Consider the following 125,348-nt stretch of genomic DNA (forward strand, 5'->3'; position numbering starts at 1 on the left):
TCAAGAATCAGCTAACTCTATCACTCTCTATTCTAATTCTATTCTTTAACAAAACGTTCCCCTTTTAGAATTGCAATCTTTTCATTTACTAACTGCTTGTTTTCTTAAAAAAATGCTAGCTTCTTTAATATTTTTCTATTCTATCTATTCCTTTTCTTTTTATTTATTAAACAATTAACAAAAACAAAAAAGGACACACCTTTGACACTAGCTTGCTCTGTTCTTTTTCTATTCTCTGTTTTATTTTTATTCATTATATTAAAAAAAACTTGCTATGTGTAGAGTGTTAAGCTACTGTAACGGAGAATTGTCACAGCACTTGTGTAATGCATTGCTCTCTTGTTGTTTTTGATTGCTTATATTGTCCTCATTTGAAAGTCGCTTTGGATAAAAGCGTTTGCTAAATGACTAAATGTAAATGTAAAATTTGCATACTATGCACAGCATGCACACTGGATACAGCAGAAATAGTATGAGTAGTATGATAGCATTTTGAACCCAGCCTGTTTTCCATGTGTCCTTGATCAAACACACCTGATTCAGATCATCAGCTCATTAGCACAGACTCCAGGACCTGAACTGTGTCAGACAATGGAGAGACTAAATATGCAGTGTTCAGGAACGTGGCTGGGAACCACTGACATAGTGGTTTGTGTGTGTTGATGTTTTTTCATTTATTTTATGTTCATGTTTATTAATTTGTGTTTTTATTTTTACAAAATAATACATTTATAAATAAAGTGATTTGAAATGCGTGGGCGCAATTACAGGTTGGGGTGTGGTTTCGTTGGTGAGAACTTGTATGGCAGCATATTTACCATAATAAACCATTTATATGCATGTTCACATTCTTGAGATTTATTCAGACAAATGCAGATTGTAAAAGGCGACTTGAATTAAAAAAAAATTATAATAATAAAAAAAATAAACCCACTGACTTTTGGGAAAGCATGAAGCTCAGTTTTTTATATATATATATATTTTACTCACAGTTGACATTACACAGAATATAAAAAGAGAAAATTAAAAACAAACATATTTAAATGGTTTGGCTGAATTAGCATGGCATTCAGTATTACATTAGATCAGTCAATAATAATACATAGACTCGGTAAAAGTAAGCAGTAAAATTTAGAGACCATCAAAACATTCATTTTTTCTTATCTACCTCATTGTAAATGTAATGTGTCTGGCTTCCGGTCTCATCTGCTTGACATTGAAAACTGGTGTGTCTCAGCACATTACTTTAATGTATTATCTCAATTTTGAACACTCTGGTTTGTAATGCAAACAGTTTTACATTTTACTGCACTTTGTTATTCTTCTCATTATTTCCCTATCGGAAGCCTCACACATTCACCAAAAACTGCTGTTGAACATATATATATATATATAATGAATTATGTACGATGTATTAGCTCAGTTATAATTCTTTTGAAATATTCTTGACAGGCATAAAATAATCAAGTCTTAAAATAACAACTTTATCTTATACAATTCCTTAATAAGTCTCATAAAGCTATTCCACTATTCCTGATCTGTACTCATCAATACGCTGGTGCTGTTTCTGCTGTTAACCCTCTCTTTCCTGCATTTTTCTACTTCCTCTTAATCTTCTCTTGGGCTGCTTTATACATGTCATTAGTGTAGGGATTTCCTCCATTAAAATTGATCATTTTTTCGATCATTTTCAGCAGTTCTATGACCTGATCTCGATCATCTCTGTTCTCATTGTTGAATGCGTGATATCTGCCATAGCAGGTCTGAATTAACTGTTGTAGCTCAGTGCTTTTGCTGATGTAGAGCTCTACAGGTTTACCATCCAGTTCATCAGCGTGAGTGAACAGGACAATGGTGTATTTCACAGCATGTTCTCCAAAGTTCTCCTGAATCCATTTTACAGCGTTTTTCTCCTCTTCTGTGAATTTTACACCTAATCTCAAAACCAGCAGGAAGACATGAGGACCAGGAGCAGACAGATGTATGCACTTCTCTATTAAAGTCTGTAGTTCTTTATTACTGACTGAAGTGTCGAACAAGCCAGGGCAGTCAGTAACTGATACACTTTGTCCATCTACAATTGATTCTTTCTTCTCAAGACAAGTCATTGAAGCTGACATCAGAGAGTTTTTCACTGTGAATTCATCTCTGCCCAAGACTGTGTTTCCTGAAGCGCTCTTTCCAGATCCAGTTTTACCCAGAAGAACGATCCTCAGATCTGTTATAATGTGGGAAAAAATGTTAAGAGTTGTGATGAGTTTTGACTAGGGTTGTGCAATATCATGATTTTTGGTCGTGGATGATTAAAATGCCTCCACGATTGTGATTAAGGGGTCAGTGGAGTGAGGACCCATGTGCAGCTTTATTAACATTAGTTTGATGTCAAATTATTATTAAGACTTAATCAAGATGCTGTGTAACAGCAGTTTCTTCCAGAGGAAATTGGGTGAAAATATAAAGTTAATACTCATACTGAAATTGGTTTAATATATATGCAGGCACATTGACATCAGTGATTTGTGTTTGTTTGATTGATATTTATTGCATAATATGAATTCTTTGTCAGCCTGATTGAGTTTAAGTAGCATTTTCTCTTAACAGAGAGCATCGATTTGCCACATGTCCTTTTGAAATGTGTCCCAGTGGGCACATTATGTTCAGAAGACCTGATATTGACATAAAACATTGACATAAAATATACAAATCAGACTGACATTGCCATTTAACATCCACAAACTCATGTCCTTTCTAATGTCCATTCAAGGACAAAACTTTCTCTGCAGTTTAACTCCACACCTGTAGGTGGCGATATGCTAGTAGTGACGGGGAGCCTCTGCTTCAAAAGCATTGAATCTGTCACTTATTCTCAGGTGGGTAACTGTGTAAAACAACTTATCTTGGGTAACTCTCACTTACCAGAATGTGTTTTGTGCTGACTATTTCTGGTAGTTTTTTGTGTTTGCAGGGCATAAAAGCACAATTAACTGTATAATACAATGACTGAACAAAACAGAAAAAGAAGTAATGTAGGAAATATGCTTCAAAGAAATCTTTAAATGGCTTGCTAATGGCACGAAAACAATATCTATAGTATATTAATATTACACTTAATTTTATTACAGTGTTTTATATTATATTATATTAATTATAATATATTATATTACCCGGCCCTGGAGGAAGTTGGACAGAAGTGCCTAGCTTGTGTGAGTTGTTTAATAATAATATTATGTTCATTGATGATACACCTTGTTATTAGCTTGTTCAAAATGAGTAACTGTTCAATAATTGAATATTGTATCTTAAAATAAAAATGTGGTTTAAATTATTTTACGAACAAATCTGTATATTTCAAATCCTATGTTTCACTGAGATGGTCAGTTTGAGTAATATTTGAGTTTTGCATATGTGTATGTAATGATGTCACATGGCATTTAGCAACAAACTGTCCTTTCCTCTGAGCCACACTCAATCAATGTAGTAATTACCAATGATGATGATTATCGAACTGAGTATACTTTGAAAGGCTGTGCTTTTAGCTGTATGCATAGGCTGAGCGTACGTGTAAAAACCTAATTACATTCTCACATCCCATGCGAAACATCTAAATTAGACACACACATATCTGTTGCAAGCCACATAACTCTCTATAACTAAACTAGTTCAGAATCAGAAACAGCCTAGACATGCCAACAGGATTGATGAGAGAAGAAGGAGAAAAGAAACAGAGTGCCATGAATATTTTCCATGGATGTACTGTAGTAACACTAATGGTGTTTTAACAGAAATAAGGTATTTTCATATTGAATAATATTGTCATGTAGATTGTATTAAATTTATTTGGGAACTACAGGAATAAAGTTACATTATGTTATAAAACTATGGCAATTTTTTTTTCTACTTTCTTTCATTTAACTGTTGTATTGAGGAGCCATACATGGTCACTTTTACCTGTGGCTGATGTCAGAAGACTTGAATTTAACCCTATAAAAATTTGATGTTAGCTTTTTATGGATGCTACTGTTGTTAATCCTGTGTACTGCCGAATATGTATTTTCCAATGAATCAGGACAACCCCCTTATCCCTGGCCCACCTCAAATCTCCAAATTGATAATCCAGCCCTCAAATGAAGTGAAGAGACCTTATCTAGGGGCTGTTATATAAAGCTCAAGCTATGTTAAATTATTTAAAAAGCACAGATTAAGCCGATTTTTTATTTGCTGTTAATTGCTGTTTTCATCATGATATATTTTAAGTATGCAAGCAGTATAAACAGTATTGTATAAGGTATTACCTCACCTTGACGTTTATCTGCCATTTCTCAGTCTTTTATTTCAGTCTCCAGCAGCAAAATACCTGCATGAAATGAAAAGAACTGTTGCTGAATAAGGTTTGATATAATGGAAAATGATTGGCAGACATGTATTTATAATTGATAAAGGTGATAATTATAGTTTTAATATCCATGTGCCAGTTATGTCTTACCTTATGTCTTACCTCAGCAGTGTGTTGTGTTACTGAAGCAAAATGAAACTATAATCTCCCTTTGGCCATCTAGAGTACAGCTGTTCAGATGACTGGGCAAACAAGGTTTGTGATTGGACACATTAACATGGTTTTATTCAGCATATCTGATATACATACAGAGGTTTGAAAAGTCAAGGAAGTAGACTGTTAACACTCTGATAATAACGCTGCTCGACATTTACAGTAGCTAGCATGTTATTATAACTTAACATAAAATTATATTAATTTTTGAACCCCCAATAACAATTCTTCAAATTAATTTCCCCCTTTGAACTACATTTTTATTTATGATAGAAAAGTTCAAGCATTTCTTCATGTACCTTATGTGCTAAATTTGGGAATGTGGGAAAGTGTATATTGAAAAACTTAAGCCATTCATACGAGTAGTGACTATTAAAAACACAACAAATAATCCAATAATGATGTATTTCCTATGTACATTTGGAGTGTCACACAAAGAAGCTTAAGCAGATCTGTACGTTGAAAAGAAAGACCTTTCTGCTCAAACTGAATCTAAAACAGGTTTTAAAGAACAGCACAGCAGCATTTCTTTTTCTCATCTACAGTAATTCTCAAAGAACTAAAACTAACATTGACTCCATATTCATAAACCCTTCGACCACATCCTGAAATTGTTCCTCATACAGCGATGGTCAGTAAATATGAAATCAATGCACTGAAAGTTGTGTTTATGAATAGCTTTGCTGTAAAATGCAAATAAAATATACTTCCCACCCGTGAGAACAAACATTGCTTTTGTAAGAGGTTAAAAAATACATTGTGCTGTAAGGATTATTACTCCTGATTATTATTAACAAAAGAACAAATGTAGTGGAAAGAAAACCAAATGAACACAACGCAGACTTGAAAAAGCATTCGTGAGAGTCATTCAGAGAACACAAATCACAAAACGACTGCTATGAGGTATTCAAACATATACTAAACTGAATGCAAAATGACATCTGTGCAGATAACAACAGAATCATCTGAAGTTTGTATGCATTGTATGTTTTATTTTGAAGTAACATTATTGTCATGACTTCCATTTTGTCTTTTTTTTTTTCTTTTCAACTGAAATTACGACACATCCAATTGTTAATATCATCAGTACATAGGGATATGTGGCTTTGCAGCGAGCTATATAGATCTGGGAGTGTTGTTTTGTAAGAGATTTTTTTTATTACTATGGAGAATCATTCATTTTATTAAGTTGGCCAACTGACTGAAATCCTATTTAAACTTCTTCTTCTTCTTCTTCTTTTGACCCAAAATTTTCAACTCTAACTCCTCCTAGAGCTTTAACTCTACAAGCTCCAAACTCGGGTCAGACTTTCAGACTGTTCTGACTTGGTGTGCTATATCTTTTCAGACTGATTTGACTTTCAGTTTTCTTAAAAATGTATATTATAAATCATAAAAACCCCATAGACTTAAATTGCAGAGTGCTAAAATTGAGCCAAGACTACGGTGGCCCATAAGTGCACAAGCCAAAATTTCAAATCTAAACTCCCTGAAGTCCTAGACTCAATTAAACTACCATGCTAGAAACATGCTAGCAACATGCTAGCAGCATGCTAATCATGCTAGAAACATGCTAGCGACATGCTAGCAACATACTAATCATGCTAGCGACATGCTAGCAACATACTAATCATGCTAGCGACATGCTAGCAACATGCTAATCATGCTAGAATCATGCTAGCAAACAAGCTAATAATGCTAGCAACATGTTAATCATGCTTGAAACATGCTAGCGACATGCTAGCAACATGCTAATCATGCTAGCAACAATCCTAGCGACATGCTAAACATACTAGAAACATGGTAACATGGTAGCGACATGTTAGCATGCTAATCATGCTAGAAACATGCTAGCAATATGCTAATCATGCTAGAAACATGCTAGTAACTTGCTAATCATGCTAGAAACATGCTAGCAAAATGATAGCAGCATGCTAATAATGCTAGAAACATGGTAGCGACATGCTAGCAACACGCTAATCATACTAGCAACATGCTAATTATGCTAGAAACATACTAGCGACATGCTAGCAACATGCTAATCATTCTAGAAACATGCTAACAAAATGCTAGTCGCATGCTAATCATCCTAGAAACATGCTAGCGACATGCTAATCATGCTAGAAAGATGCTAGCAACATGCTAGTAACTTGTTTATCATGCTAGCGACATGCTAGTCACTTGCTAATCATGCTAGTGACATGTTCTTAATACATAAATCTATCTATTTATTTAACATTCTTTCAAACTAATCTATCTATCATCTTTCTTTCTTACAATTAATCTATCAAATCTAACTACTTTAAACTTCTTCAAACTTTTTGGTCAGGCTTTCTCAAGCCAAGTTAAAGTTTGTCTCAACAAACTTTTTTTCTAGTTGAATTTGTTGTTAGAAATCTGCAAGGTATAACCAACATAGAGTTCAGTGTTTTTCCATTATTTTTCTAAATAGACTTTCATCTTCCTATACTATGAATAAATTAAATTTCCTAATTATCATTGTAAAAGAAAATAATAATTATAATTATAATAATAATAAAATGTTGAGTAGTAGAGTACACTGCAAACACGGTACAACACTTAATGTGTAATAAATAACTAAAAACTAAATTTTCACTTTAACTCAAATATCATGGAATTTATTAGCTAGCAACATGGCTAGGTGAATGTAATTATCAAACAGTTACCGTCCGAATTAAATTATGTTTGAAATTGAAAACTCAGTGCTTGTTGATCCTGCAGATAATAAATTCACAAACTTTTACATAAAAATACTTCCATGTAGTTAAGATGCCTACACAGCTAGAAGCTGTGCCAAGCTTTTGCTCAACTTATGTACTGACATCCTAATCTTCTCTAATACTCATTGTTTTTAAATATATTTCTGATAATTGCAGACATGTTCCCTCTAATTTGTTTGAACTTAGTGTGATCTTTGTCAGTGTGTAAATACACTACAACACCCCTCACCTGATTGTTGACTCACAGAGAAAGGAATAAGGCAACTGAAAAAACTGTTTTTATTTTGTTTACACAAACAGAAATTAACAATGAAACCATCCTAACTGTAAGTATTCAGTGACATCTACCACCACAGTAACTGATCAGGGTGCATGTCCAAGCATCGTTCACTAACTATGGTCATTCATTTCACTGAACTCCAATTGAAATTATGCAACTTGTGACCATAGTTGCTTTTGGGATATGCCACTCCGTTTAGTAAGCCATTGTGAATCACTGTAACAAATGAAAAAAAAAAAAATAATAATAATAATAAAAAACTCTACAATTTTCATAGTCATGAAAATAATGAAAACTATTTGAATGAGAAGGTGTGTCCAAACTTTTGGTCTGTACTGTATGTGTTTTCTAAGTGCACTGTTATCAGCCAGAGAAAAAGTCAAGCATCAAGAGCCAAACTAAAGCAAATGCTAGTCATCAAAATCGTGACTTCAAACAAAACTATTATTTACATTTAGTAAAGGTGCAGTTGGAGCTCCAAAAGGTAGAAAAAAAAGACAGTACAGCCCTGAAGGTTCTTAATCTAAAACTGAAGCGTTGTATAGTTTTACCGTTTCAGTGCTGATATTAGTGTAACAGCTGCTCCTCCAAATGCTGCAGCTACAGCGGCTACTATCGCTACTCTTCCTGATGAGGCCACTTTCCCTGCGGCTGCTGCAGACCGGGCCGCTGCTGCTGCTGCTACTGCTGCTACTGCTGACAGACCTGTAACTACTCCTTTTGCTGTCCCTGCTGTGCTTTCTACAGCTGCTACTGCTGTGTTTGTAACTGCTTCTTCTGCTGTTTCTACTGCTTTTTCTACTGTTTCTTTTGCTTTCTTCGTAACTTCTTCTCCAGCAATTTGTACTGTTTTTTCTACCATTGCTATTGCTTTTTTTGTAACTGTTTCTCCTGCAGTTTTTACAGTTTTTTCTACAGTTGCTGCAACTTCTTTTGTACCTGCTTCTGCTGCAGTTTCTACTGCATATTCTACAGTTGTTGCTGCTTTTTTCATAACTGCTTCTCCTGCAGTTTCACTGCTTGTTCTACAGCTGCTACTGCTTTTTTTGTAACTGCTTCTCCTGTTGCTTCTACTGTTTTTTCTATAGCAGATAAAGCCCTTTCGACAGATTCTACTCCTACTTCTTTTGAAGTCATTATTGCATTTTCTGCAGCTTCTTCTGCTGCTTTTTCTACAGCTGCTACTGCTTTTTTTGTAACTGTTTCTCCAGTAGTTTCCACTGCTTTTTCTATAGCAGCTAAAACTTTATCTATAGCTTTTAATGCTGCTTGTTCTGAAGTTGCTTTTGCACTTCCTGCAGCTGCTCTGTTAGCAGATATCATGCCTGCTATTGTAACTGCTCCTAGAAATCCAATCCCAAGCACTGCAACTGCACATGCCTTTGCCCATTTTCCTTCCTTCTTCATCTGAGTGGTTTTAAACATCTCAAAACTGTAATGCATCATTTCATTTTTCTTCATCACTGAGTTGATCTTTTTCAGCAGTTCTGTGACCTGATCTTGATTGTTTCTGTCCTCATTGTTGAATGAGTGATATCTGCCTCCACAGCTCTCAACAATTTTCAGTAAATATTTGCTTTTCTCAATGTACTCGTCGAGAGGTTTTCCCTTCAGCAGATCAGCGTGAGTGAACAGAACGATGGTACGGCGCAAAGCTTCTTCTCCAAAGTTCTCCTGAATCCATTTCACCGTGTCTCTCTCCTCTTTGGTGAATCTCACTCCCAGCTTTAGCACCAGCAGAAACACATGAGGACCAGGAGAGGACATCTGCACACACTTCTCTATTTCAGCCTTCACTTGTTGTTTACCCATAGCTGTGTTAAACAGTCCTGGAGTGTCTATTATAGAGATTGTCTTTCCATCAACCACTCCTTCCTGTTTCTCACTCAGTTTATTGGTAGATTTGATAAAATCATCAACTTCAAAGGCTTTTCTGCCCAGTATAGTGTTTCCTGTTGCACTTTTTCCTGATCCAGTTTTACCCAGAAGAACGATCCTCAGATCAGACCCTACAAAGCAATACAAAAAAAGTCTTAATATGTAACACAAATATGCATTATTACAGCTCTGTGAATTAAATGAAAGTTACATTTGGATTAAAAACATTCCAGTGGTCTTCTTTTATATATTTTATTAAAGCAGAAATACTACTGTTAACAAAATTATTGGCATGGAAAGTTGTGGCATGCCATGTTTGGTGCAAGTCTCCAGATTATTTGACAAATTCATTCATTCATTCATTCATTCATTCATTCATTCGTCTTTTTAAACTCAATATAATGGTCACATGAATGGCTCTTTAATCCATTTCTTCTGTTACATGACTCTCACTCATTTTCTTTATTTTGCATGACTCTCTATCCGTTTGCATATATGTACTGTTTCCATATGTATGCAGTATTATCACTGACATAAACATTTACACTTCAAATATAAAAAGCATTATATATATACTAATTACTGTTGATGATACTTTAGTGCAAAAACAACTAAACATATTAATATTCAAAGACTATTGTTGAAGTGAGACGATAATGAAACAAATATTAGTTGATATTCCCAAAAATATATATTATGTCATATTATTGTTTTAAATTCAAAGGCACAAACTTGCACACTATTACATAAATATCAGTTTTATTATTATATTTACATGAATTAATACAATTTACTAAATTAAAATGTATCTTAAATGTAAAAATGAAAATAACATTTTGTGATATTTGAATCAGATTTTCTTCACAGACCTGTGTGTGTTGAAGTCATTGTTACTGTCGTCTCTTGTGTTTCTGCTCCGTCTTCTCTCTGAGTTTCACTAGTGATTTACTAATGATATGCCCACAATTATTTTCATTCTCAAACTTCTCAAACGCAGATAATAGACAATGACATATGGATACTGTTTACTTGATTCTTTGATGGTAACATTTTTTAACAGGATTGTAATTTCCTTTTGAATACAGCTCTCTGAAACTGTTTACATAGAACATTGTACAGATAATATTGCTGCTGCATATACACTGTATGACTACTAAAACATGAATAAACCATAACATGTTATAGCAGTATAGTTACCTTGATAAACCATTATTTTTATATACTTTGAAATTGATAAAGGAGCTTAGCAAAATGTCACATGAGGGCGCTATAAAAATACACTTGTGCAGATCTTGAAGGTTTCAGTTACCTGAGCAAGTAGTATCAACATGGGATAACAGGTATATGGCTATAAAGATAAACTATTGAGGTGAATTGCAAAGTAACCAAAAATGAAATCTCTCTGACTTTTGAGCTAAGTCTGAACTAATTTGACATAACTGTATTTTAACTCTATTAAAAATAAACAAAACCCACATAATAAATATTCAGAAAATTCAACTTCCTTGTTGATTGACCAAATCAAATGCACCATTATAAGCTAAATTATCATTAAAACCCTTACGAAAATTAATCATGGTTTTACTACACTAACCATTTATTACACTAACTGTGGTTATACAAATAATCAATATGCCAAAAAAAACTTTGGTTACTACACTTTTACTATAATGTCTTTCTATCTTTCTACTGAGAACTGGTGGCAATTGAACATAATCTGTAACCATAGTGACAGTGATGTCCAATCGAGCCGCGAAATCGTCTGAGTGGAGGCGGAGCCTTTGATTTGTGCGCAAAACACTATTTGGCGGGAGAAACTCTGGCAGAAGACTGGATGTAAAAAAAAAATGGCCAAGATTTGGAGATTACTCAGGGTATGTTTAAATACACACACATATACACTTTTTCAGAGTTTTACAACAACACTTTTGTGTAAATGCTCTCTACATTTGTGTTCAGATGCCTGTTATCTCACACAAACCCTTTTCTTTTTGAGAGTAACTGCAAGAGGATGCAAGAGTAAGAGAGGCAGCTGTATCCAGATCATCTGGAGGTTCATAGTAAAGACAGTCTTACCAGACGCTGTTACTGGGAGGTTAAATGGAGAAACTGCAGTTATATAAAGGAACAAGGTATAAAGGAGCTGATAATGAATATGCATTCGGCCCTAATTCATGCTTGTGTCTTCTGAAGTGTCTTATCTGGCACAATAATCATAGGTCTTATATGCTTGGCCTTTGACCATCTAATAGAGTAGGAGTGTATCTGGACTGGTCAGGTGGCATTCTGTCCTCTTACGTCTCGGGGACACACAGCACACACACACACACACACACACACACACATTCAACACCACATTCACTGAACCCCTTTGTGCTAGATTTCTGCTTCTGTTCTGTCGTTCTGTGTGAGATTTAACAGCCTTTGGATGGCCATTACAATATGATGACAGAACATGAGTGATTGTTATACTTTCAACATAATTTGGTCATTTGGGATAAAGCACACAAAATGATTTAAAACTTTTGTTCCAAACCTTCTTTCTTCTATGGAGCATAAAAGAAGATATTTTGAGAAATGTCTGAGTGTGTTGTTGTCCATAATAGAAATTTTGGACATTCTTTACAATATCTTCTTTTGTGTTCAAAAGAGAAAATAATGAGTAGTAACATAAGTACATTTCTTTCTATGATAAAAAAGAGATTTCCTTTCTAAGAGTGAGAGAAGAATCACTTTGCAGTATTTGTTCTCTGGTTGTTTCTGTACTCGAGCTGGAAAAACATGCTCATGTTATTCATGGTGTAAATCTTTTTATTAAAATGTGTTACATTTGTTTTGAAATTGCATTTAACTGAAGGTAAAATAGCCAAAACAACTAAAAAAGAATAAACCGTCTAATTTGCTAATGGTAAAATATTATGTACATGTCACATCAGAGCATTTTCATTCAATATACTGAATATTTTACTGAATCTAAGTTTCTCAGTTGTTGCTTTTAAAATTGAAAATGTAAAGTTTGATGTGTGTGATTTGAGATGTTTTTCATATCTTTAATACTATTACTGTTACCTGTCTGAACTGAATGTATGTATTAAAAGACTGAAATTATGGGGACATCTCAGTATCACAGTGTTGACCACATTAAAACTCATGTAAGTGACTATCAGTGCTGTAAGTCAATAATACCTGAAGAAATCTGTCTGTTCTCAATGACAGCTGAATGTGTAAACCTCTCCAAACCCAGCAAACCCTGGAGTCATCTGACTGAAGACTGTAGTCCAGTTATCTAGCTGATTTGGTACCCAAATAGATAGATACCAAACTATGAAATGTACCCAGTAAGACTCTGTTTCTTATAGCGATATTTTTCCCTGCATGAAGGCACTGTAAAGCTCCTCTGTCAGACTCTTGTATCGCTTAAATCGGCTGTTGAGAAAGTAGAGCTGGTCGCTGGTTTGTCATGGGTCAAATCCCTCCTTCTGTAAGCAAGTCTTTTGGATGTGAAAGATTTTACAGGAATACAGATTTTACTCTGGAAAAAAAATGAGAGTCAGTAAAATTTACAGTAAGAAACTGACTTCTGTAGTTTCCAGAACAATTTTTGGTAGCAACATTTTACATTTTATGGATTTATGGAAATTTGCAGCTAAAAACTTATAATATTCTATTAACTGAAATAATATTAATTTAGTAAAAGTTCTGTTTTGTAACTGACAACCAACAAAAAACACAGGGTGTAAAGAGATTTTGTGATATTTGTGAGATTACTTTACTGTAAAATTACAATGAAATGCCTTATTATATTAACAGTTAATTAATGGTTTATTATTCTTGACCAATAGGTTTTACTAAATTGATGTGGCATGATCAGTTTGCGGTGACAATGGCACATATATAGTTTGATGTAAATATGTCAAAGCGTTGAAGACGTACATCCCTCAGATGCAGTTTGGCATCTTTTCAGCAAATTCGTTGACATGCTAAACGAGAACCTTTTCTTATATCCACTCAAAATCCATTGTGCATTGTTCAAATTCACTACCCTTTCGTTATGTTCGGGATGAAAACATCCACTCAATTAAACTGCTGTAAAAATGTAAAAAAATATATATTTTTCAATTTTTTTTTGCATAAATCTGTTAATCAACTTCAGTCCTGATCAAAACTACCAAATGTTTTTTAAAAATCCAAGATTTTAACTCTTTAATTGCCAAGTTCATAAATAATGTCACTGATTTGGGGGGGAAAAAACACACACAACTACATTAAACTTATACATTACACTGGGTTTTGTTTAGACCATAAAAGCAGCCTCTGTAAAGATGCTGTATAATTAAATGTTAAATGCATCCATTATTAAAAGCAAGTAATTAATAGCAAGCTATAGTCCAATGAATTATTTTGATAGTATCAGATGAGACAATATCATACAAGTGTTAAACTGAATTATTAAGACTGTGATGTGCGACTGTGTTTAGGGATCAGTTTTAAGACTTTGACCCTGTCCAGATACCCACACTTGCAGTCTTGGCCACTTGAGAGTGTGTGTACGTGACAGTGTGTGAACAAGACCGTCCCCGGTCTTAATAATGCCAAAGCACAGCGTCCTTAACACACACTAAACCTCTCCAATACTGCTCCGGAGCACTATACAACGCTTAGTGTATCCCATCATGCATCATGTTTTGGAATAAATCGTCAGACTTTTTGCCGAGATCTCACAAGAGGGCACAGAAAGCTGTCCAATGTACAGTATGTGAAATATTGATAATTAGATATTAAAAATCTCTGTAAACACATAAGTGTCCCATAAGGCAGTGGCTCCCTATCCTGGTTCTGGAGAACCCCAACACTGCACATATGAGATGTCTCCCTGATCAAACACACCTGTTTCAACTCATCAGCTCATCAGTGTAGACTCCAAGACCTCAAAAGTGTGTTTGTCAGATAAGAGAGACACCAAAACCGTGCAGTGCTGGGGTTCTCCAGAACCAGGATTGGGAAACACAGTCATCAGGTCATGAAAAGTTCGACACACACTTATGGTCATCATGCTCACTTGAACACTAGGCCAAATACAGGAAAGACGTCAAATAAGTAATCAAGTGGTCAATTGCAAAGATGGCAAGTGTGGGTATTTAGACAGTGCAACAGTTTAAGAAACAACAAATGCTGTACAAATGATAACAGCAGGAATGTTTGATAAAAGGGACAAACTATCACAGACTTACTGCTGCAAATGTCTGCCTCCGCAGCTTTCTGTCTTCTCCATTTCTGAAGGAATACTTCTCCAGAAACACCACTGGGCTTACTGCCTTTATGTCTTTTCAGCTAAAAATAAAAATAATAAAAAAATGGAGAGAAAATAAAATTGAATTATATACAGAATGTTAATAATGATCTGTGAGCAAAATATTTAAGATATAAATGATATGAATGAGCTGCAAGATGGAAAAATACATTTTTTTATTATTTTTTTTTTTTTTTAATTAGATTTTTTTGGGGGGATTTACATTAAAAGGTATTAAAAGCATGGTACAGAACATATGATTACTGTGATATCTGTCATATAAAAGCACATAAAAACACTAACATTACAGTGATACAAACATAGCTTGTTTGGTGATTATTGTATTGTTGTATTGATTATTAATATACCATAGTAAAACTACAGTTACAGTTACTAATGTCCCGTTTACTGTGTTTTAACTTCACATTTCATTTATTACTATTGTAAGTGTCGTGATTACCATGATTTTACTACAAATACAACTTACATCATTGATCCTGAAATTAATATAAAACGGATCGAAGGTCTATGGTACGTCACGTGACAGATAGAGTTTAATCACACTAATTAGCAGCTGTGTTCATTTATTTAAACAAAATGAAACTCAAAGACAGCCGCGGATGACCGATATAATACAGCGATTAAACATATGGCGCTAATCTGATTAATAAAGAAGACAGAATACATTTTATAAAAGCCATTAAAAGAGCGTATATACGACTACTCACCCAAACTGTGGAACTGACGGCAAGTATCGCGATGTGTGCTGAATGAGACTTCTTGAACGTGATTTCATAGCGATAAACATCTCATGTCCTCGCGTCGAAATTCTGACGCCAAATGTTTCCCACTGAAAGCAATGAAGGTTGTAGTGCATCGATATTTCGACGCCGAGAGGCACATTTGGCGTCATAAAAGTGACGCTAGGGACGCTTGACCATGCTTCGGTTTTTGACGCCTTCGGAGTGAGAATGGGTTGTTTATTTTGTATTTATTTTGCAAAGTTTTAAAACTTACATGGTTTAAATCAAGGCAATCTGTTTACTCAAACGGTTTGAGTTAAGTTTACTTGTCGGGTTTTACAGTGCAGAACATGGGTTATTGTTATACTTTCAATCATTTGGTCATTATATCAACATATCAATATCAACATTTAATGAAAAAAATTGCACATTTGCTTAACAACATGAGTTTATAAATATAATGTATAGCAATAATTTATGTCCACTCATTGACAAGCATCATTGTAAAACCCGACAAGTAACTTAACTCAAACCGTTTGAGTAAACAGATATCCTTAAAAACCTGACAAATTAGGTTTACTCAAACCGTTTGAGGCAACGATTGCCTTAAACCATTTAAGTTTTAAAAATAATAGTTGTGAGTACTCTGAACTTAATTCAGTTGAGTTCACTGAAAGAAGATTTACATTGCAATTAAGTAATGAAGTGATTAACTGAGTGATAATTGTTAATTAGTGATGAACAGCTGCTGTTAACAAACAGGGACGAAAAGAGAAACACAAGAACTACTACAACTGACTTCAGACTAGGGCTGCACGATTCATTTACACATTTTTTTACACAAGTAAACAAGTCTCAGACCATTAATAAATTCATAAGAAGCTGCACGGCAAAAAATATTGAAGATTTCAAAAAGGAGCTTAGTTACCAAAACTGGTGCGATGTTTACGCAGAAAGTGATGCAAATGTGACATATGATACTTTCCTGTATAGATTTACTGAGCTGTATAATATCAATTGTCCCATGAAGAAGATTCAAAACCAAGGAAATAAATCAGCAAAAAAGACATGGATAACTAAATGCATTGAAAATGCATGCAAAAAGAAGAATACACTGTATTCGAAATTTGTAAAAAAAAAAAAAAAAAAAAAAAAAACAGGATTGAGTCAGAAGAAAAATACAAAAAATATAAAAATAAATTGGTAAGTATTATTAGAAATAGTAAAAAGCAATATTTTTACACCCTCTTAGAACAACAAAAGCAAAATATGAAAGGAACTTGGAAAGAACTAACCAAAATTATTAAAAAAACAAATAACAAACAAGTTTCCAAGTCATTTAAAAAATAACAAGTCCTTATTAGAAATCCAAAGGAGATAGCAAACTAATTCAATTACTATTTTGTTAATGTTGGTTTCAATCTGGCAAAAGGCATTACTGACTCAAAAAGTAAAAACATAGAGAGTGGTGAATGTGTTAGTAAGAACATTTCCTCCATGTATGTGTCTGACATCACCGAAAATGAAATACTGGAGATTGTGAATGGTTTTAAAAATAAAAGGTTAACGGATTGGACAGATACTGATATGAAATCAGAAAAAAATATAATACATTTAATATTAGAACCTCTTACTTATATCTTCAATTTGTCCTTTAAATCTGGCGTGTTTCCAGATCAGATGAAAATTGCAAAAATTATTTAAATTTATAAGAATGTTGACAGTCATTTATACTCACATTATAGTCTAATTTCATTATTATCCCAATTCTCAAAAGATATTGAAAAACAATTTCTAAAGAGGCTTGATAGTTTTATAGAAAAATGCATGATATTGAGTGATGATCAATATGGATTCAGGAGCAGTCGATTGACTTCAATGGCAGTTATTAAATTAGTTGATTATATAGCATGTGCATTAGACAAAAAGTATTTTACTTTGGGCGTTTTTGTCGACCTCAAAAAAGCCTTCGAAACCATATGAATAAACTAGAGCAGTATGGTGTCAGGGGCCATGCTTACTGGTTAGAAAGCTATTTCGACAAGATACCAGTATGTACATTTTAATGATCCTCAATCAGAAATGTGTAAATTAACTTGTGGGGTGCCCCAGGGTTCTTTGATTGGTGCTAAGTTGTTTTATTTTATATATTAATGACATCTGTAAGGTATCAGATTTTTTAAAATGTGTTTTATTTGCAGATGACACAACACTGTATGTATCTGGGGATAATCTTTACCATCGAATTACTGATGTGACCAGAGAACTATCCAGAATCAAGCAATGGTTTGACCGAAATCTTTTAATCCAAGTAAAACAGGTACAAAATATGCTGTAACAAGCACTGATAAACAAGTGTTCTGTTTCCAGTAAATTTATACCAAAATTAAAAATGTATAATTTATAGTCTCAACTAAAAAAGTTAAGTTATAAAGCTCAACACACTCAAAACAGTGGAGATGATTGTGGACTTCAGGAGAAACCCCCTGCTCTACCCCCACTCACCATCATGAACAGCACTGTGTCTGCAGTGGAGTCATTCAGATTCCCGGGAACCACCATCTCTCAGGACCTGAAGTGGGACAATCACATTGACTCCATTGTTAAAAAGGCCCAGCAGAGATTGTACTTTCGTCGCCATCTGCAAAAGTTCAACCAGATACAGGAGCTGCTGAAACAGTTCTACTCCATCATTGAATCCGTTCAGATACCAAATCTGACCTCAGAAGACTACAGGGGTCAAATCTCTCCTTCTGTAAGCAAGCCTTTGGATTTGAAAGATTTTACAGGAATACAGATTTTACTCTGGAAAAAAATGAGAATCAGTAAAATTTACAGTAAGAAACTGACATCTGTAGATTCCAGAACATTTTACAGATTTTATTTAAATTTGCAGCTAAAATGTATATTCTATTAACTGATATAATATTAATTTAGTAAAAGTTATATTTTGTACCTGTATAATAAACTGAAAGAGAAAGTCACAAGATAACACACACACCACGTTTGGTCTCAATATGTCTAACCATTGCAGAGATATAGCCTCACACGTATTATGTGCTTTTCGTAAATTCAAGAACGGTTGAACGAATCAACTTGAATTACATAACTTTTTGCCCGCATGGTCTGGAGATAATAATAATGGTGACTTTTCTCACGGTCCTCTATCAGTTTGCCAAATTTCACAACTTTCCTGCAAGTGGTTCTATGGGTTGCTGTAATGAAAGGAATGGGTGAGGAAGCAAATGCAAGTTAAAAATTAATTTAATGAACTGAAATACAGATGATAAGAGGATAACCAATGGGACAACAGAATGGAGAGAGATAAAGTCATGGGTGGCCAGGAAGTAGAGGTGGAATGGGACAGCAGGAGAGCGTGATTCAGGAACTGAGATGAGCGATCCAGTGGAGAGTTGAGTGGATGGGGTTCCAGAAATGCAGCGATCCAGCGTAGTGAAGAACAGGTGGAAACAAGGACAAGAAACCAGGCGTGTATACAGGGAGCTTCAAACAACGATCTGACAAACACAAGACGAAAGACAGGGCAATAAATAGGGAGATGGTAATGAGTGGAGGCTGTAGCTTATAAACAATTAACGGAGATGCCCACATGAAACGACACACAAAACTCCACCCACAGTCAAGTCAAGTCACCTTTATTTATATAGTGATTTAAACAAAATACATTGCGTCAAAGCAACTGAACAACATTCATTAGGAAAACAGTGTCAATAATGCAAAATGATAGTTAAAGGCAGTTCATCATTGAATTCAGTGATGTCATCTCTGTTCAGTTAAATAGTGTCTGTGCATTTATTTGCAATCAAGTCAATGATATCGCTGAAGATGAAGTGTCCCAACTAAGCAAGCCAGAGGCGACAGCGGCAAGGAACCGAAACTCCATTGGTGACAGAATGGAGAAAAAAACCTTGGGAGAAACCAGGCTCAGTTGGGGGGCCAGTTCTCCTCTGACCAGACGAAACCAGTAGTTAAATTCCAGGCTGCAGCAAAGTCAGATTGTGCAGAAGAATCATCTGTTTCCTGTGGTCTTGTCCTGGTGGTCCTCTGAGACAAGGTCTTTACAGGGGATCTGTATCTGGGGCTCTAGTTGTCCTGGTCTCCGCTGTCTTTCAGGGCAATAGAGGCCCTTTCTAGGTGCTGATCCACCATCCGGTCTGGATAGGTACTGGATCCGGGTGACTTCAGTGACCCTCTGATCTGGATACAGATTGGATCTGGTGGCTACGGTGACCTCGGAATAAGAGAGAGAAAAAAAAAAGTGATCAGAGACGATGGTTCTACCAACCATGACAGTTGCTATAGACTAGAAAAAAAAGAAAGAAAAAAAACACACTACAAAAAGGTACCTAAGCACATAGACGAGACATTTATTAAATCAAAGTCGCATTAAAACAATCATTGAAACATATCAGGCCTCAGCCAAAGCACAGCCCATCATAAGAGTTTGGCTTTACGAAGGTCACAGGAACACCAGCTAACTGGAGCTTACCAGCAGGGTCAGGCTGTCAGAGATTTTCATTCCTTTCACCAGTGTACGCAAACACACACACACGCACACACACACCACTTGCCACAGACAGACACTGCACACGGTGTACAACACCACCACCACTAGAAGGGAATAGAGCCAGATCCTGTGACACAAGAACCGAGCAAAGAGTAGTAAAGAGTCACTAAAATGCACACAATTATTAAACATGGCACTGAACTGCCCTCATGTTGATTTACACTAAACTAATTGACAAAACCCAAAAACTATAAGATTGAACAAAACTGAAAAAAAGGGCAAGGCCTATTTGCCCTCAAATTAAAAATGCATAAATTAATCAAGAGTTAAGAAAATGCACAAGATAAACAGTTGGTTTTAACAGTTTGCAAGAAAATGTCACAAACGTACACACAAATTCAATTTGCAGTGTTTTATTAGGAGAATCCAAATAATCGTAATCCAGACAGGCAAGAGGTCAATATCCACAAAAGCAGTCCAACACAAGAAACATAACAAACACTAGGGAACACGAAAAGCAGGGTGACATAAACCAAAAACTCCATGAAACTGATAGAAACCACAAGGTATATATGGACAGGAGAAAACAATGAAAGTGGGAACAATTAACAGGTGTGCAATTACCAGGAGACAAGGAGGGAGGTGGACTGGTGGCAGATCAGCGAGAGGGACGGAGGGCCAGGTCCATAGAGGGGAACAGAAACAGGAAGTGAAAAAAAAAAAAAAAAAAAAAAAAAAAACAAAGAGACCAGGGCAGATCGGAAAATTCAGGGGCCCAGGGCAGTGCCGACAGAGCAGGAATCCAGGGTGGAGCCGGTGGTACTGGAGCCCGCTGGGACGGCGCAGGTGGAACTGGAGCCCACCGGGTCAGCACCGGCGGAACCGGAGCCCACCATAGCCGAGCAGACGGGACCGAAGCCCACCAGGGCAGAGCAGAGGACCACCACAGCCGAGCAAACGAGGCAGAAGCCCACCAGGGCGGAGCAGAGGACCACCACAGCCGTGCAGATGAGACAGATGCCCACCAGGGTGGAGCAGAGGACCACAACAGTGGGGTCGATGGCACAGGAGAGCAAGTCTGGTCATGTAAGACTGAAACAGAGAAGATGAACATGTTAAGGGTGGCCTCCGTGGCCATGACAGGGCAGGCAGTGAGTTCATGGCTGGCCTCCATGGGAGATCAACGGTGACTTGACTTTGCTCATAAAGATCATTGGTGACTTGACTTTGCTCATGAAGATCATTGGTGACTTGACTTTGCTCATGAAGATCAAGAGTGACTTGACTCATGATGTCTAACTGTGGTTTTGCTTGACTCATGGGCGTTAATGGTGACTTGACCTGACTCAGGACAGTCAACGGGGACCTGACTCGACTCTGGAGAGTCCACTGTGGCTGCCATCTTGTGCAGTGGCGCTGGGCTGGCGGCTATCCTTTCTGGAGACACCAGCATAGAGTCTGCCATCGTGTCTGGAGAGACGGGTGTGGTCGGTGTATCCCATTGAGCACAATGGTGTTGGTAACTGGTGAACCCCCAAAAGTCCAGGATCTCCATCCCCTTCATCTCCCACCCAGGCACAGGGTCATCCAGGTAGGCATTGAACAGGTCCTTCAGTGCCTCATTATTATAACCCAGCCCTACTGCCATAGTCCAAAATTTCTGAGCCAAACCACCCACCTCACTCCCCCTTTGACTGAGGGTGGTTAGGTTCAGAAGTCTCCCCATCCGCTCCTCCATGGTGGCTGGGGAACGGATACAAAATCCCACACCGCTGGATCTGGGCATGATGGAGTCCTTCTGTCATGAACGTACACACAAACAGAGAGATCCAATTTGTAGTGATTTATTAGGAGAATCCAATAATCGTAATCCAGACAGACAAGAGGACAATATCCACAAAAGCAGTCCAACACAAGAAACATGACAAACACTAGGGAACACGAAAAGCAGGGTGACATAAACCAAGAACTCCATGAAACTGATAGAAACAACAAGGTATATATGGACAGGAAATGTAGTACCTGCAGTGGGGTCACTATAAGAGGAAGTGAGACCACTAGTGGACACCCAGGGATACATAGACCAGATACTGTGACAGAAAATAAATGAAGCAGCAAAACAAAACAAAAACTAGAAAAATAATAAAGAAAAATAGTTACAGTTAACAAAATATAAGAAATCAAACGGCCAACAAAAACTAACAAAACAAGAATCTTGCGAAGAAAAAAAAAAGTTACTACTCTTAATAGGAAATAACAAAGAAATCAAACTAGCCAAACAAAAAAAAAAACCTGCAAAGTGTGTGTGTGTATATATATATATATCAATCACACTAACGGATACAATAGGTGCCTAAGCACATTCGGTGCTTGGCCCCTAACAAAGCAGCAATGCTATCTGTGGGCAATACGTGAAATGCACCCAGACTAGCAGTCACCACTCACAATGTTTTAGGGAAAGCACCTGAAATAAAAACAGAATGTTACCATTTAATACTACTATTATACGTTAACCCCTCACCCAAACTTAGCAAATGCCTATTAGACATACCAATGATGAGTATGATACATGCGTAGTCACACACAAAAACGGCAGCCACAGCAGCAGTGCATGACCCACACGAGAAACAGAACAGATGATTCGAACCATACGAGAGGGAATGGAAATCAATCAATCGGAATTACTTTCACTGTGTGTTTCACTAAAAATAAATGCACACTTAGAACATTTATCAGCCAATCAGATTCAAGCATTCAACAGCCTTGTAGTATAAATATCTCTGTAATTACTCGCTGGTCATTAAACAGTCCATGTTTCCAAAGTACTGATGTCCATTGAAAACTACATACAGAGTTCTAACAGGTGTATCTAAATTCAAATGTCATCATTCAATTTGCAGCACTTCCAGGTTAAATCTAATCAGGAAGGGTCACATGACCTTCAATTTCATAAAACTTAGCAGTACCACAAAATAAGCACATCAGAATTCATACAATAGACACACATACATAGTATTATATTTAAATTGTAAAGTTTTAAAAATACAAAAAAGGAGCAAAATCCTGATATTACAAATACCTCATACACAAGCCATAACAGGGTCAGCTACACTCCCACCAAATTACCCTTGATCTATTCGATAAACATAGAATGCAACAATTCGAATAATCAATGGAAATTTCCAGGCATCAACACAATATATGAAACAACTAACATGATTCTGTCCCCACAATTCATTAGAACACACTCTTCAGTTAAAATGAAGATATCTCACATTGTTTTAATATTAAATGCATTACAAATCAACATGTGACCAAAATGCCAATACCTACATGATATCAATACACCTGAATTTCTAATAAAGTGATGAGGCAATTTAACTTTTAGCTACAAGCACTACTAACTTTTGAATAGGGCGTTCAACAATAGAGGGTTTAGTGAGGCGTTCACCCCTTTTTCCCAACCCCATCTGTATTGTGACCCTCCGCACCAATCCATCATCATCCTTGCAAACTTTAAGAACCCTAGCCAACCTCCATTCGTTACGAGGAACTTCCCCTTCCTTCACAATGACAATATCACCATCCTGCACATTCCGTCTTGGTATGTGCCATTTTTGCTTGAGGGAAATGTTGGCAAGATATTCGGTCCTCCACCTGCTCCAAAACTGTTCACATAAATACTGTACCTGCCTCCAATGTTTCTTTGCATAAAGATCTACTTTAACGAATGTAGCTGGTGGAGGGAGTGGAACAGATGACTTCATGGTAAGCAGGTGGTTGGGGGTTAGAGGCTCTAAGCCTGTCATTTAGTCTCCCAGCACCCTGTGCCAAAACAAAGCTCATTACACCTTTAATGGTTCGTATCTGCCATAAAATCTGCCGCTCCCAGATACCTCCAGCATGACTTGAACTGGGTGCATTCAGACAAAAATCACACTGCTTAGTTGCCAAATACGCTGCCACTCTCTCTTCACTCACTTCTTTTAAAGCATCCTTCAACTCACTCTTGGCCCCTACAATGGTAGTTCCTCGGTCTGATCTAATTTGTCTGACAGCTCCACGGATAGATATAAAACATCGTAAGGCATTAATGAATGCATCAGTTGTCATGGCGTCCAACATCTCAAGGTGTACAGCTCTGGAGCAGAGACAAGTAAAAAGAAGACCATAACGCTTTACATTCCTTACGATCTTGTTTAGTGTAAAAAGGACCAAAACAGTCCATACCACAATAAGCAAATGGCAGGGAGGGATCAGTATGGTCACAGGGCAAATCTGCCATCCGTTGTTGTTCTGGAGGCCTATGAGCTCTCCTACAAGAAACACACTGCCCTATATACTGGGCTACCATCTTGCTGCCACCAGTAATCCAGAAGCCATTGACTAGCAATTCATTCAGAGTCTGTCCCCTGCCTTGATGTTAAACTTTTTGATGATGGTGTGCCAGAATAAGGCGAGTGATGATGGCATCCTTTGGAAGGATTGCTGGATGCCGTAATTCAAGAGGGGCAGATGCCCTCCTCAGTCGTCCTCCCACCCTCATTATTCCATCTTTCATAAATGGATCAAGCTGATACAGAGGATGGTTACAAGGCAGCTTCCCAGATTCATGGCCAAGTACATACATCTCTTCTTTGAAGGCATCTTGTTGTGCTAAACGAAAGACTGTGAATGAAGCTCTTCTTCTCTCCTCCACACTTAAAGGCTCGGATATACCTTCTTTACTAGTCTTTAAATCCGGGCAATGACATTCACAGCTGTAGTCCATCTTGAGAACCGTGCTAGTCGCTCTTGAAAATCCACTTGAATTATGGCCTCGGTCTTCAATACTTGAACAGCCTTGACCTCAGGGTCACCCACCGACAGCTCTAACATACCTTGTTTAGCAACAACCTCTTTCTCCCAGAGGAATCTGGGCCCTGTGAGCCAGTTTGAATTAATAATGGAAAGAATACCTCGTTGTGTGGCAGGTTTCTCATCAAGCACAGAATTTAAGGTAAAGGCATCATTCTCCACGTCCCACCTTACTCCCTGAACATTATTTTTCAAATTTGTGGAGGTGTAGCTTTCCTTTAGCACACAGAGCTTGAGCTTCTTCCACCAGCCTAATTGCCAGCTCAACGTATTCCAGACTTAAGAGACCATCATCTACATAGAAATTATTTCTGATGAAACTAGCAGCTAAAGGATACTCCCTCTCATTAATGCTGGCGAGATACTTCAGGCCATAATTGGCACAACCTGGGGAGGATGATGTTCCAAAGAGATGTGCTTTCATTCGATATTCTCTGGGCTCTGGGTTTAGATCACCATTTAACCACCACAGCACACGCAGGTAGTCCCGATCTTCCCTAATGACATGAAATCCATGAACCATTTTCTCAATGTCACACATGACAGCAATTTGATGTTTGCGGAAGCGACAAAGCACTCCAGTCAACCCATTGGTAAGATCGGGCCCAGTCAATAGATAATCATTCAAAGCGGTACCTTCATACTTGGCTGAACAATCGAAAACTACCCTGATCTTATTTGGTTTCTTTGGGTGATAAACACCTTGGTGTAGAATATACCACAAATTTCCCATATCTGGTTTCTCATCAGCTATTTCTGCATCCCCATCTCTTAAGACACCTTCCATAAACAACATGTAATCACATTTGAATTGAGGATCCTTGTCCAATTTCCTTTTAAGATGCTTCAGCCATACTAATGCAAGCTTCTTATTATTTGGAAGTTGGGGACGAGTTTTAAAAGGAAGGGGCATCTCAAGATGGCCACATTCATTGTGATAAACACCTTCCTTTAGAACCTGCAGAAACTGAACATCGTCCTGAGATATGCTCTTTTCTCCTAACTGACTATCTACAAAATCTAGCTCAAGGGCTCTAATAACAGCAGCAGGTGTCACCGGGGGAAGCTCCCTGACCAATATGCGGGGACATATACCGGTCACATCCTTGGAGTTCACACCATGTGGAGTACCTCCTATGATGCTCCAGCCCAGGTCAGTCTTGATGGCATAAGGGTCTTCATCACCTCCATTGATGACCTGTCGAGGTGCCAATTCTCTGGAGCAATCATAGCCAATCAAAAGACCTACTCCACAATCCATTAGTGCCTGCATTTCATCAGCAATAACTTCTAGATGTCTCCACCTTTTAGCAGTCTCACAGGTGGGAATATGGGTGCGCTCAAAAGGAATGAAATCCCTTGCATAAACGGGAGGCAGGTAGATAGAGCTTTCTAAAGAAAACCCTCTCACTCGAAGTCCACAAACTCTCTGACTCTCCACAATGGAGTCTTTTCCCATCATAGTGGAAAGCTTTAGTTTTACTGGTCCCATTGATGCCCTCAAACTTTCACACACTTCTTGATCAATAAATGTGTGACTACTTTGAGTGTCTAATAAGGCATAAACAAGGATTTCAGACTCTGAGCCAGAAGACAGCCATACTTGAACAATCATTGATGTTGTACCACCTTCTCCTCCATTCACACAGCATGATAGGGAGGATGTTCTCTCTTCAGCCTGCAAAACCATCTGTGAATGTAACTCATTTACTGGCCGACAATCTTCATGCAAAGGAGTTGGGTGGTGCTTCTTACATACAGCACATATGGACCGATTTCTACAATCTTTGGAGCCATGTCCCCTTCTTAAGCATGCAAAGCACAACTTATTCCCCATAACAAACTTTCTCTTTTCCTTCACATGCTCTTCCATTAGTTTTTGACATTTATGAACTGAATGACCCTCTCCACATAATATACATTTAACTAAAGTTGTGCCATGCAACAGTGTGCTCTTCAAATTACTAGACTCTTTAGTCTTGCTGTCAATAATATTGGTATTGGTATTGGTATTACCCAAAGCACATGCTACATCTAAATCATTCACCGTGGTTACCAACGTATTTACTCTTGAACGCTTGATCTCTTTGAAGGGCTTTTCTTCAGAGATCTTTAATGCGTAGAACGATGACACAGGATTGCACGCTATGCATGCTTCCTTTGAGACAAATGAAGCAAACTCACTAAAGCTTGGATAATCTTTATCTTGATCTAGCAGTTTTGTGACATAACGGTTCCACCTGCTCGTCACCTAGTATCTTCTGATTCTCTTCGCAATCATTCAGCACCTGAAGACCCTTGATGTGCGGCATAGCATCACTACATGATTGCAAGAAGTCACTGAATTCTCTTAGCTTAACGTACTCTGATGCACCAATCTTAGGCCACCTATTAAGTTTCTCTCTAAAGGCACGTTGCACAACAAAGGAGTGATCATATCTAGCATTCAACTTCTCCCAGGCTTGCTGATAGGCTTGTTCATCTTCCCTATAAAAACTACCTTTCAAAACTGATCTTGCTTCACCATCAATATACTTTTGCAAATAGAACAGCCTGTCTGCTGAATTCAGACATCGTCTCTCTATAAGAGCCTTAAAGGTTGTGCTCCACTCTATAAACTTAAGTGGGTCACCAAAAAATACAAAGGGTTCTGGAACGGGAAGTCGAGATAGGGCCATTGACTCTTGCAATGCCTGTACTACGGATACCTCACTTTTTGTGACTTGCCGACTCAAACTTGATGTATTAGGAACCAGGGGACTGGGGTTGCTCACATCACTACATGCTGAACCACACTGCTGACTTCTTACTCTTAACTCCTCCTCAGTATACACTCGAAGCCTTGCTTCCATAACCTCAATGTCTCTATGATTTTCAAGCTTCTTCAATCGCTGCCTATGTGCATCAATATCAGCCTCCATTTCCATTTCTGCTTTCTTTGCAGCTAACAACGCGGCAGTCTTTGCTCTTCTAGCGGAAATGCTTGCAGACTCTGAAGAGGGTTTAGAGTGATTACTAAAAACTGTGGCTCTAGAAACTGTGGATCCGTATATGGACCTAGCATACTCACAGTCCAACAACATACGCAATCTTGCCTTCTCAGCTTCGGCATCAAACTCCATGCCATCCTCCACTAAACGTACCCTCATTATTTTAATCAAGTCTGCCGTCACAGCTGAACATGCATCAATTTTTCTCCTAATTTCTTGACTTGGTAAAGCTTGGAGTCGCATGTTATCATATAGGTCTTTCAATTCAGACTCTTCTCAACCCCATCCATCATGTCACACAAATCACTTTCAGAGCACTCTTGTTTTAACTTTAAACGAACCTCTCTGACATGGATCTTCCAATTCTCAAATGCAGATATGAACTGGTTTTCCCTTTGAACCAGTTCTTGTGCTTTTAACTCCTGCATCTTTGGTGTTAAACGTTTATCACGGGAAGATTTTCTAATTTTATTGGTCCTTAATAAAGTAGAATTAAGCTCTTTAAGATTCAGATTTTTCAGTGCATGTGGTACATGATACATATCGATCTCTCACAACACACTCATTAACTTGATTCCCTGGTATATCACCAATAAAGACCGTTTGCTCTTGTAATAGAGATTCATTTTGCTCTGCTAAATCACCCTGAACTGACATTTTCACTCTTAAAAATGTAACACTTTAAACAACAATACAAAACATATAATGAAATAACAGTAAATAACAGTGAAACACTCTTAAATAGAGTAATGCCACTTAAATGTTACTTTAAACACTATTTCAATTAAGCAAATTAAGAACCAATTGTCACTAGGATATTTCTTTCTTACATTGTTCTTGGATTATAGGCAGCTTTGTCTTGTAACAATTTTATTTTAACTTCTAAAACCATCCATTATTTACCAAAGATTACATTTAATATTTTATAGTCTGACCTGCTGATGTACAGATGAATCAGGCTGCGTGAGAAAGTCCTCCATCGGGATGTATCACAACTGTACGCCAAACCCACAACAAACCACCGTGGGAAGAAGACGCATAGTTGCACGCTGAAACTTGCAACAATCAGTCCTACGAAATGAGGCACCGGCTGCACGATGAACCCAGTTTGCCACAGGATAGAGTTGAATAGCATTACTCACGGATCCAGGAATACCGCACTAGAATCGCGCGCCGAAGAAAGCCGCCTCTATCACCGCAGGAGGCAGCCAACCACACAGAAAGACCCAGACGCGAGAAGCCGCACACTGAAGCCGAAGTAGACTTTGGTGGAATGGAATTAGGCCACGTTTTCACTGTAACTACTCGCTGGTCATTAAACAGTCCATGTTTCCAAAGTACTGATGTCCATTAGTTTTATTTATAGATATGGAACACTGTGAAAACTACATACAAACAGAAACAAAGTCTTACACACACAACAATACGAAGGACATCAATGCAAATAAAGAAATATACAAAAATTAACACTTTTACCGTGTTGGCCAGGTTACCAGCAGTAGAATGGTGAAGAGCTCTAACATTCAATTTGCAGCACTTCCAGGTTAAATCTAATCAGGAAGGGTCACATGACCTTCAATTTCATAAAACTTAGCAGTACCACAAAATAAGCACATCAGAATTCATACAATAGACACACTCATACAATAGACACACATACACAGTATTATACTTAAATTGTAAAGTTTTAAAAATTCAAAAAAGGAGCAAAACCCTGATATTACAAATACCTCATACACAAGCCATAAATGACCTAACAGGGTCAGCTACAATCTCAATTATGCTGTACATGCTAAGTTACACCTAGCCCTCTGTTGTTAGTTTGCATGAACCACTCTCTCTCTCTAGTAGAATATATATATATATATATTTGTCTGTGAGACTTCCTGATAAAATTAATAAAGTAAACTGACATGTATGACATCAAATTAATTTATTAAAAGAAAATGTCCACCATTCCAAATATATTTTTACACACATTTTACAAACTAAACCACTTAAACATTGTAGCTTGCTCACATCTTTCAGCACAAGAAGCCAAAGTTTTCTTTCTAAAAAGCTGTCACTACAAAACTTCAGTGACCTGTCAGTGTTAACAGCTGCTCAGTACCTTATTTTTATTTATTTATTTATTTATTTGCAGTTTTTCTGTGACATGACAAGTTTTAAAACAAAATCTTCAGATATAAAAGCAAAAATCTGTGAATTCTGTCATCAGAAATTTATGAAATGGCACCAGTGAGAAAGTCAAACTGGAGACCGTAGTATCACTGAGAGACTCTTCATGGAGGCAGACAGAAGAAACCTAAAATCACACAAAAGGGATTGTCACTGAGAAATAAGGCGAGTCCATGACATTCACTGACAATCATTTATGCTCTTACATACATCTGATGTGTCACAATGTCCCTTTTTAGTTATTGGATCTCACCAGACTTACCTGTTTCCTGGGTTGTTTACAATTGTGTGTGTGTGTGTGTGTGTGTGTGTGTGTGTGTGTGTGTGTGTGTGTGTGTGTGTGTGTGTGTGTGTGTGTGTGTGTGTGTGTGTGTGTGTTTTAAGAAATGATCTCTTCTAACACCAAAAGGAAAAGTCAAATGGTGGCAGGTAAATTAAAACATACTGTCTTTATTTATTAATCTCAAATATTTTCTAAAAAAAAAAAAAAAACTGTTAAACCTGTCTGATTAAGTAAAAGAACAGAAGACCAGCATAATGAAAAAAAGAGGTGGTGGATCTCACCAGGCTTTTCTGTTTTCTGGATTGCTTGCTTTTTGGTGCCAGACGAGGTCATTTCTTGGAGAAAAAAATAATAATAATCAAAATGAAAAATAATAACAATTTTGCACATGCTGTACATTCAATGATTTGTCTAAATATCACTTTCAGTTCAAACTGAGAAGCAGACTTACCAGGCGTTTCTGTTTCCTGGGATGTTTCTCTTTTGGTGTCAGATGTCGTAATTTCTGAAAATCAAAGAGCACTGATTTAGTTTAAATTAAAGGAACCAATTCTGTAATTATAAACACAAAATGTGATTGTTTAAAGATATTTCTTGAAGCAGACAGCAACGGTCAAGCTCCAAAAAGGAGCGTAATGCTAACAGTTCTGTCTTTGGCTGCACAGACGAGCACAGAACACCAGCCTCAGAGGAGGCAACAGAGCCGTGGATTTATTAATTTATTAACTGTACTGCTGCTGCCACACAGATCTACAATAAACATGCAATTTATTTCCCAGAGACTTATATTACATATTGGGCAGCTGTGGCCTAATGGTTAGAAAACCGGACTAGTTACCAGAAGGTCACATGTTTGAGTCTTGGTGCTGGCAGGAGTTGTAGGAGGGGGGGGGGGGTGAATAAACAGTGCTCTCTTTCAGCCTCAATACCTGTGGCTGAAGTGACCTTGGGCAAGGCACTGAACCCCCAGGTGCTCCCCGGGAGCTGGATCTATAGCTGCCCACTGCTCCGGGTGTGTGTTCACTTCTCACTGCTGTGTGTGTGCACTTGGATGGGTTAAATGCAGAGCACCAATTCTGAGTATGGGTTACTGTACTTGGCAAATGTCACGACTTTCATATTGTAAAAAGCATCTAATTTTCTGCATCTCCTGTGCTCCATCAAGCCACTCCCATAATATCTGTCATCCCTCAAATTAATGCACGACTCTACATTATCTGTATTGCATGTAAGACTTCAATACAATTATGAAAAAATAATTTTATCACAAATAAATCTTTAAGAGAGTAAAATTGACTGTATATAGTGTTAAAGACTACATAGCTATGTTATATTATGTTTAAATTATTATTTGTATTATTATTTTAAATGATTGTCCCTGTATCAGTAGGATCTTGTAATAAAGTAGCGGTGGTAGCAGATAGATTTTAAGTATCAGTTCAGTTTAAAAAGATGCAATCTAATCCTGTTTACATGAAATAAGCTTATCCCGAACAGGTTTAAACCTACAGATGAGCAATCCAGGATGAGCTTCGGAGAACCAACCAATCCAAGATCATGCTAAATCATCAACAATCAAATCAAGCTAACAGAGTTAGAACGGGCCCCTGGCTATCACTGGATACAAAACAGAGAAAGATGATGTTTGGCTTCAATATCAAACCAGTGTGAATATGGTTTAGAATGAGCGATGAGCAAAATATTTACATTTAGATCAAGTATGTGTTTTCATTGTATGGACAGCAGCTGTGTCAAAGTCTAAAAAAAACATTGTCCATGCTCCAAAAAATAATTTATTAGTAAACTGACTGCAATAAAACATATCTGTAATACAAATACTTTCTATCTGAACCTTACCTAAAACACAAACAAGCAGCCAGCTTTCATTTCTGTTTTACTTAAACACACAAACATTGGTCTGTGGTGTAAAACTAGTGTGAAAACTGTTCACACACATCAGACTGATGACGCAGACTTTACACAGCATGCTGCTTTAAAGAGACAGTACACTACATACATACAATTCTGTCATCGTTTGCTCAGCCTCATGACTTTATATGACCCTTGTCTGAATTCATTTCTTCAGTGGAGCACAAATGAAGATATTCTGAAGAGCGTTGGTAAACACCAAAAAAACAGTCATAAGGGTCAATTTTACAAAATTGAGCTGTATACATCATCTGATTTCCATTGATGTATGATTTGTTTGGATATGACAATATTTGTCTGAGATACAACTACTTGAAAATCTGGAATCTGAGGGAGCAAATAAATCTAAATATTGAGAAAATCATCTTTAAAGTTGTTCAAATGAATTCTTAGCCATGAATATTACTAATCAAAAATTCAGTTTTGATATATTTATAGTAGGAATTTTACAAAATATCTTCATGGAACATGATCTTTACTTAATATCCTAATGATTTTTGGCATAAAAGAAAAATCTATAATTTTGACCCATACAATGTATTTTTAGCTACTGCTACAAATTTACCCCAGAGACTGGTTTTGTGCTCCAGGGACACGTATTATACACTTTGAACTCCACAGACTTTCATAGCATGGACAAAAAAATTAATAAAATAAAAAAATAACACATTTCTCAAAATACCTTGTGTCTATCTGAAGTAAGATTTTCTAGAAAAAGTAGTGCTGTGTATAATCAAACAATCAATTAATCTGTTTTTATTCTAATTTTGAGAAGATTGCAGTATATTCTTCTGTTCAGTTTTGGCAAGTTACCAAGTAATTCATTACAAATTTTTAGGTTAAAAGAGTGATTTACCTCTGGTCACATGTAGATGAACTTCAGTGAATATGAAGGACCCAGAGCTCTCCTCTGCACACCAGTATTTCCCAGAATCCTCTGCTCTCAGATCGCTGATCTTCACAGTAAAGGTTTCTTCAGTCAGAGAGAATCTGCTGTTATCTGATGAAACATGAACTCCATCTCTGAAGCAGATATTGGGCTGATCTCCTCTGCAGAAAAACCTCTGTGTTTGTTTCCTGATGTGTTTACAGCTGATGGACGCTGATCCTCCGACAGACGCTTCATGAGTGATCGCTGAAGAAAACAACATTAAACATGATGAGTATGAGAACAGAATGAGCAGAAACATTGAGATTCATTCTCACCGTCCTTCCTGATGATCATGAGCTCAATGGGAAGATTAAACACATCTTTCACTGCACACCAGTATTTCCCAGCATCCTCTGCTCTCAGCTCAGTCATGTTCACAGTGAAGAGATTGAGTTCAGTGTCGTCCTTTACTGAAATCTTTGGGTTTTTAACATGACCTTCATCTGAGCGAATGATAATTTGAGCATCTTTAGTGAAACTCTTTCCTTTACACAGATACTTTACTTCTTTACTCAAACACTTTCCTTTGCGCAGACACATTTCTTTAGTGTGTTTTTCATCATAAGGGCATTTGATCTGGACTGAATCTCCTTCACGTCCGATCACTGGAGGCACTGATAGTCAAAGAGAACAGAGATGTATTAATACACTGTGAAATACATGCATCTATGACTGAACTGCATGGTTTGTGGTGTCTGTACATACTGGTTAAAATCAGTTGATGTTTATTGGTGAGAGAAACAGAAGTCAGATGCTCGTGTCTGGTTTCTGCTCCACACCAGTAAACTCCAGCATCTCTCAGTCTCACATTACTGATGCTCGCTGTAAAAACTCCTGCTGTACTGTCAGAAAACTCAAAGCGCTGCTTCTCTGATGAACTGCTGCTCTGACAGATCTTCTTCTTGTTCTCTTTACAGATGTGTTTGATGGACTGCTGTTTCTCAGGGGAATTACAGCTGAGTTTCACACTTTCACCAATAACAGCAGCTGATTCACTTGATTCAGGGAAATGATCACCTATACACAAAAACAATTAAGATCAGAAATCCAAATCTTATTTTCTCATTTTAACTGATAGTAATAATAATAATAAAAATACCTTGATTGATCTTCAGTGTGATCGTCATGAAGACATGATCGTTAACAGTTTTCACTCCACATCTGTACGTTACTTCATCAGCTTCAGTTAAATCACTGATAAAAACCTTCAAAACTCCTGAACTGGTATCATCATACATGTGAACTCTATTACGATGAATCCACTGATTCTGTTCAACAGAGATCTTCTGTGATGAATGTATTTGGATGAATTTCTGGTTTTCTTTGAATTCTTCTGGAAATTCACACGTGATGAAGACTGATTTACTGATGTAGGCCTCAACCTGGACAGAAGATATCTGACCTGCAAGACAAGATTTATTACATTATTAATAGTCAGGAGAGATTTACATTCCTTATTTAGAGAATTTATAAAGATTTTAACATTAAAAATGAATCTAAACTCACGATGAACTTTCACCTCAGTCTCTTTAATGAAGGTTATGTGAGTAACTGATGTTTCTGAAGGTGGTTTATCTTCTCCGTCTCTCTCCACTCCACATAAATAAACTCCACGCTCCTCTTCAGAAATGTTTCTGATGGTCACAGTAAAGTGATCTCTCTGATTGTCAGACAGGATGAACTTCTCTTCAGATGATTGTGATGATTGAGAGATCTTCAGCAGAAGCACAGGATCTCGCTTCACTCTGTACAAGACTTTGGTGTGTGTTTCAATCTTATGATCATATTCACAGCTGAAAGTGATCGTTTGACCTTTATATGCAGATTGGACAACAGACGTCCCACAAGAAGAAGAGTCTGAAAATGATTTCAATAAACCATTGAGACATGCACTGAAATATTAAAATATTACTAGTATTATTATAGATGCACTACAGGGAACGTTGTCCTCTCTATCTCCATCTCTGTGTGACCGATACAGCGTCATGTTTCTTGCAGAGTTATTTACATGCGCGTGTGTTGTGCATGTGTTTAGGTTTATGTGTGTTTGGTCACCCGTGATCTAAACATGAGAGAGATCTGTCATCCTACAACAAACAATGTCAAATGAATAAGTGACATTTAGACGCTTTTCTTTCTGTGTCCTCACAAATATGACTGATGTTAAAGTGACATTTCAGTCAGCTCAAATTATAAATCATTATTATACTGTTGTGAATTATTATAATAGTGATGATGAGTTATGATTTTGAACAATAACTGATTTTTCTGTAGTGCATCTTTAAATAAGTTTTATTATAATACAAATATAATAAAGTAGTAAGTTATAAAGTATCATACGCACTTCTGTTCACCTTTAACTCAACATCACGACTCCATTCCTGGTTGTTTCCACATGTGTATTTCCCAGCATCCTCTCTGCTGAGCTTCCTGATGAACACTGAGAAGAATCCTCTGTTTTCATCGTCATACAGAGCGAATCTCTCATTATAAACCCAGCGTTGCCGAGTCTCAGTACTGATTCCTGTCGTACAGTCTCTGTTTCTGCAGAAATACTTTCCTTTAAACTGATCAGAAGACTCTCTCTGGTTTGTCTTCATGCACTTGAACATCACACTCCCTCCAGAGCAGCCGATCACTTTAAAACACAGAACCTGACCTGACGAACACAAGATCATTTGCTCTGGGTTATTATAATGATCAGTTAAAGCTCAGGTTTGAGTGAGCAGTAAAGAACTGACCTGACATCATGCAGAGCGAGATGAAGATGGTGATTGTGATAGCGACCCTCATTCCTGATCGACTTTAATCTCACAGATATTCAGAGAAACAGTCGTTCAGATCGCAGTCAAATATAAACGTACACTCGTATGTTTCTGCTTCTTCTTCCTCTGAACGCCTCCACCCATCAACAGGGCGTCACTTGTGATAATATGTGTGAAAGACTCACTCAGGCCACAGTCCTGCAGCGTTTAGCTTCACCCCTCATACAGCTGAGAAACCTAACCACAGTCTTCAGGATTGCTTGATAATTGTGGGAAGCTGTGTTTGATGGATTAGGGGTGCCACGATATACCGGTATTGATGATCACCATGATATTCAAATCATGAAATATCAACATGGTGTTAATTTAGGGTGTGATGATATACCAGTGATGACCACAATATTAAAAATGAACAGGACATTTATGATGAATTGACAATCCTCTCGGTCAGCCCATTTAGGACTGACCGCTGTTCAATCCTCTGAGCTAAATGATCCCAAAGAAATGATGAGTGCCTTCACAGAACCGAAGAGAACTTACTGAGAAATGTGTGACATATAGAGAAAGATGACATATAGCAATTTATTGACACTAGCTAACTCTGACTTGGCTATCAGTGCGTGAACTTCGGTCTGGAAGCCCCGCCTCCACACATAGCGCTCCGTACTGATTGGTAGACACAGCTGTCAGTCACTCGTCTGGTTCTGTGTGTCTGGACTGTTTTGTTTTTGGGTCCTGCAGAAATCGATCCTCTGAGAAACGAGGGTCTGTGATGATGACTCAATCAACGATGTACTATAATTTTACCATAGAAATATATCTAAAACATTGTTTTAATTCTATTGCTGATGTGCAATAAGCCATCCAAAGAAAACAAAAAGAGATGTCAAGTTATACATAATAATAGAAACCAGTTTTGAGTCATCTGCTCATTCCGATCGATTTACCTGATTGTTATTGGACTGATTTTCTCTTCATGTGCTCATATTCTCGCAATACTCTCTCAGATCCGAATAATAAACTGACGACACTTATCACTCCCAGCGATTAACGGAACCGCCTCCAGCTCTACCGAGCTCGCCGGTTCTTCCTGCTTCACCGGCCTCCCCTGCAGCGCTTCCCGATGGTCAGCGCCCGCTGTCTGCTGCCGAATCGTCCGAGGAAGTGGATCTCAGGGCCGCGTCGGAGGAAGAGGACACGTGCTCTCTGCTAGCCTCGGGCAGTGAGGGTTGAGCGAGCTCCGGGGATCTCGCGCCTTCTGCTCAGAGGCCCGGCAGACGGGCTGATATCGAGAAAGAGCTGATATCTGCTCACGCTGGCCGCGGCGAGCCTCGGCCTCGAGTGGTCTGCACCAGCGCCCCCCTCTCGTTCCTGGCTGGATGGTAGCTTTCTGCCGGATGAGCGTATTTCTCCCAGCTCGAAGCCTGCCCCGTTTCTTCCTGAGCTTCATGAAGAAGTGGCGAAAGCTTGGAACGCTCCATTCTCGGCGCGAACTCGTTTGTCTGTTTCGCCAGCATTCTCCACACTGGACGATGCTAAAAACAGAGGCTACCAGTCACTTCCGCCGGTGGAACCGGCTATAACAACGCACCTTTGCCCGCCCTCTGCTGGACGGCGGACGAAAGCGGCGTTGCCATCGAAAGCCTGCCGCATGACGTCATCGCTGCTCGCACGGATCTTTTCTGCTGCTGGGCAGGCTGCGTCTGCGCTACACACCATGGCCACGCTGCAGATTTTCCAGGGCGATCTCCTCCGCAAGCTGGATGAGATGGGGCCTGAAGCTATCTGCCTCGCGGATCTGAGGAGTGCTTCAGATCTTTCCCTCCGCGCTACTAAGTCCGCTGCACAGGCCATGGGACGTGTTATGGCTTCCGCTACGGTGGCTGAGAGACATTTGTGGCTCACAGGCCGGCCCCGTAAAGCTCTCAGTCACGCCCCCCGCCTCCAGCTGCTTCATCGCGACAGCGTCAGCAGCGCAGCTCGGGACCCCATTCTTGCTCTACCAGCCGTCGCCCCGCGCCACGGGAGTCACGGCAGAGGATTACGGTGAAGCCGGAAGCCCCAAAGTCATCCTAGCACTTCTAGGAAAGCACCGGTGTACGAGTTCCGCTGTGGCCGAGCTCTCACCCAAGCGCGCCGCTGTTGCAGTTCCAGGAATTGTGACTGTCTCAGCGTTTTCTGCAGCACGCAAGCCGGCACAGTTGCCCACTTGCCTGCACACAAAAGCCGTTATCACGGCTACCCAGATATTTCCCGAAAAGAGTGTTATTTCTGGTGTCCTGGCCACAGCCGATGGTGCTATAAATGTAGTGACGATGCCCATTCCTCAGTGCCCATCTCCACATATGAGCACAGTCCTGCACACAGGGATCGCGCCCATAAGATCGACTCAGGTCGGTCGCGCGCGCTACATAGTAAACGTGCCCACTCCTCAGTGCCCACAAACACTATGTCACACACGGCGCGCGGTTTCTGTAAAAACGAAACCCGTGCACGTACGCTCTGCCCAGGCAGACAGCGAGTCGAAAGCAGTAAATGTGCACGCTTACAGCCCACAGTTACCCTCAGACATCACGAGTCCCACAGGACCCACTCAGCCCTCCCTCAATCGGTTAAGTACCGTGGCGGGGTCGAGGATGAGCGATCTGCCCGCTGTGATCAGCGTGCCCCCTGCCTCAAATGCCACAGGCGTAACGCCCATGGTGCAGCACATCAAAGCACCGCCGTTGCCCAGTCAACAGAGCGCGCTTCGCATCCAGCCCTTAGCCATTCATGCAGATGCATGGTCAGTGATTCCAGGGGTTTCGGATTGGGTGCTACACATTATAAAGAGAGACTACTCGCTACAGTTTTTTCAACGCCCTCCGCGCTTTCCAGCGCGCGTCGAAACTACGGTCAAAACAGAAGTAGCACACCTACTTTGGCCCGAAATATCAAAACTGTTGAGCAAAGGGGCTGTGGAGCCTGTATCTCAAGCTCAAAGCGAAGGGGGGCTGTACAGCAGATACTTTCTAGTGCCCAAGAAAGACGGGGGTCTCAGGCCCATACTGGATCTAAGACAGCTGAACAAGGCATTGGTGAAACACAGTTTCAGAATGCTTACGACCAGGAAGCTCCTCGCGCATATTTGCAGAGGAGACTGGTTCATGTTAATAGATCTGAAGGACGCGTATTTTCAAATACAGATAGCGTCACGTCACAGGCGATACTTGAGATTCGCCTTCGAGGGCCAGACATACCAGTTTACAGTCCTGCCGTTCGGCTTGTCCGTGGCTCCTCGTACGTTTACGAGGTGCATGGACGCAGCGCTCGCTCCTCTCAGACTCAGAGGCATGCGAGTGCTGAACTATTTGGACGACTGGCTGATTCTAGCTCAATCACGATCAGAGCTCGTGGAACACGGGGCCATTTTACTCGATCACCTCAAAAAACTTGGTCTCAGTGTCAACTGGACGAAGAGTTCGCTGAACCCCAGTCAGACGATACTGTTCTTGGGTATAGCTCTGGACTCACGTTCCATGACGGTGTGGCTGTCACCACAGCGCGCGTTGGGCATTCAGCGCGCAGCGAGTTCTCTCCGCTGCGGCGCGACCGTCTCGCTCAGAGGTTTTCAGAAGATGCTGGTTCTCATGGCCTCAGCATCTCCAGTTCTTCGGTTGGGCCTGCTCCTCATGCGCCCCCTGCAGTTCTGGCTGAGAGCGTGAGTACCGTGCGGAGCGTGGATATCTGGTCGGCTGCGTCTCAGGGTCAATCAGAGCTGCGTTACGGCCCTGGAACCCTGGACAGCGAACGACTGGTACCAATCAGGTGTAAGCCTGGGGACTTCCTCCAAAGTGAAGATGGTGTCGACGGACGCCTCCACTCCGGGATGGGGAGCGCTGCTCGAGGGCAGACCGTCCTTTGGCCTGTGGTCAGAATGGGAAAAGCTCCAACATATCAACTGTCTGGAAATGCTGGCAGTGGAGAACGCGCTGACGCGTTTTTGTCCCCGAATCAAAGGCCACCACGTCTTAGTCCGTTCGGACAACATGTCTGTGGTGTCCTACATAAATCGCCAGGGCGGTCTCGGGTCCCGAAACCTGTACAGGTTGGCGGAGCGCCTCCTGGTTTGGGCTCAGCGCAACTTGCGCTCGCTGAGGGCAGTTCATGTGCCTGGGCTACAGAATCTGGGTCCAGACAGGCTGTCCAGAAACAACATTCCCACGGGCGAATGCTCTCTACATCCGCAAACAGTCCAGCTGTTGTGGGAGAGATTTGGCAGGGCGGAAGTGGACCTCTTCGCGTCCCACGAAAACGCTCACTGCCAGTGCCGTTGAGGAGGGATCTCCTCTCGCAGGCCGGGGGCTCGATTTGGCACCCTCAACCGGAGTTGTGGTCCCTCCATGTGTGGGCGTTCAACGGTTACCCGCTGATCTCTCAGTGGGAGTGCTAAATACCATCACTCAGGCTAGAGCTCCGTCGACACGACGGCTGTATGCCTCGAAGTGGTCTGTGTTCTCCAGCTGGTGCACAGCTCGGGGATGTTCACCCCTTAGTTGTGAGGTGACCTCGCGACGGTTTTGGAGGCCATGAAAGGTTCCCCTTTCGAACCTATCCTAACGATTAGCCTCAAGCATCTGTCGTGCAAGACAGTGTTCTTGTTGGCTCTCGCTTCAGTGAAGCGTGTGGGTGACCTGCACGCGCTCTCGGTGAGCCCGTCGTGCTTGGAGTTTGGGCCTAATGACTCAAGGGTCATACTCAAACCTAGGCACGGTTATGTGCCGAAATCCCTCAACACGCCATTTCGGGCTCAGGTTATTGCCCTGTCTGCCCTGTCGGTGTCAGGAGAGGATGGAGACTCAAGTCTTCTTTGCCCTGTTAGTGCTTTAAGAGCTTATGTGTCTCGCTCCGCTGTCTTTAGACGGACTGAGCAGCTGTTTGTCTCGTTCAGTGGACGTTCCAAAGGAATGGCTGTTTCGAGACAGAGCCTATCCAGATGGATAGTTGACGCCATAGCATTAGCTTACGCTTCCAGGGGCCTTCAGTGCCCACTGGGCGTCAGAGCACACTCCACAAGAGGCGTCGCCTCGTCGTGGGCGTGGTCTACTGGGATCTCCTTGCAGGATATATGTATGGCGGCAGGTTGGGCCTTGCCGTCTACATTTATCAGGTTTTATAACCTGGAGGTTCCCGCCTTGCAAGCAAGGTTGCTGTCGGTATAGTCGAATCAGGGCCCTGATTGGAACTCTGCGATCGTGAGCGTTATGCGCTGCCGACTGTTATATGGGCAGTATTGCGTAAGACCCGCATTACCACATTGCTCAGGCCTTGCCTCGGCTGTGTGATGTCATATTGCCGCGTCTACGGGCGCTGCTAGATATGGGACGGAGGGTCCCCCCCCCCTCCTGTCCTGGGCTCTCTGTGAGTCCCTCGGGTGACTGTGCACTGTAAATCCTGGGCGTTGCTTCCAGGTTTATTGGTGTGTGATCCCTGTGCGCACGGCGCTTTACATGGGGTTCCCGTAGCGTCTTAGCTAAGACGCAGTACAAGAGAACTCTCGTAAGAGAACGTACTCGGTTACTAATCTAACCTCGGTTCTCTCTAGAAGAGGGAACGAGTACTGCGTTCTCTGCCGTGCATACGATTCACTCTGGTTCGCTTCGGCAATGAAATAAATCAGGTGAGTCAGCCTTTTCGAGCTCCTTTTATAGGGTTGGGCCACACCGTTTCGGCGGGAAGTGGCAAGAAGGGCGCGAAGTGTTATTGGTCTGATGTTGCATCAGGCTACGCTCGATAGGCTTGTGCAGTTGCCACAGAGCAGCCAATTAGCGAGCGAGCCGTCTCGCCTATGGCTGTGTGCTGCTGCAAATGCGCTTTACAACAATTCAAAATTAAGGATAATTTTTTGCTTCAGTATTTCGTGAAAAGAGACTTTTCCCGTAGCGTCTTAGCTAAGACGCAGTACTCGTTCCCTCTTCTAGAGAGAACCAAGGTTACGTTAGTAACAGAGTACGTTTTAGGAAAGAGGTGATTTTTTTTCTCAATCTAACCCAAATTAAATGTGTATTCCAGTAAAACGGCTCAATTACTCAAGTCTTCTTATGTCCTTGAAGCCCATTCTGAGGGCTCTGTCCATCTCGTTCACTTTTGTGAAGATGCTGCCCTGAAATGTTTATTTTGCTTTTACCAGAAGTTTCCATCCAGTTTTCCACTTGTTTCCTCTGCTTCTGTCAGCTCCTCAACATGTCCACTTTCCAGCACTTTCTGCACTTTTTTCCCCGTCAACGTGCTAAAACTATACAGAGAGACTAAATACACAGTTTATAAATATGAATCTTCAAATTAATTAAGAATGATAAAGTTGTGAGCCAGATTTTAATAAATAACATGACAATTATTCATGTATATACCCATTTATTCCTCTTTCCCTCATGAAAATGAATTTTAGTTTGCATATAGAAAATTGCATATAAAAAGTAATCTTTACTAATATAATTAAATATAAACATACATATCACTTTTGGTTGTTAAATCATTACATTACTGTATAACAAAGGCAGAAACAAGAGAAAAAAATGTTAGAATGTGTTCATGTTAGAAATCCTCATGAGCTAAAAAATAAAGATGTTTTGACATGACTTCATTAACTGGTATAATCAAACGGTGCTCTCCCTCAACACAATACAACAGTCATCATTATAAAACAGCGGTCTGCAGAGGTCAGCCTTCTCCGCTGGCTTAAACACTGTCAGAATCACTCGACTTAGTTTTAATATATTTTTTTCTTTATATATCTCCGTCTCCAGTAACAGAGGATGCATATCCCGTGTGATGAACAAGCATCAGCAGTATTCATCAGATGATGACTGTGAAAGTGTACTGTTGAATTAAAGCTTGTGAAAAGACTTCATTTGACACAGAAAGTCTCTATGTGTCTTGTGTTGAAGAGTTTCTACAAATCCATGAGCACATGACAAGTGCTTTACATCTGTGACTCTGCTTTGCTTTCGTCGCTCTGCAGAGGTTTCTGTAAAAGTCAAAGGAAGAATGAAGAAACTGAACCCACAAATGATGATTTAATGTCCAAAACACTCAAACACAGACTAATGTACCTGACTGCTGTTGGTCTGGCTGGTACTGGTTCTGCGTTTGGGTTTCTTCTTGTGTGGACACATTCGGACAAACAGATTGTAATACTCCATCCTGACCTGAAGGGGGCAACAGGCAAAATAAATGATATTTGACTTAAGGAGCACTAAGTTTCTGACTCTTCTTAAGCCAGAAAACAGCATATAATGTTGGTAGATATTTGCAGAAATTACAGTTTCTGGCCAACTCCAGTTGCATGCATTCAGAATAGTGGTCGAGGACCTGGATTTAGATGACTGATGCTAATACCAATATCTTAGGAAGCAGGGTGGCTGGTGGCCGATATAAAGCTGATATATATGATATTACATAATTTAATTTTAAAAACATGTATAACAATTGCCGCAATGACATTTAGATTTTACATTTTTAGTACATTAGAAATAATTAATTGTAAAATTAATCAATATGAAAAAATGGAATCATATTTTTCCAAATAAACACCAGGTGACACAAATTTACACTGTGAATATGACATGAATATTAATATAGCTGGATATATAGCACAATATAGTTTGAAATAAAGGATTTAAGAAGCTGATTTTAAAAAGCTGATTCTGGTACTTATCAGCCAGAAAAAAAACTTTTCAGTTAATACCAATAACTAATTGTTAAGGAAAAGTATTCTTTAAAAAAATCGCAATGGTAAATGAACACAAGAGCAACATAAATTGATTTAATTTTCATTTTAGGGGGTTTAACTGTCACTTCAAATCACTGAAATCCTGCAAGATGTTACTGAAAGTCTAAAACAAGCCACTGCTGCCTAATGTTCAATGTGTAAGTAAATTCGTAATGGTTTTTCTGTTATGTTGCATGTGTAAGTACCTGTTTGGACAGCAGGCAGGGCATGATGAAGATGAGCGCCCCCTGGAGAGTGTTGAGGATGATGAAGAGGTACAACATGACTTCAGTCCCATCCTCCTGGAAGAGGAAGAAGCCGAAGACCCACGTTCCTCCGAGAACACACAACTGAGCCACGGCGGTCACCGTGAAACTCCTACACACCAAATATACTTCATCAAAACCACTGACAGAAGTAAAATCAAGAATGACTTAGTCTTTTGAGATCAATACAAGATCGCACACCTGATCTGGTTGAGTTTGGAGAGGTCTGGATTGAGACTGGAGAACTTTTTAGCCAGTTTCCACACAGTGATGATGAAGACAAAACCATTGAGGATCACAATGATGCAGATGGGTGCGAAAAAACTCAAGATGAAATAGCGATCAAGAGAGAGCCAGCAGCTGGAACATGTTAGAATGATAAATAAAAGACTAGTTCATCCCTCTTTCCCTTTCATAATTCCTTTTAAAACGTATTTCCTATTCAGACAAGACTTTGGGGACATTTTCCTACAGGCTTTAGTTTATATCACAGATATGTACCCTAATTTAAATTACTTGTTTGCATCTAAGATGAGAAGTCAATACTTCTGGTACATTTCCGAATATCAGTATTCATAAATGTCAAAACTTTAAGAAGTACTCTAGCATATAGAGCTTTATAGTTGAGTCTTTATTATATACTCTATATTATATACAGCGAGCTGTGTGCATGATTATTAGCCAATTTACTGATAATATATTTTTTCTAAGCGTATTTTACCAATTCCAGAAACTCACTGTCTACTGGTCCCATATCCTGCTGGGAAGGCGATGGCAGAGATGGTGACGATGATGAGAGGGACTCCGTATCCCACCAAATACATGCAGAGATGTTTTAATGTGGTGTGAAACACCAGCACAACCATCCGGTAGAGCTGAACCCCCTCCAGCAGCATCCAGCAGAACGCAGACAAGAAGAAGAAATGAAGCAGACCGGCCACAATCCCACACGCTACCTGAGAGAGAAACACACGTCAGGTCATCCTCAGGTTTGTTTGCATTTTTCGTTTTTGACTTCTTTCCTTCTTTAAGGTTAAAAAACATTAACCCTGAGAGTGGGAAGCCATTATTAGGTAACAAAAATCTATTATTTCAATGTCCAAACTAGTTAATCAAATCAGGTTCAAGTGTGCCAAATATTAGATACCCCCAACTATAAGCAAGCCACAAGGTGACACTGGCAAGGAACACAAACTCCATCAGTAACAGAAATGGAGAAACAAACTTTAGGAGAATCCAGGCTCAGTCGAGAGCCAGTCCTCCACTGGCCAGGCTGCAACACAAGTAAGATTGTGGATTGATTTATTTCAGAAAACTCATACAGTTCCTTGGCTACTGTATACAGGCCACCAGGGCACCATACAGACTTTATTAAAGAGTTTGGTGATTTTACATCCGAGTTAGTTCTGGCTGCAGATAAAGTTTTAATAGTTGGTGATTTTAATATCCATGTTGATAATGAAAAAGATGCATTGGGATCAGCATTTATAGACATTCAGAATTCTATTGGGGTTAGACAACACGTTTCAGGACCTACTCAATGTCGAAATCATACTCTAGATTTAATACTGTCACATAGAATTGATGTTGATAGTGTTGAAATTATTCAGCCAAGTGATTATATCTCAGATCATTATTTAGTTCTGTGCAAACTTCATATAGCCAAAATTGTAAATTCTACTTCTTGTTACAAGTATGGAAGAACCATCACTTCTACCACAAAAGACTGCTTTTTAAGTTATCTTCCTGATGTATCCAAATTCCTTAGCATATCCAAAACCTCAGAACAACTTGATGATGTAACAGAAACTATGGACTCTCTCTTTTCTAGCACTTTAAATACAGTTGCTCCTTTACGCTTTGAAAAACAGTTTGACACCATGGTATAATGAGCATAGTCGCACCCTAAAGAGAGCAGCCCGAAAAATGGAGCGCAGCTGGAGGAAAACAAAACTAGAGGTATTTTGTATTGCTTGGCGGGAAAGTAACCTATCCTACAGAAAAGCATTAAAAACTGCTAGATCCGATTACTTTTCTTCTCTTTTAGAAGAAAACAAACATAACCCCAGGTATTTATTCAATACAGTGGCTAAATTAACGAAAAATAAAGCCTCAACAAGTGTTGACATTTCCCAACACCACAGCAGTAATGACTTTATAAACTACTTTACTTCTAAAATCGATTCTATTAGAGATAAAATTGCAACCATTCAGCTGTCAGCTACAGTATCACATCAGACAGTGCACTATAGACCCCCTGAGGAACAGTTCCACTCATTCTCTACTATAGGAGAGGAAGAATTGTATAAACTTGTTAAATCATCTAAACCAACAACATGTATGCTAGACCCTATACCATCTAAGCTCCTAAAAGAGGTGCTTCCAGAAGTCATAGATCCTCTTCTGACTATTATTATTTCCTCATTGTCATAAGGATATGTCCCCAAAACCTTCAAACTGGCTGTTATTAAGCCTCTCATCAAAAAAACACAACTTGACCCCAAAGAACTAGTTAATTATAGACCAATCTCGAATCTCCCTTTTTTGTCCAAGAAACTAGAAAAGGTGGTATCCTCACAATTATATTCCTTCTTAGAGAAAAATGGTATATGTGATGACCGTATCATAGTACTGAGACTGCTCTCCTTAGAGTTACAAATGATCTGCTCTTATCATCTGATCGTGGGTGTATCTCTCTATTAGTTTTATTGGACCTTAGTGCTGCGTTTGACACAATTGACCACAACATTCTTTTGCATAGACTTAAACACTTTGTTGGCATCAATGGAAGTGCATTAGCATGGTTTAAATCGTACTTATATGACCGCCATCAGTTCGTATTAGTGAATGAAGATGTATCATATCGATCACAAGTGCAGTATGGAGTACCTCAAGGCTCAGTACTAGGGCCGCTACTCTTCACGCTTTATATGTTACCCTTGGGAGATATCATCAGGAAACATGGTGTTAGCTTTCACTGTTATGCTGATGACACTCAGCTCTATATTTCTTCACGGCCCGGTGAAACACACCAATTTTAAAAACTAATGGAATGCATAGTCGATATAAATAACTGGTTGACGAGTAATTTCTTACTGCTAAATTCTGAAAAAACAGGTGTTAATTATAGGACCTAAAAACTCTGCTTGTAATAACCTAGAACACTGTTTAAGACTTGTTGGTTGCTCTGTAAATTCTTCGTCATCAGTTAGGAACCTAGGTGTGCTATTTGATCGCAATCTTTTCTTAGAAAGCCACGTTTCTAGCATTTGTAAAACTGCATTTTTCCATCTCAAAAATATATCTAAATTACGGCCTATGCTCTCAATGTCAAATGCAGAAATGTTAATCCATGCATTTATGACCTCAAGGTTAGATTATTGTAATGCTTTATTGGGTGGTTGTTCTGCACGCTTAGTAAACAAACTACAGCTAGTCCAAAATGCAGCAGCAAGAGTTCTTACTAGAACCAGGAAGTATGACCATATTAGCCCGGTCCTGTCAACACTGCACTGGCTCCCTATCAAACATCGTATAGATTTTAAAATATTGCTTATTACTTATAAAGCCCTGAATGGTTTTGCACCTCAGTATTTGAATGAGCTCCTTTTACATTATAATCCTCTACGTCTGCTACGTTCTCAAAACTCAGGCAATTTGATAATACCTAGAATATCAAAATCAACTGCGGGCGGCAGATCCTTTTCCTATTTGGCGCCTAAACTCTGGAATAACCTACCTAACATTGTTCGGGAGGCAGACACACTCTTGCAGTTTAAATCTAGATTAAAGACCCATCTCTTTAACCTGGCTTACACATAACATACTAATATGCTTCTAATATCCAAAGCCGTTAAAGGATTTTTAGGCTGCATTAATTAGGTAAACCGGAACCGGAAACACTTCCCATAACACCCTATGTACTTGCTACATCATTAGAAGAATGGCATCTACGCTAATATTTGTCTGTTTCTCTTTTATTCCGAGGTCACCGTAGCCACCAGATCCAGTCTGTATCCAGATCAGAGGGTCACTGCAGTCAACCGAATCCAGTACGTATCCAGACCAGATGGTGGATCAGCACCTAGAAAGGACCTCTACTGCCCTGAAAGACAGCCGAGACCAGGACAACTAGAGCCCCAGATACAGATCCCCTGTAAAGACCTTGTCTCAGAGGACCACCAGGACAAGACCACAGGAAACAGATGATTCTTCTGCACAATCTGACTTTGCTGCAGCCTGGAATTGAACTACTGGTTTCATCTGGTCAGAGGAGAACTGGCCCCGCAACTGAGCCTGGTTTCTCCCAAGGTTTTTTTCTCCATTCTGTCACCGATGGAGTTTTGGTTCCTTGCCGCTGTTGCCTCTGGCTTGCTTAGTTGGGGTCACTTCATCTACAGCGATATTGTTGACTTGATTGCAAATAAATGCATGGACACTATTTAACTGAACAGAGATGACATCACTGAATTCAATGATGAACTGCCTTTAACTATCATTTTGCATTATTGACACACTGTTTTCCTAATGAATGTTGTTCAGTTGCTTTGACGCAATGTATTTTGTTTAAAGCGCTATATAAATAAAGGTGACTTGACTTGACTTGTCCTTGACAAGTAGGACACATCATACAAGTGTTTGGTTGGCAGGATCTGGCTGGTGTGGTTCTTGAGGTGAGGATTTGTGCTTCTTTGCTGATGATTTGTGCCTATGACTGTATTGTTGATGAGGTCTATGCAGTGAATTTGTGGTGTTTGTGACTGACATCCAAGGTGAAGGGCCCTCCAATTTCGGCACTTGCAGTGTGAAAATGTTGCCCTTGGTCCCAAATCCCTTGGAGTTCAGTGGCCATGAATCTGTAGTTTCCTCGAATGTCTGGTGGGCTAAAGACCAGTGGTCCCAGATGTCCTTCCCTCATTGGCACTTCCTGTGACAACAACCTCTGTCTTGTGTGTTTTGCCGCATTTACTTTCCCTGATCCTCCGAAAAGGTGGTGGCTTTTGCTTTGAACTCTCTGTCTGCTCTGTCAGGCAAGGAGGTCTTCCTTAAAACCTCTTACTGTCCAGTAATGGCCAAGGAAGCCTACTGTGAATCTTCTGTGCTCCCTGTAATAACCATGGAGGCATTATTTGAACTCTGTGTCTCCTGTCACGGACACTAAAGCTGTCCCTGGACTCCCTGGACTCTCTGATCCAGCATGGGCTTCTGCTCCACTAGTCCCACGGAGGAAATTGGATCCACCCCTTTTTCCACATTTGTTCTCTGCTCCAGCATCGTCTCCAACTCCACTGTGGTGATTTCCTGCTCGATCTTGATGGGCTTAATTTGCATCTGGTCTGCCCTAGAGGTCTCCTGCTCCATTTGCTCTGTTCTGGTGGTCTTCTTTTCCATATGTTACACCCTGATGGTTTCTTCCTCTACTCATGTGGTCTCCTGCTCCATCTGCTCTACCCTTTGACTCCCCTCTGGCCACCTGCCTTGTTGGCTCCACACTAATTACCTGCATTGCTGGCTTCATATTGGTTCCCTGCACTGCCCTGTTTCTTTCCCCACTTCCACCTCACTGAAGTGGCCTGTCTTCCCTCCCCTGATCCACCTCCACTCTCCCACCCTCCTGCACTCTTGTTTCAGTTTGTGGAGCATCTGGAATCCAAAAATGTATAACATTTAACATGTATAGAATATAATCATTATCACTGATAACATACTGACTTACTGTGTAAGGTATTGTGTTGAACAGCCCTCCTCAGACCACACCCCCTCAGCCTCAACCCAGTACACACAGGAGTAAGCCACGCCCTCAGACTCCACCCTCTCCTGAAGAAGTGAGCAAAGAGTTCAGAAAATTAGGAACACGTGAACACCTGCATGACACGTTTGGTAATAGCAGATGGTTTCCTGCTGGTTTAAGGTGGTCAGTAGTAGGGTTGCTATAGTTACCGTACTAAAACCATGAATAATTTAATTTCAGCTAGTTGCAAAGGTAACTTTTCAATTTTTTATTTAGAGTAGCTTAAGTAAATTAATTTAATTTAATTTATATTCTTTATATTATTAAAAACTTTAATAATGTATCAGTGACACTAAATAATACTGAATGTGGTCAAGCTGTTTTTTGGCTTGTAAACCAGTTAGAATTTTCAAACAGGGAATACACATTTTCATGATAGTTTTTCATTGTGACTGTTAAACCATTAACAGAACCAGTCTCCAGTGAGATCTTTTGCTGGTCATAAGCTGATCTGTCAGTATCTTCACCTCCACGTGTCTAAAGACGAGCGTCACCGACTCTGACAGCTGCTTGGTTTCTGCATTACTGACGACGGCTGTCACCACTTTAGAGTTGAGTTGATAAGTGACACTTGTCTCTTTATCGTCTGATCTCTCATTGCTCATCTTGTGGAGCAGATCACTGGATGAGTTCAGATCTTTATAACTGACCAGAGCCGCGAACGCAAAACCTGTGAACAAGAGAACATTCACATCTCGTGAAATACTGATGGTTTCATTTGGTACCATCATATATGTGCACATGTTTATTTGTACCTGGATATGATTTGCCTACAACTGTTTCCCAGCTGGTGCTGAAGAGGGCGGAGTCTGTACTCAGAGTGACACGCCCACTGGGCGGAGTCTGACCCCGCATGACTGCAACCTCAGCAACTGTCAATCACATGATCACACAGAACAACTGATTTCAGTCTTAATTAAACACCATTAAACCTGAATGTGCGTGTAAATCCCTCTGAATAATAAATATGCCTTATTTTCAGTATTCAGTAACACAGTGTGACTGTGTCTGAACTGTAATGCATGTTGTTTCTCACAGGTGTTGTGTGTCTCCATCCTGGTCACAGGCTCTTTCAGCTGAGGTCCAATCAGATGCATGCTGTTCTCCACCGTGTCCAGAAACTGATTCAGTGTCTCACTATCAGCAATGTTTCCTTCAGACAGCAGCTCATTGGTGGAATTGCACACAATCTATGGAATAAATCAGAGACGTTCATTCACCAATGGGCAAGTGCATTATCACAAACTACAATCTGAATAAATACTATATCGTGCAAGGTCTGTTTCACCTCCAGTAATTTCTCTCCAGTGGAATGTTCTCCGCGTGGATCATTCAGAGACTCACAGCTGTTCTTCAACAGTGACATCAAATGCTTTAACTAGAAGAAAACACATGGAAGTCTACAGGTGCTTCTCAAAAAATAAGAATGTCAATGAAAAGTTCATTTATTTCAGTAATTCAACTCAAATTGTGAAACTTGTGTATTAAATAAATTCAATGCACACAGACTGAAGTAGTCTAAATATTTGGTTCTTTTAAGTGTGATGATTTTGGCTCACATTTAACAGAAACCCACCAATTCACCATCTCAACAAATTAGAATAGGATGACTTGCCAATCAGCTAATCAACTCAAAACACCTGCAAAGGTTTCCTGAGCCTTCAATATGGTCTTCACAAGGAGTGTAAGTCACAAACATTAATTGCCAAAGAACCAGGCTGTTTACTGAGTGCTGTATCCAAGCATATTAACAGAGAGTTGAGTGGAACGAAAAAGTGTGGCAGAAAAAGATGCACAACCAACCGAGAGAAACGCAGCCTTATGAGGATTGTCAAGCAGAATCGATTCAAGAATTTGAGTGAACTTCACAAGGAATGGACTGAGGCTGGGGTCAAGACATCAAGAGCCACCACACACTGACGTGTCAAGGAATATGGCTACAGTTGTTGTTTTCCTCTTGCTAATCCAGTCCTGTACCATAGACAACATCAGAGGCATCTTACCTGGGCTAAGGAGAAGAAGACCTGGACTGGACAAAGGGTGGAGAAGCTCATAGCCCAAGTTGCTTGAAGTCCAGTGTTAAGTTTCCACAGTCTGTGATTATTTGGGGTGCAATGTCATCTGCTGGTTTTAGTCCATTGTGTTTTATGAAAACCAAAGTCACTGCACCCATTTACCAAGAAATCATGGAGCACTTTAATTTTCCAGCAGGACTTGGCACCTGCCCACACTGCCAAAAGCACCAAAAGTTGGTTAAATGACCATGGTGTTGGTGTGTTGACTGGCCAGCAACTCACCAAACCTGAACCCCAGAGATAATCTATGGGCTATTGTCAAGAGGAAGATGAGAAACAAGAGACCAAACGATGCAGATGAGCTGAAGGTCACTGTCAAAGAAACCTGGGCTTCCAGACCACCTCAGCAGTGCCACGAACTGATCACCTCCATGCCACGCTAAATTGAGGCAGTCATTAAAGCAAAAGGAGCCCCTACCAAGGATTGAGTACATGTACAGTAAATTAACATACTTTCCAAAAGGCCAACAATTGCACAAAATGTTTTTTTTTTTTATTATTGGTTATTATATTAGTTTTCTAATTGGTGGGTTTTTGTTAAATTTGATGAGAAGAAACCTAATGTACAAATAACATCTGAGAATGTTGTTCACAGAATGTCTTGTCTTTACAATAAGACGAGAATGCATATCAGACATTAACAATTAAAAAGCATTAAATGTTTGTTATTTTAAGAATGTTTTATCGTTACATAACTAAAAAAATTGTGGAGATGTCCCCTGGGCATACTACTACTACTAATCATAAGCAGAAGACCACATTCTACCTTCTCCGGTGTGTGGTCTGCATCAGACTCAGGTTTAAACTGATCACAGTCCATTTCTGTGCACAACAGCAAGAAAGAGCAACATAAGCAAACAGACGATACTGATTAACTTTCATACAATTCTCATTCTCAAAAATCTATCAGTGCTTTTAAAATGATGCAAATAATAGTTTGTCCTACTGTTGTAATTCTCACTGAAGCATTTAGACTGGTTGTTGCCATAATTACTGTAACCCTGGTGACATTTGCAGCTGTAGCTGCCTGGATGATTGGAACAGTCTGCATTTCTGCCACAAACATCTGGATCTAAACACTCATTGATGTCTGAGAGAGAGAGAAGATGGGAAAACAGTCTCTGTTAATGTGTAATTTCACATAATTAGACACACAGCTGATCTGATGTGATCAGCATCATACAGTGCAAACTGCATGATAGATTTTGTTTAACATATGTCAAATTACACTGATAGGCCAGAAAAACAAAGCTACCTTCACATTCTGCTTCAGAGCCAGTCGAGGTCTGAAACACCATATCACCAGATCCAGGAAATTCATCTGACCGGAGGGAAAGACAGCAGCTGGCGTAAATTATTGTTTTAGTACAAATTATCTAATTATAAGTTAAGCCAGACTGTGTACTGCAATATGGTCAAATGCTTTTACAATGTTTTGTAATTCCCTTTAAATTAAATGCCTCATACCTTCACACGGGAAGCTCTCTATGAATCCTACATCACAGATGCAGGAGTAACTTCCCCGTGCATTTACACACTGAGCATTATCACCACACACACTCGGAAAAATCCAACACATATCCACATCTGTGTGAGAGAGGGACACATGACGGGAATCAGGAAAGAAACCTGCATTTTAATATAGTAAGACTAGAACTACAGGTCGAGAACTCCCTCTTTTAGAGCACAAAATGACAAGACTTTCACTTTTGCACTGTTCAGTTAAACCACAAGCTCACGTTTAAATCCAATGCCACAATCACTGCATGACGGCAGAAAGAGACCTGGGAAGAGTAGGAAAAAAACAGAGATATACTGAAATCAAAGTTCAAGCATCTAGCGTGCAAGCCACACAATGGAAATTGGGTCATAATGAAACTGAAATTCTGTAAGGTAAACAACTTCACATTATGAATGTGGCTTTATCATTTATTTTCATATATATATATTAAAAATTAGAAATGTATTTGTTTGATTTGAACTGTAAGCACTCACACCACAAATAAGGCAGGAAAACACAAATATGGAAATATTATTTGTAGCAGTGACATTAAAACACACACACACTAAAATCAATTTATCTATTCAGCAACTTACATAAAAGATTTAACTGGAGAGCATTTGATGCAGGTTCTGTGAGTAAAATATTTAAAGTGTCAAACATTTATTCTTCCAGAGTGAACTTTATTATACTCTGAATTTTGGCTTGTATTTCAAAAGTGGCTTCATTCCAAACATGTGTCATTATTAGACTGTGATCTTAAAGTGCGAGTATTGCTGAAGGATAAATACCTTGAATTTTTGCTAATAGCATGATTGTATTGAAGGTTTAAGCCCCATTTCACGGATGGCAAAATGAACTGACAGTATTTGCGAAAACCTCTTCTTTCATAACATGACAGACATACTTGTGTGTGTGTTTTTTTTTGTGTGTGTGTTTCTTTTGTTCTAGTGGTTTTATGTATTAATGGCGTATACATAAAAGTTATATATGAGTGTAAAGAAAATAAGTATATATATATATATATATATTTCACACATTTACCAATCATTTTCTAATCATTAACAGTCCTGTACTGGTTGTTGGTTCAAAACAAAGAGGCATTGTTCATGTTTCAGATTTTTAACAGCTGGTTGAGCTTCAAGAGCAGTCTTTGTTACACAGAAACCCAGTTATTTTCTAACTGTCTCTGAAACATAGGCTCTGTTTCTAGAAATGATCTGAACATCTGCACATCTTCAGTACTTCACAAATAAGTCGAAGTCAAATCTGCTCACCCACAAGAAGTGCCCACTTCAGCTCCATGTTAGAAACCATAAACAGCTGCTTTCTAAGTCTAAGAGTACAGTTAATGCTATTTGCAGGTTTATGCATTTTAGCACTGTATATCTGATATAGGCTTAGGTTTTATTTATTTAGTTTTCCTTTTTATTCAAAACATTCCCAAATATGCTTAATATATCAGGAAATATCTCGATTCTCACATATGTGTAAGTGAACGCGATTTGCACCTTTATAGATTGTTATTTGATCAATATGGTGATGGGCAAAGTAGTGTAATCTGTTAACTACACATAAAAACCCGACTTTTTACGTAAGTGCCTTATCATGCCATAAAATATTTTTAATATGACTGAATTTGTATTTAATGTAAATTTTAATAACAATATTGTAAGTTACTTATTTTAACACTTTCATTTTACAGAGAGTAAGAACATTTACATTATCAAAGAACATTTTCATTCAGTCTACGTTTGTCGTCCAAAAACAGAAAAACGTGCACATTGATGTCAAAATATGTGCGTTGCTTGGCTTCGACCTGAAGGGGGAGACAGAAAATCACAGAACAATCAGTTGACGACACTTAAATGTCAGCAGATGAAAGTGAAACTATCTACTCGTCCAGAAAAGTCAATTTCAGCTCCATATTACGAAAGAGATGTGATCTCTGTAATCTTTTAAAGACACATTGATTTCCTCAGTCACCTCGCACCCTCGGAGTCTCTGTCCATCTCTCTCTTAAATGTTCATTTCAGCTTTTCAAGAAGCTTCTCTCCGGTTTTCCCCACGTTTTTGTTGTCCTTTTCAGAGTTTCCCAGAAATCCCAGCACTTTCACTCACTTTCACTCAGTTTTATTTGTGTATTCATTAATTCTCTCTGTATTTGCATTGAAAAATATCACGTTTAACAACTTAGCAATCTTCGAGTTATTTAAGAATAATAATACCAGATCTTAATAATTAAATTATTAATTTCAGTTACTAATTAATATCAAACTTGGTTGTTACAGTTAATTCACAAAACCAAAATAACTACTGAGTAGAAATATTAAAGCTAAAAAGCAAATAAATAAATCAACACCGTTCCTCAGTAAAGATGTTTTTGGTTCGATTATCAGCGTAATTACAGGAAAATGAAATCTTTTAAAAAATACATTTTAAAAACAAAATAAATTCAGGAAATATTAGTATACAAACATGTTTATCATTAAGTTTTACAATAACAGCCTTTCTGATGAGATCATTTATGTATTTTAAAGCCATCACAAACAAGACTACAGTTATAATTTCATTTCTCTTTCTAGTGTTTGTGACAAAATCAAACCAAGATAGCCATCAACACAATAAAACATATCATTTTATCATTTTACCTGCTGCATTATATACATTTCAGATTTTCTTCTTGCACAACAGACAACACGCAAAAGCCAAAGCACTATTTTGTTAATTTAGTGTTGTGAACCATTTTAGCCGTTCAGATGACAAGCTTATAACTGTAAATAAAGCATATATATATATATATATATATATATATATATATATATGATGATCCAATATCAGTATTCTTTCTAAAGTTCAGCAGTTTTCAGATCTTCTGATTGGACAGGAATAAGGAGGACGAATTGACGACCTCCTGTCAAACTGAAGCTTTGTGGATAATCTTAATTTTTACACAAATGTTCAAGTGTTTAAGGGTTGGTAAAATCAGAATACGACAAGTGCTTTATATCTTGGACTCTCCTGTGCTGTTCTCGCTCCGTAGAGGTCTCTGTAAGAGTCAGAGGAAGAATGAAGAAGCTGAAGAACCAGAAACACTGCTTTAATGTCTGAAACACTCTCTCTCACACACACACACACACATTAACACACCTGACTGCTGCTGGTACTGTATTCCACTTTCTTCTTATGTGGACACATTCGGACAAACAGGGTGTAATACTCCGTCCTGACCTGAAGGGATGCAAACTAAATTATTTTTGGCTAAATAAATTACAGGTATTTCTGAGCAGCTCCAATCATATGCATTCAGACTAATGGACAACCAATATGGATTTCTTTTTTTGGCTGATGCCGATATATTAGAAAGCAGGGTGGCATAATATAATATGATATATGTGACCCTGGACAACAAAACCAAGTCTTAAGTGTACATTTTTCAAAACTGAGATTTATACAACATCTTAAAGTTGAATAAACAAGCTTTCCATTGACGTGTGGTTTGCTAGGAGGACAATATTTGTCTGAGATTCAACTGTTTGAAAATCTGGAATCTGAGGGAGCAACAAAATTTAAATATTGAGAAAATCATCCAAATGAAGTTCTTAGAAAATGCATATTACGAATCAAAAATTAGGTTTTGATATATTTATGATAGGAAATTTACTAAATATCTTCATGGAACATGATCTTTCCTTAATATCCGAATGATTTCTGGCATAAAAGAAAAATCAATAATTTTGACCCTCACCGTGTGTTTTTGGCTCTAGCTACAAATATACCCCAGAGATTTTAGACTAGTTTTGTGCCCCAGGGTCACATATATGATGTTACACTATGTAAATAACATGCATAACAATGAACGACTGAAATTTACAGTTTTTATTAATTTTGTAAATTGTAAAAAGATTGTATCAGAAACTAATAACTTGAACTTGACCAAACATAAATCTGTAATAATCCTAATGTAGTATTTGTCACAAATAAAGAAATGGTTTAAATCATGAATAAAAAGGAAGTAAATGCTGTAACCAACAGTTCACCCCAATAAAGCACTGGGAATATGCATGAAGTAAATATAACTTGGATACAAACTGAATATAAAAATTGGATACAGCACAGCACAGTAAATCAAGGATTTAAACATTATGCTCAGCACTGTCAATCCTAGCACTGTCAAAAGGTTTAGTCGCTTCCTAAATAAAAGCTGCTTGTAACACTTATCGGCCAACAGCAAAATTTTATCGGTCAATGCCGATAATTTAAAAACGGCAAATATCGGTAAACCACTCATTCAGATTGCTGTGGTGCTTCTGCATAATTTTTCTTAAAGCTTGAAGAATGTCATGAACTGCCATCATATAGACAACCACGAGTGAGATACTTTGTAAATTTCTCCTTGTGGTTGGAAAAGTGTGACTAAATAATATCAGAATTTTTATTTTTAGGTGAACTATTACTTTAAACCACTGAGAAGTTAGATCTAAAACAACCCCCTGTTAGCATACGTGAGTGTGTCACCATGTGGTTTCTGAGTCATGATGTGTCTTAGATACCGGTTTGGACAGCAGGCAGTGCATGATGAAGATGAACGCCCCCTGCAGGCTGTTTAAAATCGTGAAGAGGTACAACATGACTTCAGTCCCGTCCTCCTGGAAGAGGAAGAAGCCGAAGACCCACGTTCCTCCGAGAACACACAACTGAGCCACAGCGGTCACCGTGAAACTCCTACACACCAAATATACTTCATCAAAACCACTGACAGGAGGAAAACATGCCTGAATCAGTTTGGGGATAAGAACACACTCAGACCTGATCTTGTGGAGGCTGGAGAGGTCTGGATTGAGGCTGGAGAACTTCTGGGCCAGTTTCCAGACAGTGATGATGAAGAAGAAACAATTGAGGCTAATGACGATGCAGACGGGCACGAAGAAACTCAAGATGAAGTAATGATCGAGAGAGAGCCAGCAGCTGCAACACACATCAGGATAAGATGATGAATACGACATACAAAAGACTCGCTCATCCCTCATTCACATTACCTCCGACTCTATTAAAACCTGTACCATCCAGAGCTATTTTGATGTCCTTTATATACTATTAAAGATCGTTTTTATTTTTATATTTTCATTTTAAAGATTTAAGTAAATGTGTTTTTTTTTTCATTTATTTCGTTTTTTAAATATGGTTTGCATTAATAATTTGACACTTTCTTTTGTAATTGTTTATAATTTGAGTATTTCTATATACGTTTTTATTAATACTGATTTCGGTTTTAGTATAAGTTAATTTAAATGAAAATGAAAAATGCTACTAGTGGAAATAAAACGTTTAACTTTCTTATATTTTATTTCAGTTAACGGTTATTTTTCAAGACTATATTTTCAAGGGTTTAGATTTCGTTTTAGTTAATGATAATAATCTTCATGCCCTACTGACTTTCTTTGCTCTTCCACAGAAAGTTTAATTTTATAACAGATGAATCCTGATAAGATCTTGCTTGTGTCTCTTCCTCCTATTCTGTCATTTACGGTCACTGCAGGCACAGAAACATGTCACCCACCCATGAAAGTCATTATGATGATAACAGATTGTGACTGGAACGGCATTACATCTCAGACTCTGTGAATGATTAAACTGGATTTACAGCTCCTAAATTGATGTTTGACCATGAGGCGGCTGAAGGAGTGTTTCTGAAGCCTAGATATGAATTATATTTTGCTGTAACTGAACAAAAGACGACAGAAACACTTTGAATGATGACATTCAAAAAGAACATTAAGACAATAAACTCTCTATTGTGGCAATGTTTATATGTGTTCTTAAAACCACCTCTGGTATTTTAATAATTAAGTATATTTATAATCAATTGCTAATCGACATTACAGTCTTTATTACAGTTTATAGAATGTAAGATGCAAGGCGCGTGTTGTTATGTCAGGTGTTTCCTCATCTCAGTGCACACACAAACAGAGCCAGCTTGGAGAGACATTAAACGCACAGTAATTATTTAACAGAAAAACCCAAATTGGCTCTGACGGGTGGAACTCTTCATTCTTTTGCTGTTGATTGTTTTGAATACTGCACATGAACAGAGGTGTCACCAGATGTTTGCATAATTTAGACAAATTGTACCAGCGTACTTTGAGATCAAAATGCATACCAAAGTTATATAATGCCTTCTGCAGACACACTTCTACATATAAACAGTGCTGGATGCAGACACTCACTGTCTACTGGTCCCATATCCTGCTGGGAAGGCGATGGCAGAGATGGTGACGATGATGAGAGGGACTCCGTATCCCACCGCACACATGTAGAGATGCTTTAATGTGGTGTGAAACACCAGCACAACCATCCGGTAGAGCTGAACCCCCTCCAGCAGCATCCAGCAGAACGCAGACAAGAAGAAGAAATGAAGCAGACCGGCCACAATCCCACACGCTACCTGAGAGAGAAACACACGTCAGGTCATCCTCAGGTTTCTCAAAGTAAATGGGCTGCGTAGTAACTGATTACATGTAATCTACATTAAATACTCATTATTAGATTATATACATTTTAAAATGCTCATAATCAGATTACAGTTATATTTTTGTGGATTACATCCACAATGTTATTCACACAATACCAGTAAATTATTTTTTTAATTATTTTTTGATTCTTCCTAATTAAAAAAAAAATCCTTTATTTCTTGGTTACGCAAATATTTACATTAAATTCTTACCATTTTGCAAACATTACAGTAATGTTACTTTTGAATGTTTTCTAAACATTCTAAAAAATGTAGTAGTAGTCGACCGATATTGGATTTTTTTGACAGCCGATGCAGATATCTTGGAAAACTTCAGCCGATAGCCGAAAAATTTAATGTGTAAAATAAACATACTTTAGATGATAATGTATTTTTCACAAATACATAAATAGTGTGACGAGAGTCCCAACCAACTATCAGCGTTGCCCTGGAAATGGACAGGGAGCACCTGTACCCGCTCGTCACAGGCTGATCGGCCACAGCTGCGGCTCGTTCGGCGATGGCCAGATAAGCCGTTCAAGGCATGGTGAAGGTGGTGAGACTCCTCTATGCTAGAGACTAGCATGCCTTCCCCTCTCCTTTCCAGACCTCCTTTTTTTCCAGTTCGGCGGCTGCTCCTCCCCTTAAAACGGAAGGACCCCTGCAACGTCTGGTGGAGGTCATGAGTCCCTGCTGCTGATAGCCTGCATCTATGGTGACACGCGGCAGGTGCCAGCCCGCCGTGTAACTAATTCAGCATCCCCTGGAAACTGTCCCATAGAAGTTGGGATGGTAAAGGATCTGCCAGGGCCGGTTCTGCTAGGGAGGGACTGGGCAGGATTTGAGACTCTGTTGGCCGCCACCACGCAGCCTACCAGCCCACGGGGGGCCGCTGGGGCCAGCGCGCAGAAAAAAACTCTGCTGCCCCTTCTCTTGGCCTCGGATAGCGGGAAAGATGGTGGGAAGTCCCCTTCCCAAAATCCTAATCCCAAGACTGAGACCATATTGCAGCTAGCGCATGCCCATCCCTTGGCAGGGCATCTCGGCATGGCTAATACCACTTAACGCATCTGGGCTCGATTCCATTGGCCCGGCCTAGAAGCCGAGGTAAAGTGGTTTTTTTTCAGACGTGCCCCATCTGCCAGAAGACCTCCCCGAGACCGCCTCACCCCACACCACTCATTCCGCTGCCCATCATAGAGGTGCCGTTTGAGTGCATCTGGATGGATGTGGTAGGGCCGTTGCCAAAGTCAGCCCGGGGACACAAGCACACCCTGATGATCGTCGACTACGCCACCCAGTACCCGGAAGCAGTGCCCCTCAGGAAGGCCACTCCCAAGAACATCGCAAGTAAGCTGTACCTTTTCTTTAGCTGAGTCGGCATCCCAGCGGAGATCCTGACCAATCAGGGAACCCCATTTGTGACCCGAATAATGACTGAGATCTGCCGGCTGCTCTGGATAAAGCAGCTACAGACAACCGTCTACCACACCCAAGCAGACGGACTCGTCAAAAGGTTTAATTAGATGGTCATTTTGCAGTGGAGTATCTCTTTATAAAGTAAGTAAACACTGTAACCAACAGGGCACTCAGTATTCTGGGAAGTTTATGTCCATTGGGAAAGATATTTTTCAAATAAAGCCAGGGTAACACTGATTTAACAAACAGCACACAGAAAAAATGACATGAATATGACAGTGGGCAAATGCATAAAGCACAGCATAATATGAAATAATGAGTTTAAAATGTTTAAAGCGTTCAGGTCACAAAGACCGACCGTCATGCAGAGAACACATGATCAAGCTGGATAAAAATTAACAATCTTCACAAGATCTCAAAGATGGATTTGAGTAAGTTTGCAAATTAAATGTTCATCAGCCATTCAAAGATTGGTTTAAATTATATAAATACGTATTTCCTTAATGCTGATGGCAAATGAGAAATACATCGGCCTTGGCGATATATCGGTCGACCACTAATATCTAGTAACATCCACCAACAACTGTTTCAGGTAAACAATCCATGAATTAATTAAAGTTGTTTTTGTGCTTATGTTTTGAGACCATAATTCAAGAGCATATAACTTTGAACACATGTTCTATTAAAGTTACTGGAAGAATGTTTGTTTGTAACTTTGAGAGAACCTTTCCGAAATGTTGGCCAGACTTCTGTTAATGTTTCCTGTTAGCTGTAGTTTTTGCACTCAGACACACCTGATTGTGAGTACTGGTGATCCCACAGAGGAATACGAGGTCTGCAATGAAGAGACAAATGCTCAGATGGAGATGAATGCTGGTTCGGGTTCCTTGGATGGAGCGGCAGAACTTGAACGTCAGAATACAGAGAAACAAACAGACCAGAGACAGAGCCAAACCCACTTGTGTGATCAACACCAAATCAAACGAGTCCTGGAGTAGAGGAAGAGGGAAAATCATCAACATTTAATCTAGAATCTGAATTAAATATGTTAAACCCCTGTTTCTGGCTCACAGATGTACCTTGACAGGATAGAGAGCCATGAGCACAGCGAAACTACTGAGATGAGAGCAGGAACACACTGTATGAGTGCTGTTAGACCACGACTCCTTACAGCCCCGCCCAGACCACGCCCCCTCAATCTCATCCCAGTACACACAAGAGTAAGCCATGCCTTCAGACTCGACTCTTTCCTGAATATTGATTGACAGTTCAGAAAACGGAAAAAAAAATACATGAATGTTAGATTTTCTGAAAATGAAATGTGTGTGTCTCCAGTGAGATCTTGTGCTGGTCATAAGCTGATCTGTCAGTATCTTCACCTCCACGTGTCTAAAGACGAGCGTCACCGACTCTGACAGCTGCTTGGTTTCTGCATTACTGACGACGGCTGTCACCACTTTAGAGTTGAGTTGATAAGTGACACTTGTCTCTTTATCGTCTGATCTCTCATTGCTCATCTTGTGGAGCAGATCACTGGATGAGTTCAGATCTTTATAACTGACCAGAGCCGCGAACGCAAAACCTGTGAACAAGAGAACATTCACATCTCCTCATGAAAGTGCTGATGGTTTCATTGGTACATATATGTGCACATGTTTATTTGTACCTGGATATGATTTGCCTACAACTGTTTCCCAGCTGGTGCTGAAGAGGGCGGAGTCTGTGCTCAGAGTGACACGCCCACTGGGCGGAGTCTGACCCCGCATGACTGCAACCTCAGCAACTGTCAATCACATGATCACACAGAACTAGGGATATGCCGGTATCAAATTTTCCTGTTGCGATTAATTACCCTTGCTTTTATCACGGTATAATCATGGTATTGAAAGTAAGTTTCAAATAGGGGTCATAATACAGTATAACAAAAATAACTGAACATTTAAATACAATAAATCAATACAGAAAAATATAAAGTTAAAAGTTTTACACAGATTAATGTGCAAAAGAACTATAAAGACCAATAGTTATTACTTTACAAGAAGATGTCATTAGTTAACCATTAACATTCACAATGAGCACTTTAGCACTTTAGAGTCTTAGTTCATGCTATGTCATTAAATAACACAGTTGCATCTTTTGATTTTAACAATGTCTTATTAAATATTGGAATATCTAAGATTAATGAATGTTCAGAATAATTTTTCATTGGCAGTTTATGTTAACTAATTAATTATCTAATGTTAACTAATGAAGCCCTAATGTAAAGTGTGAATTAACAATAAAGAATCTAAACTCTAGGGCATGTTGTAGTCCAGATTAAAATGAAAAAAAAAAAGTTAGAAAATAAATAGCCTATTAAGTCTAAACATTTAAGTATTTGACTGTGATGAACACCATTGCAAATCCACAATTTTGAATGGCTATTTAAATACATTTTAGAAAGTAGCACAGCTGCTTTATTTATGGGGTTTCCAGAGTAAAGGCTGCTATTTTTCTGCAGTTTAGCTCCATCTGCTGTCAGAGAGTGAATGTGTTTTCATTCAGAACGTCTCTCACATGTTCCCCATGTGTTTTTTTTTTGTTTTTTTTACATCAGAGCCACTTGTGTCTTTTAAGCATCATACAGCAGTGTTGTGCATTTTGACCAGCTGATGGGAATAGTATTCTTAAAATGCATTCCAATGTCTGAATAATTTGTAATATATATAATTATTCACGGGATTTAGAAGTGCCCAGGATAACAATATTGTGCATATTAATTACCGTGATATATCGCATCAGTGAATACACCGCACATGTCTGTACAGAACTGATTTCAGTCTTAAACAACAATTACAAATGTGTGAAAATCTGTGTTCATAATAAAACAAAATTTACACAACAGTATTTCAGTGTAATCAGAGTTTCTGCAGGTTTTATGAACGTAATTTTACACATCGCATCTAAAGTAAAGTATTTGATTTAGGAATGTTTAGATCTTTTAAAATATTTTCACTGATTGAAGACCAGAAACACAATGAATATGTGTAATGCATGTTGTTTCTCACTGGTGTTGTGCGTCTCCATCCTGGTCACAGGGTCTTTCAGCTGAGGTCCAATCAGACGCATGCTGTTCTCCACCGCGTCCAGACAATGATTCAGCATCTTCCCGTCAGCAATGTTTCCACCCGACAGCAGCTCGTCGGTGAAAGTAAACAAATTCTGTCAAACAGTGAGATTTAGAGGAATATTCCCGGTCAAACTGAGAAATGCAGAAGCAAGCAGAAAGAGCAAGAGGGCTGTTTGTTTCACCTCCAGTAACTGCTCTCCTGTCTGATGGCCGTTTGGGCCACGCAGAGACTCACAGCTGCTCCTCAACAGCGCCAGTAAAGTCTTCAACTAGAAGAAACACAGAAACCAAACTCTGAAGACTAATTGTTCACTAAGTTCTAGCAAAATAATCATGAGGAGTCATTCTACCTTTACAGGCGTGTCCTCTGTGTCAGACTCAAAGTGGTCGCAGCTCATCTCTGCACACCGCAACAAAACAGTTCATTGTTTCACACAGTAGCAGCTACACCATGAACACTGATATGCACATACAAACTGAACGCTCACCAGTGCATTTTGATTGGCTATTGCCATAGTTACTGTAACCCTCGTGGCATTTACAGCTGTAGCTGCCCTGATGATTGGAGCAGTTGGCGTTTGTGCCACAAACATCTGGAACATCTTTACATTCATCTTTGTCTGTGAGAGAGAGAAGACGTATGAATGTCGATTCCTATTATTATATTGTTTTATTTATTTAATATTGTTAGAATTTAAATCAGGATGGGCAAACTTGACCTTTTCAAGTCACAGACAAGTCTTCAAGTCAAATCCCAAGTCCTCAAAGAGGATAATTGTGCTTTAGTGGTGAACAAGTGCTGTTATTGAGAAATACAGAGGATCAGATGTTGATGTTTGATTGGTTAAAATTATGTCACCAACATGGAGATCAGTGTTTGCTCTAGTTGGGCTCTTGATTCTTGATTTTCTGTTTGATGTTTCTATGTAGCAATGTGTGAGGTGTTGTGACACAGAGAGATCAGTATTATGCAGTGAGCAGCTATTAGCTGTTATTTATATGATGAGTCATCAACATCCATCATCTCAACAATGGTAACAATCAACCAACTGCTTCATGCTGCAATGCATGCTTGGTAAAACCATAGTAAAAATTACCATTCTGCACTGCAGTAGGAAAAAATGTCACCACTGTTGATGATTGTATATTAAGTGTTCATGTCTAAAAGCCTGAGCCGGTAGAGTTCTTTTTTTTTCAACACTGAAGTATTACTCTGTTATTTGTTTAGTGGGACTTTTTTTCAGTAATAGTTGAATGCCAGTCAATATACTAAAGAGTCACCACCTCATAAACTTCATTCATCATGAGTTATAATCAGAAAGTGTAATCTCATCTACTACTTCAAGGTTTGATTCAGCAAAGCACAAATGTTTGCTGTGAAACAACATGGCAATTGTTTAGAAGCAAATTACTTTGAATTATTAAAAGGGTGAAAAGGCCAACTAAATTAAGTGACGTGACATTCAGCCAAGTATGGTGACCCATACTCAGAATTCGTGCTCTGCATTTAAACCCATCCAAACACACAGAGCAGTGAACACACACACACTGTGAACACACACCCGGAGCAGTGGGCATCATTTATGCAGCAGCGTCCTGAGAGCAGTTGTGGGTTCGGTGTCTTGCTCAAGAGCACCTCAGTCGTGGTATTGCCAGCCCGAGACTCAAACCCACAACCCTTGGGTTAGGAGTCAAACTCTCTAACCGCTAGGCCATGACTTCATCAAACACTGATCTCCATGATGGTGGCATCATTTTAACCAATAAAACATCAACATCTGATCATCTGTAATTCTCAATAACAGCAGGTGTTCATCACTAACGCACAATCATCATTTAAATGGTCGCTTCATTATTTCATTAACTTTAAGTGTTTGAGGACTTGGGAATTAACTTGAGACTCGTTTGTGACTTGAAAAGTCCCACTTCTGCCTTCTAGTAGTCTTGAATTGGGCAGCACAACTGTTTTCAACATTGATAATGACCAGAAATGTTTCTTGAGCAGCAAATCCACATATTAGAGTTATTTCTGAAGGTCATGTTACACTGAAGACAGGAGTTATGACAAATAATTACATTTTGCATTGTATTTATATAGGAAATAGTTACTTTTTAATTGTTATAATTTTTCACAGATTTTACGAACAGATAATAACTGATTGAACTGTAATGTAATGAGATGTTATAGTTGGACGTGACAACAGACACACACAGCATGCTACAATGGTTGTGTTCAGCACCCAAACACACTGGCGTCAGTATCATTCTCCATCATTAGCAGCAGCAGGACAGATGCTCACCTGTACAGGAGCCGTTCTCATGTTTGAGAAACCCTGGGGTACAGATGCAGTGGAAGCTGCCAAGTGTGTTAGTGCAATTGCTGTGAACTTCACACACTGAGGACACACACTCATCCACATCTGCAGCCGACACACACACACACACACACAGAGACAAGCGTGTTCACATGTAAAGTAGTTAAATGATAGCAGTTAGCGAGAGACGCTGGGAAACACAATTTATCGGCTTCATGTGCAAACATCTAAGTGAACTTTGTTAATGATTGCATCAGCCAGATGAGGTTATGTCGAGGCAACTCGTTCTGTTTGCAAAGTCTCTTTTTCTATGACAAACCCAAGATGATCTAAAACTTTTGTCAAACATCAGAGCTCACTGCATGAGATGCAACATGTCATAATGCAACTCACCTTGATCTATTTCTGGAATAATAATAATAATAATAAAAAAAAAATAAACATCCTTTCTATCAGATGTTTAAACATGTTTTGCAAAGGCAAATATTATGTTTTCATTGGCTAGGTGATAAATTAACGGTACTTGCATGCAAAGTCATATTGAAAATAATGTTGAGAAGTAGCACACATAGTTTCATGGCATATAATTGCTTTTTCTTCCTCTGAGCTGGTGGCAAGAACTGATTCTGTGAACTTATATGCTTAAAACTGTCAAATGCATCACATGGATATTGGATGGTTATAATCAGGGTCAGGAATTAACCGGGGCTTTGGGAGAAAGCCAACATAATGTATAAAAATCCCTGTGTTTTTATCTATACAGGCCTTTTTATTTATAGATATAAACACTGTAACGGATATGCAGGTCATCGATTCATGGGTTCTGAACTAATGAATCACGGTTCGTTGAATCTAAAACAATGCAAACCTAACACTTTAGATTTTAAACTCAGGCATACAAATGAAACCTCTTTACAGTAAATGCCTGGCCTGGCCCCAGCCTGGCTGGCTGGATTTAAATTATTTACGACACAGGATGAGACATTCCAAAGTCACGTGAGCAGCCTCAAAGGAGAAATTAACTCTCCTTTCAACTTACACACACCCACGCACACGCACACACACACCCACAAATGTTTTATCTTACACTCATCATGTAAATCCTTAATAATGTGTATTTTGAATAGGATTGTGTATTGCATAAAAATGGTTAATCCTTGTTATGTGAAGAGTATAAGTTGATACTTATGATTTGGAAATGTTTCTCCTAATTTTAATGTTCTCAAATAGAATCATGAGCTGTAACCCAACTCCTTCAGAAGTCATAAAACTTTATGACCTAACAAACAGGACAGGAAAGCTAACTCTTAGAAAGAGAATAGTACCCTGTTATTTTCTCAATGAATTTTAAAGGTATAGAATGTATCTCTTTTTGTGCTTAGATGTCTCCCCATATCAAATTGGAGTATCTGCAATTGTATCATGTGTTAATCAAAATTTAAATGTGTATAATTCTGCATTTAAAACATAACTTCATGTTTTGATCATTTATATATGTCACTTTTGGTGTCTGTGTAATCGTCATGCTTTGACGAACTCATTTATCTAAAGCAAATTAATGAAAAATGTATTAATCTGGAATTATGAACGTGCTAGGATATCACTGTTGAAATCTGATAAACCCTAATTTATTAGGGTGGGTGTTTCCACAGAGACAAAGGAACCTTTTCCCGCTTCAGATCGCGGACGTTCATTGGTTGTTCACGCAAACAGAGGCGTGAACCTTTTCAAGCCATAAGAGCTGACCCCGGAAGGTCCAGCTCTCTCTCTTCTCTGGTCCTCGTTCTTCTCGTACGCGCTGCTCGTCCGTCCGCGCGGCCTCAGCACAGGGGCTGAGAGGACAGCCATTCTCATGACTCCTTCGGAAGCTTTCATTTTCGTTGTTTTGTTTATTTTCTTTACTAAGTTTATTCACCTATTCGTCTCTCCACACGAGGAAGACGAACTCTGAAACATTGCTTTCTTTGAACTTTCAAATATCGCGCGATTCCGCAGCAGCCCGGACACAGAGAGGACAAGCCCAGATTGACGCACGCTACACGCCCACGCTGCTTTCGCATACACAAAGAGAAACACTTGCAAGTATCATTCTCTATGGAAATCTTAAATGCTGTTTAAGTTGTCTATAATTTGATTTCTAGGTTGTCTCTCAAGGGTTAATGTCTGTTGGTTTACATAACTGTATTCTCTCATTTATCCTCTTTCACTCTCATTCTCTCCCTCTCCCTCATTTGGATTCCGTTATGTCTTGTACAAAGTATACTGTCTATATTGTCGTACGCGTATTTACTCTGTATAAATCGTAGTTGATGTATTATTAGTTCAATTATTAAATTCCATATACTCCAGATTGTCTGTCTAAGTTGCTCATGTTACGAAGTCAATGAAATGCCGATCTTAGCTACAAAGCTGATTTGTTACTTTAAGTAATATAAATTTTATAAGGACAGGAGAATGGTTTCATGGCCAGAGACTATTTGTCCTGGAATTATAAGAAGTGATAGCGTTACTGAGAATTAATAAGTGAATCTTACGGCCGTTTGCTGGATGAACCACGTTTGATTTACATTAATTTCTAGTAAAATATATCACAATAATTGATATGAAGAATAGAATATTAAAATATTAATGAGTAAATTACAGTGCCTTGTGATGAGTTATTAATATATACAATTGACCTATTTTTCATCTTCAATAATTTTAATGCAACTGTAATATGATATATATATATTTATCATATTCCTGATTAATTACCCAAATTCCCTATATCATTTGAGTTAATTATTATGTACAACCCAGTGCGGCTACAACACAGTTTTAACAACATGGCACTAATGGTAAACAAACCTAATTTCTGGAAGGTAAACACAGACCTTTAATGAAAAAAGGTGATTTCTGAATTGTAAAGATGTTCTTTGGTTTGATTAACAGCCAAAGGAGAAAAACACTATGAGTGAAGCTGCTCACCTTCACATCCTGGGCCTGTTGTTGGTTCATGAAATCCAGGTGGACAGACGCACACGAAGGAGCCGATGGTGTTCACACACTTCATATCACCTATGCATTCACGTGTTTTCTCAATACACTCATTGATATCTGTTGGGGGAAGCAGCTGATATTAGTTACAGTATTTAAATCATAGTCGTGGACTCTTTTATCCCATAATCCTCTCTCGTACCCCTACACTCCCCCGATGTTGCTGTGAAATTGGCTGTTTCTGATCGAAATCCTTCATTACAGTTGCAGTAGTAACTTCCAGGTGTATTGAAACACTGAGCGTGATCACCACACAGACCCGGATTTGTCACACACTCATCTATATCTGTAAGAAAATCAGAAAGGAAACATCATTACAAAGTTAAAAGAGAACTACAGTTACCCAAATTCCCTTGTGTGAGTGACATACAGACAGAAACATATTGTGCTGAAACAAATAAAGTGCTCAGCTGTTGTTTCTTTGTTCAAATCCAATGTAACATTTACAAGATTCACTAGACACCAAGAACAGACCTGGTCAAGAAAAAGAAAAAACAAGATCTGTATAATTCTCTTCATGCATCCATAAATCTATTCACAAGTATCTATTCTTTACTCCATCACAAAAAGCCTCCCATCAAGCCATTTAAAACTCTTTAAAAAAGTTCCAGTCACACCAGACAAAATTAATTGCTTTAAGTACAAACGTTCTGACAGTGTTCATTCAGTGAAAGATCACCCAAACTGGTACCTCATGATTATTTTTGAAGTGATCTGGCCCTTAAGAATGATTTGAACTTGCCTACACTAGTCGTTCAGTGTCCTTTTTTTATTCACTAAAAAGAACTGACTTGTAAGAGTCATTTGAAATGTACTGTTTTAATGTCTCACATTTGGGTTTCAGTCACATGGTCAAGGAAGGGATAAAAGACGACTGTAAATGTTGCTCTAGTTCTTTTCTCTCTTCTGGCTGTTCCTTACTGACTCTTTCCTTTGCTGGAGCTCTCTTCTCGGGGCCTTGCCCTCTCTCCGTCTATTTCTCCCTCTGTCTATCCCCTCCTCTCTCTTTCCTTCTCAGGTAATATTGTAGTAATGCAAGTAAGCAATCTAATGTAAAGGAGCAGTGTAATGTAAAGGAGCAGAGTAATGTAAAGGAGCAGTGTAATGTAAAGGAGCAGTGTAATGTAAAGGAGCAGAGTAATGTAAAGGAGCAGTGTAATGTAAAGGAGCAGAGCAATGTAAAGGAGCAGTGTAATGTAAAGGAGCAGTGTAATGTAAGGAAGCAGTGTAATGTAAAGGAGCAGAGTAATGTAAAGGAGCAGTGTAATGTAAAGGAGCAGAGCAATGTAAAGGAGCAGTGTAATGTAAAGGAGCAGTGTAATGTAAGGAAGCAGTGTAATGTAAAGGAGCAGTGTAATGTAAAGGAGCAGTGTAATGTAAGGAAGCAGAGCAATGTAAAGAAAGCAGAGTAATGTAAAGGAGCAGTGTAATGTAAGGAAGCAGTGTAATGTAAAGGAGCAGTGTAATGTAAAGGAGCAGTGTAATGTAAAGGAGCAGAGTACTGTAAAGGAGCAGTGTAATGTAAAGGAGCAGAGTAATGTAAATGAGCAGTGTAATGTAAAGGAGCAGAGTAATGTAAAGGAGCAGTGTAATGTAAGGAAGCAGAGCAATGTAAAGGAGCAGTGTAATGTAAAGGAGCAGTGTAATGTAAAGGAGCAGAGTAATGTAAAGGAGCAGTGTAATGTAAGGGAGCAGAGCAATGTAAAGGAGCAGTGTAATGTAAAGGAGCAGTGTAATGTAAGGAAGCAGTGTAATGTAAAGGAGCAGTGTAATGTAAAGGAGCAGTGTAATGTAAGGAAGCAGAGCAATGTAAGGAAGCAGAGTAATGTAAAGGAGCAGTGTAATGTAAGGAAGCAGTGTAATGTAAAGGAGCAGTGTAATGTAAAGGAGCAGTGTAATGTAAAAGAGCAGAGTAATGTAAAGGAGCAGTGTAATGTAAAGGGGCAGAGTAATGTAAAGGAGCAGAGTAATGTAAGGAAGCAGAGCAATGTAAGGAAGCAGAGTAATGTAAAGGAGCAGTGTAATGTAAAGGAGCAGTGTAATGTAAAGGAGCAGTGTAATGTAAGGAAGCAGTGTAATGTAAAGGAGCAGTGTAATGTAAGGAAGTAGTGTAATGTAAAGGAGCAGAGTAATGTAAAGGAGCAGAGTAATGTAAAGGAGCAGTGTAATGTAAAGGAGCAGTGTAATGTAAGGAAGCAGTGTAATGTAAAGGAGCAGAGTAATGTAAAGGAGCAGTGTAATGTAAAGGAGCAGTGTAATGTAAGGAAGCAGAGCAATGTAAGGAAGCAGAGTAATGTAAAGGAGCAGTGTAATGTAAAGGAGCAGAGCAATGTAAAGGAGCAGTGTAATGTAAAGGAGCAGTGTAATGTAAGGAAGAAGTGTAATGTAAAGGAGCAGAGCAATGTAAAGGAGCAGTGTAATGTAAAGGAGCAGTGTAATGTAAGGAAGCAGTGTAATGTAAAGGAGCAGAGAAATGTAAGGAAGTAGTGTAATGTAAAGGAGCAGAGCAATGTAAAGGAGCAGTGTAATGTAAAGGAGCAGAGAAATGTAAGGAAGTAGTGTAATGTAAAGGAGCAGAGCAATGTAAAGGAGCAGTGTAATGTAAAGGAGCAGAGCAATGTAAAGGAGCAGTGTAATGTAAAGGAGCAGTGTAATGTAAAGGAGCAGAGTAATGTAAAGGAGCGGAGTAATGTAAAGGAGCAGTGTAATGTAAAGGAGCAGAGTAATGTAAGGAAGCAGTGTAATGTAAAGGAGCAGAGTAATGTAAAGGAGCAGTGTAATGTAAAGGAGCAGAGCAATGTAAAGGAGCAGTGTAATGTAAGGAAGCAGAGCAATGTAAAGGAGCAGAGTAATGTAAAGGAGCAGAGCAATGTAAAGGAGCAGAGTAATGTAAAGGAGCAGAGCAATGTAAAGGAGCAGAGTAATGTAAAGGAGCAGAGTAATGTAAAGGAGCAGAGTAATGTAAGGAAGCAGTGTAATGTAAAGGAGCAGAGTAATGTAAAGGAGCAGTGTAATGTAAAGGAGCAGAGTAATGTAAAGGAGCAGTGTAATGTAAAGGAGCAGTGTAATGTAAAGGAGCAGAGTAATGTAAGGAAGCAGTGTAATGTAAAGGAGCAGAGTAATGTAAAGGAGCAGTGTAATGTAAAGGAGCAGAGCAATGTAAAGGAGCAGTGTAATGTAAGGAAGCAGAGCAATGTAAAGGAGCAGAGTAATGTAAAGGAGCAGAGCAATGTAAAGGAGCAGAGTAATGTAAAGGAGCAGTGTAATGTAAAGGAGCAGAGCAATGTAAAGGAGCAGTGTAATGTAAGGAAGCAGAGCAATGTAAAGGAGCAGAGTAATGTAAAGGAGCAGAGTAATGTAAAGGAGCAGTGTAATGTAAAGGAGCAGAGCAATGTAAAGGAGCAGTGTAATGTAAGGAAGCAGAGCAATGTAAAGGAGCAGAGTAATGTAAAGGAGCAGTGTAATGTAAAGGAGCAGAGTAATGTAAAGGAGCAGAGTAATGTAAGGAAGCAGTGTAATGTAAAGGAGCAGAGTAATGTAAAGGAGCAGAGTAATGTAAGGAAGCAGTGTAATGTAAAGGAGCAGAGTAATGTAAAGGAGCAGAGTAATGTAAGGAAGCAGTGTAATGTAAAGGAGCAGAGTAATGTAAAGGAGCAGTGTAATGTAAAGGAGCAGAGTAATGTAAAGGAGCAGAGTAATGTAAAGGAGCAGAGTAATGTAAAGGAGCAGTGTAATGTAAAGGAGCAGAGTAATGTAAGGAAGCAGTGTAACGTAAAGGAGCAGAGCAATGTAAAGGAGCAGTGTAATGTAAGGAAGCAGAGCAATGTAAAGGAGCAGAGTAATGTAAAGGAGCAGTGTAATGTAAAGGAGCAGAGCAATGTAAAGGAGCAGTGTAATGTAAGGAAGCAGAGCAATGTAAAGGAGCAGAGTAATGTAAAGGAGCAGAGTAATGTAAAGGAGCAGTGTAATGTAAAGGAGCAGAGCAATGTAAAGGGGCGGTGTAATGTAAGGAAGCAGAGCAATGTAAAGGAGCAGAGTAATGTACAGGAGCAGAGTAATGTAAAGGAGCAGAGCAATGTAAAGGAGCAGAGCAATGTAAAGGAGCAGAGTAATGTAAAGGAGCAGAGCAATGTAAAGGAGCAGAGTAATGTAAAGGAGCAGAGTAATGTAAAGGAGCAGTGTAATGTAAAGGAGCAGTGTAATGTAAAGGAGCAGTGTAATGTAAAGGAGCAGAGTAATGTAAAGGAGCAGTGTAATGTAAAGGAGCAGTGTAATGTAAGTGAGTAATATGATGTAAATAGTGATTTATGTGACCAGTTATTTCTTATTAAACTGAAATTGGAGTAAAGATTTTTTGGAAAACCACATCCTGGCTTCAGTCTTCATCTGCTGCTGAATTGTGTTATACACACATAAAGAAACATAAGGAGAACAAGAGATTGATTGGTAGAGTCCTTTACAAATGTAATTATCCATTAAAGTATCAATTGAATGGGTGATCTATCCTCATTAATCATGCTCTGATTTAGAATGAATGTAAAACTGACATCTGAAAGATCAAGAGATCTTTAACAAACATCTTGCAGACATATGTGTGCTATCTGGGATACAGACGTTTACTATTCAAACAACATAATTCATAAATAAAGTCATAATTACCAACACATTTCCTTTTAACAAATGTATATCCACTGGCACATCCACTGCATGATGGCAGAAAGAGACCTGGAGGTGACAGGAAAACAATGTAAAATAATGATATATAAAATGACTTACTGTTTTAAAAATTAGTTGTTAAAATATGGCTGTATAACATCATTGAATGTGCATGCAATTTGCAGTCAAATCGTAGATTCATCAAATGAAGATTTCGCAGGTCCTCAATATTTAAAAGTTAAGGTTATTCCTTTTAATCGCCTCACTTATTTATATTCTCTTCTGGATAAATTATTTTAGAACTGAATACTTAACCTATTTTGTGTGGATGAAAGGATTTTAATCTTACAAAAGAAAGAGAAGCAGAGAGTCCCACCAAACTGTAATATGTTAAGCATATTGCTGATTTTTGCCAAATTTCCCACATGAAAAAAAAAATACTTCAGTAATTAATAGTAAATACTATAGTGTTTTTGAACCTTACTATAGTAAAGTGTAATATACTGTATATATTATAGTATTTACACTTTGTTAATGAATGCTACCGCAAATTAGTATTAGTGAACTGATAAACTTTAGTTTTTACTACAGTAACAGGGGCATAGATTACACGGGGGACGTGTCCCCCCCACTTTTATCATCACGTAAATTCGTCCCCCGCACTTTTTCGGGCAAGTGTGTTCGTATAGAGGTTTTCAAGAGCTGGTGTGAATAAATATAGTTTTAAACTCAAAGAGACAGGATTGTTTGCGAATGACCTGATGTTTTTTTCAGACCGAGAAGGCGAGATGAACATCACGGAGCGCTAAACTCTCCTGCAGTGTGTGTTTCATTCATACTCGAAGACGGAGGGCGCTCTCGCGCAGAGTGTCATACCAGGAAACTCCTTACACTGTATGTGCAACAGCGTCCAACTATCGCTGTACGAAAAGTTGTTTTTCGTTTTTTTCCAAGTCCAAAAAAATCTTCAGCAGGTGATAAAGTATATGCACAATGCAGTACTAATTGACAATAGCGGTTTTCTATTTTAATATATTTCAAAATGTTATTTATTGAGATTCCAAAGCTGAATTTTTTTGCATCATTACTCCAGTCACACGATCTTTCAGAAATAATTCTGATATTCTGATTTGCTGCTAAAAAAAGAAAAGAAAAGAAAAAAAACTCTTATTATGATAATGTTGAAAACAGCTGAGTAGAAGTTTTTCAGGTTTCTTTGATGAATAGACAGTTCAGAAGAGCAGCATTTATTTGAAATAGAAATCTCTTGTAATAAATATAAATATAAATGTCTTTATCATCACTTTTGATAACTTTAAAGAATCCTTGCTAAATAAAAGTATTAATTTCCAAAAAAAATTTCAAAAAAATAAAAATTATACTGACAGTAAGCTTTTGAATGATATAGTGTATAATGTTGCAAAAGATTTTTATTTCAAATAAATGCTGATCTTTGAATCGTTCTATTCATCAAAGAATACTGAAAAAAATTTACTCATGTGTTTTAAATATTGATAATCAGCAAATCAGCAAATTAAGAATGATTTCTGAAGGATGAGACACTGAAGACTGGAGGAATGATGCTGGAAATACAGCTTGGATCACAGGAATAAAATACAATTTAAAATATATACAAATAGAAAACAGTTATTTTAAATAGTAAATATATTTTACAATATTACTGCTTTCGCTGTATTCTGGATCAAATATATTCAGGTTTGGTGAGCAGAAGAGACTTCTTTAAAAACATTAAAAATTTGACTGTTATAAAACTGTTGACTGGTAGGCTATATAGATTACAGAAATGTAATATTGTAATGTTTTATATTATATTGTAATGGCAGAAAAATATATATATATATATATATATATATATATATATATATATATATATATATATATATATTCCCCCCAACTTCTGAAAAGATGGCTACGCCCCTGTACAGTAAACTGTAGTGTATTTTACCCTACAGCGGCAGAAATCTTAGTACACTATTGGGTAATTTGTTTATATTAGTATGGTTCTATTACCATAGCAACTATAGAATTACAACAAATCAATTCAAGTACTTCTCTATAGTACGGTTCACAAACACTATTTACTATAAATTCCTATATTATTTTTTCATGTGGGTGTTGTTAATGTTCGCTAAACTTAGCCTACTTCTACATACAGTTTAAGAGTTTATCAGTTTAAGATCAAATCTGTACATCATTATTGCTATCGTGAAATTGAAACTATGAGTGCTACTTTGACAAACTACGAGGGATTGCTGAACCTTCCTGTGGCTGTAATCATAAACGGTCATATTTACATAAGCTCTTATTCTTCTAAATTGCATTTTGCACAACATTTAAAGAAAGATGTTTAAAAAGGACTACTGTTTGAATACAAGCCAAACTGCTTCTGTGACGAGTCAGAAATAATGGACGCAGCATGCTGAAGACTGTATTCCTCTTCAGACAGAAGACTTTTTGTGAGGGACATGTTTGCACTGGCCTCTACTGCTTTCAAAGAAGGTGGGCTTTAAAGCGATTTATGATAAGATCTGGAAAATGGCACATCAGACAAAAAAATCTCTGTAGGTGTGTCTGGACAGTACTGGATGCGTGTGTGTAGTTCACTTTTTATGGAGAAAAACAAACACAGTATTTTACAATCATTTCAGGACGATATCATTCTTATTATCAACGGCTGTGTTTGTGAGTGTGTGTGTCGAGTTGGAGTACAATGAACGTGATACTTTGCTGTGTACACGCTCTCACGTATCTGGACGAGAATACTCTTTCAAACAAACACACACATATAACGCTCTTACGGTCTCTGACACACATATTCCCAGAAGTCTGGCTCCTAATCCCACTTCAGTATGTCACAAAAACATTCACCACACACGGGAACAGAGTAAAACTAAATCTACTCACCTAAAAGAAATGTCCATTTCAGCAACATCTTAGGAAAGTGTTAACAGTATGTTTTAGCTATGTATTTCTGTAGGCTTTTTGAAGGAATTCCCAAAGAAACTGTTTCTGAAAGACTTTAGCTCTTTCAATGGCACTTGTAGACCCCGTTTCTGACTACAGGACAAGCTCCAAGGAAGACATACAGGTTCATCAGATTCCCTAAAAACATTCCGATGCTGTTGCAATCCTCCTCATCTCAAGACAGTCGTCGTCTTATGGCAAGCCGAATTGACTTTTATTCATTCGCAGGATATGTATTCTTGATATCAACAATTCAATTTCCACTAGTAACAATGTTAATTCTTGATATCAGGAATTATATTTCAACTAGTAACAATGTTAATTCTTGATATCAATTATTTTTAACCTGGGAATGCCAATAGGCAAGCCAAATTAACTTTTATTAATTCGCAGGATATGTATTCTTGATATCAACAATTACATTTCCACTAGTAACAATGTTAATTCTTGATATCAGGAATTGTATTTTCACTAGTTAAATGTCACCATAGGCTTCCATTCAAATTTAATTGTTGATATCAAGAATTGCTTTCTTACTAGTTGAAATTCCGATTTCACATATCAGAAATACAATTCTTACTAGTAAAGACCTTTATTTTTGATATCAGTAATCACATGGTTACTAGTACTGACGTCAATTCTTGATATCAACAATTTAATTGTCACTAGTGACAATGTTCATTTCTGATATCATGAATGTGATTGTTACTAGTAAGAAAGCCATTTTAGATATCAGAAATTATATTGATATCAGAAATTATTTTTCAGATATCAAAAATAACAATTGTAACATGTTGAAATACATTTACTGATATCAAGAATTAACATTTCAACTAGTAACAACTAAATTGGTGATATCAAGAATTCACATTTTTACTAGTAACAAAGTAATTATTGATATCAACAAAGGCAGTTGATATCTGAAATTGTCCTTACAACTAGTGAAAATAGAATTACTGATATCTTAAATAACATTTTAACTAGTAAAAATACGTTTACAGATATGTAGAAATGCCATTTTTACATGTAAGAATAGCTATGGTAATGAGATCGTGAATATTAATGAGATTTTCGACACTCCTCCTTTTTCAGCATTGGCCAAAGATGGCAGAAGAACATCCATGTGCAGAAACGGCTCCTCCTTTATTTATTTGTTTTGTCAGTGAAACTTGAAAATTATATTATGGCTGGATTCATTTAAAAACATTTTGTTAATTGTAAAAAAATAAATAAATAAAAATAAATTTATGCTGTTTCTTTTTATTGGCCAACAAGTCATTCACATAATTAAAGGAAAGTGAACAATGCATTTATTTAGTTTAAAAAATAACTTCATGTCGCTTTTTCAGGTGTTTATTTTTGGTTTTATTACACTTTCTTCTAATACATCAAATAAAAAATACAACTAAAGGAAAAAAATATAACAGATAATAATGCGTCATACAAACAGAATTTGTTTTTTTTTGTTTTTTTTGGGAATATCGTTGGCTACATGAATGAGTCGTGTCCTTATAGGAATTATTTTTATATAACATGTTGTCCGGTTCTTGAAGCATCGGTGGACAAGAGGAATGGTAAATAAATGGAAATGTTACACTGTTATACAAGCTGCATACTCACTCATTACATTGTAGCAAATAGCCATTTCTTCAGTATTGTCATATGAAAGATATAACAAAATCTAGACAAAACGTGAGGAACGTACTCAGAGCCAGCCAGTCCAACTGTCAGTTCAATATGTACTGTACCGCCTTTCATAAAGAGAACTATTTATTTGTATTTTATCCACAATCTGTACAGGTGTTCCAATGAAAACTTGAAGCAACAGAAATGCACAGACCCGATTAAACACGTTACAATTCACAATGACGGTGAGAGAACATGTTTTATTAAAAGAATCGTTCTGAATAATTCATACATGACAAACAGCTGAAAACAATAATAAATACAAAAACAACTGTATAAATAAAAGCGGAAAAAGATTAGAAACCTTCACTTCAGCACCACACTCTATTTGGCACAACATCGCCCGCTATTGGGTGAACTACAATGTCATAACAAATTCCTAGTACACATATTCCACATAGCCATTTCTCTCTAAATTGCTTTCGATATATACTCGAAAAAGTGTCTTAAATAAGTGTTAAGTAATATAACGTCATAAGTCTGGTTGCTAATTTTAATCGATGTATTTCTAATGTATGCAATGCACACTGATGCTATTTAATTTGAAATTAAATGCCATCCAAACCTTAACTTTCCGGAGCTCCTACAACTAGACCTAACCTTACACAATATCCAACGTTATTTTTCACTTTTCGGTCATTTCGTTGAGTTTTATTGAAAATACATAACTTTCCGATGTGATACGGGACGTGAAAAGGATAAAGAAAGAGCTCGGCAAAAGGCGGAATCGAACTCGGGTCCGTCGCGACAAAACGCAAACTGCTGGTGCATTACCATCTGCGCCACAGAAATCGACACTACAACTACGTCTTTTTGCATCCTTTATAAACACTACCATACGTTTGTAGGTGGAGTTAAGTAGTCCCTTTCAAAATAAAAACAAAATAATTATTAAAAATAGCCTACAGGAGCGTTTTATTTTCATGAGAGGGCAATCGAATGTGCCCCTTCTCTTTTTTGCGTTATATCTTGTCGTCTATCCTCCATAAACATTCATAAAGGGTTGGACTCGTCATTAAATTATGCACATATTCAAAAAGGAATTCATGATATCTAAAATAACAATTTTTACTAGTGAAAATGTAATTTTAACATGTAACAATTAAGTTAAAGATATCAAGAATTATGTGTATTACTAGTTGTAATTTCATTTTTGATATGATAAACGCATTTCTGCATTTCTGATGACGTCATTTATGATATCAAGAATACGTGTCGTTTCTAGTGAAAATGTAATTGTTGATATCAAGAATCGACGTCAGTACTAGTAACCATGTGATTACTATCGCAAGCCGTTTTATCATTTAAAACCTTTTTTTTGACTATCCATAAATATAATTTCAGATAGTCACAATTGTAATTCAAGATATCTATATTGCATTTATGACTCGTCGTAATTGGAATTAAGATATCTACAATGTGATTATGACTAGTCGTAATATGCATTGAAGATATCTACAATTTAATTTTGACTAGTCAAAATACACATTCCAGATATCTACAATGCTATTGCGACTAGTCATAACCTTCCATTGACTTCCATTGAAAAATATTTGCAGATATCTTCAAATGAGTTTTGACTAGTCGTAATCCCAATTCAAGATATCTTTAAATATGATTTGTCTAGTCAAAACTCTAATTAAAGATATCTCAAATTACAATTTGACTAGTGATAATTCAGTTAGAGATATCTTCAAATGAGTTTTGACTAGTCGTAATCCCAATTCAAGATATCTTTAAATATGATTTGCCTAGTCAAAATACAATTTAAGATATCTTTAATTATTATTTTTTTAAAGATATCCACAATATATTTGTAGATATCTGCAATTCATTTATGACTAGTGAAATTACAGTTGTAGATATCTTTAATTGGAATTTTGACTAGGCAAATCATATTTAAAGATATCTTGAATTGGAATCATGACTAGTCAAAACCCATTTAAAGATATCTGCAATTTAATTATGGATATCCCAATCAGATTTGTGACTAGGAAGATCTTTCTTTGTAGATATCTGCATTTAGCTTTGTGACTAGGACAAATCTCAATAGAGATATCTTGAATAAACATTCTGCCCAGTCAAAAAAAAAAAAAAGATATCTTAATAGTGTATTCAAATCACCCTTTGCTAATCCCCGCCTTTTCTTTCTTTCCAACCAATAGGCATATGCCATTTCAAAACACACCGGTCTTCAGGAGCACGCCAAAGAAGTCTGATGATTTGCATACTCTGGATTGATCTTTTACAGGTACGAAAATGACTGTAAAAATAATTGTATAACGTTACGTTATTAACACTTGAATTATAACTGTATTATTTGCTAATGCAAATCACGGGCCTGTTTTGCGTTAATGTCAATTAACTCCTAGATTGTCTGAGAGGTAATTAGGCCTAACGTTACCTATATTTGTCAGAATGCTGGCTTTTTGTTTTGCTGGTGGATTAACGTTAACTCCTTATCGTATCCCGAAGTAATTTACATCCATTTTTTAAGGTTTGCTGTTGTAAGAATAATGTAGTTATAACTTATACGATCAAATTAATATATCAGGAAGTGACTGGTTTTCTAATGTAATTGTAGGTTATGAATTAATGTTCATCCATATTTTTTTCATGTAACGTTAAGTTACATTGCATAGAAAATTGTCGTTAATACAGTTGGTATAGGCTTCCGTTCTTTTCATTAAGCCATTAAAATTGGAAATGTTTTTAAAGGTTATGAATGCAAGTGGCAACGTAAATTGGATATTTTATGTATTTTTGATGAGTCCAATTCTCTCGTTAAAAACGCTATCGTGTCTGTCTGCATCGCCCTATTTGCTTTCACGTTTATGTATATCATTTTTACTTGTCTTTAGTTCTGAAATTGTGGCATTTTTGCGAACAGATAAACCACAGAAAAGATCATGGCATTCTTAAAGATCAACCGTTCTTTAAACCAACAAGATCACTTTAACTAAACAACCAGGGATCGATTTATGATAAATTTGTTAACAGGAATCAGTCATTTTTTCCATATGTTTTATGAAAACTCATCTTAGGGAGACTAACCATTTATTCCAGTCTAGTTTATTTCAGAATAATTAATTAAACCTATAACAACTCTTTAGTTTTGTAAAATTTTGCTTATGTCTATGCAACAAATCTATGTGATTTTTAACTTTTCTTTTTATCTCTTTAATTGTTCTGTGAACAGGTTTCTGCATCTTTCGGTGTATTGCATTTGTACACAAAACAAAACTATTCTACATAGGTGAATAGTTTTATTATAACTTTATTTAATGGACTGCCTAGGATAATATCAGTCGTTAGACTGAAATACATGATGGCAAGTCTTAATAATTTTTTGCCCTATACTGTTTGACCTATTTTAAGTAAATTTTCTAACGCATGTAATGTTTCTCTCAGTTTTTTGTCAGCCAACAAGACAGCTTACCATGTCATCAGAGCAAGAACCTCCGTCAGCAATATTTGACAGAGTTTTTAATACAATTTCAAGAGCCAGACGAGAGCTTTCAAATAACAATAATGATGACCTACTTTCTTCAACTAGACGCCTTTTCCGGCGTCAGGTGCATCAACTTCGCAGTAAGTTGTAATAAGTCCTTCCTGGCCCAGATATTGAGGTTTTACCCTCTACAACAGAGCTTGAACGGTTTGCAAAGTTGGGTTTAGGTAAATGTATAGTTGATACATAAGAATGTTAAAGATAAAACAGGGGCTTAAAAGAGCTACTGGGCTAGCAATTACAAAATATATGGAAACAAACCTTTTGTAACAATAATTTATTCTGTATATTCATGAAATAAAAAGTAATCACTGTTGGGACAGTGGCATTAGAATCACAAAAGCTGTATATTACTTAATGTGACAAATCTTAATGCAGCTATTAAAAGGGACAAAGATTAATATTGATAAATATTTTAAATGCAGGAAAAACTCTGTAGCAGCAAGTGTTTTTATTGTTAACCAAACTTGATAGTGATCTGCATTTTACATAACTTCAGGTTTTGCTACAGTGTATGATCAATTGATGAGCTCTGTTTTTTTTTTGTTTTATGTTGTTAATATGTACATTCGATTTTATAGGTAGACCAGTGCAGGAAACATCTGGGACAGGAACCCAAAGATCAAAAATTCCACTAAATTGGACTCTGTCTGAATTAAATAACTTTGTCTGCCAGTGCTACCCAAATGTGAGTTTAAACTTAATAGGTTTCCATTTGGCAAGAGCAGGCAAAGGACGCAAGATCCAAAAAGTTCATGTAAATTCTATGAGGGATTTAAAAAAAGCAGTTGGCAAAAGCAGGCTCTGTATTGTCCCACGAGCTGAAGTTTTGCAGGTATGACTTTGCAGAACAAAGGCACAAAACTCAAATGAAAGATCCATTTCTTTATGATATGACAAGTAGAATTGGATTTTAATTTAACCTTAATGTACATTTAAAGGGGTATTATTATGCTCTTTTACAAAGTCTTGATTTAGTTTTGGGGGTGAACTGGAACAGGTTCTCATACTAGGTTGTTCGAAAAACACATTATTTTTCACATATTTTACATTATTAAAACACCTCTCTCCCCAGTCTGGCATGAACAGCTCGAAGAGTTCCTGCATCAAATGAAGGCCCGCCTTCTGAAATACGAAATGTGCTGTGATTAGTTAGTTGGGCAAGTGTGTGTTGTAATTGGCAGCACTTGGCGCCTGCTCGGGAAATGTAATGCCCCTTACCATAGGTACCGCCTGCCAGCTTCAGTGTAAATATTGTCAGAAGCAAATCAATCTGAGCGTTATTTAAACCCGGATTATTGTAACTACTCTAAATGTGTCTGTCTTGGGAAAGCTAGCGTGTCTCTGACACAGTAATAACACTCAATAACCTTCTCTAGTGCAGCTCAACCAGGTCTTGTCCCATATGTCAATATCTGTGATATCACAAATCCCGGAAAATATGCGTTGTAGTCCAAACGAGTCATTCGTTGTACTTTCTGAAAAGTGATTTCTGTTAAATAAAATATCTCCTTTTGAATTGGACTTTGAGCTTTGTAACTTTGCAGATCTTTCGTATGCTCAAACAGCATCACTAACTAAAGTTGAAAAAGTGAAAAAGCATAATAGGACACCTTTTAAAGGTTACATTTTAGTTCACATTCTTTGCTTTCAATTAAAGCTGCAGTCCATAACTTTTGGCGCTCTAGCGGTTAATAAACAGAACTGCGTGCATCTTGCGGAAGAACACTGTAGCTGGAGCTACTTCTCTTTTTATGTCTATGGCAAATTATGCAGGTACTGGGCTACTCCGCAGCAGTACCTACCCAAACCAGTCTAAATAGTCTGAATATAAACACTTATTACAGGTGTACCGTAGTGATTCAGGACAAGCCAAAAACATTGTTTTTTGAAAATCGATTAATGGTGTACTGGCTTATTATAGAAATTTTGTAAATGTTAAACACAGAAAAGTTATGGACTGCAGCTTTAAATCTTACTGTGACGTTTCTGCACAGGGAACATTTTTTTGCTAGGTGACAGTGCAAATAACTTATAATTTTATGACAGTACAAATAAATTTACAGTGCAGTGAGCCAATGTATTCTCTGTTATTGTTATACACTGAGTTTGAGAGTTTTTGTCTACTCCCAGGTAATGACACCATCCCCTGCTATATCCCAGAACTCATTCCAACTATCCAGCTCTGCTACAGCACTGGATGAAACCTCCTTAGATGTAGAGACTGCAGAATCTGTGAATTTGGATGTGAGTGAAGTTAGTTTAGACGTTCTGGAGAAGTATTTTAAGTTGTGTCAGTGGTTGTAACCAGTAATGATTTGTGACTTGTGGTTTTACTTTATTTCCTTTAGGAATGGCGAGCATTACGTTCCCAGCAAGACGAAGAATATAATGCTTCCTTGATGGCAGACCAAGAAAAGGTAATTTTTATAAAATATTTCTATGCTTGCCAAGTTTTAATTTGGGGAAAAACAAAAATGTGTCTTAAAAATATTTTGGTATTTACAGGAAAGGAGGAGGCACTGCTATGAGGTTTTGGAAGAAAGGCGGACAAAGGTTGGTGCTGCCACTAGATTTTTTATTTTATTTTATTTAAAGTTTTTCTTGTGTGAATATATATATATATATATTTTTTTTAGGCCATTGAGGAAAGACGTCAGCAAGTAAACAATGTATGTACAAAGTATGTAAACAAGAGGAAATTCATCATGTCTGAGCCTATACAGGTAAGAAGTTCTGTGTAAAGGAGAACAAAGAGATTTGTCATTGGCTCATTTAGTCTGTGTTCCTTATTTTTCTTGTTTTAATTGACAGTTGCCATCTTGGTTCTTGTATATTCAGGTCATGTTTGATTTTATTGGACAAGACGAAATGGCCAGTGAAGTTTTTAAGGTCAGGGAAGCTGCATCTTCAAAAGATGTTGAGAGCACTTCTACTGGGTCAATTGCAGATCACAGCATAAAACCATCCTCTACTTTATATGTCCTTTGGATGTCATCTTTGGATAATCTGGTAAGTTAACATAGCAGTTTTACTTTACTTACAAGAGGTCTTTTTCATCATGATTTTCATTTGACTATATGCAGTGTTTGAGTTTTTGCCCTGACAGCCCTGATCATTTACTGCTTAAAAAATTAAAGCACTAATTAAATGTTATTATTAATAGGTTTGGGTATAGGGTTATTTCTGCCCTGCAAACTATTTTCTTTTGATGAAATTTAAATTGTGCATCACTTCTATGTTATCTGGTTGGTAATGGCACCAGTGAGCACAGGTCAGGGAGACCTTGATACTGCTCCGTTGGGCGCTTGAAGAATTAGAACTTAAACACACTTTAACTTAATTAGAACTTGTCAGACACATGCTTAATTGAGAACTGATAACATGGGCCATATTGAAATAAAAAAAATATATAAATTGTTTTGCAAAAAAATTTCACCTATGAAGTCAGAGGCCACAATGACGGGTGGTTAAGCATTATTAGGGTTTGTTTATACATGTTATTGCCTGCCTGTTTTTTTTAAGTATTTCAAAATGAGAATTATTTGAAATTGATATTTGTAACCTAGCATTAGTGATTAATTCATAATTTTTTATTGTTGTATTTTTGTCCTTTTCATTTCAGGAAATACATTATGACCCGATAAACTTTACCCAGCCATTAGAAGCTCCGCCCTTTGCTCAGTCTTCAATGGATCTGTTGTCAGTCCAGGCTCCAGTTGTTCCACCCTCTGTCCACCCTCTAATGGCTCCGCCCTCTGTCCACCCTCTGGTGACTCTGCCCTCTGTCCGTCCTCTAATGGCTCCGCCCTCTGTCCACCCTCTGTCCACCCTCTAATGGCTCCGCCCTCTGTCCACCCTCTGGTGACTCTGCCCTCTGTCCGCCCTCTAATGGCTCCGCCCACTGTCCACCCTCTGGTGACTCTGCCCTCTGTCCACCCTCTAATAGCTCTGCCCTCTGTCCACCCTCTAATAGCTCCGCCCTCTGTCCACCCTCTGGTGACTCTGCCCTCTGTCCGCCCTCTAATGGCTCCGCCCACTGTCCACCCTCTGGTGACTCTGCCCTCTGTCCGCCCTCTAATGGCTCCGCCCACTGTCCACCCTCTGGTGACTCTGCCCTCTGTCCGCCCTCTGATAGCTCCGCCCTCTGTCCACCCTCTAATAGCTCTGCCCTCTGTCCACCCTCTGGTGACTCTGCCCTCTGTCCACCCTCTGTCCACCCTCTAATAGCTCTGCCCTCTGTCCACCCTCTGGTGACTCTGCCCTCTGTCCGCCCTCTAATGGCTCCGCCCACTGTCCACCCTCTGGTGACTCTGCCCTCTGTCCGCCCTCTGATAGCTCTGCCCTCTGTCCACCCTCTGGTGACTCTGCCCTCTGTCCGCCCTCTGTCCACCCTCTAATAGCTCTGCCCTCTGTCCACCCTCTGGTGACTCTGCCCTCTGTCCACCCTCTGTCCACCCTCTAATGGCTCCGCCCTCTGTCCACCCTCTGGTGACTCTGCCCTCTGTCCGCCCTCTGTCCACCCTCTAATGGCTCCGCCCTCTGTCCACCCTCTGGTGACTCTGCCCTCTGTCCGCCCTCTAATGGCTCCGCCCACTGTCCGCCCTCTGGTGACTCCGCCCTCTGTCCGCCCTCTAATGGCTCCGCCCTCTGTCCACCCTCTGGTGACTCTGCCCTCTGTCCGCCCTCTAATGGCTCCGCCCACTGTCCACCCTCTGGTGACTCTGCCCTCTGTCCGCCCTCTAATGGCTCCGCCCTCTGTCCACCCTCTAATGGCTCCGCCCTCTGTCCACCCTCTGGTGACTCTGCCCTCTGTCCACCCTCTAATGGCTCCGCCCTCTGCCCAGCCTCCTGTTGTTCCTTCCTTTGCCCAGACTCTAGTTGCACTAGCCTCTGAGCAGGAATTAGACATTTTCCTTGAAGACCAGTCACCACTTAGTCCTCTATCTCCCCAGTCATCAGTCATTGATCTTACAAATCAAGAGAGGTCTGTTTCCCCTACTCTTTCCCACCAGGATTCCCCTCTTAACTTTGTGGCACCTACAAAGTTGAAGGTGGCCCGTCAAGAGAATACATGCGGCTGTTGATGCGAGCCATCCATCAGTCAAATATTTTCCAGGGCCATGAGAAAGATCGGAGTTTGGCTCTTGACACTCAAGGTCAGTACGCCTGCCAAAACAAAATACTGACTGTTTTTAAATGAATCTAGTTAGTCAGTGATTCAATTACCCATTCATAAAGACAGTCAGTTTTATATTTAAAACATTATTCTAAACATCAATTTATGAGTTTAATTGCACTCATGCCACCTCTGAGCCTCATTAAATGTCTGTAAATATACCTACATGCCACTTTTGAGTTCTTCTGTGCCACCTCTGTAGTGCAAATGATTTTTGTTAATACTTATCGTTTTTGATCAGCAAAATGAACCGCAGCCGCCATGGTTTTATTTGCAATTTAATAAATTGTATGTTGAGAAAGATCTGGGGGGCGGTGGGGAGGAGCTGTGTAAATCTATTCTCACGTCACACAACAGCAGATTCAGGTACAATTCAGATATCTTAAAATAGAATTGTGACTAGTCGAAATTGAATTAGAGATATCTCTAATTACATTTTCGTATGTGTGATGCGTCTATTGAAGATATCTGTGACGTAATTACAGATATCTTATATGGAGTTTTGACTAGTCAAATCATATTTAAAGATATCTCTAATCCGATTTCTTACTAGTGCAATTATAATTGCAGATATCTCTAATTGTTATTGTGACTAGTCGAATTATAATTATGACTATCCGAATTACAATTTCTCCTATCCGAAATTATATTTATGGATAGTCAAAAAAGGGTTTTAAATGCTAAAACGGCTTGCGATAGATTACTGATATCAAAAATAAAGGTCTTTACTAGTAAGAATTGTATTTCTGATATGTGAAATCGGAATTTCAACTAGTAAGAAAGCAATTCTTGATATCAACAATTAAATTTGAATGGAAGCCTATGGTGACATTTAACTAGTGAAAATACAATTCCTGATATCAAGAATTAACATTGTTACTAGTGAAAATTGAATTGTTGATATCAAGAATACATATCCTGCGAATGAATAAAAGTCAATTCGGCTTGCCATAGTCGTCTCGTTGTTTCTTCAGACTCTTATCACCAGTTTGTGAAATACTCCAACCACAAGGTGTCCCTTCTTCCCTAATTCAAATGACTCATCCTCAACTGATTTAAGAATGAGCAACGTTTGTTCGTCTATAAATAATAACCAGCACGACTATTAAATAAAATCATATATCCATTTTATTTTGTTCCATCTAATCAATTGTAAATGGAATTAGCAATGCAAAACATTAAATGCAACATCCCTGTTTAACTATGAATGCAACATTCCCCATACATACACATTTAGTGTGTGTATAAAGCTTAATTATGTGATTCTAATTAACATACACATTTTAAAGACCCATATTTGCTTGATTCTGGTCGTACAATAATAAGACATTATTACCTTGTTTCCAGGGCTTGAGTGTGCCATATCCAAAACAATACAGTACATGTTCAGGATGTTAACACATTATTACATGCAATTTATTACATTTACCAATGACCATTATTTCTTTCTCAGTGCATATAAAAGATAATATCATAAAATTATTTTAAAGATTTTAAAAGTTGATTAAAAAAATGAAAATATACAACTACTTTTGAATAGTCAACGATCAAACATGACTACAGTCACAGCCTTCGACATTCAGTCCATCTCTAATCCCAAATCACATGAAAGCTCAATGCCTCCTACTGGCATTTAAGGGATAGTTCCCCCAAAACATGTAAACTCTGTCATGAATTACTTACCTTCGTGTCGTTCCAATCCCATAGGTCCTTCGTTTATCTTCGAAACACAGATTAAGATATTTCTGATGCATGCCGAGAGCTCTCTGATCCTCCATAGACAGAAAGTGTCCTTACACGATCAAGGTTTAGAAACATAGCAAGGAGAACCTTAAAATAATCCATGTGACATCAATGTTTAAACCGTAACTTTATAAAGCTACAACAATATTGTTTGTGCACAAAGAAAACAGAAATAACGACTTTATTTGACAATTTGTCTCCTCTGCGACACCCTACAGAGACCTTTTGGAGAGTATCGCATAACCGATACGTTATGTATGTGATACTTAATATTTTAAAGCTCTTCATGCCACTTGATCATGTAAGGATTCTTGCAATCTATGAAAGATCAGAGAGCTCTCTGCATGCATCAGAAATATCTTAATCTGTGTTAAAAGATATACAAAGGTCTTACGAGATTGGAACGACACGAGGTGAGTGATTAATAACAGAATTTACATTTTTGGGGGGAACTATCCCTTTAAAAACTCAATATACAATTTCAGGATGAGCTGAACAAGTCCTATTTCCAGATTGACTGATGAAAGTCACTCTGATGATTCTGGAGCCATTTGTTCTTTAGTGTGTTTGTTCTGGTGGGTCTGGAAACTACCTAAATAAGCGAATCTCTCGCTGCAGATGGAGCAGGAGTAAGGTTTCTCTCCTGTATGAACTCGCTGATGGACCTTGAGGATGTCAGATCGAGCAAACGTCTTGTCGCATTGGGAACACTTGAACGGTCTTTCTCCAGTATGAATCCTCTTGTGCTTCAGTAGGTTAGTGTTTTGACGGAATCTCTTCCCGCAAACACTACATTGGTACGGTTTTTCTCCCGTGTGGATTCTCTGATGGACTTTGAAATGAGTTGGATCGGAGAAGCTCTTCCCGCAGTGGGCGCACAGGTATGGTCTCTCTCCAGAGTGCATCCTCTCGTGGCATTTCAGCTGAGCAATTTGACGGAATCGTTTGTCGCAGTGTTTGCATTGGTGCAGTTTCTCAGAGTGTACTTTTTGGTGTGATATTAGACAAATGGGATGCTTAAAGGTTTTCCCACATTCGCTGCACTGGTACGGTCTCTCGCTGGCGTGCGAACGCATGTGAGACTTGAAGTGGGAGCAATCTCGGAATCTTTTCTCACAGTGAGGACACTTGTATGGTTTCTCCCCCGTGTGGATTCGCTTATGATTGATAAGAGATTGTTTGGTGCTAAGATTCTTGTTGCATTCGCTGCAGTGAAAAGGCTTTTCGCCAGTGTGTTTCTTCATGTGAACTTTCAGATTACCAGAAGAGAAGGAAACCTTCCCGCACAGTTCACAGCGAAACTCCTTCTTCACGCAGTGGTCCTTTGAATGATGTCTTCTATCTTTTAAGGTAGGAAAGCTGATATTGCATCTCTTACACTTGTAGTCTTTCGGTTCTGTGTGTCTTCTCTCATGCTTCACTAAATTTCCCTTATTGGTGAATGTTTTCCCACAGATGTTGCAGGAGAAACTTTTGGACTTCAGTTGCTTTTTGGATGTTGAGGCCGTTTCTTGATCTGAAAATGAGCTGGTGTTTTCATCTGGGAGGAACATAGTAATAATTCTATTAACTTTGACTTGCATGTTCCCAAGTTTCAAACACAAAAAACATAAAAGCAAATATAAATTCTGAAAATATTTCTGTGTATATTGGTGCAGCGTGACCTGTCCCAAACATTTCCCTAAACCTGCTCTCAAACCTCATTATGTCATGAGTACAAGCCAAAAACCATGTGGAGCTGCCACCTTAAGCTTGAAGAAACTTTAAATCAGCAGGTAAAACCATTTGTTGATACACCAGTTAGAATAACAGATTAAAGGAAGAAACACACCTGGAGGAATGAAATCTTCATCATCATCATCATCATCATCACCATTAATCTCAGCACAATCTTCATCATCCTCCCCATTATTCTCCTCCTCCTCCTCCTCCTCCTCCTCTTCCTCATCAGTGTGTTGTTGTTGTTTCTCTGCGGTGGTTTCTTCTCCTCTGCTCTCGATCAGGTTCCTGCAGTCCACCAGTTTGACGGAGCACATCTTCAGCGGCGTCTGCAGCATCTGCTGTTCTCCAGCGTTACAGTCAGAGGTTTGATCAGTGGATTCATGATCCTGAGCGTCAGTATAACAGAGTAAAGTGAGGCTGAGCTCTGAGTCCTGTGTGTCTCTGGATCTCTGATCTCTGACGCTCCAGACTGAATCCTGAGCTTCTGTCCCATCAGTCTCACGCACCCAAACCTGCTCCACATCCTGACAAACACAATCAGTAATATATCTAGTGAGAGTATGATTAACAATAAGACATTGATTCACACAACAATCAGTCCATATTAGCAGCTAAAGATGAAATGAAGATCTGTTCAAACCTCTCTGTTCAGTTTGTCTCCTCTTTCTCTCAGCTTTGCCTCCAGTGAAGCCACCTCTTTCTTCAGCTGACAGATTTCTGTGATGAAATCCTCAATATCCAGCATGGACAGATCAGTTCCTACTGATTTACAGCAGACCACATCCACCTGCGCTTTCATGCTCAACATCTGAACACAAACACTTCATCATTATTACAAAATGCACTTATAATGAAATTACACTGATTTAGCCTCAAAATGATTGTTTATGTTCATCAACGAGAACCGCGCTGATCTATACATAAATGTGACTTTGGAGAACATTTGTAAATATGTTTAGGCGTTTGTTTAGTTTCATTTTTGCGCGTTAAGCAGGAATATTGTATGATGCGCAATCTTCATTAAAAGCTTTAACAGTCTGCGGGTGGTTTTAATAAAGCCATTTAGCGTTCGGCACAAAATAACGATAAAAAAGGGGGGAATGGCTTAATTTTCATAATCAAACCAATAAATGGACAAAATCGACAATCCCAGAAAGAGACCAATGATATAAATAGAACAAACAAATAAATACAACTGTGGTAAATGGTGTAAAATGCTAAAAACACGCACCGGTTGAGGGTTCAAATGGTTATCTCTTCTTCTCTTGTTCTTTCTAAGGTTTGTTTCCTCTCGCTGAAGAGCCTCATAGCGCCTCCGTGTGTGCTGGAGCCACAACCTCTACAGACATCTGAGTAAGAAATAAGATCATACCTGAATCTAGTTTTGAATAAATTAGTGATAATTCGTCACTGGAATTAAAGGGTATTTTTAAATGAGATAAGACGAAGACATGAGATTTAATTAACTTACCCAGACCTTGAGCGCTTGTTATTGTCTCACTCCCTCGCTGGTACTGTAGGAGGCGCTCTGACGATCTTTAGTTCACCGGTGAAACCACCGAAGAAAGAAGGTTGGAGCCATGTCTATGGTCGGAGCGCTCTGGTGTGTATTTAATACTTTATTTTTTTTTGCGTTTCTGTCTTTAGTGTTTATAACTTTGTTATTTACTCTTTTTTTTTGCCTAATCATTCCTAATCATGGTTTTACTACAATCATTTAACTGGGGTATTTGTTATAAAGCCACAGTAACCACAAATTTGCCATTTTTATACTAGTGATTTAGTTTAAAATAAGAAAATAGCGATAGATTAGAACAATGTTTATTTTTCAGTTCTGGAGGCTTGAATGCTTAGAAATGGGCACAAATATTAAATTTTGCTTAGTTTACGACTTTGATTTTGGATTTGATGAGTCCATCGTAAATGTGTCTTTTATCGTGTGTTTGTGTTCAGATGTTGAGCATGAAAGCGCAGGTGGATGTGGTCTGCTGTAAATCAGTAGGAACTGATCTGTCCATGCTGGATATTGAGGATTTCATCACAGAAATCTGTCAGCTGAAGAAAGAGGTGGCTTCACTGGAGGCAAAGCTGAGAGAAAGAGGAGACAAACTGAACAGAGAGGTTTGAACAGATCTTCATTTCATCTTTAGCTGCTAATATGGACTGATTGTTGTGTGAATCAATGTCTTATTGTTAATCATACTCTCACTAGATATATTACTGATTGTGTTTGTCAGGATGTGGAGCAGGTTTGGGTGCGTGAGACTGATGGGACAGAAGCTCAGGATTCAGTCTGGAGCGTCAGAGATCAGAGATCCAGAGACACACAGGACTCAGAGCTCAGCCTCACTTTACTCTGTTATACTGACGCTCAGGATCATGAATCCACTGATCAAACCTCTGACTGTAACGCTGGAGAACAGCAGATGCTGCAGACGCCGCTGAAGATGTGCTCCGTCAAACTGGTGGACTGCAGGAACCTGATCGAGAGCAGAGGAGAAGAAACCACCGCAGAGAAACAACAACAACACACTGATGAGGAAGAGGAGGAGGAGGAGGAGAATAATGGGGAGGATGATGAAGATTTCATTCCTCCAGGTTTGTTTCTTCCTTTTCTGAGATAATGACAGTATTTTTTTTCTTCTCTTTCTATATTGATCTCTGAAATGTGTTTTTTTAAGTGAGCCAGATTTGCTGTGTCGTGCGCTTGCTTAGACCTTTGTTGTGATAAACCGTAAAGTGCGTTCAGCTGAATTCAATTCCCGTTTTGTCGGGTATAAAAAAATGGTTAGTATACCGCGGCAGCGGTCGCGGCAGCCCTCCAGTTTAGCCCTCCTCGTGTGAAGACCGAAGAGTGTAAAGACCATCGACTCTACCGTGCGACTCCACCAGACAGGGACACCGGCAGGGAATATAAGTATTGTTTTGGTTTATCTCTTTTTCCTTCTCCTTGTTTCATTGCGGTTTCAGTTGTTTTTTTGTTTTTAACCAAATCTTACTATGTGTTTCCAGATCCCTACTATCACTACCACTCGCAAACCACACATCACACAATGTAGACAGCGCAATCTTAACAATCTGCACACTTTGCCTATATCTGCTAATACACTACTTTCTTTTTCTATTGGTCTCTGGAATTGCCAGTCTGCTGTAAACAAAGCCGATTTCATTACTTCTATTATTAGTCATTCAAAGCTTAATCTCATGGCCCTAACAGAGACCTGGATCAAACCAGAGGACACTGCTACACCTGCAGCACTCTCCAATAATTTCTCATTTTCCCACTCCCCCCGTTTGACTGGAAGAGGTGGAGGTACTGGTCTGCTCATGTTTAATGATTGGAAATTTAATCCATTACCATCTTTGAGTATCAACAGCTCCTTTGAATCTCATTCAGTTACTGTTACCTACCCTCTTAAAATATTTTTTTTTAGTTGTCTATCGACCCCCAGGACCACTGGGTAACTTTTTGGATGAATTAGATTTGCTGCTCTCAACTTTTCCTGAGGATGGTACTCCCCTAGTTATGCTTGGAGATTTCAACATCCTCCTAGATAAACCTCTGTCTGCTGATTTCCACACTCTGCTTGCCTCTTTTGATCTCTGCTACTCACAAATCAGGCAACCAACTGGACCTTATTTATACACAACACTGCTCTACTGATCATGTTCTGGTTACTCCACTGCACACGTCCGATCACTTCCTCCTCAATCTTAACCTCAACATGGTCCCTGACACATCACTTACCCCTCCACATGTCATCTTTCGACGTAACCTACACACACTTTCACCCTCCCGGCTTTCTGCAATGGTTTCATCTTCACTTCCTTCCCCTAAACTGTTAGCATCTTTTGATGCAAAATCCCTCCCTATATTTCTTCTCTGCTAATGTCTCCACTGCTGAAATGACATACTACCATAAGAAAATTAACAATTCATCTACAACCCGAATTCCGGAAAAGTTGGGACGTTTTTTAAATTTTAATAAAATGAAAACTGAAAGACTTTCAAATCACATGAGCCAATATTTTATTCACAATAGAACATAGATAACATAGCAAATGTTTAAACTGAGAAAGTTTACAATTTTATGCACAAAATGAGCTCATTTCAATTTTGATTTCTGCTACAGGTCTCAAAATAGTTGGGACGGGGCATGTTTACCATGCTGTAGCATCTCCTTTTCTTTTCAAAACAGTTTGAAGACGTCTGGGCATTGAGGCTATGAGTTGCTGGAGTTTTGCTGTTGGAATTTGGTCCCATTCTTGCCTTATATAGATTTCCAGCTGCTGAAGAGTTCGTGGTCGTCTTTGATGTATTTTTCGTTTAATGATGCGCCAAATGTTCTCTATAGGTGAAAGATCTGGACTGCAGGCAGGCCAGGTTAGCACCCGGACTCTTCTACGACGAAGCCATGCTGTTGTTATAGCTGCAGTATGTGGTTTTGCATTGTCCTGCTGAAATAAACAAGGCCTTCCCTGAAATAGACGTTGTTTGGAGGGAAGCATATGTTGCTCTAAAACCTTTATATACCTTTCAGCATTCACAGAGCCTTCCAAAACATGCAAGCTGCCCATACCGTATGCACTTATGCACCCCCATACCATCAGAGATGCTGACTTTTGAACTGAACGCTGATAACATGCTGGAAGGTCTCCCTCCTCTTTAGCCCGGAGGACACGGCGTCCGTGATTTCCAACAAGAATGTCAAATTTGGACTCGTCTGACCATTAAACACTATTCCACTTTGAAATAGTCCATTTTAAAGGAGCCTTGGCCCACAGGACACGACGGCGCTTCTGGACCATGTTCACATATGGCTTCCTTTTTGCATGATAGAGCTTTAGTTGGCATCTGCTGATGGCACGGCGGATTGTGTTTACCGACAGTGGTTTCTGAAAGTATTCCTGGGCCCGTTTAGTAATGTCATTGACACAATCATGCCGATGAGTGATGCAGTGTCGTCTGAGAGCCCGAAGACCACGGGCATCCAATAAAGGTCTCCGGCCTTGTCCCTTACGCACAGAGATTTCTCCAGTTTCTCTGAATCTTTTGATGATGTTATGCACTGTAGATGATGAGATTTGCAAAGCCTTGAGGAACATTGTTTTTAAAGTTTTCCACAATTTTTTTACGCAGTCTTTCACAGATTGGAGAGCCTCTGCCCATCTTTACTTCTGAGAGACTCTGCTTCTCTAAGACAAAGCTTTTATAGCTAATCATGTTACAGACCTGATATCAATTAACTTAATTAATCACTAGATGTTCTCCCAGCTGAATCTTTTCAAAACTGCTTGCTTTTTTGGCCATTTGTTGCCCCCGTGCCAACTTTTTTGAGACCTGTAGCAGGCATTAAATTTTAAATGAGCTAATTAAGTGGATAAAAGTGTAAAATTTCTCAGTTTAAACATTTGCTACGTTATCTATGTTCTATTGTGAATAAAATATTGGCTCATGTGATTTGAAATTCCTTTAGTTTTCATTTTATTAAAATTTAAAAAAAAACGTCCCAACTTTTCCGGAATTCGGGTTGTAACTCTTGCATGCTTTTTAAAACATTTTCCTCACTTCTTTGTCCTCCCCCTCCTGCTTCATCGCTAATAGCTGATGACTTTGCCACATTTTTCATTAATAAAATTAAAAACATCAGTGCACAATTTTCACACCACAATCAGTCAAACTCATATCACCAGCAAACATACACTCATTTACATCCTTCTATTCACTCTCTGAGTCAGAAGTCTCCAAACTCATCCTTTCTAATCACCCTACTACTTGCCCGCTTGATCCGATTCCATCTCATCTCCTTCAAGCCATTTCTCCTGTAGTTGTACCTGCACTCACTCACATCATCAACACATCCCTCCACACTGGTGTTTTTCCCTCATTATTTAGACAGGCTCATATTACTCCACTACTTAAGAAACCCACCCTCAACCCATCTCTTTTAGAGAACTACAGACCAGTTTCCCCTCTTCCTTTCATTGAAAAAACACTTGAACGAGCTGTGTTCAACCAAGTCTCTGCATTTCTCATTGGAACAACCTCATTGACAGCAACCAATCTGGCTTTAGAAGTGGACATTCAAATGAGACTGCCTTGCTCTCAGTTGTTGAAGCTCTAAGACTGGCAAGAGCGGAATACAAATCTTCAGTACTTATTCTGCATGATCTGTCTGCTGCTTTTGACACGGTTAACCACCAGATCCTCCTATCAACCCTACTGGCAAAGGGCATCTCAGGAACCACACTTCAGTGGTTTGAGTCTTACCTATCAGATAGGTCCTTCAAAGTATCTTGGAAAGGTGAGGTGTCCAAGTCACAACATCTAACTACTGGGGTGCCTCAGGGCTCAGTTCTTGGACCACTTCTCTTCTCTGTCTACATGGCATCATTAGGTTCTGTCATTCAGATACATGGCTTTTCATATCACTGCTATGCTGATGACACTCAACTCTACCTCTCATTCCATTCTGATGATCCGACGGTAGCTATTCGCATCTCAGCTTGTCTAACAGACATTTCTTGCTGGATGATGGACCATCACCTTCAACTCAACCTTGCCAAGACAGAACTGCTTGTGTTTCCAGCAAAACCATCGTTTCATCACAATTTCACCATCAAGTTAGGCACATCACCCATAACTCCTTCAAAAACAGCCAGAAGCCTTGGAGTTATGATTGATGATCAACTGACTTTCTCAGACCACATTGCTAAAACTGTCCGATCCTGCAGATTTGCTTTATTCAACATCAAGAAGATCAAGCCCTTTCTTTGGGAACATGCTGCACAACTCCTTGTTTAAACTCTTGGCAGGTCTTCCAGCCAGTTCTATCAAACCTTTACAATTAATCCAGAACGTGGTGGCAAGATTAATTTTTAATGAGGCGAAAAGAATACACGTCACATCTTTGTTTATCAATTTGCACTGGCTTCCAATAGCTGCTCGTATAAAATTCAAGGCATTGTTGTTTGCCTACAAAACTACCACTGGCTCTGCACCCATTTACCTAAATTCATTACTTCAGACTTAAGCACAAAGTCACTTTTACGGTCTTTTAAATTAAATTTTCCTTCCTGGTGGAATGACCTCCCCAACTCAATCCGAGCAGCTGAGCCATTAGCCATCTTCAAGAATCGGCTGAAAACACATCTCTTCAATTTTTATTTGACCTAACTTTAGCACTCACTATTCTAATTCTAATCTTAAAAGGTGTGTGTGTGATATATATATATATATGTATATATATATATATATATATACACATGACCTCTAACACTAGCTTGCTCTATTCTTTTTCTATTCTATCTGTTTTCTTTTTATTTATTATATAATTAAAAGCCCTTGCTACGTGGATAAAAGCATCTGCTAAATGAATACATGTAAATAAAAGATATACATTTTGATTGTAACTATACTATTATACTGTAAAATTACATAATAAATATTGTAAAATGTGTGGCATTTTCAAACTCACTTTATCAATATGTCTATGCATGAGATTTTTTAATTAATTTGTAGGCTTTTTGCATTTGGATAACTGCAGTAAATTAATTGTTCACTCCTAGATGTTAGACAGATGTCACAGAATTTCTGTATGTTCCCTGAGTGACAAACAAATATATATTTTAAAACCCAGAATTTATAACCATTTTGTTTATTTCAGATGATAAAGGCTGTTCATCTTCTGATGGAGAGACAGACTTAACATCAAAAGAGCAGCTGACGGTCAAGAGTTTCTCCTGCAGCACCTGTGGAAAAACACTGAGTTCAGAGGGTCATTTAAAGAGACACGAGAGAAAACACACAGAACAGAAAAACTTCAGCTGTAAGATATGCAACATCAGCTTTCCTACCGCAGAAGAGAGGAGACTTCATTCAAAAGAGCACAGCGGGAAGAAGGAGTTTCACTGTGAGCAGTGCGGGAAAGATTTTTTCACCACTGCTCATAATATGAAAGCTCATATAAAAACACACAGCGAAAAGTCTTTCCACTGCAGTGAATGTGACCAGTATTTCACCACCAAAGGAAATCTTGATTCTCATAAGCGAATCCACACGGGAGAAAGACCACACAAGTGTCCTCACTGCGAGAAAAGATTCATGTATGCATCTAATCTGAAGACACATATGCGTTTGCACACTAATGAGAGACCGTATCAGTGCAGTGAATGTGGGAAAGCCTTCACAAACTCAGGCTCTCTAAAGTCACACCAGAAAATCCATTCTGCTGAGAAACCGCTTCAGTGCAAACACTGCGACAAACGATTCCGTCATATTAATAGTTTGAACATTCACGAGAGGACACACACCGGAGAGAAACCATATCTGTGCGCCCACTGTGGGAAGAGCTTTTCAAATCCATCTCAATTTTTATTTCATAAGCGAGTCCACACTGGAGAAAAAACATATCAATGCAGCATTTGTGGAAAGAGTTTCTGTAAAAATACTACATTACTAAACCACAAGAGGACTCATACTGGAGAAAGACCGTTCAAATGCTCACAGTGTGAAAAGACGTTTGCTCGATCAGACGTCCTTAAGGTCCATCAGCGAGTTCATACAGGAGAGAAACCTTACTCCTGCTCCATCTGCAGTGAGAGATTCGCTTATTTAGGTAGTTTCCAGACCCACCAGAACAAACACGCTAAAGAACAAACTGAATCATCAGAGTGATTTTCATCAGTCAATCTGGGGGAAAAAAAAATCTTTCAGCTCATAGTAAAACTGTACATTGAGCTCTTACTGCCAGTACGGGGCAATGAGCGTTCATGTGGTGGATTAAACCCAACGCTGAAGGCATGTTTGACAGAGTAGAACAATTATTTTATATTAAACCACACAGAACTATTAATCCTCAAAATAAAATACTACAATAGGAGCGCCTGGATTTCATAAGGATTTCAAAAAGTTTTGTGTGGTGAAATGCTGTAAAGAATGCATGGAGGAGAGTCACTGGCAAAATACAGTTCTTCATTGCTGGACGGGTTTCTTTTAATCAAGAAAGAGCCATAGTTGAAAGATTATCTATTTCATCACTATATGGTAGAAACAAATCCTGTGGGTGGAAAAGTTTGAGGGTTTTGTGGCAGCTACTTGAACTTCACTGTAATGTCAGTAAGAAAGATTAGATAGTTAAGAAGTGTAGAATGTAAATGTATGTGACATATTTGAAATATTGACCTCATGTGAACACAAAACTGAGAGCTAGCTGTTAATACTGAAAAAAAACGTCCATTTACGACATCCACTTTAAACATTACAATGCTCATAATAACCTTTGCTAACTCTATAATAAATAAATCTGGAAAGACACTTTTATAATGGACAAACACTGATTTAAACTCAAAATAAATGTTTATGATTATGAACGAAAGAAGATTTAGTCTATTAATGGTTATTATTAGCCTATTTTCATAACCTTTTAAAACAATTCTAATAACAACGTTGAAGATGTTTGTGTTTAATGACTTAAAGAGCCCTGAAATTCGTTTAATGCAACATTTATTAAAATACAGAAATTAGATAAACAAACAAAAACGTTTTAAATTACAATTTCACAGACAAGGCTTATGCCTAAATGTAAGTCTGAGATGTTTCAACTTAATGAAAATTCTAAGAAACAAAAAAAAAAAATCTTGAATCATATAACAGAAATCAAATTCGTTGGTAATCTCCATTTACTGAGCGCCTCTGATCTGCGCGCGCTTTTTCGGCACCCGCTTTTACTTCCACAGAGAGCCGCGCGCTCGCGGAATTTAAAAAATAACGGTCGTTTTGTTTTACTGCCTGACTGACTCGCTCGTTTGTCGATCTCTTTACTTAATGGTTACTTAATTAATATTATTATTAGATTAAACGTTATTTCGGAGGGATTTGACATGCCTAACTGAAGAGAACAGGATGATCTTGTTCCTAGTTTTAAAGAAATTAACTAGAGAGAATTCGTCACTGGAATTCAATTGCATTTTTGAATAAGATACAGACGAAAAGACCTATCCAGACCCAGCGCTTATTATTTAAACACTCCATCGCTCGTACTGTAGAGAAGGCGCTTTGAGGATCTCCGGAGAACCGCAGTCCCTCCTAGGAACACATTTCCAGGACCCTAGATTTGGAGGACCGAATAAATTTCACCCAAATACTACTTTCTTTATTGCAATTAAACCTGGTACCTAGGAATGTTGAGTAATTATTGGGTCTATATCATAATATAATAACTCATCAATAAAATAAAAAAGGAATCATGGTATAGTATTTTAATTCACTAGATTAACCACATTTTCAAGTACAGAGGGAACACACAAGGATGACTCTGGGGGTAGATTTAAGATTGTGTATATTTTATAAAATAATATATTACAATAGTTGAACTTGAACACACAAAAAAACCTCATAGAAAGAACTTGATGGAGAACATCTTTACTGACTCCTAAGAGAGAGAAAGAGATAGAAGTGAATTAAATAAGGAACATTTTAGTTGAATATGTTCTACTCTCTAATTTTACATTTCATATTTCAAATATCTTAGTGACCTATATTATATTATGTTATTATAAAAAAATCATGTCAATAAAGCCCATCTGAACTGAGAAAAAAAAATTATAGAGGCGCAAGAAATCTAAATAGAAATAACATATTATTGACTACTTTTCCTGACCTTTAAATATTTAAAGCACACATTGTGATGTATGCAGCATCTCTACCTGCACCTGGATATTGAGGATTTCATCACAGAAATCTGTCAGCTGAAGAAAGAGGTGGCTTCACTGGAGGCAAAGCTGAGAGAAAGAGGAGACCATACAAGTGTCCTCACTGCGAGAGAAGATTCAATCACGGATCTCATGAAAGGTGGGTTTGCACACCAATGAGAGACCGTATCAGTGCAGTGAATGTGGAAAAACCTTTAGTCAGTTATTTAGTCTACATGTAACTGTCGGGAAAAAAACTTGTTCGGCCTGTCCTGAAAGTGTTCATTGAGTTCTTACTGAGTGAACTTTTTTAATGCTGCGGATTGATCCAAGTTCTGTATATAATGTCATGTTTGACAGAGTAAAGCAATGATTTTATCTTAAATCAGACAGAACTATTAAAAATACTTAAAATAAAATACTACAATAATATGATCTCCTAGGTTTCATAAGGCATGTTTTATGTGTTGAAATGCATGAAGGAGAGTCTGGCAAATACACTCTGCTTTTTCATTGTTGGACCGGTTTCTTTTAATCAAGAGAGAGCCATGGTTTCTAAACTATCCATTTCATCACTGTTCTCCAAGAGCATTTATGCTGCTGTGTAAGGTAAGAGATTTACTTGGTAGAAACGAATCCTCTGGGAGGAAAAGTTTGGTGCAAGGACTGGAGTTGAAAACCTCTGCCACTGATGGTACATGGACTGTTCTGACGATGTCTTTCATACTTTTCTGGACCTTGACAATGTAGTCTATGCGAAAGTAACAAGCCTCCAAAAACGTAATTGTGCATTTTGGACTTTGCAAGCATGACGGTGTACACTGAAATTAAATATGCGGTTTTTATTTAAGTGAGAAAAGCAGGTGCAGATATAATATCACACGCAGTCGTTCTGACTCAGAGAGATTAGCACTTCTCGAACTGTAGGAGGCGCTGTGACCATCTTAGTCCAGTAAATCCACCGGTAAAACCACTGAAGAAGAAAAGACGGTTGGAGGTTTACAGACTCGGTACGTGTTTTAACTCTTTATGTTTTGTTACCTTTAGCACGCTAATGAGCTTGAATGAAGCGTTTGTTATCCAGATCTGGTTTAAATTAAGCCATAGGTTTTACTAAAGTAACCATAGTTTAACTTGGGTATTTGTTATAAAACCACATTAGGCTAAGCACAAATTTACCATTGTTTTAATTACTGTAATTACAGCAAAACTTACAATGGTACATTTGTGCATAGCCTAAAATAAAAGTGTCCAGCATATAACCATATAACTATTGTAGTATGCCGGAAATTTTTTTAAAGGATGCCTAAAATCGGCTAAATTTCAATCCTTTTTAAGTTAAAGCGTTAAGTTTATTAAATACAGCTTAATTTAATTGATAGATTTAAAATATTCCTATAAATAATATATTCCTATTCAGCAATGAGCCTAAACAGGTGAATCTTTTCAAATACATTTTAAATCTGATGTTTCTGAATATTCTTCAGAAGTTAATTTTCTTTATTCAGTTCTGTGTAGTTATGCTCTTAATTTTTTTTAGCAGTTTATTATAAATAAATGTAAAATGGTTTATAATAAATATTAATATTTAAATATTATATATATTATATTAATCACAAAGTGTTTGTGTTCAGATGTTGAGCATGAAAGCGCAGGTGGATGTGGTCTGCTGTAAATCAGTAGGAACTGATCTGTCCATGCTGGATATTGAGGATTTCATCACAGAAATCTGTCAGCTGAAGAAAGAGGTGGCTTCACTGGAGGCAAAGCTGAGAGAAAGAGGAGACAAACTGAACAGAGAGGTTTGAACAGATCTTCATTTCATCTTTAGCTGCTAATATGGACTGATTGTTGTGTGAATCAATGTCTTATTGTTAATCATACTCTCACTAGATATATTACTGATTGTGTTTGTCAGGATGTGGAGCAGGTTTGGGTGCGTGAGACTGATGGGACAGAAGCTCAGGATTCAGTCTGGAGCGTCAGAGATCAGAGATCCAGAGACACACAGGACTCAGAGCTCAGCCTCACTTTACTCTGTTATACTGACGCTCAGGATCATGAATCCACTGATCAAACCTCTGACTGTAACGCTGGAGAACAGCAGATGCTGCAGACGCCGCTGAAGATGTGCTCCGTCAAACTGGTGGACTGCAGGAACCTGATCGAGAGCAGAGGAGAAGAAACCACCGCAGAGAAACAACAACAACACACTGATGAGGAAGAGGAGGAGGAGGAGAATAATGGGGAGGATGATGAAGATTGTGCTGAGATTAATGGTGATGATGATGATGAAGATTTCATTCCTCCAGGTGTGTTTCTTCCTTTAATCTGTTATTCTAACTGGTGTATCAACAAATGGTTTTACCTGCTGATTTAAAGTTTCTTCAAGCTTAAGGTGGCAGCTCCACATGGTTTTTGGCTTGTACTCATGACATAATGAGGTTTGAGAGCAGGTTTAGGGAGATGTTTGGGACAGGTCACGCTGCACCAATATACACAGAAATATTTTCAGAATTTATATTTGCTTTTATGTTTTTAGTATTTTTCTCTCTTTCTATTTTGATCTCTGAAATGTGTTTTTTAAGTGAGCCAGATTTGCTGTGTCTGTGTGTATGACTGCACAATTTGGCCAAAAATGTAATTCTTTTTTTTATATATAATGATTTATAAAATTATAAAAGATATACATTTTGATTAGTAATTATACTATTTTACTGTAAAATATCACAATAAATATTGTAAAATGTGTGGCATTTTCAAACTCTCTTGTTAATTTGTAGGCTTTTTGCATTTGGATAACTGCAGTAAATTAATTGTTCACTCCTAGATGTTAGACAGATGTCACAGAATTTCTGTATGTTCCCTGAGTGACAAACAAATATATATTTTAAAACCCAGAATTTATAACCATTTTGTTTATTTCAGATGATAAAGGCTGTACATCTTCTGATGTAGAGACAGACTTAACATCAAAAGAGCAGCTGACGGTCAAGAGTTTCTCCTGCAGCACCTGTGGAAAAACACTGAGTTCAGAGGGTCATTTAAAGAGACACGAGAGAAAACACACAGAACAGAAAGACTACAGCTGTAAGATATGCAACATCAGCTTTCCTACCGCAGAAGAGAGGAGACTTCATTCAAAAGAGCACAGCGGGAAGAAGGAGTATCACTGTGAACAGTGCGGGGAGATTTTTTTCATTCGTTCTAGTTTAAAAGTTCACTTAAAGACTCACGGTGAAAAGTCTTTCCACTGCAGTGAATGTGACAAGTATTTCACCACCAAAGGAAATCTTGATGTTCATAAGCGAATCCACACGGGAGAAAGACCATACAAGTGTCCGCACTGCGAGAGAAGATTCAATCACGGATCTCATCTGAAGACACATATGCGTTTGCACACTAATGAGAGACCGTATCAGTGCAGTGAATGTGGGAAAGCCTTCACAAACTCATTCTGTCTGAAGTCACACCAGAAAATCCATTCTGATGAGAAACCGCTTCAGTGCAAACACTGCGACAAACGATTCCGTCATATTAATAGTTTGTACATTCACGAGAGGACACACACCGGAGAGAAACCATATCTGTGCTCCTACTGCGGGAAGAGCTTTTCTGATCCACGTTCTTTTGTATTTCATAAGCGAGTCCACACCGGAGAAAAACCATATCACTGCAGCGTCTGTGGGAAGAGTTTCAGTAAACATGGCACATTACAAAACCACATGAGGACTCATACTGGAGAAAGACCGTTCAAATGCTCACAGTGTGAAAAGACGTTTGCTCGATCAGACGTCCTTAAGGTCCATCAGCGAGTTCATACAGGAGAGAAACCTTACTCCTGCTCCAACTGCAGCGAGAGATTCGCTTATTTAGGTAGTTTCCAGACCCACCAGAACAAACACGCTAAAGAACAAACTGCTCCAGAATCATCAGAGTGACTTTCATCAGTCAATCTGGGAAAGAAATCTTGTTTGGCTCGTCCTGAAAGTGTTTATTGAGTTCTTACTGAGTGAACTTTTTTAATGCTGCGGATTGATCCAAGTTCTGTATATAATGTCATGTTTGACAGAGTAAAGCAATGATTTTAGGTTAAACCAGACAGAACTATTAAAAATACTCAAAATAAAATACTACAATAATATGATCTCCTAGGTTTCATAAGGCATGTTTTATGTGTTGAAATGCATGAAGGAGAGTCTGGCAAATACACTCTACTTTTTCATTGTTGGACCGGTTTCTTTTAATCAAGAGAGAGCCATGGTTTCTAAACTATCAATTTCATCACTGTTCTTCAAGAGCATTTATGCTGCTGTGTAAGGTAAGAGATTTACTTGGTAGAAACGAATCCTCTGGGAGGAAAAGTTTGGTGCAAGGACTGGAGTTGAAAACCTCTGCCAAAGACTGAGCTATACACAGACAGTAAGCACTGATGGTACATGGACTGTTCTGACGATGTCTTTCATACTTTTCTGGACCTTGACAATGTAGTCTATGCGAAAGTAACAAGCCTCCAAAAACGTAATTGTGCATTTTGGACTTTGCAAGCATGACGGTGTACACTGAAATTAAATATGCGGTTTTTATTTAAGTGAGAAAAGCAGGTGCAGATATAATATCACACGCAGTCGTTCTGACTCAGAGAGATTAGCACTTCTCGAACTGTAGGAGGCGCTGTGACCATCTTAGTCCAGTAAATCCACCGGTAAAACCACTGAAGAAGAAAAGACGGTTGGAGGTTTACAGACTCGGTACGTGTTTTAACTCTTTATGTTTTGTTACCTTTAGCACGCTAATGAGCTTGAATGAAGCGTTTGTTATCCAGATCTGGTTTAAATTAAGCCATAGGTTTTACTAAAGTAACCATAGTTTAACTTGGGTATTTCTAATAAAACCACATTAGGCTAAACACAAATTTACCATTGTTTTAATTACTGTAATTACAGCAAAACTTACAATGGTAAATTTGTGCATAGCCTAAAATAAGTGTCCAGCATATAAACATATAACTTTTATAGTATGCTGGAAATGTTTGAAGGATTCCTAAAATCAATTAACTGTCGAATTTAAGTTATAGCGTTAAGCTTATTAAATACAGCTTAATTGAAGTGATAGATTTTAGATATTCCTATGAAGAATATATTCCTATTCAACAATGAACCTAAACAGGTGAGTCTCATCAAATACTTTTTATATTTGACGTTTCCGAATATCCAGAAGTAAATTTTCTTTATTCAGTACTGTGTAGTTATGCTTTTATTTTTGATTGTTCACTTTATTATAAATAATGTATATTTAAAATAAATAATATATAAATATTGTATATATTGTAATAATCATGAAGTGTTTGTGCTCAGATGTTGAGCATGAAAGCGCAGGTGGATGTGGTCTGCTGTAAATCAGTAGGAACTGATCTGTCCATGCTGGATATTGAGGATTTCATCACAGAAATCTGTCAGCTGAAGAAAGAGGTGGCTTCACTGGAGGCAAAGCTGAGAGAAAGAGGAGACAAACTGAACAGAGAGGTTTGAACAGATCTTCAGTTCATCCTTCAGCTCAGTCACTGTCAGTTTGTCCAGTAAAAATGTTATAGCTTCTATTAAAGGGATAGTTCACGTAGAACTGAAAGTTATTTCATGAATCACTCGCCTTTGTGTAATTCCAAACCTGTAAGACCTTTGTTCATCTGTGGAACACAAATTAAGATATTGTTATTAAGTTAAGATATACTTTATTTTCAACTTTTTGATTATTTGCCCTGACAGAGACGTAGATCAAACCAGTGGACACTGCTACTCCTGCAGCACTTTCCAATAATTTCTAATTTTCACACACTCCCCGTCTGATTGGAAGAGGTGGAGATAATGGTATGCTTATCTCTAATGATTGGAAATGTATTCCTTTAACTTTTGTTAATATTAACAGCTCCTTTGAATCAAATTCAACCACTATGGCCCACCCTTTTAAAATCCCTTGTGTAGTTTTTTCATGGACCCTCAGGGCCACTTCGTAACTTTGTGGAAGAATTAGATGTGCTGCTCTCAACCTTTCCTGAGGATAGTACTCCTCTAGTTATGCTTGGAGACTTCAACATCCACCTAGATAAACCTCTGTCTGCTTACGTCCACACTCTGCTTGCCTCTTTTGATCTCAAGAGAAGTGTTAACCATGACTACTCCCAAATCATGCAACCAACTGGACCTTATTTACACGACACTCTACTGAACCTGCTCTGGTTACTCCACTGCACACGTTGGATCACTTTCTCCTCACTCTCAACCTGGTTCCTAACACAACACATACTAGAGCTGTAATTGGGCCATATCCACATCCCGTGGTAACTAGGATTTACACAAGCTCCAGTCTGGATCCAGAACACCTGAGAAGAGATGATGCTGACCCTCAGAGGACTTCAGATGATGCTAACCCTGAATCAACAAACAAAACTAACAAATAGCTGTTGGGTTCGGGCAAAGATCTTCAGCTCTAACACATACACTTCCACATCATCTTTCGACGTAACCTATGCTCAGTCTCACCCTCCCGGCTATCTACTATGGTTTAATTTTTGCTTCCTTCCCTTAAACAGTTAGCATGTCTTGATGCTAACAGTGCTACTGATACTTTCTGCTCCACTCTTACATCTTGTTTAGACACTGTTTGCCCCTTTTCTTCCAGGCCAACCCGTACCACCCCTTCAGCCCCTTGATTATCTGATGTTCTCTGCGAGCATAATACTAAGCTCATGGCTGCTGAAAGGGTGTGGCACAAATAAAAAATACTACTGAACCTAATGTGTATTGGTCACTCTTCTTTTCATTCTCTGCTAATGTCTCCACTGCTGAAAAGACATGCTATCTTAACAAAATTAACAATTCATTTAACTTTCACATGCTCTTTAAAACATTTTCCTCCCTCCTTCATCCTTCCCCTCCTTCATCAACTCTGACAGCTGATGATTTTAAGTTCTTCATTAATAAAATTAAAACTATCCGTGCACAATTTTCCACATCACAGTCCATCAAGCACATCTTACCAGCAAACTTACACTCATTCACATCCTTCTCTTTACTCTGAGGCAGAAGACTCCAAACTCATCCTTACTAATCATCCTACTACTTGTCCACTTGATCCTATTCCATCTCATCTCCTTCAAGCCATTTCTCCTGTAGTTGTACCTGTACTCACTCACATCATCAACACATTCCACACTGGTGTTTTTCCCTCAGCATTTAGACCGGCTTATGTAACCCTACTTCTTAAGAAACCAACACTTAACCCACCTCTTTTAGAGAACTACAGACCAGTTTCCCTTTCTTTCGTGGCAAAAACAGTTGAACGAGTTGTGTTTCCACCAAGTCTCTACTTTTCTCACGCAGAACAAACTCCTCGACAGCAACCAATCTGGGTTCAGAAGTTGACTTTCAACCAAGGTTGCCTTGCTCTCAGATTTTTAAGCACTAAGACTGGCAAGAGTGGATTCCAAATTTTCAATACTTATCTTGCTGGATCTGTCCACTGCTTTTGACATGGCTAACCACCAGATCCTCCTGTCAACCCTATTGGCAAAGTGCATCTCAGGAACCACACTCCAGTGGTTTGAGTCTTCTCTCTCAGATAGTTCCTTCAAGATTTCTTGGAGAAGTGAGGTGTCCAAGTCACAACATCTAACTACTGGGGTGCCTCAAGGCTCAGTTCTTGGATCACTTCTCTTCTCTATCTACCTGGCATCATTAGGTTCTGTCATTCAGATACATGGCTTTTCATATCACTGCTATGCTAATGACACTTAACTCTACCTCTCATTCCATTCTGATGATCCGACGGTAGCTGCTCGCATCTCCGCTTATCTAACAGGCATTTCTTGCTGGATGATGGTCCATCACCTTCAACTCAACCTTGCCAAGACAGAACTGCTTGTGGTTCCAGCAAACCCATCGTTTCATCACAATTTCACCATCAAGTTAGGCATATTAACCATAACTCCTTCAAAAACAGCCAGAAGCCTTGGAGTTATGATTGATGATCAACTGACTTTCTCAGACCATATTGCTAAAACTGTCCGATCCTGCAGTTTTGCTTTATTCAACATCAAGAAGATCAGACCCTTTCTTTCGAAACATGCTTCACAACTCCTTGTTCTGTCCAGGACAGGCAGGAGTATTGCATTGCTCTCTTGGCAGGTCTTCCAGCCAGTTCTATCAAACCTTTACAAAAACCTTTAGTGTCTGTGTGAATCACACTGTTCAGCTTCTATGCATGTTATTATTTAAAAGCTGCTTGTGATGGGCTTTGGTTCATCATGTGACTCTTATCACCACCTGCATTTAATGAATAACAGTGTATTACCCAGGTACAAAACCGATTTCAGTACCTCAATAGTATGTTGTATTAACATTATATCAGTTAATGAAATTAAGGTATTTCAATGTAAATTTAAGTTGAAACGTTAAATGTTGCTACCATATTTTACGCTTAAATTCTGGCAACCACAGCTGTCATTTTGTACTGTAAACTTTACAGAATTTTCTTAAGGTGTATCTATGACACGTGTTTGGATGCTGCTGTTGCGCTGGGCCTTGTATACAAGATGAGGAAGACGCATGCTGTATGCAAGCTATTGAATTGTTCATTGATTGTAGGGACAGCACCTTCCGCAGCCGCTTCAGGTGGTCCTCCCAAGTCTCGGAGTGTATGACCACATCATCTAGGTAGGCGGCAGCGTAGGCCTGGTGGGGCCGCAGGAGGATGTCCATAAGACGCTGGAAAGGGACGGGAGCCCCATGAAGGCCGAAGGGTAGGACCCGGTATTGCCAGTGGCCACTAGGGGTCGAGAACGCCGTTTTCGGCTTGGCCTGCTCCGTTAGGGGGACCTGCCAGTAGCCCTTGGTGAGGTCAAGAGTTGAGATATACCAGGCCCTTCCTAGGCGATCCAAGAGTTCGTCCACCCGCGGCATTGGGTAGCCGTCAAACTCCGAGATTTCATTCAGGCGGCGGAAGTCGTTGCAAAAACGGAAGGTGCCGTCGGGCTTTGGAACCATGACGATGGGGCTGGACCAAGGGCTGCGTGATGGTTCGATGGTTCCTAACCTCAACATCTCCTGTACCTCATCCTCAATGGCGTGGCGCCGAGCCTCCGGAACACGATAGGGCCGCTGCCAGACGATCACTCCGGGTGCTGTGTGGATATCGTGCTTGAGTACGTGGGTCCGCCCTGGCTGGGGAGAGAACACATCGTTGAACTGATTGACCAGGTGTTGCAGCTCTGACTTTTGGGCGGCCGAGAGGTGAGGGTCCATGTCCACAGCCACGGGAGGTCGCTGAGCGAGGGCTGCAAGCTGGGGCCCGGTCCCGACCCAGCGCTTCAGAAGGTTCATGTGATACAGTTGGTCCTCTCTGCGTCGTCCGGGCTGCCGGACCCAGTAGGTGACAGGGCCGATCCTTTCCGTAACTGTATAGGGTCCTTGCCAGCTGGCCAAGAATTTACAGGCGGCAGTGGGGACTAGGACCATGACGTGGTCTCCAGGCTGAAACTCCCGTGGCTGGGCCGCCCTGTTGTAATGTCGTTGCTGGGCTTTGGCAAGGTGCTCCCGGACGATGGGCATGACCCTGTCAATCCTCTCCCGCATCTCCTGGACGTGCTCGATGGTGGTGCGGTGGACAGTCAGCTGCTGTTCCCAGGCTTCTCTGGCTGTCGGCCTAAAAGGAGCTCGAAGGGGGTGAACCCTTCGCCTGGGGTACTTCCCGGATGCCGAATAGGACGTAGGGCAGCATCTTGTCCCAGTCGCGCTTGTCCTCAGCATCCACTTGCCGCAGCATTTGCTTCTGGGTTTGGTTGAAGCGTTCGACCATGAGCAGCGGAATTAGCGAGCTGGGGGGGAGGGGTGCATGGAGACGTCCGCTGACAGGTGGGACAGGCCTGACAGAAACGTTTCACCTCGGCCTCCAGGCCCGGCCAATGAAAATGGTCGCGTATGCGTTGGATGGTGTTTTGGGCCCCCAGGTGGCCGGCCATGGGATGGGCATGTGCCAGTTCCATCACTGCTCCTGTCTTGGTCCGTGGGACCCCCAACAAAGTTTTTTTCTCTCCTCTTCTTTGGGCAACACAGTACAGCAGGCCGTTTTTGACCACGAAGTAAGGTGTTGGGTGGGGTGCCGGTTGGAGGTCCTTCCCATCGGCGACCCTCACTTGGGCCCAGCAGTGTTTGAGGCGGTCGTCCTCGTACTGCTCTCGGGCAAAGGCCCCAGCCCCAGCCCCAGTTACCTGCTGGAAGAGGTCATAATAGAGGTTAGGGTTATGATGTGAAGACTCGCCCCCTCTGGGGCAGTCCGAGGTCAGCAGCACGGGACGCCGTCGGGGCTTCGTGGTCATCCGGTGTGGGGGGCGGTTCCCGGCTGGGCTGACAGGCTGGCTCGCGGAGGCGAAGAGGCGGTCAAACCCCGGCCAATCTCTGCCGAGGAGGACCGGTACAGTGCTGTTTGGGTCCGTGAGGTCCGTGTCCTTAGCGGGCTGGCGGTCACACGCTTCTGTCTGGAGGGGAAACACAGAGAATTGTTAGCTTGTTAGTCTTTTGGAGACATCTCTCACCTCTGTGTTCGACGACGCTGCTTATAAAGCCCGTTTCTGATGGGCCGCAGGTGTGACCGCTCAGCCGTTAATGAGCAGATGCAGGTGTGTCTGCTCCGTCCAAGGCGACGCTGATGAGAGCTCAGGCCACGCATCACAAAAGCTTCATAATATTAGAGTTGGACCACTGATATCACATGAACTGTTTAACCAAAGTCCTAGTGTTGCTTTCGTCAACTAAAATTATGGCTAAATATCGTTGTCAACAAACCTTTATCATGTGACAAAAATGAGACGCAACAAAAATGCTGGTCATGTGACGATGACTATAATTAAATGTATAATGCAATATTGTTGACGAATTAAAACAAGACTAAATGTGGTTTACAAAATAAAAACTATGCTAAAATGTCTCTTCATTTTCATTGACTAAAACAATAATATAACAAGATAACCTTGTTTGAAATGGGTTTGGCTAAAATAAAATTTTGGTTTTGTCTATACTTCTAGGTATATACTGACTTAAATAAAATTGCGTTAGAATTGCACACAAAGACTAGACTAAAACTCAAATTAAAACAGCCCGCCAAAAACAACACTAGTTCTTACTGTGTTTCTAGGCCTGGGAACATTTAAGTTGCATAGCTGTCTATGGGATGGTCAGAAAGCTCTCGGATTTGATCAAAAATATCTTAATATCTGTTCTGAAGATGAACAAAGGGCTTACAGGTTTGAAATGACATGAAGGGGGAGTAATTAATGGCAGAATTTTCATTTTAGGTGAACCTTAATGTTTCAAAGTTGATCCATGACTGTCAGAATCAATGGACATATGATTCTGTATTGATAAGCTGATTGTGTTTGTCAGGATGTGGAGCAGGTTTGGGTGTGTGAGACTGATGGGACAGAAGCTCAGGATTCAGTCTGGAGCGTCAGAGATCAGAGATCCAGAGACACACAGGACTCAGAGCTCAGCCTCACTTTACTCTGTTATACTGACGCTCAGGATCATGAATCCACTGATCAAACCTCTGACTGTAACGCTGGAGAACAGCAGATGCTGCAGACGCCGCTGAAGATGTGCTCCGTCAAACTGGTGGACTGCAGGAACCTGATCGAGAGCAGAGGAGAAGAAACCACCGCAGAGAAACAACAACACCACACTGATGAGGAAGAGGAGGAGGAGGAGAATAATGGGGAGGATGATGATCAGAGTGATGATGATGAAGATTTCATCCCTCCAGGTTTGTTTCTCCTTTTATGACTGTTTGATGTTTCTCTAACACTTGAATGTCAGCAGACTCTCTCCAGGATCAGGTTCATATTGGCTGATGGTCTCTGATGATCTGATCAGGTTTGAGTAAAGATTTTCTGAGGTATTTGGGAACACAATGGTAAGAGAAAGATTTGCTGTGCCTGTTTTTAGGGTTGCCTAATTTGACTAGAAATCTAATTTTATTTTTTGTTATGATATATATATTCATAAAAAAAAAAATATGATTGCATTATTATTATACTGTGAAATGACATTGTAAAATATAATGATATAGGTGGCAAATGTTGCATTTCTAAACTCATTTTTTAATATGTCTGTGCATGGGTTTATTTAATTAACTTGCATAGTTTCACCCAAACTCCTTTCAAGTATTTTTTTTAATCCAGAATTTATAATCATTGTTTATTTCAGATGATAAAGGCTGTTCATCTTCTGATGGAGAGACAGACTTAACATCAAAAGAGCAACTGACGGTCAAGAGTTTCTCCTGCAGCACCTGTGGAAAAACACTGAGTTCAGAGGGTCATTTAAAGAGACACGAGAGAAAACACACAGAACAGAAAAACTTCAGCTGTAAGATATGCAACATCAGCTTTCCTACCGCAGAAGAGAGGAGACTTCATTCAAAAGAGCACAGCGGGAAGAAGGAGTTTCACTGTGAACAGTGCGGGGAGGTTTTTTTCATTCATTCTAGACTAAAAGTTCACTTAAAGACTCACGGTGAAAAGTCTTTCCACTGCAGTGAATGTGACAAGTGTTTCAGCGCCAAAGGAAATCTTGATGCTCATGAGCGAATCCACACGGGAGAAAGACCATACAAGTGTCCGCACTGCGAGAGAAGATTCAATCACGGATCTCATCTGAAGACACATATGCGTTTGCACACTAATGAGAGACCGTATCAGTGCAGTGAATGTGGGAAAGCCTTTACAGACTCAAGCTCTCTAAAGTCACACCAGAAAATCCATTCTGATGAGAAACCGCTTCAGTGCAAACACTGCGACAAACGATTCCGTCATATTAATAGTTTGTACATTCACGAGAGGACACACACCGGAGAGAAACCATATCTGTGCTCCTACTGCGGGAAGAGCTTTTCAAATTCATCTAGTTTTTTATTTCATAAGCGAGTCCACACCGGAGAAAAACCATATCACTGCAGCGTCTGTGGAAAGAGTTTCGGTAAACATGGTACATTTCGAAACCACAAGAGGACTCATACTGGAGAAAGACCGTTCAAATGCTCACAGTGTGACAAGACGTTTGCTCGATCAGACGTCCTTAAGGTCCATCAGCGAGTTCATACAGGAGAGAAACCTTACTCCTGCTCCATCTGCAGCGAGAGATTCGCTTATTTAGGTAGTTTCCAGACCCACCAGAACAAACACACTAAAGAACAAACTGCTCCAGAATCATCAGAGTGACTTTCATCAGTCAATCTGGGAAAGAAATCTTGTTTGGCTCGTCCTGAAAGTGTTCATTGAGTTCTTACTGAGTGAACTTTTTTAATGCTGTGGATTGATCCAAGTGCTGTATATAATGTCATGTTTGACAGAGTAAAGCAATGATTTTATGTTAAACAAGACAGAACTATTAAAAATACTCAAAATAAAATACTACAATAATATGATCTCCTAGGTTTCATAAGGCATGTTTTATGTGTTGAAATGCATGAAGAAGAGTCTGGCAAATACACTCTGCTTTTTCATTGTTGGACCGGTTTCTTTTAATCAAGAGAGAGCCATGGTTTAACTATCCATTTCATCACTGTTCTTCAAGAACATTTATGCTGCTGTGTAAGGTAAGAGATTTACTTGGTAGAAACGAATCCTCTGGGAGGAAAAGTTTGTTTGTGCAAGGACTGGAGTTGAAAACCTCTGCCAAAGACTGAGCTATACACAGACAGTAAGCACTGATGGTACATGGACTGTTCTGACGATGTCTTTCATACTTTTCTGGACCTTGACAATGTAATTTCCTTAGCAGTCTATGGGAAAGTAACACGCCTCCAAAAACGTAATTGTGCATTTTGGACTTTGCAAGCATGATGGTGTACACTGAAATTAAATGTGCGGTTTTTATTTAAGTGAGAAAAGCAGGTGCAGATATAATATCACACGCAGTCGTTCTGACTCGGAGAGATTAGCACTTCTCGAACTGTAGGAGGCGCTGTGACCATCTTAGTCCAGTAAATCCACCGGTAAAACCACTGAAGAAGAAAAGACGGTTGGAGGTTTACAGACTCGGTACGTGTTTTAACTCTTTATGTTTTGTTACCTTTAGCACGCTAATGAGCTTGAATTAAGCGTTTGTTATCCAGATCTGGTTTAAATTAAGCCATAGGTTTTACTAAATTACCCATAGTTTAACTTAGGTATTTGTAATAAAGCCACATTAGGCTAAACACAAATTTACCATTGTTTTACTTACTACAGCAAAGCAATGGTAAATTTGTGCTTCGCCTAAGATAAAAGAGTTTAGCCTATAACCATATAACTTTGTAGTATGCTGTAAACTTTTGAAGGATGCCTAAAATTGATTAAATCACAGTCATATTAATAGCATTAAGTTTATTAAATGTAGCTTAATTGAAGTGGTAGATTTTATGGATATACAGTACAGACTAAAATTTTGGACACACTTTCTCATTCAAAGAGTTTTCTTTATTTTCATGACTATGAAAATGGTAGAGTCACACTGAAGGCATCAAGGGCTATTTGAGCAAGAAGGAGAGTGATGGGGCCAGATGACCTGGCCTCCACAGTCACCAGACCTGAACCCAATCGAGATGGTTTAGGGGTGAGCTGGACCGCAGACAGAAGGCAAAAGGGCAACAAGTGCTAAGCATCTCTGGGGGAACTCCTTCAAGACTGTTGGAAGACCATTTCAGGTGACTACCTCTTGAAGCTCATCAAGAGAATGCCAAGAGTGTGCAAAGCAGTAATCAAAGCAAAAGGTGGCTACCTTGAAGAACCTACAATATGACATATTTTCAGTTGTTTCACACTTTTTTGTTATGTATATAATTCCATATATAATTCCACATGTGTTAATTCATAGTTTTGATGCCTTCAGTGTGAATCTACAATTTTCATAGTTATGAAAATAAAGAAAACTCTTTGAATGAGAAGGTGTGTCCAAACTTTTGGTCTTTACTATATATGTATATATACAGGTGCTGGTTATATAATTAGAATATCATCAAAAAGTTGATTTATTTCACTAATTCCATTCAAAAAGTAAAACTTGTGAATTATATTCATTCATTACACACAGACTGATATATTTCAAATGTTTATTTCTTTTAATTTTGATGATTATAATTGACAACTAAGGAAAATCCCAAATTCAGTATCTCTAAAAATTAGAATAACTTCAGACCAATACAAAGAAAGGATTTTTAGAAATCTTGGCCAACTGAAAAGTACGAACATGAAAAGTATGAGCATGTACAGCACTCAATACTTAGTTGGGGCTCCTTTTGCCTGAATTACTGCAGCAATGGAGCGTGCCATGGAGTGGATCAGTCTGTGGCACTGCTCAGGTGTTATGAGAGCTCAGGTTGCTCTGATAGTGGCCTTCAGCTCTTCTGCATTGTTGGGTCTGGCATATCTCATCTTCCTCTTCAGAATACCCCATAGATTTTCTATGGCGAGTTTGAGTTAGGCGAGTTTGCTGGCCAATTAAGAACAGGGATACCATGGTCCTTAAACCACGTACTGGTAGCTTTGGTAACTGTGTGCAGGTGCCAAGTCCTGTTGGAAAATGAAATCTGCATTTCCATAAAGTTGGTCAGCAGCATGAATCATGAAGTGCTCTTAAACTTCCTGGTATACGGCTGCGTTGACCTTGGACCTCAGAAAACACAGTGGACCAACATCAGCAGATGACATGGGACCACACACCATCACTGACTGTGGAAACTTTACACTGGACCTCAAACAACGTTGATTGTGTGCCTCTACTTTCTTCCTCCAGACTCTGGGACCCTGATTTCCAAAGGAAATGCTAAATTTACTTTAATCAGAGAACATAACTTTGGACCACTCAGCAGCAGTCCAGTCCTTTTTGAAGCGAGACGCTTCTGAGGCTGTCTGTTGTTCAAGAGTGGCTTGACACAAGGAATGCGACAGCTGAAACCCATGTCTTGCACACGTCTGTGTGTAGTGGTTCTTGAAGCACTGGCTCCAGCTGCAGTCCACTCTTTGTGAATCTCCCCCACATTTTTGAATGGGTTTTGTTTCACAGTCCTCTCCAGGGTGCGGTTATCCCTATTTCTTCTACACTTTTTTTCTGCCACATCTTTTCCTTCCCTTCGCCTCTTTATTAATGTGCTTGGACACAGAGCTCTGTGAACAGCCAGCCTCTTTTGCAATTACCTTTTGTGTCTTGCCCTCCTTGTGCAAGGTGTCAATGGTCGTTTTTTGGACAACTGTCAAGTCAGTAGTCTTCCCCATGATTGTGTAGCCTACAGAACTAGACTGAGAGACTATTTTAGATTAGATTAGATTCAACTTTATTGTCACTGCACATGTAAGTTACAAGGCAACGAAATGCAGTTAGCATCTAACCAGAAGTGCAATAAGCAGTAAGTACAGAATATACAAGGTCTATAATATGTACAATAATTATACAGTTAAGTATTATGGACATAATTTACAGATTTTAAATACTATTAGCATGATATACAGATAGATGTACTATGGACATACTATACAGGTGGATTATGTAAAACTGTATGTACACTATAGGTAGAACTATGAACATATGAACAATTTACACTATTGCAATGGACAGTAAAGTGCATAGTAAATATTTCAGTGCAAAGGAATTATTCAGTGTTCCTGGATGAACAGACAGTAGTGCAAGTATAACAAGTTACTGTTATTTGCTTGTTGTAAATAAATAAATAAATCAGTCAGATGTAGTGTTGAAGAGGTGGAGGAGTCTGTGTGTGTGGTGTGGGGGGGTGTTGAGGGGTGTCAGAGGGCAGAGTTCAGCAAGGAGACAGCTTTAGGGAAAAAGCTGTTCCTGAATCTTGTGGTCCTTGTCCGGAGGGTCCTGAAGCGCCTCCCGGAGGGCAGGAGGTTAAACAGTCCATGGTCCGGGTGAGAGGAGTCCTTGAGAATGCTGCGAGCTCGCCGTAGACAGCGTTTCCTCTGGATGTCATCAAGAGCAGCAAGTGGTGTCCCTGTGATGCGTTGGGCAGTTTTCACCACCCTCTGCAGTGCTTTGCGGTCAGCCACTGAGCAGTTCCCATACCAGACTGAGATGCAACTGGTCAGGATGCTCTCAATCGCACACCGGTAAAAGTTCACCAGGAAGGATGAAGACAGCTGGTTCTTCTTCAGTGTCCTGAGGAAGAAGAGGCGCTGGCGAGCCTTCTTGACCAGGCTGGAGGTGTTTGTGGCCTAGGACAGTTCCTCCGAGATGGTGGTTCCCAGGAACTTGAAGCTGGAGACACGTTCAACAGCCATCCCGTTAATGTGAATGGGGTCATGTGTGCTTCCTTTCTTCTTCCTGAAGTCCACAATGAGCTCCTTAGTCTTATTGGTGTTAAGGAGCAGGTTATTGTCAGCGCACCATGTGGCCAGGTGCTGTACCTCTTCCCTGTAGGCAGTCTCATCGTTGTCTGTGATGAGGCCAATCACCGTGGTGTCGTCTGCAAACTTAATGATGGAGTTGGATCCATGCACAGGCTTGCAGTCGTGGGTGTAAAGGGAGTAAAGGAATGGGCTCAGCACACAGCCCTGTGGTACGCCAGTGTTAAGTGTGATGGTGGTGGAGTGGGTGTGGCCTGACCGAACATGCTGAGGCCTGTTGGTCAGAAAGTCCATAATCCAGTTGCAGAGGGAGGTGTTAATGTCCAGGTCTCCAAGATTTGTCGTCAGCTTGGAGGGAAGGACGGTGTTAAATGCTGAACTGAAGTCAACAAACAACATCCTAATGGCGCGTTTCCACCGAGTGGTACGGTACGGTACGGTACGGGTCGGGTCTGTTAACCATGATTTGGCTAGCGTTTCCACCGCCAACAGTACCCTTACTTGATAGGCGTGGTGTATTCCAGAAAGTAGTGATAACGTCACTTGATAGGCGTGGTGTATGACGGAAAGTAGCTTGACGTCATTCGATCGTGCGGGAAGAGGAAAGTTCACCGCAAACAACAATGGAGGACATACAGCAGATCCTATTCTTGCTTCTCGGTGTGTGGCTGTTTATCTCAAGGAAGAGACAATATTTGTTTGAGCAAAGGCTACATGCTGCAAGGAAAAACACAGCGGAAAAATACAGGGGAATTTGGGAAATTTTTTAGGAGCTGGGACGAGACAAACAACCGCGCGAGTAAAGACAAGGCAAGACAAGGCAAGACAAACACGATGGCGCAGGCGGGTAAGCTTGAGCTAAGCTAACTTTTTTATGTCATGTATTAATGTATTTCCTCTTATGTGCTAACTAAGCAATATTGTTATAGATTAAATAACCCTACACTGAATAAATAAGTACAATAAGCCCTGCCTGTGAAACCAGATTTTAACTGTGCCAACTGTAAACTACAGTCTATTCATTAAGCACTATGAAGGTTACTTTTTAAGATCATTAAACTTTTACATGAATCTGTTGATGCCTATATTATTACAAGTGCAATACTAGTTGTGGTTAATGATAGATTAGAAGTATAATTTTGAGAAAATAGTTATATCTGTAAGCCAAGGGTAACTCTTACAATGTTTATAATACTTTATATAATACTTTATGTATTTTTTCATCCGGCGTATGATAGTTGCACTTTTAATTAAATGACCCACCATCACTGCGACATTGTATTAATCTTAACTTTTTTGTTTGTTTGTTTTCTAGATACTCAATCTGGTGCAAAATCAGCGCCGCAGACCAACCGTTTGGACTTTCAGCCGCTCAAATGACTGGTGGGATGTGATCGTTCCAGGATTCACACACACACAGTGGTTGAACAACTTCAGGATGTCTGAAGAAACATTTATATTCCTTTGTGCCATGGTGCATCCAGCAATGGAAAAGCAGGACACAAACTACAGAGAGTGTGTTCCCCTTAAGAAAAGAGTTGCCATTGCACAATGGAAGCTTGCAACCAACAGCGACTACAGAAGTATTGGCCATCTTTTTGGTGTCAGCAGAACAACAGTGTGTCGGTGCGTCCAGGAATTCTGCAAGGCCGCTAGCATGTTGTTAGTTCCAGAACAGATATGTTTCCCTGACCAGCAGAAGTTCAAAGAGATGGCAGCCTACTTTGAGAACCGGTGGGGGCTTCCACAGTGTGTTGGTGCCATTGATGGGTCACACATACCCATAATAGCCCCAAAGGAGTACCACTGCGATTACTTTAATAGAAAAGGCTGGCATTCCATCATCCTGCAAGGAGTAGTTGACGGAAAAGGACTATTTTGGAGTGCATATGCAGGAATGGCTGGAAGTTTGCATGATGCTCGGGTTCTGAGACTATCTACATTGTGGGAGTTGGTCGAGCGTGGAAGCCTCTACCCAGCTTGCACCAGGAACATCAGTGGGGTGAATGCTGGCTTTTATGTGCTAGGAGACTCTGCCTACCCTTTGCAGAATTGGCTCCTAAAACCATTCCCTGACAATGGCCGGCTGACAGCAGAACAACTGACCTACAACAAAAAAGTGTGCAGGGCTCGGGTGGTGGTAGAAAATGCTTTTGGGAGACTCAAAGGAAGGTGGCGGTGCCTTATGAAGAGGAATGACAGCGACATCGAACTGGTGAAGTCCATGGTGTTGACTTGTTGTGCTCTGCACAATCTTTGTGAAAGGCATGGAGAGGATTACCAGCACGAATGGGATACACCTGTTGCTGCAGAGCCTGTGGTGCCACTGGCACAGGGTGCAGAGGAGGAGGGCAGGGATGTACGCGAGGGTCTGATGCGTTATTTGAACAGTTAAATCTGTTGTACAGATAGCAAAGGCACACCTGTGTAAACGCTAAGTTTTGATTTTATGGACATGAATAAGTCCTTTTTACTTTTACCCTGCCTCTTCATATTTTGTGAAATATTTTTGCCACTGCCTCTTATGTAGATGGTGTTTAAACATGAGGTATAATTCATTTTGGGTAACTATATCAAATGGCCAATCTGGTAACGCTTAAGATAATACTGCGCAAGTACACATAATTTACAGCATACCTTTTGGTAATTATAGAGTGTGTACATGTAATTATAGGGGAACAATTTATAATATTTGGTGAATAAAGGAGTAACAACCATGAAAAATACAAATAAAATGCAGTATTTCATAACTAAGCTACCCAACTAAGGGCTAATTATTTTAATATTACATGGTATGTAGCTTATGACCTATTATGCTAAAAAACATGGAAAATTACAAATAATTTATGCAGTAATTCATGATTACAGCCCGGAAAGTACTGCGTAAGTACACCGAATTTACAGCGTACCTTTCTGTAATTATTGTACATACTTTATAAGTACACGTGTAATTATAAGGGAACAATTTATAATATTTATAATATTAATTTATAATATTTGGGGTAAAGGACTTATTACTCTGCAATACCTATGACTGTAAAAATAAATAAATTCAGATTTTGTTTGCAATAAATGTAAAGTAACACATTGCTAACTAATTTGTATTTAAGGCAAGCATAATCTCCCAAATGGCCATTATGGCCAAGGTAGCAAACAATAGATGTCATTGACACCAGATGACAGGAACATTAATAAAACGACCTCAATTTATAGAATGGGTAAGGGAGGAATTGTGTGAGATGGCCATTGAACACAGGACACATGAGGTAATGAAAAAGTACTTTAATTTAAAAAGTCAAACAAATGCTATTGACAAAAAAATGAGCTGTGTGACAGAAAAAAGGTTTTGTAAACAAGTGCAAACAAAAATTAAAAGTGCAAACAAAGTAAACGAGTGCAAACAAAAAATTAAACAAGTCCAAAAAAGTAAACAAGTCTAAAGTGCTGTGTGCAAAAGAGCACAAGTGGCTGGATCATGGCACAGGGTTGGGGTGACTACTCAACGCCTGCACCAGCTGACTGAGCGTGGCGAGGAAGGCCTGATTGAAGCTTGCAGACTGCTCCATGTGTTGGCGAGTTAGTTCAGCCTCATGCCGCCTTGCCTCACGTGCATCCTCCAGCATAAGTTTGAAGCGCCGGTCACGGCGTTCCTCCATCCTCTCCAACCACTCCTGCTGCTTCTCATCAGCTGCCTGCATCTCAACCAGGGCCGCATGAACATCCTGTTGCCCCCTTTTCCTCTTGCCTGGAATGCAAAAGAGACAGGAATGTTGGTTTGTTTAGCGAAGCATTTTGATCCTTGTGATTTGAGCCAACCAATATTATGGGGAGATATCTACAGTACTACAATACAATGTCTAAATTGGACATGTATATATTAACATATGACGATAATGAACTCATGATACAATATTGCGATACTCCACGACATATGATAAAAAGGTAAAAAAAAAAAATTATTGTGGATTAAAATGAAAACTTGGATATTACATTGTGGGTTTAAATGGATAGGCTTGGACTTGGTGCTTGTAACCCAAGGACAATGGTGACACCAGAATAAAAATATTCATGATTCTGAAGCTGAAAATACTGAATTATTTTAGACGAATATTCTTAACGTTCTGGTAATAAGACATTTGCCATTATGAGGACCCACAAATATTCCCCCATTGCATTAGTATACATCATAAGCAACATTATATAGTAATTTAATGTAGTACTGACACTCTGAAAACATGAATTTTTTCTCACACAGTAATTTTTATTTTGGGAGAACTATCCATGATACATATTGTCAACATCCACAATACGTATTGTTGCGCTTTTGTATTGCGAAATATATTATGGCACGATATATTGTTACACCTCTAGTATATATTATTACAGTATTATACATTTCTTTTCACTCTGGTGTTCATGTCTTACCGATTGTAATACGCCGAGGTTCACTCGAAGTTGATGGAGCAGATTCTGGTGGTGGTGTCGGGGTTGATGTCCTGGCAGGCGAACTTGAGCTTTCAAGGGTGGAAATCTCATCAAGTGCCTCCATTTCCTCCTGACAGCTAGGATGCTCAACTGAAAATTTACAAAAGTCACGTTAATAACACAAACGGCAACAATGCGGTTGAGATAAATACAGAACATACAACGTAGTAGGACTGAGTGGGTAGCCAAACAAAGCATTTTTACTTTGTATAATGTACATAAGTATTTTTTTTTTCAAGTATCTATAATTTTATAAGAGTAACTTTTATTGCACTACATTCCAAAGCATAATATTGTACTTTTTACCCCACAACATTACTGTACTGTTTAAGCCTATTGAATGTGGACATTTTCACCTTGCTCTGATATTTCATAATAATTTTCAGACGGAGTTCTTACTCTTTCCTTAAGCTATATCATTGGACCCATCTCTCTTTAATATATGTTTAGTAATAAAACAGTTGTATTTTATTAGGGTATCTGTAGGCTACAAGTAACGTTACTGGACATGTACTCCGTCCACCACAGGCTAATAAACTAACGTTAGCGTTTTGCTAGCTTGCAAATGATCGGTTGATACCACACTGGCTGGCTGACAGACAAACAACAGACTTGCACAAAAGTTGTGCATTGAACGTAAGCTTTCCCGTGATCGATGTATACTAACGTTATATTTCACAATTACAAACTTACCGGGAGGCTCCATCATCGACTCCAGCAACGAGGTAGCCGTATCGATGCCTCCTTCTCATCCCAAACTCGCCGGTCTGTGCCCGTAGATGGCGTCCATCATTTCTAGCCACTTCCAATTTTTTCTGTGAACACCACTCCGGCTGTTGTGGTCTTTCACCTTACGATAGTCACTCCGCAGTTTCTTGCATTTAATGCGGCACTGCTCGGACGTCCGCTGGTAACCCTCGACAGCCATCCTCTCAGAAACATGCTGAAAAACCTTTTCGTTTCTCACCATGCCATCGAGTTCCCTTTGCACCCTTTCTTCACCGATGATACCCAAGAAGGTCTGCACCTCCTGGGTCGACCACGGTAAAGTTATGCTGCGCGGCGACATTGTTGCGACGTTGTTGTAATTTAAAAATGGCGCCTCGTGTGTTGTGTCTTTCCCCTTGCGGCACGCGCAAATGACGATTCTCTGTCAACCAATCAACGTTCTGCAGTGAGTCTAGCTCCACCCTTTAGTACCGTTCCACTGTGCTAGGTACCCCAACGGAAGGGTACCCAAAAAGTGGTACGGTACGGTTCGGCTTTTTGGTACCATTCTCAACTTTTGGCAGTGGAAACGCAAATAAAAGGGTACCGACCCGTACCGTACCGTACCACTCGGTGGAAACGCGCCATAACATACGTGTTGTTATGGTCCAGGTGTGTGAGTGCAGAGTGCAGCACTGTGCATACTGCATCCTCTGTGCTCCTATGTCTGCGGTAGGCAAATTGGTGTGGGTCCAGTGTGGGTGGGAGGCAGTCTTTGAGGTGTGCTAGGACCAGTCGCTCGAAGTACTTCATAATGATGGGTGTGAGTGCTACGGGGCGATAGTCATTCAGGCACATTGGGGAGGAGTGTTTTGGTACTGGC

At 39.1% G+C, this 125,348-nt stretch overlaps 6 protein-coding genes, 3 long non-coding RNA genes and 1 pseudogene across 9 annotated transcripts; 5 read left to right on the forward strand and 5 right to left on the reverse strand.

Moving 5' to 3' along the window:
• Positions 1–1,519: 1,519 nt before the first annotated feature.
• Positions 1,520–26,325, reverse strand: LOC132144305 (GTPase IMAP family member 8-like; annotated as a pseudogene).
• Positions 26,326–30,135: 3,810 nt separating this feature from the next.
• LOC132144306 (polymeric immunoglobulin receptor-like) lies at positions 30,136–36,065 on the reverse strand. The gene is made up of 8 exons (XM_059555083.1): positions 35,916–36,065; positions 35,519–35,833; positions 34,681–35,031; positions 34,274–34,576; positions 33,880–34,191; positions 33,450–33,788; positions 33,100–33,378; positions 30,136–30,158 (listed from the first exon to the last, which is right to left on the reverse strand). Exons 1-8 carry the CDS (start codon positions 35,965–35,967, stop codon positions 30,136–30,138), a joined length of 1,974 nt encoding a protein of 657 aa, XP_059411066.1. The 5' UTR covers positions 35,968–36,065.
• A 6,647-nt stretch (positions 36,066–42,712) lies between these two features.
• Positions 42,713–53,137, reverse strand: LOC132144307 (adhesion G protein-coupled receptor E2-like). Its single transcript, XM_059555085.1, has 13 exons — positions 53,077–53,137; positions 52,783–52,911; positions 52,588–52,643; positions 51,035–51,124; positions 50,783–50,936; positions 50,502–50,618; positions 50,214–50,416; positions 49,672–49,772; positions 44,694–44,930; positions 44,157–44,315; positions 43,896–44,067; positions 43,031–43,126; positions 42,713–42,945 (listed from the first exon to the last, which is right to left on the reverse strand). Exons 1-13 carry the CDS (start codon positions 53,117–53,119, stop codon positions 42,901–42,903), a joined length of 1,602 nt encoding a protein of 533 aa, XP_059411068.1. The 5' UTR covers positions 53,120–53,137; the 3' UTR covers positions 42,713–42,900.
• A 3,013-nt stretch (positions 53,138–56,150) lies between these two features.
• LOC132144192 (adhesion G protein-coupled receptor E2-like) lies at positions 56,151–77,392 on the reverse strand. Its single transcript, XM_059554961.1, has 18 exons — positions 77,294–77,392; positions 74,372–74,437; positions 69,855–69,998; positions 69,644–69,772; positions 66,662–66,781; positions 64,850–64,981; positions 64,712–64,761; positions 64,544–64,630; positions 64,300–64,453; positions 62,919–63,035; positions 62,632–62,834; positions 62,332–62,502; positions 62,047–62,241; positions 59,550–59,767; positions 58,132–58,290; positions 57,876–58,047; positions 56,473–56,553; positions 56,151–56,371 (listed from the first exon to the last, which is right to left on the reverse strand). Exons 1-18 carry the CDS (start codon positions 77,319–77,321, stop codon positions 56,327–56,329), a joined length of 2,271 nt encoding a protein of 756 aa, XP_059410944.1. The 5' UTR covers positions 77,322–77,392; the 3' UTR covers positions 56,151–56,326.
• A 3,834-nt stretch (positions 77,393–81,226) lies between these two features.
• Positions 81,227–83,386, forward strand: LOC132143227 (uncharacterized). Its single transcript, XR_009434226.1, has 3 exons — positions 81,227–81,290; positions 82,661–82,717; positions 83,132–83,386. It is a non-coding gene; the product is annotated as an uncharacterized LOC132143227 (long non-coding RNA).
• A 1,060-nt stretch (positions 83,387–84,446) lies between these two features.
• LOC132143228 (uncharacterized) lies at positions 84,447–85,211 on the forward strand. The gene is made up of 3 exons (XR_009434227.1): positions 84,447–84,797; positions 84,902–84,970; positions 85,190–85,211. It is a non-coding gene; the product is annotated as an uncharacterized LOC132143228 (long non-coding RNA).
• Positions 85,212–88,839: 3,628 nt separating this feature from the next.
• LOC132144308 (zinc finger protein OZF-like) lies at positions 88,840–91,993 on the reverse strand. The gene is made up of 3 exons (XM_059555086.1): positions 91,835–91,993; positions 91,304–91,718; positions 88,840–91,012 (listed from the first exon to the last, which is right to left on the reverse strand). The coding sequence occupies exons 1-3, from the start codon at positions 91,991–91,993 to the stop codon at positions 90,000–90,002; spliced, it is 1,587 nt and encodes a 528-aa protein (XP_059411069.1). The 3' UTR covers positions 88,840–89,999.
• A 781-nt stretch (positions 91,994–92,774) lies between these two features.
• Positions 92,775–99,871, forward strand: LOC132144309 (zinc finger protein 501-like). The gene is made up of 4 exons (XM_059555087.1): positions 92,775–92,783; positions 93,148–93,315; positions 93,432–93,792; positions 98,862–99,871. Exons 1-4 carry the CDS (start codon positions 92,775–92,777, stop codon positions 99,869–99,871), a joined length of 1,548 nt encoding a protein of 515 aa, XP_059411070.1.
• A 3,658-nt stretch (positions 99,872–103,529) lies between these two features.
• Positions 103,530–107,465, forward strand: LOC132144310 (zinc finger protein 501-like). The gene is made up of 3 exons (XM_059555088.1): positions 103,530–103,688; positions 103,805–104,198; positions 104,815–107,465. Exons 1-3 carry the CDS (start codon positions 103,530–103,532, stop codon positions 105,825–105,827), a joined length of 1,566 nt encoding a protein of 521 aa, XP_059411071.1. The 3' UTR covers positions 105,828–107,465.
• A 6,678-nt stretch (positions 107,466–114,143) lies between these two features.
• Positions 114,144–115,359, forward strand: LOC132144178 (uncharacterized). The gene is made up of 2 exons (XR_009434337.1): positions 114,144–114,403; positions 114,485–115,359. It is a non-coding gene; the product is annotated as an uncharacterized LOC132144178 (long non-coding RNA).
• The last annotated feature ends 9,989 nt before the right edge of the window (positions 115,360–125,348 follow it).

Source organism: Carassius carassius, chromosome 7 (genome assembly GCF_963082965.1).
Source record: "Carassius carassius chromosome 7, fCarCar2.1, whole genome shotgun sequence".
NCBI lineage: Eukaryota > Metazoa > Chordata > Actinopteri > Cypriniformes > Cyprinidae > Carassius > Carassius carassius.

Bases quoted from the DNA above. Each gene is read 5' to 3' on its own strand.
- LOC132144306 (XM_059555083.1), bottom strand. From the start codon at position 35,967: ATGAGGGTCGCTATCACAATCACCATCTTCATCTCGCTCTGCATGATG. The intron at 33,789-33,879 runs GTATGTACAGAC...TTTGACTATCAG, and splicing joins ACATCAACTGATTTTAACCA to TGCCTCCAGTGATCGGACGT. The intron at 33,379-33,449 runs GTGAGAATGAAT...TGTTTTCTTCAG, and splicing joins CATGATCATCAGGAAGGACG to CGATCACTCATGAAGCGTCT.
- LOC132144307 (XM_059555085.1), bottom strand. From the start codon at position 53,119: ATGGTGTTTCAGACCTCGACTGGCTCTGAAGCAGAATGTGAAG. The intron at 52,644-52,782 runs GTGAGAATTACA...TGTTGTGCACAG, and splicing joins CAACCAGTCTAAATGCTTCA to AAATGGACTGTGATCAGTTT. The intron at 44,316-44,693 runs GTGAGTTTCTGG...AACATGTTCCAG, and splicing joins GGATATGGGACCAGTAGACA to CTGCTGGCTCTCTCTTGATC.
- LOC132144192 (XM_059554961.1), bottom strand. From the start codon at position 77,321: ATGTTGCTGAAATGGACATTTCTTTTAG. The intron at 74,438-77,293 runs GTGAGTAGATTT...TGTCACCTCCAG, and splicing joins GAAATGGACATTTCTTTTAG to GTCTCTTTCTGCCATCATGC. The intron at 64,454-64,543 runs GTGAAACAAACA...ACTGTTTGACAG, and splicing joins CAGGAGAGCAGTTACTGGAG to AATTTGTTTACTTTCACCGA.
- LOC132144308 (XM_059555086.1), bottom strand. From the start codon at position 91,993: ATGAAAGCGCAGGTGGATGTGGTCTGCTGTAAATCAGTAGGAACTGAT. The intron at 91,719-91,834 runs GTTTGAACAGAT...TGTGTTTGTCAG, and splicing joins GAGACAAACTGAACAGAGAG to GATGTGGAGCAGGTTTGGGT. The intron at 91,013-91,303 runs GTGTGTTTCTTC...TGTTCCTCCCAG, and splicing joins TGAAGATTTCATTCCTCCAG to ATGAAAACACCAGCTCATTT.
- LOC132144309 (XM_059555087.1), top strand. The intron at 93,316-93,431 runs GTTTGAACAGAT...TGTGTTTGTCAG, and splicing joins GAGACAAACTGAACAGAGAG to GATGTGGAGCAGGTTTGGGT. The intron at 93,793-98,861 runs GTTTGTTTCTTC...TGTTTATTTCAG, and splicing joins TGAAGATTTCATTCCTCCAG to ATGATAAAGGCTGTTCATCT.
- LOC132144310 (XM_059555088.1), top strand. From the start codon at position 103,530: ATGAAAGCGCAGGTGGATGTGGTCTGCTGTAAATCAGTAGGAACTGAT. The intron at 103,689-103,804 runs GTTTGAACAGAT...TGTGTTTGTCAG, and splicing joins GAGACAAACTGAACAGAGAG to GATGTGGAGCAGGTTTGGGT. The intron at 104,199-104,814 runs GTGTGTTTCTTC...TGTTTATTTCAG, and splicing joins TGAAGATTTCATTCCTCCAG to ATGATAAAGGCTGTACATCT.